General features: G+C 48.0%; 3 protein-coding genes and 1 long non-coding RNA gene across 7 annotated transcripts; 2 read left to right on the top strand and 2 right to left on the bottom strand.

The window, feature by feature from the left end:
• The first annotated feature begins 11,996 nt into the window (after positions 1-11,996).
• On the top strand, positions 11,997-35,352 carry LOC140207347 (uncharacterized). 2 transcript variants are annotated; one of them, XR_011888554.1, is made up of 10 exons: positions 11,997-12,065; positions 12,743-12,829; positions 13,310-13,381; positions 15,044-15,163; positions 18,367-18,483; positions 23,932-24,084; positions 28,974-29,116; positions 30,302-30,366; positions 31,709-32,906; positions 35,206-35,352. XR_011888554.1 is itself a non-coding variant. In XM_072275896.1 (9 exons), the coding sequence occupies exons 2-9, from the start codon at positions 12,763-12,765 to the stop codon at positions 31,887-31,889; spliced, it is 918 nt and encodes a 305-aa protein (XP_072131997.1). In that variant the 5' UTR covers positions 11,997-12,065; positions 12,743-12,762; the 3' UTR covers positions 31,890-33,519. The 2 variants fall into 2 exon arrangements, 1 of the variants encoding a protein (XP_072131997.1); XM_072275896.1 differs by lacking the exon at positions 35,206-35,352 and having other exon boundaries at positions 31,709-33,519.
• A 19,591-nt stretch (positions 35,353-54,943) lies between these two features.
• Positions 54,944-80,386, bottom strand: LOC140207341 (uncharacterized). Of its 2 annotated transcripts, XM_072275880.1 has the most exons (9): positions 79,938-80,386; positions 79,493-79,558; positions 77,922-78,041; positions 63,231-63,350; positions 62,083-62,199; positions 60,670-60,906; positions 58,280-58,422; positions 57,186-57,250; positions 54,944-55,965 (listed from the first exon to the last, which is right to left on the bottom strand). In XM_072275880.1, the coding sequence occupies exons 1-9, from the start codon at positions 80,002-80,004 to the stop codon at positions 55,773-55,775; spliced, it is 1,128 nt and encodes a 375-aa protein (XP_072131981.1). In that variant the 5' UTR covers positions 80,005-80,386; the 3' UTR covers positions 54,944-55,772. The 2 variants fall into 2 exon arrangements, with proteins under 2 accessions (XP_072131981.1, XP_072131982.1); XM_072275881.1 differs by lacking the exon at positions 63,231-63,350.
• A 3,859-nt stretch (positions 80,387-84,245) lies between these two features.
• Positions 84,246-91,658, top strand: LOC140207353 (uncharacterized). Its single transcript, XR_011888555.1, has 3 exons — positions 84,246-84,292; positions 84,620-84,685; positions 90,897-91,658. It is a non-coding gene; the product is annotated as an uncharacterized lncRNA (long non-coding RNA).
• On the bottom strand, positions 91,412-124,161 carry LOC140207352 (C-type lectin domain family 9 member A-like). Of its 2 annotated transcripts, none has more exons than XM_072275903.1 (6): positions 124,005-124,161; positions 115,377-115,490; positions 110,564-110,716; positions 94,416-94,558; positions 93,565-93,629; positions 91,412-92,536 (listed from the first exon to the last, which is right to left on the bottom strand). In XM_072275903.1, the coding sequence occupies exons 2-6, from the start codon at positions 115,483-115,485 to the stop codon at positions 92,347-92,349; spliced, it is 660 nt and encodes a 219-aa protein (XP_072132004.1). In that variant the 5' UTR covers positions 115,486-115,490; positions 124,005-124,161; the 3' UTR covers positions 91,412-92,346. The 2 variants fall into 2 exon arrangements, with proteins under 2 accessions (XP_072132004.1, XP_072132005.1); XM_072275904.1 differs by having other exon boundaries at positions 91,412-92,508.
• Between the last annotated feature and the right edge of the window lie 20,018 nt (positions 124,162-144,179).

Genomic DNA, 144,179 nt, shown 5'->3' with positions numbered 1-144,179 from the left:
GAGAGAGAGAGAGAGAGAGAGAGAGAGAGAGAGAGAGAGACAGAGAGCCCTCGGCACCGTCCGACCAACCGCACCCGGGGTCAGACACAAGTACAGCTCCCCGCAGACCATCCCATCTCGCAGTACTCAGAATCATACACAGAGTGAATCCACCACTGCACTGTCCCATCACATACTCCCGGCCTCAGACACAGAGTGAATCTCCCTCCACACCAGCCCATCACACACTCCCGTGGTCAGACACAGAGTGATTCGCCCTCTCACAGTCCCATGACACATACCCAGCGTCAGAGACAGATGGAAGCGCCCTCCACACCGTCCCGGCTCACAACCTGTGCTCAGACACAGAGTGAAGCTCTCTCCCCACAGTTCCATAACACAACAACGGATCTAGAAACTGAAAGAATCTCCCTACTTACTCCTTCTCTCCCCTTTTCACCACTCACCATCACTTCAGTCTTTCTGTAACCTCTAATTGCGTGCTTGTCTCAGAGATAATATCGGCTTGTGACTCGACGTGGAACTGAGGAGGGAGGAGGAGGAGAGGAAGGGCTGTGAGTGGGTGGTGAGTTTGCTGCACTGGGCGGAACTGGTGTGAAACCACACGACCGGCTTGTACATACAGAGACGTAGTGATGCTCAGTACCGAGCGAGCGATATCCGGTAGAAGTGGCAAAACTAGCACCAACGGTGTGGAGGCAGCTTCAGTCTGTGTCTGACCACGGGCGTGTGTGTTGGGACGGAGTGGAGGCAGCTTCACTCTGTGTCTGACCACGGGCGTGTGTGTTGGGACGGAGTGGAGGGAGCTTCACTCTGTGTCTGACCACGGGCGTGTGTGTTGGGACGGAGTGGAGGGAGCTTCACTCTGTGTCTGACCACGGGCGTGTGTGTTGGGACGGAGTGGAGGGAGATTCACTCTGTGTCTGACCACGGGCGTGTGTGTTGGGACGGAGTGGAGGCAGCTTCACTCTGTGTCTGACCACGGGCGTGTGTGTTGGGACGGAGTGGAGGGAGCTTCACTCTGTGTCTGACCACGGGCGTGTGTGTTGGGACGGAGTGGAGGGAGCTTCACTCTGTGTCTGACCACGGGCGTGTGTGTTGGGACGGAGTGGAGGGAGATTCACTCTGTGTCTGACCACGGGCGTGTGTGTTGGGACGGAGTGGAGGGAGCTTCACTCTGTGTCTGACCCCGGGCGTGTGTGTTGGGACGAAGTGGAGGGAGATTCACTCTGTGTCTGACCCCGGGCGTGCGTGATGAGTTGGTGTGGAGGGCAATTCACTCTGTGTCTGACTGCGGGAGTCTGTGATGGGAAAGTGTGGAGGGAGATTCAGTCTGTTGTGAATATATCTTCTGTGTATCTGACTCGTAACTCTTCCTCTTTTGATTTTATTCCCAGACGCTTTCAATCAGAGTTTGAAAAATGTTGCTTCGCACATCGCCTGCTCTGGAAAGTATGAACAAGGAACGGTGAATCTCTCTCCGCACCGGCCATTGCATTCGCCGTTAGTCAGACACAGAATGGGGAACCCTTCACACCGACCCGTCACACATTTCTGGGATCAGTTGTAAAGAGAAGATCCCTCCGAATCGACCAATCAAACCGACTCGCCGGGTCAGAGACAGAGTGAAGCTCCTTATGTACTGCCCCATCAAATAATCCTGATGTCAGACATTCAGAAAAGTTGCCAACACACTCACCCAAAACACATTACCCGGATAACACAGAGAGTGAAGATCCTCAAACACAGTCCCAGTACAGAATAATAATAATAAAAACTGCGCTAGTACACAGATTAAAGTTGTTTTCATACCGACCCATCAAAAAATGAAAGGGGGCAGACTCAGAGTGATGCTCCCTGCACACCATCCCATCACAGACTCCCAGGGTAAGACACAGAGTGAAACACTCTCTCCACGGTCCAGAAACACACTTCAGGAATCAGTCAAGGCGTGAATCTCTCTGACTACTGTCTCATCACGCACTCCCGCGGTCAGACACATCGTGAATCTGGATCCATACCGTCCAATCAGGCATTCCCGGAGTGAGACACAGAGTGAAGCTGTGTTGCTCCGTCTCACAGCCCAGTGGTCAGACAGATAGTGAATCCCCCTCCAGGCAACCCCGTCATGGACTCAACGGGTCAAACACAGAGTGACTCTCCCTCCGTACCTTCTCCCACACACTCCCGATGTTAATCAAAAACTGACGCTTCCTCTCGCTATGCCTGTCCTGTGATGATCACGGGTTAAAGAGGAGGATGGTACCTCAGCTCTTCTGCTGGTCAACAATTCACAGACTTGAGCCTTGATACAGTTGACAGATCGTAGCGGGAGGAGGGTTGTAGCGGAGGGAGTGGGTCAAGGGTTATAGGGAGTTTTTGAGGGAGGTAGTGACAGAGACGGGAGGGGTGCAGTGGAGTTAGGATGTGATAGACTGGGAGAAGATTAGTAGACTACAGGGTTGAGAGAAACGCGGAGTAATTTGAAGAGGAAGTGAGTTACAGGGACGGAGAGGGCGTGTCGGTGTGTCGGGGTAAAATGAGGAGCGGGTTCATCTCACGGTGAGATATGTGTCGGTGCCACGGTGTGATGTGTGAAACTGTCATCGTAAGTGGTCGTACCCTGTCCCGTTAAAGATTGTGAGGCAATCTCCGTACCATCCCGTGACACACCCTCCGTACCATCCGGTCACACACTCCCAGAATCTGACACAGTGTGAAGCTCCCGCTACATAACACAGACCCAGGGGTCAGATGCAGTGCCGCTCCTTCCACACCGTCCCATCACGCACTGCCGGCGTCAGACGCAGAGTGAAGCGCCCTCCACACCGCCCCATCAGACACTCCCAGGCTCAGACACAGAGTGAATCTCCCTCCACACCGTCCCATCACGCACTGCCGGGGTCAGACGCAGAGTGAAGCGCCCTCCACACCGTCCCATCACACACTCCCAGGCTCAGACGCAGAGTGAATCTCCCTCCACACCGTCCCATCACACACTCCCGGGGTCAGACACAGAGTTAATCTCCCTCCACACAGTCCCGTCACACACTCCCGGGGTCAGACACTCAGTGAAGCTCCGTGCAGATCATCCCACCACTCACTTGCGGGGTCAGTCAAGCAATTAAGCTCCCTGAATATTTTGCCATCAAACTCCCGGAGTCAGAAATGTGATGTCCCCCTGCACTATTGCAACACACTGTACTGGAGTCAGAACAGTTGCGCAGCTCTCTCCCTCCTCCCATCTCCCCGCTCACCAATTCCCCGCACAACGGCTTTCCAGTTGTCTCGAATTGTGTGTCTCTCGGAGATGGTGTTTGTGTGTGGTGACGGGTGGTGTGCTGCGGGAAGAGGAGGGTAGGGGCGGAGAGAGGAGGCCAGGGAAAGGGTGGTGAGGTTGCAGCCACTATCAACTGGAGTAGAAGCACTCCACCAGCCAGTGCATGCAGCTTTGTGGAGAGACTCAGAACCTGGTGATAGATATCCGGGTGAAGGGCGGCCTACGTCAGAAGTCAAATCTCCCTCACACTCTCCACAATTGTCTGTGATCACAGAAAGGGAGACATGTGCAGTGGCGACTGAGTTGGGGAAGTCTCTGGAGGATGCAGCCGGTCACGGAGACGGGGTGTGCCGTAGGGAAGGTAGGGAATGACGGGGAGTAGTGCAGGAGAGTGAGAGGTTGTCGCAGAAGGGGAGGGGTTTTGAAAAGGGAGGGAGTTATGCATACAGGGAGGAGTGTGTCCCTGCTACGGTGGACCGCCTAAATCTGCGTCGGTATCGTTGATATGGTGGATTCCTGTTATGGTGCAGGACGTGTCGGTGTGCCGAAGAGGGGCGTGTTCCTGTCACGGTGAGGGTTGTGTCGGTGTCACCGAAACACTGTAAAGAGACCTTGAGTGTCACGGTGAGTGTTGTTTGTCTCGTTCACAGTGTCTGAGCTCTTTTGTGGCTTTTCCCTGTGTACGTCAATAGATCGTCAAATTCCTTGATTTGCCAAACCTCCTGCTCCTCCCATAGAGGGCAATGGTAACCCCAGGTAATTTCTCAGGTAAGGTCATGTTCGAAACGGCCTTGTGATCTGAAGGGCCTGTTTTCTACGTTTCTAACGATGGGTTGAAATCTCTCTCTGCTGTTTCGGCAGACCAAAAAACGTGGATCACAGAAGAGAACAGACCCTTCGGCTCATGAAGTCGTGATATTCCAATTAAACTTAATCCGTTCTGCCGACACAACACCCGTCTCTCATAATTCCCTGCACACCCACGTGCCTGTTAAGAAGCCTCTTAAACGCCTTTATGACCCTCCCTCCACCACCAGCGCTGACAGCACGTTCCAATCACAACCCACTCTCTGTGACAACAGAAACTTGCCAAACTCCTCTCCCTTGAAATTACCCGCTCTCACCTCTGTTATTCGACATTTCCATCCAGGGGCTAAAAATACCTGTTATCTGCTCTGTCTGTGTCTCTCGTAATGTTATAAACAACTGTAGCTGCTCCCTCAGACTGCCCCGCTACAGAGAAAAGAAACGAAAAAATTCCGAGCTCTACTTATAGATTTTGCTCTCTATGTTGAAATGCCATGCTCCCAGGCGTTGGTCCCTGCCATCAGCTCATCTGGCTTTAGGACACTACTTTCTGTATTGAAATGTACGCAGCTCCGAACATGAGTCCCAACGGGCTCAGCCTTTTGCTTTCTGACTTTGTCCCATTAACCACTCCACTGCATGATATGCCATTCTGGTTTTCGTTCCCCTGTAACTCTAGAATAAACCCCACCACTCCCCATTTTAATAGCAAACTTCCCGTTTGGATATTAGTTCCATTCCAGTTCAGGCGCGCAGACTCCCGGTGGGTGGTATCTGTCATCTGTCAAGTAGGGGACCGTACACAATTCTGATTTGATGGAGACATACGTGATAGTGCGGAGGAACATCTGGAGAAACTTCTGATATTCCCGCTTCGCTGTCGCTGCTACTGTGTGGTAACCGGAATCTCCGGAGCAGAAGGCCTGATCCTCGGCTTTGCGTGTTTCAGCGGCCGGGGCGAGGTCGAAGGCGCTCGGCAGAGGATGGCGCTCGGGAGGTTGTATCGGAGAGGCTAGTCAGAGGCTCGAGGTTTTCGGATAGACGGACTCAGTGTCGGCTGTGGTCGGCTGCTTCCAAGGCATCGGCAGTTGACGGTGCCTGGAGGTTTATGGCAGGGAGTTTCTCTATCGGGGAATTGGGAGTCGATCGACTCGGGGTCTTTGAGAATTTTTTTAACCGTGCCCATGGTCTGTTCTTTATCAATTCATGGTTTTGCTTTGCACTGCAGTAACTAAATGTTATAATTATGTGGTTCTGTCAGTGTTTGTCTTTGGTTTGTCTTGTTTTCTGTACTATCACTCTGGAGAAACTGTGTATCATTTCCTCATGTATGCATACATTTCGAAATGACAATAAAAGAGGACTGAGTGCTCTCATAATCTAAAACTGATGCCTCATGCTAGAGGAAATTAAGGGGCTGACACAATGGAGGCGGTGTTGCGCGGCCTCCAGGCAAGAGTCTGTGCCGCCCCCTAGTGTTCGTTCGGCAGAACAAGCTTTATTGCCTTGGATTATAGATTTTGGTGGGATTCAAAGTCCCCTGGGTCTCAAGAAGTTGCATAGATGCATATATACGTGTGTGTGTGTGTGTGTGTGTGTGTGTGTGTGTGTGTGTGTGTGTGTGTATGTGTGTGTGTGTGTGTGTGTGTGTGTGTGTGTGTGTGTGTGTGTGTGTATGTGTGTGTGTGTGTGTGCACTTGTTGTGTCTTTAACAGATATGCCGCACGTGTTTCATGTATTTCTATCTTATACCTATCATGTGTGCTTCGTACCGTGCGTAATTGTTGGTATTGTGTTTTGCAGCTTTGTCCTGGCTGTATTCACGGGAGTTCATGTATGATGGAATTATAATTAAACTTAAATTGAAATCAATTGAACTGAAATGCAAACGTCTCGTCTGTGGAGGCGTCACCTTCCTTGAAATAGAGCCCAACGATCCACATATCGGAAGCCTTCGTTCCGACCCTAAGTCCATAATCCCGTGTTAATGTCAATGTTCTTTCTATTTCTAGCCACATCTGCACATGAATAACTTCTCAGAACAGCCTCTCTGCTCCTACCGATAGTAGTGAGGAACGCTGAGGCTGTTTACAAGAAGGGTCAGAGCCGTTTCTATTTCCTGAGGAGACTGAGGTCCTTTAACATCTGCCGGACGATGCTGAGGATGTTCTGCGAGTCTGTGGTAGCCAGTGTGATCATGTTTGCTGTTTTGTGCTGGGGCAGCAGGCTGAGGGTAGCAGGCACCAACAGAATCAACAAACTCATTCATAAGGCCAGTGATGTTGTGGGGATGGAACTGGACTTTCGGACCGTGGTGTCCGAAAAGCGGATGCTGTCCAAGTTGCATGCCGTCTTGGACAATGTGTCCCATCCACTACATAATGTACTGGTTGTGCACAGGAGTACATTCAGCCAGAGACTCATTCCACCGAGATGCAACACAGAGCGTCATAGGAAGTCATTCCTGCCTGTGGCCATCAAACTTTACAACTCCTCCCTTGCAGGGCCAGACACCCTGAGCCAATAGGCACGTCCTGGAATTATTTCCTGGCATAATTTACATATTACTATTTAACTATTTATGGTTTTATTACTATTTAATTATTCATAGTGCAACTGTAACGATAACCAACGATGACTATTTGACTACTGTCACCAATAACGACAACATACCAACGAGAAATCTCGTCCTGGTCCTCAGAACCTCTTTTCGGTTCCGTAACAAAGAAAAACCTATCGCTCCGGCTCGTCACATCTCCACCATCCCACAATCTATTCCCTTCTGAGCCACAGAACTACACTCAGTGTCAGAGACATGACCCGTGTGATTTTCCTCTGCTTGCTCCTCTCTCCTCCCATCCAGAAGTATCGAAGCTGTTATACCTGTCAAAGAAAGGGTTGGCCACAAGGGGCCTCTGCACAGGAAATGACAGTGGAGTGGTTATTGGGCCAGATGTTGTTATGACCTTAGACAACGTCAGGAAGCAAAAGGTTGAGCCTGCTGGGTCTCATGTTCTGAGCTGAGTGCGTTTCAATGCAGAGGTATTGTACGAAAGGCAGATGAGCTCAGGGCAGGGTCTGCGACGGGAATTATGATATTGTAGACCTTAGTAACACGAGGTTGCAGAACCGGCGGAACACTCAACATTCCGTGTTACAGTTGTATTAGTCGTGATGAAGCGGAAACAATTCAATGGTGAGGGGTTGTTTTTCTAGTCACATTCGCTTCATTGACAAAAACAGCGAGAGAGGGTTTCAAGTGGCGCTTTTACAGGGACGTGTGTGTACAGGGTATGCAGAGAGCTGGATGTTGTGCAGGCAGAAGTGATTTAGTTGAATTAGTATATCACAACGTTTCGGCCCGATGCGTCTGTTCTGTTCGGCAATTTACGTCCTCTGTTCTGTACGGGAGCAAAGAGTGATTTGAAGTCATTGCGTAGGAAGGGTAAAGGGTGGTGTAGATCAAGAACTTTTACGATAGATCGCGGAAAAAGCGAACGGCCACTTCACAGGTTGCATCGGCAGTGAACGAGCCACACAGCCTTCACCGTGACGCGGACACAGCCCTCAACGGGATCCTGAGTGACCCCTTATGGTTACAGTGACACGCACCTCACCGTGACACCGACATCCCTCACGGTGAAAACAACGCGCCCCTCATCGTGACACGTTAACATCGACGCCATGCACCGTGATACGGGCACACTCCTCCCCATCTCCATAACCCCCTCCAGATACCCTCCCAGTTTCTGTCAAAATGTCACTCTGCTACTCTCCTCCCCGTCACTGCCACACACTCCCTCCTTTACACCACCCTCGTCTCCGTCACCCTCTTCCCTTCCAAGCTGCCCCGTCTCCGTGACCTTCCGATACACCGCGTATCCTTGGGCGTTCAGCTCCCAGAGACATGCATCCTTTAGCCAGGTTTCAGTCATGGCCACAGTATCATACCTGCCAATCTGTACCTGTACGACAATTTCATCCACCTTATTGCTTATGCTGCGTGCATTTAAGTATAACACCTTAAGACCAGTATTTGATACTTCTCGCTTTGATTTCACTGCAACTTTTTTGCACTGCAACTCATTCCAATGTCACACTGGTGGGGGCATTGGGAGCAAGAGTGGACCCAAATGCAAGACACATCTTGAGAGGCTACTTAGATTTAGTTTATTGTTCGATACCTGGAGAGCAAGGCAGGAGCAGGAAATACCGAACTGGACAGCGACTCAGGACTACGACTAGGCTGGGATCAAGGGTCTGGGCTAGGACTCGGAATCGGCTCCCAGAACTAGAGGAGACTTGAAGAGACTAGGGTATAGGCTCCGAGCCACAGACTCGGCAAGTGCTCAGTACCTGGGTCTTGCCATGGGCTCGGATCCCAGAACCAGGCAAGGACAGGACATGGGCTAGGGAGAGGAGGAACATAGTAACACAGATCCTCGGTCTCGGGGAGCAGATACAGGGAACCATGGGCACATACACAGAACACAGAGTCGGGACCCCTCCTTGCGTACAGGACATAGGGCCGGGACTCAAACACAGAACAGAGAGTCGGGACCCCTCCTTGGGTACAGGACATAGGGCCGGGATTCGCACACAGAACAGAGAGTCGGGACCCCTCCTTGGGTACAGGACATAGGGCAGGGACTCATGACCCTCCGCTGGGCAACGGCAAGACGGCCTGACTTACCCCACGGAGGCAAGGACAAGACAAGACAAGACATGGCTCCCCGCGGGGCAACGGCAAGACGGCCTGATTACCCCACGGAGGCAGGACAAGACAAGACATGACTGCCCGCGGGGCAACGGCAAGTCGGCCTGACTTACCCCACCGAGGCGGGGACAAGACAAGACAAGACCAACACGAATGAACACCAGACAGTACCTATCTAGCTGCAGCGATGGTACTACACCGGAGTGCAGGCGGGGGCTGCAGACAAGGGCTAGAGGCGAGAGGGGCAGAGAAGGGATTCAGACAGGGGGGGTAGGACAGGAATCACAGATCACCAGGGCCAGGACCTGACTTAGAACTGGGAAGCCGCCAGGGTCAGGACTCGACTTGGTGCTTGAACGCCGCCAGGACTAGGACTTGAGTTGGTGCTTGCATGCCGCTAGGGACAGGACTCGACTTAGTGCTTGAATGCCGCCAGGACTAGGACTTGACTGGGTGCTTGCATGCCGCCGGAGACAGGACTTGACTGGGTGCTTGCATGCCGTCGGAGACAGGGCATGACTTGGAGCCTCCGGGTAGTGGCGAGCTCTCGACTAGTCCCGGGTACTGGACAGCGTTTCTTGATTCCCTCCGGCAGGTTAACTGACGGACCCACCTCAGCGAGGAAACTTTGTAGGCTCGCTATGGCGAGGTAACTGGACAGGGTTGCTCCGGTGAGGAGAGGCGAATTTCCGGCACTCGCTTCGGCAGAGATTCGGCTTGTTCCTGCCTGGTGACATTGGCCGCCGTGACTTTGCAGACACTCCCGCGCCGAACGGGTGAAAGCAGGAGACTATAAACTACCGGTTCAGCCGTGCGTTAATTGCCTCTAAATATCAAAGTCGACGGACACGGGAAAACAGGGAATCAACCGTCTAGATCGTATCATAAACAAGGTAAATTTAAAGGCACCCCGATCCGGACCATGACACCCAATGGCTACAAATTTGCCCCACCACCTGCCTGTCTTTCCTGAAATCTTTACTGCTCACTATATTAGATTTATTTCTGTTTTCCCTTTCCTCCGCACTGTCATTCCGGTTCCCACCCCGCTGCCAAATTGGTTTAAACTCTCCCTAACAGCTCTATTAAACTTTCCCGCCAGGATATTTGTCCCCTTCGGGTTCAGGGGTAACCTGGCCATTTTGAGCAGGTCATACTTCCCCCAGAAGAGATCCCAATGTTCCAAGAATCTGAAGCCCTGCCTCCTGCACCAGACTCTCAGCTACGCATTCATCTGCCTGATCCGACTATTCTTGCCCTCGCACAGCCCAGGATCTGCAGCTTGTTGATTCGAACTGAGGAAATAATTGTGCTGAACGCTGAGCTGTTGCGAGGTAACCGCAGCCTGACGTAAGTATTGCTATTTTCCAGATGGTCCGGGGCCCAGAGGAGAGCAACTGAGATGACAACAGTAGTAGAACTATTGTGGAGACAGACACATTGCAGAGGGTCGATGTCCTTCTGCATGGAGGCCAGTGACCTGCTGTATAACAGAGGGATCTGTTCTGGGACTCCTGCTCGTTGTGAAAGCTGGAAGGTGGCTTAGTCTCTTTGTCAATGTCACAAAAGTTGCGGGTGTTGTGGATAGTGTGGAGGGCTGTCAGAGATTACTGCGCGATATCGATAGGATGCAGAACTGGGCTGACAACTGGCGAGAGGAGTTCAACCATATCAGTGTGAAGTGGTTCATTTCGGCAGGTCAAATATGAAGACAGGACTTAATATTATTGGCGAGACTCTTGGCAGTGTGGAGTATTATAGAGATCGTTGGGTCCGTGTTAAAAAGGCTTACGATGTATTGGCCTTCATCAACCGTGGGAGGTAATGTTAAAACTATAGAAAAACTTGGTCAGACCGCACTTGGAATAGTGTGTTCATTTCTGGTCACCTCACTACAAGAAATATGTGAATACTATAGAGAGGGTGCAGAGGATATTTACAAGGCCGTTGCCTGGATTGGGGAACATGGCTTACGAGAATAGGTTCTGTGAACGCGGCCTTTTCTCCTTGGAGCTACGGAGGATGAGCTGTGACCTGATGGAGGTGTATCAGATGATGAGAGGCGTTGATCTTGTGGATAGGCAGAAGCTTTTATCCCCAGGGCTGAAATGGCTAACACGGGAACACACAGTTTTAAGGTGCTTGGAAGTAGGTACACAGGAGATGTCGGGGGTAAGGATTTCACACAGGGAGTGGTGAGTGCGGGGAACGCACTGACAGCGACGGTGGTGAAGGCTGATACAAACGGGTCTTTTAAAGACTCTTGGATAGGTCCATGGAGCTCAGTAAAATAGAGGGCTATGTGATAGGGAAATTCTTGGCAGCTGCTGGAGAAGGTTACTTGGACGGCACCACATTGTGGGCCGAATGGCCTGTAATGTGCTGTAGATTACTATGTTCCAGCCAATAAACACTAACGCGTTATTTTACACTCGATGGTCGCAGAAGCAGCTTAGCCCACCCTCCCTGAACACTGGTATGATCGTCGCCCTTTTGAAGCGGATCGGATCCTTCCAATGCAGAAGTGAGAGATTGAGGAAGAGCCTGGGGCAATCCAGTCTGTTTGTCGACACAGGTCTGCAGGGCTCACTCCAGGTACATCATCGGGGCCTGACACCTGGTGAGCGTTCACCCACCTCAAGGGCGTTCTGGCCCTATGCCCCGAAACAGAGATCGCAGAAAATCTCTCACCCCTCACCACTGACCAGCTGCATGAGCTCCTGACAGCGCTGGAGTATCCGGCCCCTCCATAATCCCTTACACCGACTCTCTGTCACCGACTACCCCTTTCTACCTCAGAGTAATCCCCCGTCTCCATCACCCCCTCCTTTCCCTAAACCTCTATTAAATCCTTCACCTCCTTACTCGACTGTACCGATCTCCCTCATCCCCAAACTCCCTAAAGCTACTCCCTGTTTACGTAGACCACTCCATCCCCAGCAGACCTCCAGATCTCTGGGTCCAACCCAAGCCCCTCCTCTCCAATTCACCCTCTCTGTGTTCACCGGGATTTCTGAGTACGATAGGGGTTTACTCCCTTTATATCGGATACCGGTCTCTCGGTTCTGAGGCTCTCAACAGTTCTGTGTGGATAAAACTACCATGTGATTCCTCTCCTATGTGCAATCTCACCACCCGGTCCCCGCCCACTCCACGCCTCCGCTTCCTTCCTCTTTCCTCTGCTTCGCAACGGCTCTCAGACACACACACACGGAATCTTAGAAGCAGACACACAATTCAAGACTGCAGGAACGGCTGGAGGTAGGGAGGTGGTGGGGAAGGGTGTAATGGTGAGAGGGAGAAAAGGAGCGGGTGGGGGTGAGGGTGGGAGTGTGAGAGACAGGTGTGGGGAGGGGCACGGAGGGACGAGTAGTGCAGGGGGAAAGAGGAACGGTGTGGGGGAGGGAAAGGGGAAGCGAAGGAGGGTGTGGACAGAAGGGACACAAACAGGAAGTAGCGAGACGGAGTGAACGAGGGGGTGAGGTGGGGAATTGCACTGCAGAATGTGAGAGAGGGATGGCTGTCCCGAGCCAAAAAAAACAACCCAACGCCTTCCCCACCTTCGACAAGTCGGAAGCGATAAATATGGTGGGAGATGTGGAAGGAGACAGAGAGGGAATGCAAGAGAAATGAGGAATGGGGCATAGGAGAAAGAAGGGGAAGGAGGGAGAAAGAGAAAGAGAGAGAGAGAGAGAGAGGGGGGAATGAGAGGGAGAGATAGATAGAGAGAGCGAAAGAGAGAGAGAGAGAGAGAGAGACTGCTGTGCGATAAGGAAGGGAAGACAGAAAAGACAGAGGACGAGGAAGAGAGAGAGTGGGTTGGGTTTATGTCCTGTGTCCAGTCACTCTCCATATCACTCTTCTCCCTCTATTTCACACTATCCTGCCCCCACCACATTCATCCCACACACACTCAATCACTCTCCTATCCCTTTCAGGAGATCAAGAACTCGATACGATGGATGAGAGCGAGACCTACGCGAACATGCGTTTCACAGGAGCGGACTCAGAATCTCCTTCGAGAGGTGAGTGGTGCAGAGAGAGGGAGAGAGCTAAACACTGTGTCTGACACCCTGGAAATATGAGATGGGACAGCGTGTACGGAGCTACACACTTGCCTGACACCGGGGAGGAGGGTTGGTCGGTCAGTGCTGAGGGCGCTTTACTCGGTGCCTGACACCAGGAGCTTATGACGAGTCGCTGTGAAGGGAGATTTGCTCAGTGACTGACTCTGGAATCTGTGAAGGGACAGTGTGGAGAGAGATCACTGTGTTTCTCTCCAGGAAATAGGTGATTGGACTGTGTGGAGGGAGTTTTACTCTGTGCCTGCCCCAGGAGGGTGTTATGGACGGTGTGGAGGGAGCTTCACTCTGTGTCAGAACCCGGGAGTGTGTCATGTGAAGTTGTGGAGGGAGTTTTACTATGTGTCTGAACCCGGGAGTGTATCATACGACGGTGCGGAGGGATCTTCAACCTGATTCTCACCCTTACTGTTGTGTTCCCAGCTGAACCTGATGTATCGTACGTGGAACTTAACGTCACGGCCCTCTCCGCTCCTCGGGTCCGGAGAGATGGAGGTCAGTATCATTTTTGTTGAATTGACTGTGTTTAGGTAACGTGTCCGCTCCTGTCGAGAGATCTCAGCGCATGCGCACAGTTGACCCCAATGATAAGCTGCTGTAGAATAAGACGGAGGGAACCGGTGGCTTTGGCCATGATGTGGGAGGTCCGTGGGAGTGTCGGTGTGGAGGGTGCGCTCTGTGAGGTACGGTGGGTATTCAGCACCATGGCAGCAGGGAGCTGTGTTTGGTGGGGACGGTGCGGTCTGCGAGGGGATGTGTGGACGAAGCGTTGTGGGATCGGCAATGGGGCAGTGCTGTGGAAGGCGTCGGAAAGGAGGGGTGCTCTGGGAGGCGTGGAGTGGAGGGTGTGCCATGGAATTGGGTGAGGAGGGATTGCCGTGTGAATCATCGGTGAGGATAAAGGGAGATTGAGGACGGGGAGCTGTGTCGGGCACGGAGCAGAAGGAGCGCCGTTGGAGCGGTCGGTGAGGAAAGGAGGGACATCTGTGGGAGGGGTTGGTAAGTCGGGAACACCATTGGAGGGGTGCTGAGGACGAGTGGGGACATGAAGGAGGCGGAGAGGAGACAGCGTTGCAGAATTTGAACGATTCTCCGAAAATTCTAACCATCTTTCTCTCTCTTCTGATCACCCTGTCTCCCTCTTTCTCTTCTCCTATACCTCCTCTCTCTCCCTACTTCCCCTCCCTTCTCCCCTCTCCTTTGCCTCCTGCTCCTCACACCTCATTCCCTCCACTCACCCTTCCCTTCTAAACCGTTCCATCTTTTCTCCCACTTTCTCCCACTACCCCTCTCTCCATTCCCCTTCTTTTGCCCACTCTCTCTAAACTCGCTCGTCTATCAACACCCCTCTCTCTCTCCCCATCCCTCTCTCCCTTCCCACTAAACTCTCCCCTCCTCTTTCCCGCCCTTCTTCCACCCACTCCCCCTTTTCCCCCAATATCAACCACTCTCCCTTCCCTCACTTGCCCGACTCTCCTTATTGGCCCCTCTATCACACTCCACCATTCTCCCTTCCTCACTCTCGCTCTCTGCTTCGCACTCTTTCCCTCATTCTGTGCTCATTCTCTGACCTTCTGCAATTTGCCCCGTTTCTCCTTCCTTCACTTTCTCCTTGTTCTCTCCCCTTCGCCCCATTTTCCGCTTATCTCCCGCTCCGCAACATCATCTCTTTGATGATCCCTTCCCTTTTTTCCCTCTCGCTCATGCTTTCCCTCCTCTCCTTTCCCCCTCTCACATTCTCTCTCTTCTTCTGCCTCTTACCCACTCGCACTCCTAATTTTCTCCTTCCATCTGTCTCCTATCTTCCTCCGCTCTCTTTGCTTTCTCTCGCCCCTCTCCCTCTCCCTTCCGTTCTTCCCTCTGCCACTCTCTCCGTATCTCATACCCATACTCTCTCCCCATTCACTCACTCCCAATTCGTCGTCCATTGCCCTATCGTTCATCATTGTCTCCTCTTTTCCATCCATCTCTCATCTTTTTTCTCCCCCGTCTTCACCCGTTCCTTCAACTTCTTTCTCTTTGTCTTTCATCCTTTCTCCACTTCACTTAACATACTCTCTCTCCCTGCTCTCCCTTCGCCTCTAACTGCTTGCTGTCGCTGTCCTCCCTCCTCTTTCTCTTCCCTTCTCTCTCATCCTCCCTCGCTCGACGCCCCAGCTGGTCTGAGCTCCACCTACGCAGAGGTGAACTGTCCGAAAGACGAGCCCGTCATCGATGAGGACGAGGCCCCTCCCATTGCCGCAGGACCCCGCAAGCAGACAACCAATGCCCAAACAGGTCAGAGTTCACCATTATGACCTCATTATGTCATATGCGGAAGTGTGTGTATTTTTAAGTGCTTAACATTTCTCTCCTTCAGCCACATTTCTTGCATCTCGTTCCACATACGGACCGCCAATTGGTTACAAACTTTTGTCACAAGGGTACCCAATTATTTTTTTACTCTCTCACTTTCTGCGTGTGCACTCTCTTCCGCGATTCTCCTTGATATGCGCATTCAGCCTGTCTGTGCCCCTCGTGGTTTTATACACCTCTGTAAGGTCACCAGTGCACTCCAAGGAAGAATGTCCCTCTGTAAGGTCAGTCCTACGCTCCAAGGATTAAAGTTCAGAACTACACGACATCTCCTAACTAGGTCCCTGGAGTCCCCGCAACATCCTCGTAAATTTCCCTCTGCACTGTTTCCAGCTGAGTGACATTTTTCCTACAACACGGCCAACAAAGCTAAACACCCAGCTCCGATTCCGGCCTCACCGGCATCTTGTACAACTGCAAAGTGACTTCCCAACTCCCGAACTCAGTGTCCTGACTGGTGAACGCGAGCGTGCCAAACACCTTCTTCACCGCCCTGTCCCCCTGTGACTTCTGTCCTTCTACGGCCTCCTTCCTTCCTCAAAGCTGCCTGTCCTCCACCAATCTCCACACAGCGCATTAATTCAATCCTCCAAGTCTTTGACATCATATAAAAAGGAATAATTCACAACACGGAACCCTGTGGAACACCACAAGTCACCGGCAGCCAACCAGGAAACACACCCTTTATCCCCACACTTTGCCTTCTGTTCATTGCTAGTCGCCCCATTACAGAAAGGAGCCGAAGCTTTGGAGAGGCTGCCGAAGTGATTCACCAGGATGCTGCCTGGATGAGAGGGCACAAGCTGTGCTGAGAGGATGTAGAGAATTGAGTTGTCTTCACCGGCTCTGAGGATGACGAGAGGAGATCTGATAGAGTTTTGTTAGATTATGAGAAAAAGAGATAGACAGACAAACCGTATCTTTTTTTTTTCTCCCATGGGGCTGAAATATCAAATCCCAGAGTGCATGCAACCGAAGTGAATGGGTGAGGTTTGAATCGAGGTGTAAAGAGTCTGTTGTTTGGACACAGAGAGTTTTGCCTGGATTTGCACTTCCTGGGTTGGGGTTAGAGACAGGCACAGTAAAGAGTTTAACGAGATATTTAGGTAAGCCGATGAATGTGAAGGAAACGGAGAGATATGGAGATTGTGTAGGCAAAAGAGATGAGGATGGTTATCCATTTGATGCGGAATTCATGTATCGGGGACAACTTTGTGGGCCGAAGGGCTGTGCTGGTCAGTCTGTGTTCTGTGTGTGCAAATACTTTACGGTATCTGCGAGGCAGCATGTCCTAAACGCACAAAGCCGTGTTGAACACGAAGCTTCCGTCCAAGTCTTTGCCACAGGCGGCACCGATCCGTGCGGAACACAACCAGTCACGGGCGGCCAACCTGCGACCGCCGCCCACTCTGTTCGGTGGGCAAGTCAACTTCGAATCCAAATGGCCCATTCACCGTGAATCCCATGCATCGCAATCTTGTGAATGAAACTCCCACCAGAAGATTTATATAAAAGGCCCGTCTGCAGTCAACTCTGTAACACCCCATTGACCTGCGTAATAAAGCCAAAATCTCTTTTGAATGCACAGTTAAGCGCCTTGCCGTTGCAGGTGTCCTGTCCCAATACAACTGAATTTCCAGAGCGCAAAACCTCACACTAACCCGGGATAAACTCATCTACCATTTTTGACTCAGATCTTTAACAGATCCAAACCCACTGAATGTATTGGCGATCTTCTACACTGTCCACCATACCACGAATTTTATGTCATCTGCAATTTTACCAACCCACTCATATTCAGTTTCTTTGAAGTCGGTCCTAATCCATCATATACAACCTTGAGATTCAGAGCTTTAAAATTGTCCTTGGAGTTACATATTTATTAATAAACGGTGTGGAATCGGCTCTTCCACACTTCAAGCCGCGCTGCCCGGCAATTCCCCGAATTATTCCTAGCCTAATGACGGGACAATTGACATTGATCGATGTATGTCCCAGCTGGAGCGTCTTTGGAATGTGGGAGGAAACCGGGGCACCCGGAAGAATCCTACTGGCTCACGGGATAAGGTGCAAACTCAATGCAAGCGGCAGCGGGAGCTAAACCCGGTTCGCTGGTAATGTAAAGTGTTTGCTGACCACTACGTTACCATACCCCCGACAACATGTTAATCCCTACAAGACCGTCATATATCCCACGTGTAAGAAAAGAAAAAAGCTGGGTAACAACAATTCAACTATGAAAAATAATAAACTCTGAATCCGGACGACCAATTCCCCGTGGATCCCAGGTTTCCTAATCGTCTGTATAAGCCTCCTCTGAGGGTCCCAGTCAAATGTCCAATTGAAGTTCACGAAGACAACGTCCTCGACTCTAACTTCACAGTTCAGCTCAGAAGCAGAAACAGAAACAGCCAGACATTAGACAGCCTTTGCCCAGTACAGGATTTAGGACTCTCAGCGATGACGGATAAAAATCGATGGGATTGAGAGAGGGACGGGATGACTTAACATAGAACATAGAATAGTTCTTCACAGTACAGGCCCTTCGGCCCACAATGTCGTGCCGACCCTTAAACCCTACCTCCCATAAAATAAACATCTTAAACTCCACCATATACCTGCCTAGTAGTCTGTTAAACTTCACGAGTGTATCTCCTTCCACCGCTGACTCAGGCAGTGCATTCCACGCACCAAACACTCTCTGAGTAAAAAAAAAAACTTCCTCTAATATCCCCCTTGAACTTCACATCCCTTCCCTTAAAGCCATGTCCTCTTATGTTGAGCAATGGTTTCCTGGGGAAGAGGCGCTGGCTGTCCACTCTATCTATTCCTCTTAAACCTTGAAGATCTATCGTGCCTCCTCTCATCGGCCTTCTCTCCAAAGAGGAAACCCCTAGCTCCCTTAATCTCTGATCATAATGCATACTCTCTAAACCAGGCAGCATCCTGGTAAATCTCCTCTCTATCCTTTCCGAAGCTTCCACATCCTTCCTATAGTGAGGTGGCCATATCCTTCTTCTCGTGATCGTGGTGGAAGGAGAAAGCGTGAATGGTGGGTGGAAGGGGGTCGCAGTAGGGGACACGGCTGAACTCAGACGGACACACACTAAATGGGCTCTCTACAGGTGCACATGAACAGGAGCCGAAACAGAACATCGAAAATAGACGATACATGAAGATCTGCCTACTCTGCCTATTTACGTCCGTCCTCATCGCCATAGTGGCCGGGCTCTCGATCTATGGTGAGTCTGGATGGAGTCAGAGAGTGGACAAACAGTGTGGAATAAATGTTCGCGTGAAATCTCACAGTGATGACGACACGCCCCTGAACATGACACCAACACATCCCTCACCGTAACACCGACATATCTCTGGCCGTAACACTGACACAATTCCCACTATGCCAATGATACTGCCGGGCAGCTGTCGGAGCGGGCAGCGGTGTCAGCGGTAGCAGAGTGTAGGGCTTTGGCTGCAACGGGCTTCAGTGATAAACGGGAAGAGGCGAGAGCGAAGCGCCAACTCTTGTTTTCTCTCCCTACCCCCCCGCCCCCACCGCTTTCGCGAATCGGCCCGGACAGACAGGAACAGCAGGGCTCTCACAGCTAACGGTTTAAAAAGTTTGCCTGTTTGGCGAGGTAAGTGGGTGAGTAGACTTATTTTTCCTGTTTCATTCGTGTAGAATTAGATAGCATGCCTGCAGGGTTAGTGCTTTGTTCAGAGTGTCAGATGTGGGAATCCTGGGAGATTTCCAGACTCCCTGACGGCCACATCTGCGCCAGGTGCACCGAGTTGCAGCTCCTCAGAGTCGGTGTTAGGGATCTGCAGCTGCAGCTTGATGACCTAGTGCTTATCAGGGAAAGTGAAGAGGTGATAGACAGGAGCTACAGGAGTCAGTAGTCATCCCTAGGCTACAGGGGTCAGAACAGTGGGTCACTGTCAAGAGAGGGAAAGGAAATGCCCGGATAGTGGAGAACACCCCTGTGGCTGTCTCCCTCAGCAACAAATATCTTGTTCTGGATGCTGTTGAGGGGGATGACCTGACAGGGGGCGCTCACGGTGACCGGTTCTCTAGTACTGAGACTGGCGCTGTTATATAGGAGAGAAGGAGGGTGAAGAGAAATGCGGTAGTCGTGGGGGATTCCATAGTCAGGGGAACAGACAGGAGATTCTGTGAGCCTGACAGAGATACCTGCATGGTGTGTTGCCTCCCAGGTGCCAGGGTACGGGATGTCTCGGATATTCTAAAGGGGGAGGGTGAGCAGCCAGTTGTCTTGGTACATGCTGGTACCAATGACATAGATAGGACAAAGGAGGAGGTCCTGAAGAGAGATTTCCAGGAGTTAGGAAGGAAGCTGAGAAGCAGGACCTCCAGGGTAGTAATCTCGGGATTGCTACCTGTGCCACGTGCTAGCGAGGGCAAGAGTAGTCGGATCAGGCAGATGAATGCCTGGCTGAGAGACTGGTGTAGGGGGCAGGGCTTCAGATTCTTGGATAATTGGGATCTTTTCTGGGGGAAGTATGACCCGTCCAAAAAGGACAGGTTACACATAAACCCGAAGGCGACCAATATCCTGGCGGGAAAGTTTAATAGAGATGTTAGGGAGGGTTTAAACTAATTTGGCAGGGGGATGGGAACCGGAATGATAGAGCGGAGGAAGGGGAAAACAGAAATAAATCTAAGATAGTGAGCAGTAAAGATGTCAGGAAACATAGGCACGTGATAGGGCAAATGTGTAGCCATTGGGATGAGTTGCAGTGCAATAAAGTTGCAGTGAAATCAAAGCAAAAAGTATCAAATACTGGTATTAAGGTGTTGTACTTACATGCACGCAGCATAAGGAATAAGGTGGATGATCTTGTTGTACAGCTACAGATTGGCAGGTATGATATTGTGGCCATCACTGAGATCTGGCTAAAGGATGCATGTCTCTGGGAGCTGAACGTCCAAGGATACACGGTGTATCAGAAGGATAGGAAGGTAGGCAGAGGGGGAGGCGTGACTTTATTGGTAAGAAATGATATTAAATCATTAGAAAGAGGTGATATAGGATCGGAAGGTGCAGAATCTTTATGGGTTGAGCTAAGAAATCGCAGGGGTAACAGGACCCTGATGGCAGTTATTTATAGGCCTCCGAACAGCTGCAGGGATGTGGACTACAAATTACAACTGGAAATAGAAAAGGCTTGTCAGAAGGGCAGTGTTATGATAATTGTGGGGGATTTTAACATGCGAGTAGATTGGGAAAATCAGGTCAGCACTGGATCTCAAGAGAGAGAATTTGTAGAATGTCTGCGCGATGGCTTTTTAGAACAGCTTGTTGTTGTGCCTACTAGGGGATAGGCTGTACTGGATTGGGTATTGTGTAATGAACCGGAGGTGATTGGAGAGATTGACGTGAAGGAACCCGTAGGAGGCAGTGATCATAATATTATTGAGTTCACTGTGCAATTAGAAAAAGAGAAGCCGAAATCTGATGTGTCGTTATTTCACTGGAGTAAAGGAAATTACAGTGGCATGAGAGAGGAACTGGCCAAAGTTGACTGGAAAGGACAGTGGCGGGAAAGACAGCAGAGCAGCAGTGGCTGGAGTTTATGCGAGGAATGATGAATGTGCAAGACAGGTATATTCCAAAAAAGAAGAAATTTTCGAGTGGAAAAAGGATGCAACCGTGGTTGACAAGAGAAGTCAAAGCCAAAGTTAAAGCTAAGGAGAATGCATACAAGGAAGCAAAAGAAGTGGGAGATAGAGGGTTGGGAAATTTTTAAATGCTTACAAAAGGAAACTAAGAAGGTCATTAAGAGGGAAACGATTAACTATGAGAGGAAACTAGCAAATAATATCAAAGAATATACTAAAAGGTTTTTCATGCATAGAAAGAGTCAAATACAGGTGAGAGTAGACATAGGACCGATAGAAAATGATGCTGGAGAAATTGTAATGGGAGATAAGGAGATGACGGAGGAAATGAAAGAGTATTTTGCATCAGTGTTCACTGAGGAAGACATCGGCAGTATACCGGACACTCAAAGGTGGCAGGGAAGAGAAGTGTGCGCAGTCACAAAAAAGACAGAAAAATTACTCAGGAAACTGAATAGTCTAAAGGTAGATAAATCTCCCAGAGCAGATGGAATGCACCCTCGTGTTTTGAAGGAAGTAACTGTGGAGATTGCGGAGGTATTAGCGATGATCTTTCAAAAGTCGATAGATTCTGGTATGGTTCCGGAGGATTGGAAGATTGCAAATATCACTCCGCTATCTAACAAGGGGACAAGGAAGCAGAAAGGAAATTATAGACCTGTTAGCTTGACTTCGGTGGTTGGGAAGTTGTTGGAGTCGATTGTCAAGGCTGAGGTCACAGAGTACCTGGAGGCATCTGACAAGATAGGCAGAACTCAGCATGGATTCCTTCAAGGAAAATCCTGCCTCACAAACCTATTATAATTTTTTGAGGAAATTACAAGTAGGCTAGACAAGGGAGATACAGTGGATGTTGTTTATTTGGATTTTCAGAAGGCCTTTGACAAGGGGCCACACATGAGTCTAATTAACAAGATGAGCTGCCATTGAATTACAGGAAAGTTACATACGTGGATAGAGCGTTGGGTGATTGGCAGGAAACAGAGAGTGGGAATAAAGGGATCTTATTCTGTTTGGCTGCCGGTTACCAGTGGTGTTCCACAGTGGTCCGTGATGGGGCAGCTTCTATTTACATTGTATATCAACGATTTGGATTATGCAATATATGCCTTTGTGGCTAAGTTTGCTGATGAAACTAAGATAGGTGGAGGGGCCGGTAGTGCTGAGGAAATGGAGAGTCTGCAGAGGGACTTGGATAGATTGGAAGAATGGGCAAAGAAGTGAAGAATGAATTACAATGTTGGAAAGAGTATGATCATGGACTTCGGCAGAAGAAATAAACGAGCAGACTATCATTTAAATGGGGAAAGAATTCAAAGTTCTGAGATGCAACGGGTCTTGGGAATCGTCGTACAGGATACCCTTCAGGTTAACCTCCAGGTTGAGTCGGTGGTGCGAAAGGCGAATGCGATGTTGGCATTGATTTCTGGAGGAACAGTGTATAGGGGCAGGGATATGATGTTGAGGCTCTATAAGGCGCTGGTGAGACAGCAATCTGAGTACTGTGGGCAGTTTTGGGCTCCTTATTTGGGAAAGGATGTGCTGACGTTGGAGCAGGTGCAGAGAAGATTCGCTAGAATAACTCTGGGAATTAGAGGGTTAACATATGAGGAACGCTTGTCCGCACTTGGATTGTATTCCTTGGCGTTTAGAAGAATGAGGGGAGACCTCATAGAAACGTTTCGAATGTTGAAAGGCATGGACAGAGTGGATGTGGCAAAGTTGTGTTCCATGATGGGGGAGTCTAGTACGAGAGAGCATGACTTAAGGATTGAAGGGCGCCCATTCAGAACAGAGATGCGAAGATTTTTTTTGTTTTTTTTTTAGCATGAGGGTGGTGAATCTATGGAATTCGTTGCCACGGACGGCAGTGGAGGCCAAGTCATTGGATGTATTTAAGGCAGAGATTGATAGGTATCTGAGTAGCCAGGGCATCAAAGGTTATGGTGAGAAGGCGGGGGAGAGGGACTAAGTGGGGGAATGGATAAGCTCATCATAACATGGCGGAGCAGACTCGATGGGCCGAATGTCCGACTTCTGCTCCTTTGTCTTCTGGTCATATGGCTTATAACCATGATAAAGACACGGCATTCACCGTCACACAATCAAGACTCATCCTGACACCGGCACGCCATTCACCAGAACATGAACAATTCAGTCACCGTATCACGGCCACGACCTTCAACGAGACACAGATACACTCCTAACCGCAACACGGACACGGACCATGGCCGTTACACACCCGTGGCAGTCACACTGACCGCAACGTACCCCTCACTGTAACATCGACATTCCCACTGACCGTGTTACTGATAAACTCCTCAAGGCAGCAGCGAAACACACCTCAAAATGACCCCGACACGGTTTTCACTGTGACACTGCGGTACCGTACACTGTGACACCTTCACTCTCCTCGTCGTGATCTGCACCGCCTCGTGACAAAGATTCAGAAGTCACTGTAACACCCCTGACCGAGACAGTATCACCGCTCAACATAACGCCGATGCACCGCTCACTGAGGCAATTACCCACGCCTCATTCTGACACGGGCAAGCCTCTTAGCGTGATATCAAAACACCTCAGCCTGACACTGTTACAACCACCGTGGCAATGACATGCCTCTCACCGTGACACAAACACATCCCTCTCTAAACACACCCCACACCATGACAGAGATGCTCCACTCACCTTAACAGCACCAGGCCCCTTACTCTGACATTTCCCACGCCGTGACATCGAGGTACACTTCAATGCGACCCGGCACAACTCTCACCGGGGCACAGAATCACCTATCACGGTGACACCGCCACGTCCTTCACAAGAACTTGATCATGACCCACATGATATTGACGCAGACCCCATTGTGACAACAACATAACCTTCACCGACACATTAATATACCCCTCAGCGTGACACGACAGGCCGACGCCTCTCACTGTGACAACCTTCAACGTGACACTGACACAACACTCTCTGTGGCCCGCTCGGTAGCGTGTTGCTGAATCACGTGTCACTGTAAACGCTAATCATCCTTCACCATCTCTCTCAGTGTCACAGATTCGTCAGTCCAAGTTCACCCTCGACCGAAACTACGATGAGTTAAACTCAACCCTTCAATCCAAGATCAATGAGATGGAAGCGAAGTACAAAGCTGTGAAGGAAACCAAGGCTCAAATCTGTGAATTGTTGACTAGCCGAAGAGGTGAGGCATCATCCTCTCCTTTAACCCGCTCCTCATCACAGGGCAGACACAGAGAGAGGAAGCGTCACTCTGTGCTCGACATCGGGAGTGTGTGAAGAGACGGTATGGAGGGAGATTCCCTCTCTGTGTTTGACCGGTGAGTGCGTGATGGTGCTGCGAGGAGGAAGCTTCACTGTATCACTGAACCCACGAGAGTGTGACGGGACGTTGTGGAGGTGGATTCTTCTGTGCCTGCCCAGAGGATTGCGAGACGTATCTTTACAGCTTCACTCTATGTCTGACTCCGAAAATCTCTGATGGGACGGTATGGATCCACCTTCACTCTGTGTCTGACAGGCGGTTTGTGTGATCGGACAGGGCCCAGAGAGCTTCACCCAAGGTCTGACCCCTGAATGGTGTTATGGATTGGCGGAGAGAGAGTTTCACTCTGAACCCGGGAGTGTGTGACGGGGCGGTGAAGAGGGGGCTTCACCCTGTGTCTGAATCCGGGAGTGAGTGATGGGACGTTGCAGAGGGGAATTCACTCTGTGACTGAATCCGCGAGTGTGATGGGACGGTGTGGAGGGAGCATCACACTCTATCTGATTCCCGGAGTGTGTAATGGGATCGGACGGAGAGAGAGCGTCTGTGTCTGACTCCGGGAGTGTGTGATGGGTCAGTGCAGAGGGGCGTTCACTCTATGTTACACCGGGTTGTGTGATTGGATGTTATGATGGTAGTCTGACCCCGTGAGTATGCCATGGGAGGATGAGGGCGGAATTTCGCTTTGTGTGTGAACACGGGCGGGGGGGGGGGGGGTGATGGGACGGTTCAGAGAGAGCTTCACTCTGTGAGTCGCCAGGGACTGTGTGATGAACCGTAAGGAGGGAGATTCACACTTTGTTAGACTCGGTGGTATGTGATGTGGCCGTGCGGAGGGAGATTCATTCTGTGTCTACCCACGGCAGTGTGTTATTGGACGAGAGGAAGGAGATTCGCACTGTGTTATTCTCGGGAGTGTGTGATTGGACGGTGAGGAGGTAGGTTCCCTCTGTGTCAGACAGTTTGCGCTGTGGTGTGTTGAGAAGACGTAGAGGGAGAATCGGTCTCCCTCTGTTATTTGTCGTGTGTGCTAAGGCAGTCTCTTTCCGTGTCTAACCGCTGGAGTGTGTGATGGGCTTGTGGAGAGAGAGATTCACAGTGTGTCTGACCAAGGCTGTGTGAGATTGGACTTTGGGAAAGGATCTAAATTCTGATCTCTTACTCAGGGCATGTATAAGGGGCGGTGTGGAGGTAGCTTCACTCTGTGTCTGACCCCGAGAGTGCGTAATGAAACGGTGTGGAAGGAGTAACATTCAGAATCTGACACGGGGAAGAGTGTATTTGGAAGGTGTGGAGGAAACATCACTCCACGTCTGACCGCTGAAATGTGTGATGAGCCCATGGAGAGAGAGATTCACTCTGTTCCTGACCCAGGCAGTACGTGACGAGGCTTTGTAGAGGGAGCAAAACTCTCTGTCTGACTCCGGGAGTGTGTGATGGGACAATGCGGACGGGAGCTTCACTCCACGTCTAACACCTGTAGCGTGTGATGGGACGGCGGAGAGAGAGATTCCATCTGCGCCTGACCATTTCAGTGTGTGATCTGATCATGTGCAGGAAGCTTAAAGTGTCTCACCCCGTGTGTGTATCATTGGACTCTGTTTGTGACACAGTATGCGTGTGATGGGAAGGAATAGCGGAGGTGGGGGTGGGTGACTGCGTTTGGGAGGGCGGTTATGTTTGTGTCTGACACCGGGAACAGTGGCGCGTGCCTGGATGGTTTTCCGCTCTGTGTCTGATGCCAGGAGTGAGTGATAGAACGGTGCGGAGGGAGTTCTCTCGTTTTCTGACCCCTGTGTTATGTGATGTGACAGGGTAGAAGGAGCATCATACTGTGTCTGACCACGGGAATATGCAGTGGGATGGTGCCGAGAGTGTTTCATTTTTATCTGATCACGGGCGGGTGTAACACGGTAGTGTTGGAGGAGGTTCACTCTGTGTTTGCCCGCAGGACTCTGTGTTAGGAGAGTGTGCAGTGAGCTTCACTCCATGTCTGACCCAAGGAATGTGTGATAGTGAGGTGGAGAGAAAGCTTCAGTCTGAGGCTGAACCGGGGACTGTGTGATGGACAGTGTGGAAGGAGCATCACTCTGTGTCTCACACCGGAAGAGTATGATGGGAACGTGAGACAAGAACTTCATTCTTCGTCTGTTCCCGAGAGTGCGTGACGGGACATTGTGGATGGAAGCCCAATTTGTGTCTGACCCATTAGGAGGTGTGTGATTGGATGGCGTGCAGGCTGTTGCACTCTGTAACTGAATCCGGTGTCTGTGATGCCGAGGTAGTTTCATTCCGTATCTGATCTCGGGATTGTGTGATGGGATGGTATGGATGGAGATTCACTCTATGTCTGACTTTGGGTGCGTGTCATGGGATGGTGCGGAGTGAACTTCACTCTATGCCTCACTCCGGGAATCTCTGATGTGACAGTATGGATCCAGCTTCACTCTGGGTCTGATAGGCGGATTGTGTGATCGGACAGGGCCCAGAGAGCTTCACTCCATGCCTGACCCAGAATAGTGTTATGGCACCGTGGAGAGAGAGAGTTTCACTCTGAATCCGGGAGTGTGTGACGGGGCGGTGTAGCGGGGTCTTCACTCTGTGTCTGATTCCGGGAGTGAGTGATGGGACGGTGCAGAGGGCGCTTCACTCTGTCTGAATCCGAGAGTGTCTGAAGGGACGGTGTGAATGTAGCTTCACTCTGTGTCTGACTCCCCGAGTGTGTAATGGGATCGTAGAGAGAGACAGAGCGTCTGTGTCTGACTCCGGGAGAAGAGGGAAGAGTGTAAATGGACGGTGTGCAGGAAACTTCACTCCACGTCTGACCGCTGGAATGTGTGATGAGGCACGGAGAGAGATTCACTCTGTGTCTGACCCAGGCAGTAGTGACTTGGCTTTGTAGAGGGAGCTAAACTCTGTGTCTGACTCCGGGAGTGTGTGATGGGACAACGTGGACGGGAGCTTCACTCCACCTCTAAACCCTGGAGTGTCTGATGTGTCTGTGGGGACAGAATCTATCTGCGTCTGACCGTTTCAGTTTGTGATCCGACGCGGTGCAGGTCGCTTAAATTTGAGTCTCACCCCGGTTGTGTATGCTTGGACTCTCTTTGTGACACAGTGTGCGTGTGATGGGAAGCAATGGTGAGGGTGGGGGGATGCGTTTGGAAGGGGGTTCATGTGTGTGTCTGACACCATGAACAGTGACGCGTGCCTGGATGGTGTTCCACTCTGGGTCTAATAACAGCGGTGTGTGACTGGACGGTGCGGAGGGAGCTTCTCTTGTATTCTGATCCCTGTTGTGTGAAGTGACAGGGTAGAAGCAGTATCATACTGTGTCTGACCACGGGAGTATGCGGTGGGATGGTGCCGATAGTGTTTCGTTTCCTGTCTGATCATGGGCGGGTGTAATGGGGTAGTGTGGATGAAGATTTACTCTCTGTTTGCCGCAGTTAAGGCAGTCTGCAGGGAGCCTCACTCCAGGTCTGACCCAAGGAGTGTGTGATAGCGTGGTGGGGAGAAAGCTCCAGTCTGAGGCTGACCCTGGGAACGTGTGATGGGAGAGTGCGGAAGGAGCATCACTAGCGTCTGACACCCGGAGAGTATGATTGACCGTGAGACAAGAGCTTCATTCTTCCCCTGTTTCCGAGAGTGTGTGACGGGTCATTGTGGATGGAACCCAAATTTGTGTCTGACCCTTCAGGAAATGTGTGACTAAATTGCATGCGGGGACCTTCACTGTATAAGTAACTCCCGCTGCCTGTGTGGAACTGTTTCTGACCCCGCGCCTGTGTCACGGGAAAGTGAGAAAGAGCTTCACCTCATGTCTTCCTCCGGGTGTCAGTAATCGGATGGTGCTGAAGGAGATACGCTGTGACTTATCCCTGGAGTGTGCGATTACACACTGCGACAGCAGCATAACTCTGTGATTGACTCCTCGATTTTGTAGTGGTAGGGTGTAGAGGGAGCTTCACTCTGTGCCTGACCCCGGGAGTGTGTGATGAGACGTTGGGGAGGGAGATTCACTCTGTGCCTGACCCCGGGAGTGTGTGATGAGACGGTGTGGAGGGAGATTGACTCTGTGTCTGACCCCGGGAGTGTGTGACGGGAAGGTGTGGAGGGAGATTGACTCTGTGTCTGACACAGTGTGTTTGCGATGGGGTGCTATGCACAAAGCCCCACTCTGTGTCTGACCCCAGGAATGAGTCTTCGCAGAGTGAGGAGGGAACTTCAATCTGTCTTCTACCGGGGCTGTCTGATGGCAAGAACATTGACTTCTCTAACTTCCATTAAGGCCCCACTATCCTTTCGTACCCTATCCTTTATTTATTTGTTTGTTCGTTTGGTTGTTATTACTATGATGTTGCCTTTTTTTCCTTTCGCTCTTTTTTTTTCTCTCTCTGTCCCTCTCAGTATAACTCCGTACCCATCCTCTAGGTTCCCCTCCCCCTTTCTCTCTCCCTTGGCCTCCCGTCCCATAATCCTCTGCCTTCTCCCGCCTCGCACCCCTTTGCCAATCTACTTTCCAGCTCGTAGCTCCATCCCTGCACCTCCTGTCTTCTCCTATCATTTCCGATCCCCCCCTCCCCCTCCCACTTTTAAACGTATTCCATTTCTTCTTCCGGTTATTCCTGACTAAGCTTCTCGGCCCGAGAAGTCGACTGTACCTCTTCATTGCAATGCGGCCTGGCCTGCTGGGGTCACCAGCATTTTCTGTGCGTGTTGCTTGGATCCCTATTCTATGTCTGTCTCCCGGCGGATGCAATGTACGGACGGAAGGAGATTCACTGTGACTTGTTTGGAATTTTCAGAGCAAACGTTTTCCCAGGACTGGTTCAGACATGAAGACGGGTGTTATTTTATATCCAGGACTGAAAGATCCTACGATGAGGCGAAGCTGCATTGTGAAAATTCTGATTCAATTCTTCTTGAAATAAATTCAGCAGAAGAACAGGTACGTGTCAGTTCGAGGGAAGACATATCAACACCAGAGTAAAGCTCAATCGACACCGTCACATCACGCACTCCCAGTATTAGACACAGAGTGAATCTCCCTCTACACCACCCCATTACACACTACCGGGTTCAGACACAAAGTGAATCTCACTCCACACCGTCCCATTACACACTACCGGGGTCAGACACAGAGTGAATCTCCCTCCACACCGTCCCATCACACACTCCCGGGGTCACACACAGAGTGAACCTCCCTCCACACCATCCCATCACACACTCCCGGGGTCAGGCACAGAGTGAATCTCCCTCTACACAACCCCATTACACACTACCGGGGTCAGACACAGAGTGAATCTCCCTCTACACCGTCCCATCACACACTCCCGGATTCAGACACAGAGTGAATCTCCCTCTACACCACCCCATTACACACTACCGGGTTCAGACACAGAGTGAATCTCCCTCCGCACCGTCCCTTCACACACTCACGGATTCAGACACAGAGTGAATCTCCCTCCACACCGTCCCATCACACACTCCCGGGGTCAGACACAGAGAGAATCTCCCTCCACACCGTCCCATCACACACTCCCGGGGTCAGACACAGGGTGAATCTCCCTCCACACCGTCCCTTCAGACACTCCCGGGGTCAGACACAGATTGAATCTCCCTCCACACCGTCCCATCACACACTACCGGGGTCAGACACAGAGTGAATCTCCCCGCACCGTCCCATCACACACTTCCGGGGTCAAACACAGAGTGAATCTCCCTCTACACCATCCCATTACACACTACAGGGGTTCAGACACATAGTGAATCTCCCTCCACACCGTTCCATCACGCACTCCCGGGGGTCAGACACAGAGTGAAGCTTCCTCCACTTCGTCCCATCAGACACTCTCGGGTTCCGATAGAGTGGATCTCTCTCTACACCATCCCTTCACACATTCCCGGGGTGAGACAGAGTGAAGCTTCTTCCATACGGTGTCATAACACACTCCCGGATTCAGACACAGAGTGCAGCTCCCTCCAATCCCTACCATCAACATTTCCTGGATCAGTCAGGGTGTGAATCCCCTTCTGCACCATCCCATCAGACTCTCGCGGGGTCAGACAGAACGTGACGAACCTTAAATTGTGCTGGAATTCAATCATTAATCATAGCAATTTAATTTCACAGAGACTAGTCAAGAAAGCTATCAACGACCAACGTAGTTCATACTGGATTGGAAAATGCAAAAGCGGGTGAGAGTTGGTGTCATGAAAGATGTTGAGGAGAAAGTTGGCCGTGGGATTAGTTTGGGGATTGATGTAAACTGCAAGAAGGGAGTGGGCAGTGGGATTAGTTTGGGAACTGACACAGGTGGCGAGAGGGAGCCAGCAGGGGGATTATTTTGCGGACTGACGGGTTCTGTGGGGAGAGTGTGGGATTTGGTAGTATTTTGCGGACAGGGAAAGGTCTGCGGGGAGAGAGTGGGGTGTTTGCATTTGTTCAGTGACTGACACAAATCTCTAGGAAGGAAAATTGTCAGTAGGAGTATTTTGGGGACGGACACTGTAGGGAGGGAGTGAGGCACTGGGATTAATTTGGGGCACATACATCTGTGGGGGGAGAGTGGGCAATTGGTTTAGTCTGTGCACTGGCACGGGCTATTGACAGAGTGTGTGTAGTTGAATGCGTTTGGGGACTGACGTGGAATGTGGGAAGAGAGCGTGAAGTGGGAGTGTTTTGGTGGTTGGGAAAGGTCTGTAGGGAGAAGGTTAGGCAGTGGGATCATTTTCGGAACAGGCACGGGGCCGTGGGGACTGGGTGGATCTGTAGAGCGCTTTTGGGAACTGACACAGGTTTTGAGAGAGAGTACGGCAGCGGGAGTTCTTTGGGGGCAGACACAGTTCTGTGGATAGAGATTTTTTTCAGTGGGATTAGTTTGGGCATTGACAGAGGTCTGTGGAAAAACAGTGGAAAGTGGGGGTGTTTTGGTTTCTAACACGGGTTTGGAACCAGAAGGCTGGGCAGCAGGATTATTTCCGAGACTCGCACGGGGCTGTAGGGAAAGAGTGTGAAGTGCGAGTATTTTGGGGACTGACACGGGGTCGTGCGGACAGAGCGAAGCAGTGTGTGGACTTTGAACTGACACTGATCTGTGGGGTGAGAATGAGAAGTCAGCGTCCTTTGGGGTGTAAAATCAGGCCTGTGGGGAGACTGTGTAGCAGTTGGAGTATTTTGGGGTCTGACCTGGAGCCTTGGGGAGCGAGTGTCGCTATGTGTGTATTTTGCGACCTATGGGGAGCAGCTGGGGTACTGAGATTATTCTGGGGTCTGACACCGGTCTGTGCGGTGAGATTGGGGCAAGGGATTAATTTTGGGGCTGACTCAGTGCTGCAGGGAGAGGATGGGCCAGTGGGAGTCTCTGGAGACTGAAACCGGGCTGTGCTGGGAAATTGGGGAAGTGGGTGATTTGGGTGTCTGCCACAGGTCAATGGTGAGGGAATGTGTCAGTGATTTTGGGGACTGACACAGGGCTGTCTGCTGCGGGAGAGTAGTCCCTCTCAACTTGTTCACCCCCCACCCCGCCTCCCTTGACAGGAAAGTGGCCTCTTATGTCGTGCAGAAGAATAAAGCTGGAAATTTCGAATGCAGTGAATGTGAATGGGACCGTTGCAAAAACGATCAGCACCGTTTCATCTGTGAGAAGTCGGCAGCTTTGTGCCCAAATATTCGTGAAAAGATCCAGGATCTCTGTCATCAGTCCGAGGGGCCGACTTGAATCAGATGACAACACCCTCTTTCTCCCCCATCTCCCTCTCCGCACCTCACAAACCCGTCCTCTCTTCTCCAACTCCCTGCCCTATTCTCCTCCCTCCTTCTATCGCTCTGTTACTCGCCATCTCGCGTTCCGTTTACCCTCGTTCCTCCAAATTCTCTCTTCATTCTCCTCCCCTCCCACCTGACCTATTATATCCGCATTTTCCTTCCTCTCGCATTTTTGCGTCCCTCTTCCCCAACTCTTCTCTTCACACTCTCTCTCCCGATTCTCTACTCCTTCTCTACCCCTCTCTCCCCATCCCACTCTGTCATTTGTTTTATCCCACTCCATCTCCCTTTTCTCTGTTCAGCTACTCGCACCTAAATCATGTGTCCTAATGTTGCTGATTCCCCATCCCTGGGGAAATAGAGTGCCTTATCTGTGCCGCTGGTGGTTTTATACACCTCTGTAATGTCACAGAATAAAACCTAAACATTCTAGGCCTCGTTCCATAACTCAGTCCGTCGTGTCCCGGCAGCATCCTCGGAAATCCCCATCTGCAGTTTTTCCAGCTTAGAGGCATCTTTCCTACAGCAGGGCGACCAGAACTGAAGACCGTACTCCAAGGGTAGACTCACCGTTGTCTTGTACAACTGCAACGTAACGTCCGACTCCCGTACTCAGTGTCCTGACTGATGACGTCCAGCGTGTCCAATGTCCTGTCCACCTGTATCGCAGGATTTTGACCGGATTCACGGTCTGTTTTATTATCTGGGACTTGTACCACCTGGGATTTGTTCTTTCTGAACGATCTGTAGGGCGCAGATATGTAAAATTAATATGAAATGCCAAAAGATAAAAATACCACAAAGAATGCCGAGGTGGTGCTCATGCGTTCAAAAGTATGATAGAGGAGGGGAAGAAGGTGTTCCTGAATCGTTGAGTTTTCATCTCCTGTGCCTCATGTCCGATGGTAGTAACGAATAGGGAGCTTGTCCCGGGGTGAGCGGCTTCAGCGATGAATGCCACCTTCTCCAGGTAACGCGTCTTTTTTTTTATTCAATTTCAAACTTGACTACATAGAGTAATATCTATCCTCCCCCTCCCCTTAACCCTTCTCCAGTTACATACCTCTACTTAAAAAAAGAGAGAAAAAATAACAGGAAAAAATTGAAAAGAAAGAAAGACAGACTGCCTGGATATTGGAAGGTCTCCACATGTTCCATGGGATTCGAAATACATTTCATGTATGCATTTGTTTATTTCCCCAATGGATCAACATCTTTATCATCTGAGCACCTATATATATAATCCTATCTTTTGTAAATAAGGGCGCAAAATACTCAAAAATGTATCATATTTATTCCTTCAATTATAAATAATTTGTTTTCAAGTGGAATACAGCTAAATATTTCATTATTCCAACGATCCATACTTAAATACGAATCCGATTTCCAAGTAACTGCAATAGCCTTTTTGGCTACTGCCAATGCAATTTTTATAAATTCTTTCTGAATTTCATTCAATTTAAGTTTCGGTTTTATCCCTTCAATGTCACCTAATAAAATAATATTGGATTATGTGGAAATTCTGTTCCAATAATGTGTTCCAATAAAACTCTTAAGTTTATCCAAAAAGGTTGAATTTTGAAACAAGACCAAGTAGAATGTAAAAAAGTACCAATTTCTTGATTACACCGAAAACATTGATCAGATAAGTTTGTATTTAATCTACTTATTTGTTTGCTGTGTAATATATAATTGTTGTAAAAATATATTGTACTAATCTGAGTCGAAGTTTTATTGTATTTGTCATATTGTCAAGACATAGTCTTGACCAACTTGCTTCATCAATATTAATATTCAAATAATTTTCCCATTTTGGTCTTGACGCATGGATTCCTTGTTTAATCAGATTATACATAAAATAAGTTTTTTTTAATTTTTTCCTTTTTGAATTATAGTTTCAATTAAATTAGGTTTCGATAATAACATTGTTTGACCCAGTTTATCTCGTAAATAAGCTCTTAATTAAAAGTAACAAAAGTGTTATTTTATACTTTATATTTATTCTTTAATTGTTCAAATGACATCAATATACCTCCTTCATAACAGTCTCCTATACATATAACCCCTTTTTGATACCAATTATATAAAAGTTGATTGTTGCTTTTTAAAATTTGGAAGTTGTAAGCCTCCTAAGTCAAATTTCCATGTCAAGTTTCCCAACGATAAACTCGACATCTTACTTTTCCAAAGAAATTTCTTCACACATTTATTTAACTCTAATAAAGAAACCCTAATATATAAAGACTGTTATCTATGAAATATATTCATTTTTATAGCATTAACTCTACCCACTAATGTTATTGGTAAGATCATCCAATTGTCAAGATTTTCTTGAAATTTTTTCAACAGTGATAAATAATTTAATGTATATAATTTATTTATATCATTATCAACTCTAATATCTAAATATTTTATGCCATTTATCGGCCATCCAAATTGAGTTGCTAATCCATATTGACTATAGGCTCCTTTAGTAAGGGGTAAAATTTCAATTTTATCCCAATTTATTTTATAGCCTGTAACTTTCCCATATTCTTCTAACCTAGAAGATAATTTCCGCTACGAATGCAATGGGTTTGTTAAATAAATCAAAACATCATCAGCAAATAAATTAGTCTTATATTCCTCCTGATTTACTCTAAAACCCTTAAAATCTGAATCAATTCTAATTAATTCAGCTGATGATTCTATCGCCAATAGAAATAAAGCAGGTGATAATGGACAAGCTTGTCTAGTTGATCTTTTTTGACTGGAATGGTGTTGAAATTCGGCCATTTGTCACTACTTTAGCGTTGGGATCAGTATTTAAGGTTTTAACCCAGTTGGTAAAAGGTACTCCTAACCAATATTTTTCTAATATTTTAAATAAAAAAAATCCCACTCCAATCTATCAAACGCTTTTTTCTGCATCCAAAGCGACTACCATACTCATTTCCTCCCTCTTCTGTGCCAAATGAATTATACTGAGTAACCGAGTTACATTATCTGCCGATTGCCTATTTTCAGTAAATCCTGTTTGATTAGTATGTATTAATTTTGGTAAGTATTTAAATAATCTGCTAGATAAAATTGTTGCTATTATTTTATAATCCGTATTACACAAAGCCTGTACGATGCTGGTTTTAAAGGATCTCTCTCTCTTTTTTGACAATACTATTAAAATCACTGTCAAAATAGACTCTGGAAGTTTATGTGTTCTTTCCACTTGACGTATTAACTCCATAAAAGGAGAAATTAATAAATCTTTAATTTTTTTTTGTAAAATTCAGGCGGAAAACCATCGTCTCCCGGAGATTCATTACTCTGAAGTGAACCTAAAGCTTGTGCAACCTCTTTTAATGTAAAAGGCATATCTAATTACTTCTGTTCTTCGGAATTCAAATTTGGGAGAGTTATTTGTGATAAAACTCTTTCTATCTCATTACCATCATTTTGTGACTCCGATTGATATAATTCAGAGTAAAAACTTTTAAATGTTTCATTAATTTCTAAAGGTTTATAAGTAATTTTATTTGCACTTGTTCTAATTGCATTTATCGTTTTGGAAGCCTGTTCTGTTTTCAGTTGCCAGGCAGGAATCTTGTGTGATCTCTCACCCAACTGATAATACCTCTGCTTAGTTCTCATAATTGCTTTTCCCTTTCGATATGTCTCAAGCGGATTATATTGCAGCTTCTTGTTGACATGTTGTCTTCGTTAATTCTGTCATATGTCTTTGAGATTCTTTTTCTAATTATGTAATCTCTTTTTCCAGTCGGTATAGTTGTACCATATATTCCTTCTTAATTTTAGAAGTATAACTTATTATCTGACCCCACAAATAAGCTTTCATCGCGTCCCATAATAGAAATGTATCATCAACTGAATAAGAGTTTGTATCCAAAAAAAAATCTGTTTTCTTCATAAAATCAAAAAAATCGTGATGTTTTAACAATATTGAATTAAATCTCCATCTATTCGTCGATTCCTCCTTATCCATCATTATTATTGTTATTATTAAAGGAGAATGATCGGACAATATTCTCGCTTTATATTCCATACTTTTCACTCTGACTTGGTTATTCGTTGATAATAAGAAAAGAAATCTGTCCTTGAGTAAGTTTTATGTCTGTTAGAATAGAGCGCATAGTCTCATTCTCTTGGGTTAATACTTCTCTACATATTAATCAAATTTAATTGTTTCATCAATGATGAGGTTAATTTTACTACTTTCGAATTTGTAACAGCCTTGGTTGATCTGTCTAATACTGGGTCTCGACAAAAGTTGAAGTCTCCACCTGTTAATAATTTATCATGTGGGTCATCCAAATTCAAAAAGGCTTCTCGTATAAAAAATTGCACCATTTACATTTGGAGCATAAATATTCATGACAGTCCATAATTGCGAAAAAATATTGGCAAAGTATAATTATATATCTCCTTGCAGAATCAGTTATTACACATTGTATTCTAATTGGTAACGTTTTATTGACCAAAATTGCAACCCCCCTCGCTCTTGAATTAAATGAAGCTGTAATAACACTTCGCACCCAATCTCTTTTAATTTCTGCTGTTCTATCTCTGTTAAGTGTGTTTCCTGCAAGAAGGATATATCTACCTTCATTTTGTTAATATGTGTTAAAATTATTATTCTTTTCACCGGTCCATTAGGTCCATTAATACTAAAACTCAAAAAAATCAACATGTCAGTCATTATTCTCATCAACATTACTCCAATCTATAGCATTACTTAACATCTCAACTCTCATATTTCCTTGGTGCATATCTTTAAAAATCACCATGTTGCTATATGTCTCCCCCCTCCAATCATCCAGGCAAAAAGAAAGAAATAAAAGATACATAAATTATAAAAAAAGTAACAAAATACCCCCTACCAATGTTCCGAATAACAAAAAAAAACACAGCAACCCCTCCCCTCCATTTTGCGGGCCATGGTTGCCGCCATGATTACACACATGCATCCGGTAGCGATTGATCAGTAGTTGTTCCAGCTCCCCCCTAGCAAACAAACAAACTATATATATATATGTGTGTGTGTGTGTGTGTGTGTGTGTGTGTGTGTGTGTGTGTGTGTGTGTGTGTGTGTGTGTGTGTGTGTGTGTCTGCAGTTTGGGCTGCCGCCTGCAGAGCCCTTTGTTCATCTTGACATCTTAAAGATTTTATTAAAATTGATCGCAGATTTTGGTTCCAGTGTGGTTTTCGTCTAAAAGCTCTATCTGCCCTTTCAATTTCAATTGACCGATTTCCCTCTTCCATTTGCAAATTTTCCGGGATCCACCTTTAAAAAAATTCTATTAGATCCCCCTCCATACCTTCTTTAAGACCAGCAATCTTAGTATTATTTCGCCTACTAAAATTTTCCAGCACTTTCACTTTTTTTTTTCCAACAGCCGTTTTCTTTCTGTTGTTCAGGCAAGGATATTATCTTCTATCTTTTCCACTCTATCTTTGATGTTCTCCGATATTTCTTCCAAGCTTTCAACTTTCTTATCAGTCTTGTCCTTTTTTTTCATAACATTATAAAACATAGCCTACATGTTTCTAGCATCTGTTCTTTTACCTTGAATTCAACCATTATTTGCACTAAGGCCTCTTTTATGTCTCCACGATGTATTTTATTTTTAATCTCCTCTTGTTCTTCTTCCTCCTTTTCTTCAGCAGTATTCACCGGGGAGTCTGATTCTAACTCCAAATCACTCTCACTTTCAGAGGCAATCGGTCCTTGTAGTTCGGCTTGCACCGATTTGCGCATGCCTGCTTTTTTATGCATGTGAAATTCCCGCCTCTTCTTCCAGGAGACCGCTGCCGCCGCCGTTGTCACCCGCTCTTCAACGTGGGAGACAAAGTGTGTCTGCTCGAAAGGAGATCCAACCTGAGCCCAAGGTTCCGTCGCAGTAGTAGGCCCTTTTCTCTTCCCAGCTCGCGGTGTCGTCAAAACGGTAGTCTTCTTCGGTTTCTGTTTACAAGGCATATCTTAAGATAATCTTGTGTAGTTTATAAGTAGTTTTCAAACAAATATTTATTAACTTTGCTTTACTTAAACGATACTTTACTGATTTTTTTACGGGAGAGCTGGATTTCCACGTCTCGATCCTACGTCATCAAGTGACGTCCCCAGGAATCGCATCTTGAGGATGTCCTCGATGCTGGGGAGTGTTGTGCTCGTGATGGAGCTGGTTGAGTTTACTCTCCACTTCCGCCTCCGGCGACCTTGTGCATTGTGCAATCCTCCCTGTTTCCGTGACTCCCTGCATCCTCTGCACCACACCCCGGACTAGTCACTCCATCCCTTCCCTTCACCCTTGCCCGTCTTCCCCTCCTCCTGCCCGTCTTCCCCTTGCTCTTCTGCACCCCGCTAGTCTCAGTCAACAACAGCAGGACCTGCACCCGTCCTTGTCTTCCTTCCTCCCCCGACGACCCACTTCGTCATAAACCCTCCTTCCCATCCCCGTCACCGTCAGCCACGGCTTCCCCTACAGCCCTAGCCTATTTCCTCCACCGCCAACCTCTTCTGCACACGCCGTCTCCATCAATACTCCGTTCTCTTCACTCTTTGTCGTCTCCATTATCTCCTCCTTTCGAGCCTCCTCTCGCCGTCTCCTTGACACGAACGATCCTCTGCAGCCATCCACGTTTCCATTAACACTTTACCTCCTCCACAGCCCTCCTTCTCTCTGTTCATATGGAACTCTGGGGGAGGAATTGGGAGAGGCGTTGCCCTGTGTTACACCATCCCGCCATCCTCCACCGGATATCGATCCCACGGTTCTGAGCCTCAACACTGTTCTGTGTAGTGGTAGCAATGCCTGGCCAAAAGAGTTGAATGCTCCCCTTGCGGGATATGGGAAGGTGGGGGTCCTTCAGGGTTCCTGACAACTTACCGTGTAAGAAAGCCATAGAGCTGCCCTTACTCTGCGTTGCAGAGTTGGAACTGGAACTGGATGAACTTGGGATCGTTCGAGTAACACAGGGGGTTATAGGGATGCCGATCAAAGAGGTATTTACACGCAAAGTGCAGGACACAGAAAGTTGAGTAAAATTCAGAATGTGAAAGTGGCTAAAAAGGCAGAGGCAGTGTAGAGATATCTTGTGGCCTACCCGCTTAATAACAGGTATTCCACTTTGGATGGGTGGAGAGAAGTGCAAATGACCGATCATAGCAAAGACTCATCGATCATTTCTCCGGCACTGAGTGTGGTTTGTGGTTCAAAAGGGAAGAGCGTGAGATGTGGCGAGATGTATCGATGGGGTTTTCTTTGGTTGAGGAACAGAAAAGAGGTACTGTGGCAGAGAACAAGATTTCTCGATGCTATGCGGTCGTTATAGACACCATATATAGGTAAAGAAGAAGGAGCCAGTTCTGCAAACTTGGAACAACGTCTTCGGATATGCGTATCGCTGGACTCCCTTTCACGGAAGCTGCGACCTCTACAGACGAGACGGTTTCATTTCATTTCAATTCAATTCAACTTAAATTTAATTGTAATTCCATCATACATGAATGCCCATGAATACAGACAAGGACACACACACACACACACACACACACACACACACACACACACACACACACACACACACACACACACACACACACACACACACACACACACACACATTTATGCAGCTTGAGGGCCCATGGACTCTTTGAATGCCACCGTAATCTACAATTGTTCACAACAGAGGTTGTCTTCTGCCGAGCGAACACCAGGGGGCAGCACAGACTCCTGCCTGGAGGCCGCGCCTCACCGCTCCGACGTTGGTCAGCTCCTTCAATTCTTTTCTCATGAGCCTCTCTCTCAGTTTACACCTGAACTGGGTTGGAACTAATATCCCGGCGGTAAGGTTTGCCATTGAAAGCGGGGGGGGGGGGGGGGGGAGTGGTGGAATAAACTGGAGTTGCTGGAGGATGTAAAGAAAAACGCCATTACTGAGAGTTGACTGTTTGTGGGACAGATGTTTTTAAGCCCTCAGACAAAGTCAGGAAGCAAAAAGTTGAGCCTTCTTGAACTGATGTTCTGAGAGGCGTAAGTTTCAGTGCAAGCAGGATTGTTCGAAGGGCAGATGAGCTCAGGGCAGGGGTCCACGCGTCTGAGCCTGGCACTGTAGATATTAGTGAAACGGGGAGTGGTGTAGCGTATGTGGCTGACGGTGACGAGTTTGGTCGTCGGGAAAGGAGGGTTGACGACGAAGGGGGTCGTAAGGGGTGAAGGGGCTTATGGAGAGAATTAAAGTGTAAAGGGACAGCTGGTGATGACAGAGACAGGCAGCGTGTACAAGAGAGAGGGGTGGCCATGGAGATTGGCTCGCGTGAAGGAAAGATAACGTGACTAGAACTAAGAGTGGCGCCGCAGGACGGGGGATTGACAGAGATGGGGCGAGGGAGAGTAGCGGAAGAAGGAGTGGTTGACATGCGTAGTGGTGCAGAGGAGGGAGGGAGTCACGGAGACAGGGAGTATCTTAGGGGAGGGATAGGGCGGCATAAATGGTGAAGGCGTCGGAGAGGGAGAAGATGACGGAGACGTGGAGGGTTACAGGTAAGTAAGTACAAGACCTTCTCTATCAAAGAGGATTGAAACAGAGAAAACAGCGCAGCAGTTATCCCTTCACACACTCCAGGGTTCAGAAGCTCACCACCCCCAGCACTCTGCCGTGTTAGTACTCCGTAATAGTGTATCTATCTCGGAGGTTGTGCGTGTGTTTGCGTTCAGATGGTGCGCATGGAAGAGGAGGGAAGGGTAGGAGAGGGAGGGCAGTGAAGGGGTGTTGAGATGTCAGTCACTGGGAGGAGGTGATGTCGAACCACACCACCGGCCTGTCCACACAGAACAGTGAATAGCCTCAGAACTGAGAGAACGATATGCGGTGGAGGGGGGGCGTGGTGATGTAACACCAGACGTCACCGGCCCCCCTTCCTCCCCACAACTCCCTATGCACACAGAGAGGGAGGAGTGTAGAGGAGGGAGAGGGATGATGGAAATGTGGAGGGCTGTCGGGAATGGCGCGAATCGGGGAGCCAGGGAGAGGAGTTGTGGAAGGAGGGATAACGGATCGGCGAGGGTCGCTGGAGACGGAGGGTAGATGGAGACGGGATGTGTAGAAAAGGAAGCTGATGATGGAAACCCGGAGTGGGGAGTGTCGGGTAATTCCTGACTGACTGTGGCGAGGATGGTCGTCGGGGAAGGAGGGGTTGACGATGAAGTGGGTCGTAGGGGAGAACGGGGCTGACGGAGACAGCGAAGGGTGCAGTGACTGCTGGTGGTGACACAGACTGGCGGTGTGTAGAAGAGCGAGGAGGTCAACGAGACAGGCAAGGGTGAAGGGAAGGGACAGGGTGACTAGACCAGTGAGGTGCCGAATATCAAGGGATTGACAGAAACGGGAGAGGGAGAGTAGGGGAAGAAGGAGTGACTAACATGGGTAGTGGTTGCAGAGGAGAGAGGGAGTCACGGAGCGGAGGAGTATTTTTGGGAAGGGATAGGGTAGCGTAAAGCGGTTAAGATGTCGGGGAGGTAGGAGGTGACGGAGACGTGGAGGGGTGACGATGAGTACGTACACGAGTTGGGAATGTCACGTTGTAGTTGAACAAGATTGTTGGCGTGGGGCACGTTGTTCGGCTCTGCTCGCTCCTTCTCTTCTGTGACTCCTGTCTCGAAGGTCGATGTTAGAATCTTCGTTCAGGTGAGTGAAGCCTCGAAGAGCATCGGGTTCCGATATTGTACCTGGTAGGAACTTTGCCGACCAATATGCTGGATTGTCCAAGAAGCCGGTTGTGTGGAAGGCAAGTACAAGGTTAGCATTCCTTTCCAGAGCAAGATTTAATTTGAAGGGACTGGAGTGTGCCTTGCTCTCACTTTCCCTTTAAGACTGACTATTTTTGCCTGTCACATTCCTTCCTGGAGTGTCTGCAGTTAAAGGCCTGATGCCGAGCACTGAGTGATCAACTGGGTGATGCATTCCCAGCACTATGGCTTGTGATTGAAACTTTGGATGACTTTACTGCCGTCTTGTTAATTTTGTGTCTGAGTGTAAGGTATCCCAGACCTTCCTCTGTCCTTGGGTTGATCACCATCCAGAGCTCCCTCGCTACAGAAGGTGTTGCCACGTCAGGAGTTTGTGACGATTTGGTCTCTCATTGAACACGAGCAAATTTCTGCGGATGTCCGCTGGAGGGCGCTCTGACCATCGCATCACCGCCTGGTGTGGAGTCGGAAACGACCAGGGTGGCCAGAGGCTGCAGAGGGATGTAGTCTCAGCCAGCCCCGGCACGGACACCAAGCTCCCACCGCCGAGGACATCCTCGAGAAGGCAGCATCCATCACTGAGGACCCTCACCGCCGGGAAATGCCCTGTGTTCGTAACTACCATCGGAGAAGCGTGAAAACTTAATGAGTCAGGAACAGCGGAACACCTTCTTCCTCTCCTCCATTACATAAGCACAATCTCGACAGTTTTGAGGTATTTACTATTATTTTGTAATTTACATTAATTTTCCATCTTTGCGCCGTACTGATGCTGCAAAAGAAAAAGAATCTCAGGTGGTACAACTCACAAAGAATAAATCAGATCGTGAATCTGGGACAAAAGATGCGATACAGGTGGACAGGACATTTGGAACACTGGCCTTCATCCGTCAGGACACTGAGTACTGGAGCGGGGTGGGCGGGGTTCACGCTGCAGATGTAAGAGACGTCTGTGAACCCGCACATCGAGTAGGGTGTTCGGTTTTGGGTGCCCTGCTGCAGGAAAGATGCCATTCAGCTGGAAACAATGCAGGTGGAGATTGCCGAGGATGTTGCCAGGACTCGAGAAACTGAGTTATGGACAGATGAGGTAAGTCAGGACTTCATTCCTTGGAAGGTAGGGGTGACCTTATAGAGATGAATATAACCACGACGGGCACAGATAGGGTGAATATGCACAGTCGTTCTGCCCAGGGTCGGGTAATCGAGAATCAGAGGTCACAGGATTGAAATGTGAGTGGGAGAGAGAGAGGGAGAGCGAGCTGGGCTAGGTAGGTTGAGAGAGGGACGTCGGAGGACCAAAGAAAAGACAGGGCGGGATTGAGAGAGAGGGTCCGACAGAGGAAGTGGGAAGTTAAGTAGGGGCGAAGGGCAGTTATGAAGGGGGAGTGAGAGTGGGAGTGAGAGACTGGGATGAAAGAGGGGTTGTCAATTGATTCAAATCGCCCCCAGTGGCTGTTGACAGAGATGCTGGATTTCTTCAGGAATATCCGAGAACAAGGATGCAACCGAAATGGCGGATGAATCGCAGATGAAATGGTGCTTTTCAGGACTGCAAAACGAATGCTGACTGGACGATTTACATTTAATACATTCGATGTTTCCGGAGTATGTCTTGTACAGGACATTAGAGGTCGCTTTCCTATCAAAGAAGGTTGAAACAGACTCAACAGAAGCAAAGTAGACCCAGTAGACATCCCCGAGAGTTTTCTCGAAATATTCCAACCACTCCATTCTCTCTCCACGGCGTTGTATCAGTCTGCAAACTAATCACACTGCACCACGATCTCCCCGGAGCCGCCTGTCAGTCTACAAACTATTCTCATTGAGCCTCCCTCTTCGCACCTGTGTCAGTCTCCAAACAAATCCCATTGACCCACTCTCTCCCCACAGACCCTGTGTCAGTCTCCATACTAATCCCACTGATACTCCTCTTTCCCACAGTCTCTAAACTAATCCTACAGACCCACTCGCTCCCCAGAGATCTACGTCAGTCTCCAACCTAATCTCGCTGACACACTCCAACAACGCAGTGCCCTGTCAGACCCAACCTCGCCCGTCTTCTCATTTTCCACTCCAGTAATTTCTGTATGGACAGCAGACAGCATTGAAACAAAATTCTGTTGAATTAAAATTAGTGTATTATTGCCTAGCAGGAGCTTCACTCTCAATCAAACCACGGGAGTCTGTGATGGGACGGTGTGGAGGGAGATTCACTCAGTCTCTCATCCCTGAAGTGTGTGATGGGACGGTGCGGAAGGAGGTTTTCTCTATGTCTAGCCCCGGGAGTGTGTGCTGGACAGGGGTGGAGGTAGCTTTATTCAGAGTATGAGACCTGGCGAGTGTGATGGGACTGTGGGGGGGGGGGAGCCTCACTCGGTGCCTGACCCCGGGAATGTGTGATGGAACGGTGTGCAAGAAGTTTCTCTATGTGTCTGACCCCGGCAGTGTGTGATTGGACGGTGTGGAGGAGGCTTCACTCTGTGTCGAACCCCGGGAGTGTGTGATGGGTCGGTGCAGACTGACCCATAAATATTTGTCTCATCCTGGTAGACGTGGGAGGCATGTGGATACCTCTTCCGATGGTGTGACACATATCGCTTCATGCTTTGAACTGATTTCGAGGAGACTTGAATTAAAGATTTTTAACATTGTTGCGTCGTTCCAGCGTAAGATGTTTCTAACGTGGATAGGAAATAAAACCGGTCTTTCTATCTGACCCAATCCTTCTGACACGTTTGCAGTGGAAATCAAAAAATAAGGAACTGTAAATCTCCCTCTCCGCACCAATTCACCCGCATGTGTTTAGACGCAGAGTGCAGACCTTCCACTGTCCCACGCTGTACCATCACACACTCCCGTGATCAGAGGCAGAGTAAGGCTCACTCAGCAACCACTCATCACACTCTGTGAAATCAGACACACCGTGAAGCTCCCTCCACACCAATCACAAATTCCCGGGATGAGGCTCAGGGTGAAGGTCCGTCCACACCATCCCAAAACACTTTTCCGTGGTCAGACACAGATTGAGTTTCCTCCACACCAATCTAAACAGCGGGGGTGAGATCCACGGTGAATCTCCCAATACACTATCACTGCACATCCACCAGGGGTCAGAAAAAGATTGAAGCTCCCTCCACACCGTTTGAACATACACTCCTCGTGTCAGACAGAGAGTGAGGCTCCCCCACTCACATCCCATCACTTATTGCGGGGATTAGAGACAGTGAAGACCCTTCCACTGCGTCGCAACACCCCCCCCCCCCCGGGTTCAGAGGCACGTGTAGCAACACGTGGAGATCCTGCCTTTTAATCTAATTCCCTGTATCCCTCGTCACGTATCCTCCCCATGCTATTCGTAGCCAAATCGAACACGACCGTATTTGCTCCCCAGTGGGTCTTGGACCATCTGTACAATTGCAATACCGACATCTGGCTGCGGTTTATTGACAACAGCTCAGAGTTCAGCACAATCATTTCCTCAGGTCTTATCCACAAGCTCCAAATCCCGGGCAGTGCATCTCCCTCTGCAACAGATGTTTTGCTTCCTCATCGGGAAACCACAGTCAGTGCAGCTCGGTCATAACATTTCCCATCTACAGACAGTGCTGAAGTAGCAGAGAGAAATGGGCAAACTAGTGGCTGATGTAACACCGTGTCTATAGGTGCGTGACCTCGCATTTTGATAGAAGCAAATAAAGTGTAGACTTCTTTCTAAATGCAGAAAAAAACATCGCAATTCTACGGTGCAAAGGGATTTATGGAATTGCAGGATTCCCTCAAAAGTAAGTTACAAGTGGTCAGACGCAGAGTGAAGCTCCCTCCACACCGTCTCATCACAGACTCCTGGAGTCTGGCGAGAGTGAATTTTTCAAACACCTATATCATTACACACTCCCGGTGTTAGACACAGATTAAAGCTCCAGCTTACACCGTCACATCACTCACTCCCGGGGTCCGACACAGTGAAACTCCTTCCACACCGTCCCATCACACTCTCCCGGGGACTGACACAGAGTGAAGCATCCTCCATACTGTCCCATCACACACTTCTAGCGTCTACCACCACAACATCCCATCACTCCACTCCATGTATCGACACAGAGTGAAGCCCCATCCAAACTGTGCCATCACAAACAGACGGGGGTCAGAAAAAATGTGAATCTCTCTATGCACCAAACCATCACACGCTTCCTGATTCAGGTACAGAATGAAGTTCCATGCACACTGTCCCATCACGCAGTCTCGTTGTCAGATGCAGATTGAAGCTGCCGCCCCCCAACACCACCCCTTCCCCCCACCACCTCTGCACCATCCATGTGCACTCTACAAGGGGTCAGATACAGTGTAAATAATCATAGTCATAGTCATAGTCAGACTTTATTAATCCCGGGGGAAATTGGTTTTCATTACAGTTGCTCCATAAATAATAAGTAGTAATAGAACGATAAATAGTGAAATAGTAATATGTAATTTATGCCAGTGAATTTTGAAATAAGTTCAGGACCAGCCTATCGGCTCAGGATGTCTGACCCTCCAAGGGAGGAATTGTAAAGTTTGATGGCCACAGGCAGGAATGACTTCCTATGACGCTCAGTGCTGCATCTCGGTGGAATGAGTCTCTGGCTGAATGTACTCCTGTGCCCAACCAGTACATTATGTAGTGGATGGGAGACATTGTCCAAGATGGCATGCAACTTGTACAGCATCCTCTTTTCAGACACCACCGTCAGAGAGTCCAGTTCCATCCCCACAACATCACTGGCCTCCTCATTGTCACGTCAAACCCCTCCTCATTGTCACGTCAAACCCCTCGTGATTGTCACGTCTAACCCCTCCTCATTGTCACGTCAAACCCCTCCTCATTGTCACGTCAAACCCCTCCTCATTGAGTCTGTTAGCCCTCTTTAATGTCACGTCTAGGACATTTCCATTCCGGTGTGAAAGACACACGCTATCTGGTCTATTTGCGTCACGTATTGTTATAAAACTCAATACGGATCTAAACCTCAAGTCATGTCTGTCCCTTTCCATAATAACCTTGTATCTAATGGCATTACCATCACTAGATGGAAAGTGGCCATCTGCACACATTTCTGTCCCGTGCCTTGTTCCATTCCGCAGGAGCATATCAAGTATTTCACTCTCTCGTTGGGACTTTATACCTACTGATTAAGGAAACTGTCTTGAAAACATTTGACAAACTGTCGCTCTGGTCCTTTCACAGTGTGAGGCTCACAGTCGATACCAACAAAGTTTAAATCACCGAATGTCACAACCTGATGTTTCATGCAACAGATTCCGAACTCTCTGCAGATTTGTTCCTCTGAATCGCTGGGAATCTGAGGTGGTAGTTAATGTAGCCCCATGAGTGAGTTCATACTTTTCTTAATCCTCAGCTCCACACATCCTAGTGCGCATGCGCCGGTCCTGCATGCAGCCTGGTCCAGCCGCTCCGATCTATTCTTACTTTCTTCTTCTTACTTTTTAATTTACGTTAGTTTTTGTATTTTTTTTTTCTCACGGTAACACGTCGAAGTTGCACCCTCTCTAACATGCTGGTAGAGAGAGTTTCATTTGGGTTTTCTTTAGCGCTGGATTGGTTACATCCCGACACGCTGGACAGAAGCAAGGTCGCATTGTGTATTCCATGGACCAGCAAATACCGGCCGGCTTAGCGAACAGAGTGGCGGACACCTCTGCTGAAATCCGGAGGAAAACACGCAGAGGATGTAGAGAGGGATCACGAAGCCGAGGAAAGAGGACCGGGTCGAGACAACAGAGACTTTTGGAGAAGAGGAGTTCGGTGGGTAACACTGTCCCGGCTGACCGAGAGTGCACTGAGAGTGGCGAGCGTTAAGGAGTTGGGTGCTTGCTGTTCTGGCTAACAACGGATGGTGCAGTCCGAGGTATATTACGATCGAGGAGCGTGTTTGAAGACTGGATATTGAACTTTTTACTGTTGGACTTCGGCCACATTCCACCGTGATACAACACTTGGCGGCACGGGAGGCCGTTCCTGCCTGTGGCCATCGAACTTGCAATTTCTCCCATGGAGGGTCAGACACCCTGAGTCACTAGACTGGTCCTGGACTGATTTTCCATCTGTCATAGTTTGCATTTTGTTGTTTTATTGTTGTTGTTTTTTTTTTTTTTTTTGTAGGGGACAGAGGGTCCAGTGAGATGGAGGAACTGAGCGAAATACATGTTAGTAGGGAAGTGGTGTTAGGTAAATTGAAGGGATTGAAGGCAGATAAATCCCCAGGCCCAGATGGTCTGCATCCTAGAGTGCTTAAGGAAGTAGCCCAAGAAATAGTGGATGCATTAGTGATAATTTTTCAAAACTCGTTAGATTCTGGACTAGTTCCTGAGGATTGGAGGGTGGCTAATGTAACCCCACTTTTTAAAAAAGGAGGGAGAGAGAAACCGGGGAATTATAGACCGGTTAGCCTAACGTCGGTGGTGGGGAAACGGCTGGAGTCAGTTATCAAAGATGTGATAACAGCACATTTGGAAAGCGGTGAAATGATCGGACAAATTCAGCATGGATTTGTGAAAGGAAAATCATGTCTGACGAATCCCATAGAATTTTTTGAGGATGTAACTAGTAGAGTGGATAGGGGAGAACCAGTGGATGTGGTATATTTGGATTTTCAAAAGGCTTTTGACAAGGTCCCACGCAGGAGATTAGTGTGCAAACTTAAAGCACACGGTATTGGGGGAAAGGTATATATGTGGATGAAGAATTGGTTAGCAGACAGGAAGCAAAGAGTGGGAATAAACGGGACCTTTTCAGAATGGCAGGCGGTGACTAGTGGGGTACCGCAAGGCTCAGTGCTGGGACCCCAGTGGTTTACAATATATATTAATGACTTGGATGAGGGAATTAAATGCAGAATCTCCAAGTTTGCGGATGACACGAAGCTGGGTGGCAGTGTTAGCTGTGAGGAGGATGCTAAGAGGATGTAGAGCGACTTGGATAGGTTGGGTGAGTGGGCAAATTCATGGCAGATGCAATTTAATGTGGATAAATGTGAAGTTATCCACTTTGGTGGCAAAAATAGGAAAACAGATTATTATCTGAATGGTGGCCGATTAGGAAAAGGGGAGGTGCAACGAGACCTGGGTGTCATTATACACCAGTCATTGAAAGTGGGCATGCAGGTACAGAAGGCGGTGAAAAAGGCGAATGGTATGCTGGCATTTATAGCAAGAGGATTCGAGTACAGGAGCAGGGAGGTACTACTGCAGTTGTACAAGGCCTTGGTGAGACCACACCTGGAGTATTGTGTGCAGTTTTGGTCTCCTAATCTGAGGAAAGACATCCTTGCCATAGAGGGAGTACAAAGAAGGTTCACCAGATTGATTCCTGGGATGGCAGGACTTTCGTATGAAGAAAGACTGGATGAACTGGGCTGGTACTCGTTGGAATTTACAAGATTGAGGGGGCATCTGATTGAAACGTATAAAATCCTAAACGGATTGGACAGGCTGGATGCAGGAAGATTGTTCTCGATGTTGGGGAAGTCCAGAACGAGGGGTCACAGTTTGAGGATAAAGGGGAAGCCTTTTAGGACAGAGATTAGGAAAAACTTCTTCACACAGAGAGTGGTGAATCTGTGGAATTCTCTGCCGCAGGAAACAGTTGAAGCCAGTTAATTGGCTATATTTAAGAGGGAGTTAGATATGGCCCTTGTGGCTACGGGGGTCAGGGGGTATGGAGGGAAGGCTGGGGCGGGGTTCTGAGTTGGATGATCAGCCATGATCATAATAAATGGCGGTGCAGGCTCGAAGGGCCGAATGACCTACTCCTGCACCTATTTTCTATGTTTCTATGTTTCTATTTACGCTCTATTCTTGGTTGGTGCGGCTGTAACGAAACCAAATTTCCCTTGAGATTACTAAAGTATATCTATCCGTCTATCTATCTATCTATCTAAAGCCTCACCGAGACGAGTTCTTCAGTGTACCCTAACTTAGCACCGCTGTGATATTTTCCCTGACTAGTAAAGCAGCCCCTGATCCTAAGTGATATATGCCTTAGCTCGACTATGAACAGCGGTAAACAGGAAGGTTGAGCTAACAGACCTGCCCCTCCTGCACGCAAGTGTCACTAATGGCTGAAATATCATGCTTCAAGGCGTTGAACCCTGCCCTGAGACCACCTGCTTTTCGTCCAATACTTTCTGCACTGAGACGTACGCAGCTCAGATCATGAATCCCAGCAGGCTCAACCTTTTGCTTCCTGACATTGTCTGAGGTCTGAGCAACATCTGTCCCGACAATGATTCCGCAATCTGTTAAGCCATTCTGGTTTTCTTCCCCCTGCAACTCTAATTTTAACACCACAACGTCCCCTTTTTAGGACAAACCTTCCCACTGGGATATTAGTTCCACTACAGTTCAGGCATAAACTGAGAGAGCGGTGCACAACCACGAAATCGGTAGAAAATAGGTTCTGTTGTTGTAGATTGTCGATTTTGGTTACATTCAAACTGTCCAAGTCCTCAAGCTGTTTATATATATGCCCGCGCCCGCGTGTATGTGTATGTGTGTGTGTGTGTGTGTGTGTGTGTGTGTTTGTGTGTGTGTGTGTGTATTGTGTGTGTGTGTGTGTTTGTGTGTGTGTTTGTGTGTGTGTATTATGTATACACAAGTGTATGTGTGCGTGCGTGTGTGCGCACGCATGTGGAAATATTGCGTGAATGTATTTAACTGATATACTACATATGCTTGCTATCTTTCTCTCTTTTACATATTTAGCGTGCTCTGTGTCGTGTGTGATTGTTGGCGTTGTGTTTAGCAGCTTCGTCCAGGCTGTACTCATGGGTATTCATGCATGATGGAATTACAATTAAACTTTCATTACATTGAATTGAAAGAAAATGGAACCGTCTCGTCTGCAGAGGTCGCACATTCCTTGGAAGACAGCCCAATGGTCCGCATATCTGAAGCATTCGTTCCGACCCCAACTCCTTGGCCACGTATTAACCTGGATGTGCCTTGTATTTCTGGCTACACCTGCAGATACATAACTTTGGAAATTCGCCTCTCTTCCTATCGATACTACTGGTTCCCATAGCGACTCAGAGTGAATCTCCTTCCGCACCGCACAATCACGCACTCACAGGGTTAAAAACCGAGTGAGGCTCCCTCCGCACTGTCCCATCACACACTCCTGGGGTCAGACATAGAGTGAAACTATCTCCACACATTCACCAGACACAATCCCTGGGGCATACAGAGAATGAATCTCCCTCCGCACAAACCAATCACAAACTGCGGGGTTCAGACACAGAGTGAAGCTCTCTTCATGCCGTCACATCCCGCACACCCGGAGTGATACACAGAATGAAGCTCCCTCCACCCCGTCCCCTCACGCACTGCCAGGGTCAGGCATGGAGAGTAGTTTCCTCCACACCGTCTAAGCACACACCCTTGGGGTTCAGACTCAAATTAAAGCTTCCTCACCCCGCCTCCTGGTCCAGGTTCTGAAGATCATTTGCTCTCACCTATCTTCCATGATCCTCCATCCTGGCGGTATGTCGGTCTCGGAGATTGTGCGTGCATTTGTGCTCAGATGATGTGCAGGGAGGAGAAGAGGATTGGAAGCGGGGCGTGATGATATTGATGGGAGCCAGCACGTTCTGGTGAGATAGCTGTCAATGGGAGGAAGTGGTGTGGAACACAAGACTGGCCTGTACTCGCAGAACAGGCAGAGGCTCAGAACCGAGAGATCGATAACCGGTGGAGGGGAACGGGGTGTTGTCACACCAAACGTCACCTCTCCCACTTCCTCCCCAGAATTCCATATGAACAGAGAGATAAAGGAGTCCAGAGGAGAGAGAGGGTCACTAGAATGATTCCGGGAATGAGAGGGTTAACATATGAGGAACGTTTGACCGCTCTTGGACTGTACACCTTGGAGTTTAGAAGAATGAGGGGAGACCTCATAGAAACATTTCGAATGTTGAAAGGCATGGAGAGAGTGGATGTGGCAAAGTTGTTTCCCATGATGGGGGAGACTAGCACGAGAGGGCAAGACTTAAGGATTTAAGGGCGCCCATTCAGAACAGAAATGCGAAGAATTTTTCTTAGCCAGAGGGTGCTGAATCTATGGAATTTGTTGCCACGGGCAGCAGTGGAGGCCAAGTCATTGGGTGTATTATGGCAGAGATTGATAGGTATCTGAGTAGCCAGGGCATCAAAGATTATGGTGAGAAGGCGGGGGAGTGGGACTAAATGGGAAAATCGATCGGCTCTTGATAAAATGGCGGAGCAGACTCGATGGGCCGAACGGCCGACGTCTGCTCCATTGTCTTATGGTCTTGTATTCTAAAGGTGGCTCATAGCTTTAGGGGATGGAGCGGGTCAGGGACAAGTAGCGGACGGAGGGTTGATAGAGACGGATTGTGTGGACGAGGATGGCGGTGGCGTGAACGGTGAGGGCTGTAGGGGAAGTCGTGTCTGATAGTGACGGGGATGGGAAGGAGGATTGACGACGAAGTGGTTCGTAGGGGAGGAAGGAAGACAAGGACGGGTGCAGGGACCGCTGGTGCTGACAGAGTCTGCCGGGGTGTACAAGAGAGAGGGGATCATGGAGACGGGCAAGGGTGAAGGGAAGGGATTGGGTGATTGGACCGGGAAGTGGTGCCGAAGATGCAGGATTTTAGGGGAGGGATGGGGTGACGGTAAAACAGTTAGTTTGTAGGGGGAAGAGGACATGGTGGAGATGCGGAGGGTTCAGAAAGTACACCAATTGGGAAGTCACGTTGCAGTTGAACAGGACTTTAGAGAGGGGCACATTGCTCAGCTCTTGTTGCCCCCTTCTCTTGTGTCACTTAAGAATCATCCCTCAGGTGGGTGAGCCCTCAGAAGACATCAGGGCCGATGATGTACCTGGGAGGAAGCTGAAAAAAATTGGCAAACAACGGTCTGGATTGTCCAAGGAGTCAGTGGTGAGGATGGCAAATTCAAGGCCAGCATTCATTTCCAGAGACAGGATTTAATTTTAAGGGACCACTGAGGCCCTATTTGGGGTGTTGCGAGCGGTTTTCGGCCTTTAAATAATCCAGCCAGATGTGCTTACATTAGAGAGTGTTGAAAGAAGGTTCACGACAAGGATCTCACATCAAAGTTGCTGGTGAACGCAGCAGGCCAGGCAGCATCTCTAGGAAGAGGTACAGTCGACGTTTCGGGCCGAGACCCTTCGTCAGGACCAGCTGAAGGAAGAGTTAGTAAGAGATTTGAAAGTGGGAGGAGGAGGGGGAGATCAAAAATGATAGGAGAATACAGGAGAGTGAGGGATGGAGCCAAGAGTTGGACAGGTGATTGGCAAAAGGGGTATGAGAGGTTCATGGGACAGAAGGCCCAGGGAAAAGGAAAAGGTGGTGGGCGGGGACCCAGAGGATGGGCAAGGGGTACAGTCAGAGGGACAGAAGGAGAACAAGGAGAGAGGGAGAAAGAATGTGTGTATATAAATAAATAACAGATGGGGTACGAAGGGGAGATGCGGCATTAGCGGAAGTTAGAGAAGTCAATGTTCATGCTTTCAGGTTGAAGGTTACCCAGACGGAATATAAGGTGCTGTTCCTACAACCTGAGTGTGGCTTTATCTTTACAGCAGAGGAGGCCGTGGATAGACATATCAGAATGGGAATGGGATATGGAATTAAAGTGTGTGGCCACTGGGAGATCCTGCTTTCTCTGGCGGACAGAGAGAGGTGTTCATCAGAACGATTTCCCAGTCTGCGTCGGGTCTCTCCAATATATAGAAGGCCACATCGGGAGCACCAGACGCAGTATATCACACCAGCCGACTCACAGGTGAAGTGTCGCCTCACCTGGAAGGACTGTTTGGGGCCCTGAATGGTGGTGAGGGAGGAAGTGTAAGGGCATGTGTAGCACTTGTTCCACTTACAGGGATAAGTGCCAGGAGGGATATCAGTGGGGAAAGATGGGGGGGGCGAACGAATGGACAAGGAAGAGGCGTAGGGAGCAATCACTGCGGAAAGTGGGGGCGGGGGGAGGGAAAGATGAGCTTAGTGGTGGGATCCCGTTGGAGCTGGCGAAAGTTACGGAGAATAATATGTTGGACGCGGAAGTTGGTGGGGTGGTAGGTGAGGACCAGGGGAGCTCTGTTCTTTGTGGGGTGACGGCAGGATGGAGTGAGAGCAGATGTGCATGAAATGGGGGAGATGCGTTTGAGAGCAGAGTTGATGGTGGAGGAAGGGAAGCCCCTTTCTTTACACAAGGGGGACATCTCCCTCGTTCTGGAATGAAAAACCTCATCCTGAGAGCAGATGCGGCGGAGACGGAGAAATTGCGAGAAGGGGATTGCATTTTTGCAAGAGACAGGGTGAGAAGAGAAATAGTCCAGATAGCTGTGAGAGTCTGTCGGCTTATAGTAGACATCAGCAGATAAGCTGTCTCCAGAGATAGAGACAGAAATATCTAGAAAGGGGAGGGAGGTGTCGGAAATGGACAAGGGAAACTTGAGGGCAGGGTGAAACATGGAGGCAAAGTTAATGAAGTCAACGAGCTCAGCATGCGTACAGGAAGCATCCAAGATTCGGCATGGCCATTTCCCGGAGTGTGGTTAGCTGCTGCCTTCGCTACAAACCTCAGACCGCCTGTAACATACCTTCAAGGAATGCCTGCTGTTAACGGCCTCGTACTGAGCACTCTGTCCTCTACAGTAGGAAATCCATTTCCTGTCCGACAGCTTGTGTTTTTATCTTTGATGTCGCAGTGTCTTCCTCTTTATTACGAGTCTGAGTCTCGGCAATTGTCTCCACCTCTATCCCAACTGTCCATAGCTCTCTCGTTACAGAAGGGATTAGAACGTAAGGAGTTTGAGAAGATTTGGTCTTTCATTGAAGACCAGCAAATGATCGCTGGGGGCATTCTGAATTGTTGCAACGCCGCCTGGTCTGGATGCTGCAACGCACAAGGTCGCCAGAGGCGGCGGAGGGGTGTAAACTCAACCAGATCCATCACGGGCACAACACTGCCCAGCATCGGGGACATCCTCAAGATGCGATACCTGGAGAAGGCGGCATCCATCACAGAGGCCACTCACCCCAGGACAAGCTCTCTGTTCATTTCTACCATGAGGATGGTATTTCTACCATCCTGTACCATCGAGGCACATGAGTCTAAAAACTCAGCGATTCAGGAACACTTTCTTCCCCTCCTCCATCATATTCCTGAACGCATGAGCACCACCTCGACATGTTTTGCGGTATTTATTAACTTTTGGCATTTCACATTAAATTTACATATTTGCACCCTACCGATCATTCAGAAGAACTAATCTCATGTGGAATAAGTCACAGATAATAGGGCGAAAGCATGCGATGCAGGTGGACAGGACATTTGACACGCTGGCCGTCATCAGTCAGGACGCTGAGTACGGGAGTCGGAGATCACGCTGCAGTTGTGCAAGCTGTCGCTCAGGCCGCACTTGGAGTACGGTGTTCAGTTCTGGTCGCCCTGCTCCGGGAAAGATGCCGCTGAGGTGGTAAGAACTACAGTGGGAGATTTTCGAGGATGCTGCCGGGACACGAGGGACTGAGTTATGGAGCGAGGTCGGGAGCTTTTAATCTCTTTTCTGTGACCTTAGAGAGGTGTATCAAACCACGAGGGGCACAGATAAGGCAGTCTATTTCTCCAGGGCTGGGGAATCGAGAGCATTAGGAATCATGGTTTAGGTGAGAGTAGCTGAAAAGAGAAAAGGAAGATGGAGTGGGATCAGATTACAGGGAGAGAGTGGAATGGGGAGAGTGCGACAGGGAGGGAGTAAAGGATCGAGCGAGAGACAGGGAACTGATGGAGAGGAGTTGGGGGGAAAGGGAGGCAAGAACGCGGGAGTGAGGAAAATGCGGATGATTTAGAAGATGTGGGAGGGGAGAGGTGTGTGAGAGAGAGAGATTTGTGGGGGAATGGTAAAGAAAGGGAGAGATGGCGAGCCAGAGTGTGACAGAAAGGAAGAGGAGAATAGGGAAATGGTGAGGAGCAGCGCGAATGGGGTAGTGCAAGTTGGTAAGAGGAACGGGGGAGAAGGAGGGTGAAAAAGGGTGCTGTCATTTGATTCACTTCGGACCCACTGGCTGCTGACAGAGTTCCTGAATCTTTTCAGAAATATCCGGGCACAAAGCTGCAGACGTCTCGCAGATGAAACGATGATGATCACGACTACAAGGGTAAAGATGACTGTACCATTTACATTCACTGCATACGAACTTTCCAACGCTCATCTGGTACACGACATGAGAGGCCACTTTCCTGTCAAGGAGGGGTAAACAATTCCAAAAGGGACAGCGCTCCAGCAGCAGACAGTCATCTGTCAGTCCCCAAAATCACTGACACAGTCCCTCAGAATTGAACAATGGAAGAACCCAAAATCTCCCACTGCCCCATTTTCCCAGCACAGCCCTCTGTCAGTTTCCAGAATTCCCCACATTCCACTCTCTGCCTGCACCCATGTGTCAGTCTACGTATTAAAACCATGCCCCACGGTCTGCCCACAGACCGGTGTCAGACACCAGAAAAATTCCAGTACCACACCGTCTCCCCACAGGACGAAAATACAATCATAGCGCCACTCTCTCCCCAAGGCCCCATGTCAGTCCCCAAAATACTCCCACTGCTTCACGGTCTCCCCACAGGCGAGCTTTACACCCCAAAATACTCTCACTTCCCACCCTCTCCCCACAGCCCCGGGCCCGTTCCGGAAATAATTTCACTTCCCAGCCTTCTTCTTAGAGACCTGTGTCATGAACCAAAACACAACACTTCCCATTCTCTTCCCACAGACCTCTATCAATGCCCAAACTAATCCCACTGAGGAATTCTCTCCCCACAGGTCTGTGTCAGTCCCCAAAGTACACCCACCGCCTCACTCTCTCCCACAACGTGTATTAGTTTCCAAAAGAGTCCCACAGCTCCACTCTCTCCCCACAGCCCCGTACCAGCCCCAAAATAACCCCACTGCCCAAAATTCACCCTACAGACCTGTAACAATCACCAAAAGCACTCCCACTCCCAATATCATCCCACAGTCCACGTCAGTCCCGAAATAAATTCAACTGCGCACACTCAACCACCAGCCCGTGTCGGTTCCCAAACTCACCCACTCTCCCAGCAAAGATCTGTGTTTTCCAAATTAATCCCGGTGCCACACTCCCTCCCAACAGTGTCCATCCCCAAAACACTCCCACTGACACATTTCCTTGCCACAAACCTGCGGCAGTCCCAAAAAAAATCGAACTTCCCCACTCTCTCCCCGTAGACCTTTCCTTGTCCCAATATACTACAAAATCCCACACTCTCCTCACAGAGCTTATCAGTCGGCAGATTAGTCAGCCTGCGCACTCCCTGCCGCAACCCGTGTCAGTCCCGAAACTAATCCCACTGCCCACTCCTTTCTCGCCGCCTGTATCAATCCCCAGACTAATCCCACAACCAACCCTCTTCTTAAACAGTTGCATGAACCCTAATCTCACCCGGCTTTGCATTTTCCAATCCAGAATGAACTGCGTTGGTCGTGCACAGCTTTGTTAACAAAATTCTGTGAAATTAAATTGCTACCATTAATTATTGAATTCGAGCAAAATTTAAAGAGCGTCACATTATGTCTGCCCGCGCGAGACTGACTGGACGGTGTGGAAGGAGATTCGCTCTGTGTCTGACCACGGCAGTGTGTGATGGGACGGTGTGCAGGGAGCTTCGCTCTGTATCTGACCTGGGAGTGTGTGATGGTACGGTGTGGAGGGAGATTCACTCTGTGTCTGACCCCGGGAGTGTGTGATGGGACGGTGTGGAGGGAGATTCACTCTGTGTCTGACCCCGGGAGTTTGTGATGGGACGGTGTGCAGGGAGCTTCGCTTTGTATCTGACCTGGGAGTGTGTGATGGTACGGTGTGGAGGGAGATTCACTCTGTGTCTGACCCCGGGAGTGTGTGATGGGACGGTGTGGAGGGAGCTTCACTCTGTATCTGACCTCGGAATGTGTGATGGGACAGTGTGGAGGGAACTTCACTCTGTATCTGACCCCGGGAGTAACAGATGGGACTGTGTGGACGGAGATTCACCTTGTGTCAGACCCCGGGAGTGTGTGCATGGACTACTGGAAGAATCATCACTCTGTGCCTGACCCAGGCAGTATGTGATGGATCGGTATGGAGGGAGATTCACTTTGCGTTTGACCCCGGTAATGAGTGAATGGACGGTGTGGAGGGAGCTTCACACTGTGTCTGACCCCGGGAATGAGTGAATGGACGGTCTGGAGGGAGCTTCACTCTGTATCTGACTTCGGGAGTGACTGATGGGACGGTGTGGAGAGAGCTTCACTCTGTGTCTGACACCGGGTGTGTGTGATGGGACGGTGTGGATGGAGTTTCACTCTGTTTCTGACCCCGGGAATGTGTGAATGGACGATGTGGAGGGAGATTCACTCTGTATCTGACCCCGGGAATGTGTGATGGGACGATGTGGAGGGAGATTCACTCTGTGTCTGATCCCGGGTGTGTGTGATGGGACGGTGAGGAGGGAGCGTCAGTCTGGTGTGGATATATCTTCCGGTCGATAAGATACATACCTCTTCCTCTGTTGAATTTATTTCAAGAAGATTTGAATCAGAGTTCCAACAATGCTGTTTCGCCTCATCGTAGGATCTTTCAATCGTGGATATAAAATAACACCGGTCTTCATTTCTAATCCAGTCCTGGGAAAATGCTTGCTCTGGAAATTCGGAAAACCGATCAGTGATTCTCCCTCCGCCCCTAACCGGCCGGGAGACAGACTCAGAATAGTAATCGTTCCACACCTTCCCACCACACACTCCTTGTGTCAAGAACATAGTGAATCCCCCTCCACACCGTTCCCGGGGTCAGAGACAAACCTCCCCCAAACCTTTCTATGAAGCATTCCCGTAGTCAGATTCAAATTCCCACTCTCTCACACCGTCGAATCACACTCTCCTGCTGTCAGACTCAAGTTAAATCTCTCTTCACGGCACCCCGTTCCACACTCGCGGGACCCCTCACAAGGTCTAGCTCCCTCAACACCGTCCCATCATAAACTCCAGGAGTCAGTAACAAAGCTCCTTCCCACCATCCTATCACAGACTTCCTGAGGGACAGAAACACGTAGAATTTCAATCCACTCCGTCCCGTCACACACTCCCGAGATGAGACACGCAATGAAATTGTTCGGCACCATCCCATCACAGGCACCCGGAGTCCGTTATTGAGTGACTATCCCTTCAGGCCATATAATTACACATTTCCTGATGGGACAGACAGAAATTTAGGTTCCATCCACAATGTCTCGTCACACACTCTCGGGGACAGAAGTAGAGTGAATCTCTTATCTCACGGTCCCATCATACTCTACCAGTGTCAGACACAGAGTGATGCTCCATCCGCACTGTCCCATGACACACGACCGTCGTCCACCTCAGACTGAAGCTTCCTCTCCAGCACACTATCGCACACTCCATGGGTCAGACATGGAGTGAAGCACCCTTCACAACCTCCCATCACATCGTCCTGCGGGTAAAACACAGATTGAACCTCCGTCCACACTACCCCATTACACCTGCCCGTGATCAGATAGGAAATGAAACACTCTCCGCACCATTCCACCGCATACTCCCGTGGCCAGACACAGTATGATGCTCCTTCTACCCCGTCAAATCACACAGCACAGGGGTCAGAATATGAGAAATCTCCCACCGCACCGTCCTATCACACAACCCTGGTATCAGACACTGAGCTGAACAACATTGCAGAGAGAAGTTTCTTGCACACCGTCCAGTCACACTCTTCCGGGTTGAGATTCTGGGTGTTACTCCATCCACACCGTCTCATCACTCGCAGCCGTGGTCAGACACAGAGTGAAACTCCCTCCACACCGTCCATCCCACTCATCTAGTTCAGAGAACACAATTTAGAATCCTCCACAAAGTCTCATCACACACAGCCTTGGTCAGACAGTGTGTGAATCTCTCGTTACACGGCCCTATCACACACTCCAGCGGTCAGACACCGAAGGAAACGCCCTCAGCGCACACGACAACTGTCAGAGAGAGAGAGAGAGAGATTCTCCCTCTACAGCTTCTCAACACAGCACAGAGCACTGTGTCAGACACAGAGAGAAGCTGCCTCCATGAGGTCCCATCATACGCTCCCGACTCTAACACAGTGTGATTCTCCCTCCACTACGTCCCATCACACAGTCCGTGACGAGTCACAGAGTGAAGCTCTCTCTGAACCGTCCCATCACAACTTTTTGTTCACAAACAAAGTGAAGTTCCGCCCACACTATCCATAGCTTACTCACGTGATCAGACTCCCTCTAGAACATCCAATCACACAATCCGGTATCACATCAGTCAGTCCCGGATTCACACTCTATGCCCATCTGTACCGTCCCATCGCTCATTCCTTGAGTCAGACACAGACTTAAGCTCTTTCGCCACGACCCCATCACACACTGCCGGATTCAGACGCAAAGTGAACGCCCTCTCAGCAACGTCCCGCCACAGACTCCCGGATTCGGAGTGAAGCCATAACACACGGTACCATAACACACTTCTGGGGTCAGACATGGGGTGAAGCTCTCTGGGCCCTCTCCCATCACACGATCCGCCTGTGAGACACAGAGTAAGGCTGGATCCATACCGTCACATCAGAGATTCGCGTAGTCTGGCATAGAGTGAAGCTGTAATAATACGTCTCACAATTCCATGGTCAGATACAGAGTGAAACCACCTGCACAATGTCCCTTCACGCTCTCCTGAGTTCGGTGATACAATGAAACCTCCTCCGCCCAGCCTCATCACACACTCACCGAGTCAGACATTTATTAAGTCTCCCTCCATACCATCTCTTCACACACGCCCGATGTCAAGTACAGAGTGACGCTTCCTCTCTCTATGTCAGCCCTGTGATGATGAGCGGGTTAAAGAGGGGGATGATGCCTCACCTCTTCTGCTGGTCAACAATTCACAGATATGAGCCTTGGTTTCGTTGACAGATCTGAACATCGTTTCCGTCTCAGTGAACTGGTGACGGAGATCAGTGTGAACTCGTTTGAGAATGGACAGATCAGAGTTGAGCGCAGAAAGATTCTTGAGACAGGTTCTCTGGGAGAGATTCAGGTGGGAAGTTAACTCATGGTAGTTTCGGTCAGAGGTGATCATAGACTGACGAATCTGCGATACTGAGAGAGATGGTGAAGGATGTTTAGCGTTTACAGTGACACGTGAGTCACCGTCACGCTACCGAATGGGTCACAGAGAGTGATGTGTCAGTGTCACGGTGAAGGGGGTCACAGTGATGGATGTGCTGGTGGCACAGTGAGAGGCGTTGGCGCCACCTTGCGGTTCGTGTCTGTGCCGCGCTGAGCGGTTTATAAATTTCCCGCTGAAGGTGTTACTGTTACAATGGGGTCTGGGTCAGTACCGTGCGGGGCATGTCCGTGTTGCTGTGAGGTAAGTGACGGTGTCACTGTGATATTGTTTTTGTGCCTCGGCGAGAGGTGTGCCGTGTTACTGTGTCTCGCTGTCACTGCGAGGGAAATGTCAGAGTGAGCCATCTGGTGTTGTCACGCTGGGTGGAGTATCTGTGTCATGGTGTTGGGTCTGCCGATCTCACACAGAGGGGTGTGTCTGTGTCAACCTTAGAGGCATGCCATGGCCACGGTGGGTGTGACAGTGTCACGCAGAGGTGTGTGGATGTCACCGAGACTATTATGTCGGCGACACTGTGAAATTAGGTGTCGGTATCACGGTGAGTGGTTTGCCTGTGTCACGGTGAGGTGCCTCAGTGAGCGGTGCGTCGGTGTTATTTTGAGGACCGATACCGTATCGGTAAGGTGTGTTACAGTGAGTGTGAGTCTTTGTCACGGTGCGGAGCTGGGCGGGTCACTTTGAGGAACGTGTAGGTTTCACGGTGTGCGGTGCCGCAGTGTCACGGTGAAGGAAGTGACGGTCTTACTGTGAGGTGTCTTTCGGTGTCGCCTTGGAGAATGTATCAGTTATACTGGCAGGGTCATGCCGATGTTAAATTGAGTGGTCCATTTCTGCGTCACGGTGACGCGCGTGTCCCTGTCTCGGTTCGGAGTGCAACTGTGTCACGTTGAACGTCGTGTTCGTGCGACGGTGACAGGATTATTGGTGTTCTGCTATGTAGCGCGTCGGTGTTTGGATGACTCCTGATTGTGCTACTGTAAAGGTCGTGTCTTTGTCACGGTTAGGGATGTGTCCGTGGTGAAGAATTTTATTTTGTCCATGTTACAGTAAGGGGCGTGTCTGTGTCACTGTACCGTTTTACAATAACAATTTGTTCCACTCTCTTTATTTGCCGTCTGACTCCACCCGGACCCCGTTCGACTCACCATGGATCGAGAGACCGGCCACAATCACGACAAGGATGGACGTAACTAGGCAGAGTAGGTAGATCTTACGGTGCAACCTATTTCCGATGTTCTCTTTCGGTTCCTGTTCGTGCGCACCTGTTGGGAGAGCACAAGAGCATAAGATATAGGAGCAGAAATAGGCCATTCGGCCGATCGAGTTTGCCTTCTCCTCATACCGTTTGAAGTTCGTTTCTCTGACAGAAAGCCCGTCACTAACGGTATTCATCGGGGTCAAAGGTGGGAGCAGTGATCTTTATCAATTATATCGACCATTTATAGTAGATTATATAAGTCGCGGTTGGTAAGCCTGCTGACAACACGAACGTCGTTGCCGAGGTAAACAGTGAAGGCACTTACCGCTTACAGTGGGATCTCGATTAGCTGGGGAAGAGAGCAGAGCAGTAGCAAATGTGATTTACTTTTCATAAGTGCGAGCTATCGTATTTCAGAAAGGAAAACAAGGGTACAACGTTCACAGTGTTCGGGAGAAACCCTGGCGTGTGTTGGAGAACAGTGGGACAAAGGGCCCCACGTCCAACGTTCCTGGAGAGTGAAGTTACCGGTAGAGGGGACGGTGGAGGTGTCTGACGCCCCGGCCTTCATCAACCAGGGCACGGAGTACAGGATTAAGGGGTCACGTTACAGTTGTACAAGACGTCGGTGAGGCCGCCCTTGGAGTACGGTGTTTAGCTTTGGTCGCCCTGCTATAGGAAATATATCAATGAGCTGGACAGATTGCAGAGGGATATTTACGACAATATTGCAGGGGCTCGAGGGATTCAGTTACGTAGATAAGTCGAGCAGGTGGGGACTTTATTCCTTGGAGCGCAGGGGTGACCTTACAGGGGTGTATATAACCACGTGGGGCACAGTAGGGTGAATGCGCACTGTCATCTTCTCTAGGGTTGGAGAACCGTGGATTAGAGCGCACATGTCTGAGATGATAGCAGAAAGAGATTTAAACTGGGATCTGAGTGACGGCTTTTTTTTGTGTTTTTACCCAGACGGCGGACTGTCTATGCAACGAGCTGCCAGAGGAAGTGATATATGCCGATGTGTTAGGAATTGAATTGTTGGGCAATGGCACGTGACCACTTCAGACTGACGTCATTACTGTGAACTCTGACCTCCATGTGCAGTCACTGGCATTTCGGTGGGTCCAGCGGTAATGGGGGGATCTTCATAATCGTTGATGAGAAATTCGTCTTTCGGAAGGTTCAGCATTGAGTAGGTCGATATGACAACGTCTGGGAAGAAATACAGAGAATGTGAGAGACAAAGAAATAGAAGAAGGAGAGAACGGCAGAGAATGGGGGGAGAGAAGACAGAGAGAGGAAGAGCAGAGAGAGGGGAAGAGAGCGTAGGTAGTGAGAGGGGTAAGTGAGGGAGAGAGAGAGAGGGCCGAGATGCAGGGAGAGTTGAGGGAGTTGGAGAAGTGAGGGGACACCGCTCAGAAGAGAGAGGGTGAAAGGGGCGGATGGCAAGGGGCGAGAGTGTGACAGATGGGGGCGACAGGCGGGAATATCGGAAAGAATGGGAGAGAGAGAACGGAGTGAGAAAGCGGAGAGAGAGTGACGGAGGGAGAAGACGGTTCGAGGTGATGTGTGAAGGGGGAGTGAGAGGGGTGAGTGAAGTTACAAAAGAGTGGGGGAGAGAGGGGGAGAGTGAAGGGATAAAAGTGGAAGAGAAAGAGGGAAGAGATAACGGGAGCGAGAGAGAATTGGTGATACAGGGGAAGGAATGGTTACTTCCAGTGCCAGGATTTAGATGTTTCAGAAACGACAGGGAGGGAGGCAAAACAGGTGGGAGCCTGGCTATGTGGATCAGAGATACTGTCACAGATGCAGAAGAGGAGGAAGACAAGTAGGGATTGTTTACGGAGCCTCTGTGGGTGAAGTTACGAACAGGAAGCGATCAATAACTCCATTGTGTGCTTTTATGGACCACCCAATAGTAACAGGGATATCGAGGAGCCGACAGGGGGACAGATTCTGGAAAGCTGTAACAATAACAGGTTTGTCGTAGTGGGAGATTTTAATTTCCTAATATCGATATGCATGCCCTAAGAGTGAGTGGTACAGATGGGAGAGAGTTTAGTAGATGTGTTTCAGAAGGTTTCTTGACACAAAATGTTGATAAGCCTATAAGAGGTGAGTCTGTCCTTGAACTGGTATTGGAAAATGAACCCAGTCAGGTGTCAGGTCTCTCGGTGGGAAAGCATTTTGGAGATAGCGATCACAATTCTATCTCCCTTACCATAGAATTAGAGACGAATAGGGACAGAGAGTTTAGAAAAGCGTTTAATTGGAGTCGGGAGAAACATGAGGCTATAAGGCAGGAACTTGGAAGATTAAATTGGGAACAGGATTTATCAGGGAAATCTACGGAAGAAATGTGTCAGATGTGAAGGGGTTATTTGCTTGGGGCTCTGGGTAGATATGTTCCAATGACACAGGGAAAGGGTGGCAGGGTACATAAACAGGGGTGTACAAAGGCTGTTAAAAATCTAGTCAAAAAGAAGAGAAGAGCTTCTGAAAGATTGAAAAAACTAGGTAATTAGAGAGATGTAGAAGATTATAAGGCCCGCAGTAAGGAAGTTAGGAAATAAATTAGGAGAGCTGGAAGGGACTTGAGAAGGCCTTGGTGGACAGAATTAAGGAAAACCCCAAGGGAGTTTTCAAGTACGTGAAGAGCAAGAGGTTAAGGCGTGAGAGAATAGGAGCAAGCAAGTGTGAAACTGGGAAAGTGTGCAACGGAACCGGAGGAGAGAGCAAAAGTACTTATTTAATACTTTGCTTCAGTATTCACTGCGGAAAAGGATCTTGGCGATTGTAGGGATAACTTACCGCGGACTTGAGCATATAGATATTTTAAAAAGGATGGGCTACAACTTTTGGAAAGCAGCAAGTTGGTAAGGTCACTGGGACAAGAGGAGATCTACCCTAGGCTACTGCGGAAGGCGAGGGAGGAGACTGCTAAGCCTCTGGCAATGATCTGTGCATCATCCATGGGGAAGGGAGAAGTTCAGGAGGATTGAAGGTTTGGCAGATGTTGCTCCCTTTTCTGTTAGCCCAGGAAAACATAGACCAGTGAGTCTTACTTCGGTGGTTGGTTAATTGATGGGGAATATCCTGAGAGGCAGGATTTATGAAAATTTGGAGAGGCAAAATAATATTAGAAATAGCCTGCATAGCTTGTCAAAGGCAAGTTGTGCCTTAGGAGACTGATTGAATTTTCTTGAGGTTGTCACTAAACACATTGCTGAAGGAAGATGAGTAGATGTAGTGGATATGGGTTTCGGCAAGGCACTTGACAAGATACCCAATGCAAGGCTTGTTGAGCAAGTAAGGAGACATCGGATCGAAAGGTGCATTCCTTGGTGGATCCAGAAATGTCTTTCTTCCAAAAGGCAAAGTGTTGTTGTAGAGGGTCATATTCCGCATGGAGGTCGGTGACCAGTGGTGTGCCTCAGGGATCTGTTCTGCTCCCACTGCAGTTTATGATTTTTTTTTCTAAACGACCAGCATGAAGAAGTCTATTGATGGGTTAGTACGTTGGTTGATAATACAAAGGTTGGGTGTGTTGCGGATAGTGTGAATGGCTGTCAGAGGTTACAACGGGACATTGATAAGATGGAAAATTGGGCTGAAATGTGGCAGATTGAGTTCGACCCAGATAAGTGTGAGGTGGTTCATTTTAGTAAGTCAAAACTGAATGCAGAATATAATATTAATGGTAAAACACTTGGCAGCGTGGAGGATAGGAGGGATCTTGGGGTCCTAGTCCATAGGACACTCTAAGACCCTACGCGGTTTGACTTTGTGGTTAAGAACGCATACGGTACCTTGGCCTTCATCAATCGTGGGATTGAGTTTAGGAGCCGAGAGTTAATGTTGCTGCTATATAGGACCCTGGTCAGACCCCACCTGGAGTACTGTGGTCAATTCTGGTCGCCATGAAAGATGTGGAAACCTTAGAAATGTTGCAGAGGAGATTTACAGGGATGTTGCCTGGTTCGGGGAGCATGCCTATGTGGAATAGGTTGAATGAAACATGGCCTTTTTCCTTGGAGCGAAGGAGGATGAGAGGTGACTTAATAGAGGTGTATAAGATGATGAGAGGCATTGATGGTGTGGATAGTCAGAATCTTTTTTTCCTATGGCTAAAATAGCTAGCATGATAGACCACAGTTTTAAGGTGCTTGGAAGTAGGTACAGAGGAGACGTCAGGGGTAAGTTTTTCCGCAGTGAGTGGTGAGTGCGTGGAATTGGCTGCCGGCGACGGTGGTGGAGGCGGATACAGAGCGTCTTTTTAAGAGAATCCTGGACAGTACATGGAGCTCAAAAATAAACAAAATAGAGGTCTATGTGTAACCCTGGGCAATTTCCAAGATTAGGACATGTTCTTCACAGCTTTGTGGGATGAAGTATTGTGTATTGAGTTTTCTATGTTTCTATTAAAACCGGTAAGGTTACAAGAGGCAGAGCGCTAAGGTAATGTAATGTTTAGCACATCGCTTTGCAGTACTAGCGACCCGGATTCAATTCCGGCCGCTGGCGGGAAGGATTCTGCACGTTCCCGCATGAGCGCGAGCGGCTCGTCCACGTGCTTCAGTTTCCTCCCACCGTCCGCAGACACACCAGTTGTAGGCTAGTTAGCCATTGTAAAATGGACAGATAGTTGGCCAAAATTAAATGGGAGAATGGACGCACTGCTTTTCAAAAGATAAGTAAATTCATTTTTTTTTTTGAAGATTAATCTCAAGATTGTTTGTGGTATCAATATAAAAAGGGCCTTCGGGTGTTTGGAATGTATAGGACTGACATGAATGAAAATGGAGATCAATGGGTAGATAATTTTGCAGACGAATAGGTGTGGGAACGTGGCCAAATGGTTAAGACATTGGACTAGCAACATGAAGGTCATGAGTTCGGGCCCCAGCTGAGGCAGCGTGTTGTGTCCTTGAGCAAGGCACTTAATCACACATTGCTCTGCGACGACATTGGTGCCAAGCTTTATGGGTCCTAATGCCCTTCCCTTCGGCAACATCGGTGTCGTGGAGAGAGGAGACTTGCAGCATGGGCAACTGCTGGTCTTCCATACAACCTTGCCCAGGCTTGCGTCCTGGAGAGTGAAGACTTTCCAGGCGCAGATCCATGGTCTCGCAAGACTAACGGATGCCTTAAGATATGAATGAAAATGGAGATCGATGGGTTGATAATTTTGCAGACGACACAGAGAGTGGTGGTGTTGTGGAGAGAGTAGAACATCGCCAATACATATGGATCAGTTGTAGATTAGTGGAAAAATGGCAAACTGAGTTTATTCAGGGTTAGTGTGAGGCTCTGGGTCCTCGGAAGTCTAATGCGAAAGGACAGGACACAGGTAACGACAGGACCCTTAACTGGCGACTTAGAAACGGATCTTAGGTTGATTGCGCAGGTCGATGGTAAATACATGACTGTATTCGGCCTTTGACATCGTTCCTCTTTCGGGCGATTCATTCACAAGTTTGCGATTTATAGGAGTCACCGTGAATGGGCCATTTGGATTTCGAATTGGCTTCTGCACGGAAAACACAGGGCGGAGATCGCAGCTTGCTGTCTGTGACTGGTGGCGTTACGCAGGATCGATGCTGTCTATGGCAAAGACTTGGATAGAAACCTGGATTTTTCAACAAGGAATCTGTGTTTACGACATCCCCTCTGGTAGATTTAGTAAACTGGTTTATTATTGTCAAAGATAGATCAGCCAATACAGCACCGGGACACTTACATCAATTCCTGCCGTCGGCTCTCCTGCCTGCACAATATGCATATCCCTCCCTTTCCGTCACATTGATAGGTCAATCTCGTTAAATTCTGTACTGTCTCTGACTCTACCAACACCCAGGAAGCGTATTCCAGGAACCCACCACTCTCTGTGTGTAAAAAAAAATAACACGACCTTAAAATTTCGTTTGAAATTATACCTTCTCACTTTAACTGGATGGTTTCTGGTATTAGACATTTCAGTACTGGGAAAAAAAGGTACTGCATGTCTACTCTATCTATGTCTCTTATAATAAAAAAAATCAATCGGATCTCTCCACATCTACCTCAGATGGAGAGAAAGCAACTCATTTCCGTCCAACCTCACCGGAAAACTCATGCCCTCTAGTCCAGGCAGCATCCTCGTAAACTACTTCTGCACCATATCCAGAGTCTTGGCATTCCTCCAGATAACGGGCTGACCAGATCTGTACGCAATTCTCCAGATGCGGCCGAGCCAGATGTTTATAAGTTCCGCCATAACTCCCTGAGATCTGTATTCAATGCCCCGACTAATAAAGACAACATGCCATAGTTTGGCAAAAGAATAAATCAAGGAAGGTAGTGCACCCGTGGCTGACAAGAGAAATTAGCCAGAGAAAGTGGCTCACCTGAGGACTGGGAGAAATTCAGAGTCCAGCAGAGGAGCACAAACGGCTTAATTAGGAAGGGGAAAAAATTATGAGAGAAAACTGGCAGGAAACATAAAAACGGACTGTAAAAGCTTTTATAGATATGTAAAAAGGAAAAGACTGGTAAAGACAAATGTATGTCCCCTGCAGACAGAAACAGGTGAATTGATTATGGGGAGCAAGGACATGGCAGACCAATTGAATAATTACCTTGGTTCTGTCTTCACTAAGGAGGACATAAATAATCTTCCAGAAATAGTAGGGGACAGAGAGTCCAGTGAGATGGAGGAACTGAGCGAAATACATGTTAGTAGGGAAGTGGTGTTAGGTAAATTGAAGGGATTGAAGGCAGATAAATCCCCAGGGCCAGATGGTCTGCATCCCAGGGTGCTTAAGGAAGTAGCCCAAGAAATAGTGGATGCATTAGTGATAATTTTTCAAAACTCGTTAGATTCTGGACTAGTTCCTGAGGATTGGAGGGTGGCTAATGTAACTCCACTTTTTAAAAAAAGAGGGAGAGAGAAACCGGGGAATTATAGACCGGTTAGCCTAATGTCGGTGGTGGGGAAACTGCTGGAGTCAGTTATCAAGGATGTGATAACAGCACATTTGGAAAGCGGTGAAATAATCGGACAAAGTCAGCATGGATTTGTGAAAGGAAAATCATGTCGGACGAATCTCATAGAATTTTTTGAGGATGTAACTAGTAGAGTGGATAGGGGAGAACCAGTGGATGTGGTATATTTGGATTTTCAGAAGGCTTTTGACAAGGTCCCACATAGGAGATTAGTGTGCAAACTTAAAGCACACGGTATTGGGGGTAAGGTATTGGTGTGGGTGGAGAGTTGGTTAGCAGACAGGAAGCAAAGAGTGGGAATAAACGGGCCCTTTTCAGAATGGCAGGCGATGACTAGTGGGGTACCGCAAGGCTCAGTGCTGGGACCCCAGTTGTTTACAATATATATTAATGACTTGGATGAGGGAATTAAATGCAGCATCTCCAAGTTTACAGATGACACGAAGCTGGGTGGCAGTGTTAGCTGTGAGGAGGATGCTAAGAGGATGCAGGGTGACTTGGATGGATTAGTTGAGTGGGCAAATTCATGGCAGATGCAATTTAATGTGAGTAACTGTGAGGTTATCCATTTTGTTCGAAAGAACAGGAAAACAGATTATTATCTGAATGGTGGCCGATTAGGGAAAGGGGAGGTGCAACGAGACCTGAGTGTCATTATACACCAGTCATTGAAAGTGGGCACGCAGGTACAGCAGGCGGTGAAAAAGGCGAATGGTATGCTGGCATTTATAGCGAGAGGATTCGAGGACAGGAGCAGGGAGGTACTACTGCAGTTGTACAAGGCCTTGGTGAGACCACACCTGGAGTATTGTGTGCAGTTTTGGTCCCCTAATCTGAGGAAAGACATCCTTGCCATAGTGGGAGTACAAAGAAGGTTCACCAGATTGATTCCTGGGATGGCAGGACTTTCATATGAAGAAAGACTGGATGAACTGGGCTTGTACTCGTTGGAATTTAGAAGATTAAGGGGGGATCTGATTTAAACGTATAAGATCCTAAGGGGATTGGACAGGCTAGATGCAGGAAGATTGTTCCCGATGTTGGGGAAGTCCAGAACGAGGGGTCACAGTTTGAGGATAGAGGGGAAGCCTTTTAGGACCGAGATTAGGAAAAACTTCTTCACACAGAGAGTGGTGAATCTGTGAAATTCTCTGCCACAGGAAACAGTTGAGGCCAGTTCATTGGCTATATTTAAGAGGGAGTTAGCTATGGCACTTGTGGCTACGGGGGTCAGGGGGTATGGAGGGAAGGCTGGGGCGGTGTTCTGAGTTGGATGATCAGCCATGATCATAATAAATGGCGGTGCAGGCTCGAAGGGCCGAATGGCCTACTCCTGCACCTATTTTCTACGTTTCTATTTTTCTATATGCCTTCTTAACCATCCCATCAGAATGTGCAGTCGAGTACAAGGAAATATGAACATGGACCCCAAGCATCCTCTGTTCATCAACACTATTTTGAGTCTTGCCTTTAACAATGTATTACTCTTTTGAATTTGACATAACAAGGTGGAGCATTTCACGTTTTTCTGGATGAAACTAAATCTGCCATGTCACTAGTCAAATCCGTAACTGATCTCTCTCCAACTGAATTATTTACTAGTCTTCTACGCTCTCCACAACACCACCTGTCGTCGTATCATCTTCAAATCTACTAACCCGAAGTTGGGCCCCTCAGGACAGAAACGGGTGAAATTATTATGGGGAGCACGGAAATGGCAGACGAGCTGAACAGGTACTGTGGATGTGTCTTCACTGGGGAAGACACAAACAATCTACCAGAGAAAGAATCTTTCTTAGTGTCCTGAGGACCTAAGGTATCAGAGGAACTGAAGAAAATACGCATCAGGCAGACAATGCTGTTGGGTAAAATGATGGGACTGAAGGCTGAAAAATCCCCAGGAATGCTGGTCTGCATCCAAGGGTACTTAAAGGTTGCTCCAGAAATCGTGGAGGCATTGGTAATTTTCCAAAGTTCTATAGATTCAGGATCAGTTCCTGCGGATTGGAGTGTAGCTAATGTTATCCCACTTTTTAAGAAAGGAGGGAGAGAGAAAACAGGCAATTATACACCAGTTAGTCTGACATCAGTGGTGGGGAAGATGCTGGAATCAATTATAAAAGATGAAATAGCGGCATATTTGGACAGCGGTAGCAGGCTAGGTCCAAGTCAGCATGGACCTACGAACGGAAAATCATGCTTAACTAATCTTCCGGATTTTTTTGAGAATGCAACTATGAAAATAGACATGGGAAAGCAAGTGGATGTAGTGTACCTGGACTTTCAGAAAGCCTCTGATAATGTCCCACATAGAGGTTAGTGGGAAAAAAAATAGTGCAAATGGTATTGGGGGCTGGGTACTGACATGGACAGAAAATTGGTTGGCAGACAGGAAACAAAGAGTAGAGATTAATGGGTCCATTTCGGAATGGCAGGCAATGAGTAGTGGTGTACCGCAAGGCTCGGTGCTGGGACCGCAGCTATTTACAATATAGATTAATGGTTTTAATGAAGGAATTAAAAGTACCTTTGGCAAATTTGCAGATGTCACAAAACTGGGTGTCAGTGTGAAATGTGCGGAGGATGTTATGAGAATGCAAAGTGACTTGGACAGGTTGTTTAAGTGGGCAGATGCATGGCAGATGCAGTTTAATGTGGGTAAATGTGAGGTTATCCACTTTGGTGGCAAGAACAGGAAGGCAGATCACTATCTGAATTGTGTCAAATTAGGAAAAGGAGAAATTCGACGAGATCTAGGTGTCCTTGTTCATCAATCACTGAACATGTGCATGCAGGTACGGCAGGTAGTGAAGAAAGGTAATGGCATGTTGGCCTTCATAACAAGGGGAATTGAGAATAGGAGCAAAGTGGTTCTACTGCAGTTGTACAGGGCCCTGGTGAGAACACACCTGGAGTATTTTGTGCAATTTTCGTCTCCAAATTTGAGGAAGAATATTCTAGCTATTGAGGGAGTGCAGTGCAGGTTCACGAGGTTAACTCTCGGGATGGCGGGACCGTCATAATTTGAAAAATTGGACCGACTGGGTTTGTATATAGTGGAATTTAGAAGGATGAGAGGGGATCTGATTGAATCATATAAGATTATTCAGGGATTGGGCACGCTAGAGGCAGGAAACATGTTCGCGATGTCGGGGGAGTCCAGAACCAGAGGCCGCAGTTTAAGAATAAGGGGTAGACTATTTAGAGCGGAGTTGAGGAAAAAGCTTTTTTTATATACAGAGGTGTGTGGTTCTGTGGAATGCTCTGCCTCAGAAGGCAGTGGAGGCCAATTTTCTGGATTCTTTCAAGAAAGAGATAGGTAGTGCTCTTAAAGATAGCGCAGTCAAGGGATATGGGATGAAGGCAGGAAAACGGTACTGATTGGAGATGATCAGCCATGATCACAGTGAGTGGCAGTGCTGACTCGAAGGGATGAATGGCCTTCTCCTGCACCTATTGTCTATTGTCTATTAACCAGCCCATCTACATTTTCATTCAGATCATTTGTATATATCGCAAAGAGGAGATGTTCCAATGCAATGTCATAGATACAGATCACATCATAGGAGTAAAAGAGGTGAAAGAATAAGAGAGTGCAGAGTAAAGTGTCACAGTTACAGAGAAAGTACAGTGCAGGTAGACATTAATCTTCAAGAGGACACGAGGTAGCAGACGGCGATGTCTAGAGTACATTACCGTCATCGGGGACCGTTGCATAGTCTGATAAAAGCGGGCACAAACTGCCTTTGTGCCTGGCGAGGCTTGTTTTCGTATCTTCCCCCGATGTGGGAGAGTATGGGTTGTGCGGGGGTCTCGTAGGAAGATTATCCAGGGTGGGTCGGAGTTTTTATTCCGGTGGCTGCTTCAGCGATGCAGCAGGATGTGTGGATGGAGACCTTGGAGGTGAGGCTGCCTGATCTGCGCGATTCAAACTGACTGAGAACAAAGTGCCATAAATGACAGATCGTCTCTTGCTGGTAAGAGCACAATGAATGGATGCAATCAATACAATTTGCCTGGAGCAGAGCCAATGAAAACATGTCAAATGTCAGGCACTTGACCTGTAGCCAATGACACTGGAATGCAATAGGTGAATGGGTAAGAAGTGAACATAACTCAAACGCTTCAATTCTGCTGGCGAGTGCAACTCCGTATGAGAACAATTATCGTAGATGTGGGGTACCCCATTGACCGGTGGAGATTCGGAACGCAGCTACAAGGAACATGTGGCCAGCAGCAGAAACGTCCTTTTAACCGGTAATATCTTTTCTGTTCTTTGACCGTTCATGGAAGGTCAGAGTCAATTAGCTGGTGTGGACACAAGGTATTCAGTGTATGAATTAATGCACTTGGTAAATTAGACAATCAAGGTACTTGTCGGTAAATACGTCTCCGTTTATTACTACAAGGGACGAGCCTTGTATCACATTGAACTGGAAAGAGTGCAGATGGAGATTTAGGAAAGTATTGCCGGGACTCGATGGAGGCAGTTGCAGAGAGAGTTCAGGAAGGTCGGGACTATATTCTCTGGCGTGCAAGGGTGACTTTCCAGAGGTATTTAAAGTCACGAGGTGCAAAAACAGAGTGAATACGCAAAGTCATTTTCTCTCGTTTTGGAGAATCGAGGACCAGAGCTCGCAGGTCTGAACAACACACATCAAAGTTGCTGGTGAACTCAGCAGGCCAGGCAGCATCTGTAGGAAGAGGTGCAGTCGTCGTTTCAGGCCGAGACCCTTCGTCAGGACTAACTGAAGGAAGAGAGAGTAATAGATTTGAAAGTTGGAGGGGGAGGGGGAGATCCAAAATGATAGGAGAAGACAGGAGGGGGAGGGATGGAGCCAAGAGCTGGACAGGTGATTGGCAAAAGGGATCCGAGAGGATCATGGGACAGTGGGCGGCGCCTTTCCTGGGAACGGGGCAGACAGTCTGGTCACATTTCAGTCCGGTGAACGTTCAGTGTGAGTGGGGGAGAGTGGGAAGGGAGAGTGTAGGGTAGAGAGGGTGGGCAGACGAATGAGAAGGCTTCATCAGGAGAACAGTGATATAGAAAGGTGCTGGAAAGAGGAAGTAGAGGAAAATGGAGAGAGCTAGATAGAAGAGTGAAATTGAAGCGTCCATAGGAGGCATTCATGGGAGAGAAATAGGGAGATAGTGAGGGGAGAGTGAAGGACAGAAGGTGATGGAGGGTTGTTGAGAGAGCTCCAGAACTCAGTCTGTTGGGCTGATATCCCTGCTTTTTTAATTATTATTTCTTGCTGTGTGTATGCCGGCCCAGTCAGTGTAGCTGCAAGCTTGCAATACTTCCCTGAAACACTCACAGCTCGCGGCTTATGTTTCAATGCGTGAAGAGAATCAAACCGCAGATACCGATCAGCGTGCGCTGCTTTCCTGTAAACTTCAATATCTAAATGTCTGCTCTCATTGATCAGTGATACACAGTCTAAAAATGGAAATCTATTTCTCTGATTTATTCCCGGAAGGAGGGGGCTCGATTACTTCTGTGGGTGTTTGCGGGTTTGTCCTGGGGCCGTGGCTTGTAGAGAACAGAGGGTCCGAAACCCCGGCTATAAGCAGAGCAATGGGAGCGCCGATGCTCAAGCCAGGAATCACCTGGAAGTTGGAGTCGGAGGGGAGTGGTGTTGTTTGCAAATAGAAAACCATAGAATACCATAGAAAAACTACAGCACAGAAACAGGCCTTTTGGCCCTTCTTGGCTGTGCCGAACCATTTTCTGCCTAGTCCCACTGACCTGCACATGAACCATATCCCTCCATGCACCTCGCATCGATGTATCTGTCCAATTAATTCTTAAATTTTAAAAAAGAACCTACATTTACCACCTGGTCTGGCAGCTCATTGCATACTCCCACCATTCTCTGTGTGAAGAAGCCCCCCCTAATGTTCCCTTTAAACTTCCCCCCCCCACCCACCCTTAACAGATGTCCTCCGATTTTTTTTCTCTCCTTGCCTCAGTGGAAAAAGCCTGCTTGCATTCACTCTATCTATACCCATCATAATTTTATATACCTCTATCAAATATCCCCTCATTTTTCTACGCTCCAGGGAATAAAGTCCTAAACTATTCAACCTTTCTCTGTAACTGAGTTTCTCAAGTCCCGGCAATATCCTTGTAAACCTTCTCTGCACTCTTTCAACCTTATTTATATCCTTCCTGTAATTTGGTGACCAAAACTGAACACAAGACTCCTGATTCGGCCTCACCAATGCTTTATACAACCTCATCATAACATTCCAGCTCTTATACTCAATACTTTGAATAATAAAGACCAATGTACCAACAGCGCTCTTTACGACCCTATCTACCTGTGACGCCACTTTTAGGGAATTTTGTATCTGTATTCCCAGATCCCACTGTTCCGCTGCACTCCACAGTGCCTTACCATTAACCCTGTATGTTCTACGTTGGTTTGCCTTTCCAACGTGCAGTACCTCACAGTTGTCGGTATTAAACTCCATCTGCCATTTTTCAGATCAATTTTCCAGCTGATCCAAGTCCCTCTGCAGGCTCTGAAAACCTTCCTCATTGTCTACTACACCTCCAATCTTTGTATCATCAGCAAACTTGCTGATCCAATTTACCACATTATCATCCAGATCATTGATATAGATGACAAATAACAATGGACCCAGCACTGATCCCTGTGGCACACCACTAGTCACAGGCTCTACTCAGAGAAGCAATTCTCTACTACCACTCTTTGGCTTCTTCTATCGAGCCAATGTCTAATCCAATTTACCACCTCTCCATGTATACCTAGCGACTGAATTTTCCTACCTAACCTCCCATGCGGGACCTTGTCAAAGGCCTTACTGAAGTCCATGTAGACAACATCCACTGCCTTACCTTCATTCACTTTCCTGGTAACCTCCTCGAAAATCTCCAATAGATTGGTCAAATATGACCTACCAGGCACAAAGCCATGTTGACTCTCCCTAATAAGTCCCTGTCTATCCAAATGCTTGTAGATTCTGTCTCTTAGTACTCCCTCCAATAACTTACCCACTACCGACGTTAAACTTACTGGCCTATAATTTCCCGGATTACTTTTCGATCCTTTTTTAAACAACGGAACAACAGGAGCCACTCTCCAATCCTCTGGCACCTCACCTGTAGACAGCGACATTTTAAATATTTCAGCCAGGCCCCCTGCACTTTCAACACTAGTCTCCTTCAAGGTCCGTTGGAACACCCTGTCAGGTCCCGGGAATTTATCCACTTTATTTTTCCTCAAGACAGCAAGGACCTCCTCCTTTTCGTTTTGTACAGTTTCCATGATCTCACTACTTGTTTCCCTTAATTCCATAGACTTCATGCCAGTTTCCTTAGTAAATACAGACGCAAAAAAACTTATTTAAGATCTCCCCCATTTCCTTTGGTTCCGCACATAGCCGACCACTCTGATCTTCAAGAGGACCAATTTTATCCCTTACAATCATTTTGCTCCTCATATACCTGTAAAAGCTCTTTGGATTATCTTTCACTTTGACTACCAAGGCAACCTCATGTCTTATTTTAGCCCTCCTGATTTCTTTCTTAAGTATTTTCTTGCACTTCTTATACTCCTCAAGCACCTTATTTACTCCCTGCTTCCTATACATTTCATACAACTCCCTCTTCTTCTTTATCAGAGTTGCAATATCCCTTGAGAACCAAGGTTCCTTATTCCTATTCACCTTGCCTTTAATCCTGACATGAACATACAAATTCTGCAATCTCAAAATTTCTGCTGTGAAGGCTTCCCACCTACCGATGACATCCATACCAGAGAACAACCTGTCCCATTCCACGCTTCTTAGATCCTTTCTCATTTCTTTAAATTTGGCCTTCTTCCAGTTAAGAACCTCAACCGTAGGAGCAGATCTATCCTTGTCCATGATCAAGCTGAAACTAATGGTGTTACGATCACTGGAACCAAAGTGCTCCCCTACACAGACTTCTGTCACTTGCCCTAACTCGTTTCCTAACAGGAGATCCAATAGTGCATCCCCTCTAGTTGGTCCCTCTATATATTGATTTAGAAAAGTTTCCTGAACACATTTTACAAACTCTAAACCATCTAGACCCCTAACAGTATGGGAGACCCAATCAATATATGGAAAATTCAAATCCCCTACCACCACAACTTTATGCTTCCTGCAGTTGCCTTCTATCTCTCTGCAGAATTGCACTTCCATGTCTCGGTGACTATTGGGCGGTCTGTAATACAATCCCACTAATGTGGCCATACCTTTCCTGTTTCTCAGCTCCACCCACAAGGACTCAGTAGACAAGCCCTCTGATCTGCCCAGCCTGAGCACTGCTGTAATATTTTCCATAACAAGCAATGCCACTCCCCCACCTTTCATTCCTCTGCCTCTATCACATCTGAAACATCGGGACCGTGGAATATTAAGCTGCCAACCCTGCCCCTCCTGTAGCCAAGTTTCACTAATTGCTACAACGTCATAATTCCACGTGTCAATCCACGCCCTCACCTAACCGCCTTCCCCGCAATAGTCCAAGCATTGAAATATATACACCTCAGAAGATTTTTACCACCACTCACAACCTTTCTATTAGTGGATTTGCTTGAACTTTTAATATCATTTATTTTCACCCCAGCCACACTGTCAGCTCTGGCACTTTGGTTCCCATCCCCCCTGCAAATCTAGTTTAAAGCACCCCCCCCCCCCCCCACCAATAGCATTAACAAACCTCCCTGAAAGGAAAGAAACTTAGACTCTTGGGAAAATGACACGTGACCTCTTCAGAATGGCGTCGGTACTGTGAACCCTGACCTGTTTGTGCAGTGACTCGCAGTTCGCCGGGTCTCGAGGCAATGGAAGGATCCTCATCCTCATCGATGAGGGGTTCGTCTCTCCCAATGTTCAGCTTTGAGTAGGTGGAGGTCAGACGGTCTAGGGAGGAAAGTGAAGAGAATGAGAGAGAGAGAATTAGAAGGAGGACAGAACGGTAAATAAAGGCGGACGGGTGAGGACAGAGAAACGGTGCAGAGAGACAGGAAGATAGAGGGATAGGGATTGAAGGTGAGAGAGAGGTGAACGTGAGGGGAAAGCGACGAGGAGACAGAGCAGGAGAGTGCGGATGAAAAGGATGGATGGAGAGGGGAGAGAGGAGTGAGCGATTGGAGCGATGGGTGAGAAGATGGGAGTGAATGGGGGAGAGAGAACGGTGACGGAAAGGGGAAAGACGGAGAGAGGGAGGAAGAAAAGGGAGCAAGATTATGCGTAGGGGAGTGACAGGGGGCGAACATCAGCGAAGGAGAAACTGAGGAGAGGGGGATTGAGGGAGGGGAAATGTGGGAGGCTCAGGGGTGCAAAACAAAGGGAGAGAGAGAGAAGGGGAGACAGGTTACATAGAGAGGGTTAAGAGAGAGGGAAGAGCTTGGGGGAGAGAGAGACGGGGTGAATACAGAGAGGGAGATGGTGTGGAGGGGGGAGTTGATCGGAAAATTGGTTCACAGCGAGAGGGTGTGAACGGGGAGATAGACTGAGATAGGAGGAGCGAAACTGGAGGGGCGAAGTGAGCGGAGTGAGTGAAGGAGTGCGCGAGGAGAGCTAGAGTGGTAGAGAGAGGGAGTGTGAAAGAGAGTGTAGGAAAGGAGAGACTGGGGAAAGAGTGTAGATAGAGGGGAAATGGCAACGGAGAGAGCAGGAGGTGTAGAAGGGTAGAAACAGTGATAAGGGTAGGGAAAGGGGAAAGAGTGAGGGTAAGAGAAAGAATTAGTGGGCCAGAGAAGAAGACAATAAGATGACGGAGGATTAGCGTGTGAGAGATAGGGGGAGAAAGAGGGAGGCAGGGGAGAGAGAGTAGAGAGGATGAGAGAGTGGGGTTAGAACGCGGAGAGAGTTGTTCACATTTTATAGATTTCCCTTTCCTCAATGCCTCTTTTCACTCTGCTTCCTCCTCGCCACTCCTCGCAAGGTTTTTCGTACTCACCGGCCATGTCGCAGCACTCCCTGCTCTCGCACCACGCCCAAACCCCACCACACAGCGCCCCCTCCACTGTGTCCCCAATTTAACACCCTCTCACGGTTCTCCCACCATACAGCAAATCCCATGGCGTTCTCTGCACCGAACCCACCCAGAGCAATCTTCTCATCCCTTTCCACAGCCCTCCCTCTATACCGCCCGAGCTACTGCTCTGCCTCACCCCGCCCCTTCCCAGATCGCTCCCTCCTCACCGACCGTCCCACAGAGCTCGTATCTCATCGCGGCTTGCACGCATTGCCTCGGAATCATTCTCAAACAGGGAATCATTAGTGTCAACTGCACCCGTACCACGAGATTTCTCGACAGGAATGGACACATCAGCTGAACAGAGTCAAACCAACAAAGTGAAACTGACCTACATCTGTCCGGGGAACGGAGAGGCCCTTGATATTCGGTTTCGCGTACGATACATCAGGTTCAGCTGGGAAAAGAACAGTGAGAGTCAGAAACAGGGTGAGGCTCCCTCCACACTGCCCCGTCACAAACTCCCGGGGTCAGACACAGAGTCAAGCTCCTTCCACCCCGTTCGATTACCCACTCCCGGGGTCAGCATCAGAGTGAATCTCCCTCCACACCCTCCCATCACACAGACACGGGATCAAACACAGAGTGAAGCTCCCTCCCCACCGTCCCATCACACACTTCCGGAGCCAGACACAGAGTGTCGCACCCTCTGCCCCGTCCCATCACACACTCCGATTGTCAGACACAGAGTGTTGCTCCCTCTTCCCCGTCCCATTACACACTCCAGGGGACAGAAAGAGATTGAAACTCCCTCCTTCCGTCACGGCCCCACTCACTTCTCGATGGAAACCGTGAGTCCGGTTTGACGAGCTGAACATTCGCATAAGTCTGCCTGTCTTCCATGCTGTCTCGGATTCGCTGCGTCTCTGAGCTCAGCGAGGGGATGTGACTGTTGTCAGCGGAAGCCCGTGTTGACAGCGGAGTCAGGCCGACAGAAACAAACACCGGATGAGCAGCTGATAAAGAGAGCAGCCGAGAGCAGGGGAGGAAGTGCTGGGGAAGAGGGAGATTCAGGGTGTGAGAAGGGGTGGTCTGGAGCGATGAGAGTGGCAGGGGGAAGAGTAGTGAGAGTGGGGAGATGCACAGGGAGGAGAGAGTGGCAGGACGTTAGGGCTCGGCGGAAAGAGAGACGTGGGATACAGGGGTCAGAAAGGGGGAGCGAAATGAAAGAAGGGGAGGCCGAGAAGTGGGAGATAACTTAGAGTAGCGATTGAGAAAACAGAGGGTGAGCTAACGGAGGAAAGCAGGAGAAAGAGAAACGAACAGGGAGGGGCAGAGGAAGAGGGAGGAGAGATGCAGGGACGGGACGTTTGAGGGAGAGGGAATGTGGACGTTGTGGATGGATATAGGAAGAGAAAAAAGGAGATAGAAAAGAATGGTAGAAGGGGAAGAGAGAGAGATGTCGAGTGAAGAGGGAGGGAGAGACACACAGATATATCATCACTCACGCAGAGCCTTTATTGTCCGAGAGATTTGCAGCGAACACAACTCGCCCGATCCCCTAACCCCAACCTCCAGGTAATTCCTGGTTTGAGCGTCAGCGCTCCCATTGCTCTGCTTATTGCCGGGGCTTCAGACCCTCTGTGCTGCAGAAACCCCGGCCCCGGGACAAACCCGCAACACCCACCGAAGTAAGCGAGCCCCTCCCTCCGAGAATACATCAGAGCAATAGATGGCCATTTTAGATTGTGTAACACTTAGGTAAGAAATCAGACATTTAGATATTGTAGGTCACAGGAAACCAGCGCACGCTGATCGCTCTCTGCGGTTTGACTCTCTTCACCCTTTGGACATAAGCTGGCGGTTGTCAGTGTCTTTGTTTGAGAGAAGTTTTGAAAGCTTGCATCTGTCTATATAGACAGCAAGAAATAAAAATAGCGGGGACGTCAGCCGAACAGACGGCGTTCAGGAGCTCTCTCAAAAACCCTCCATCACCTCCTGCCTGTCATTTTCTCTCTCTGCGTCCCTCACTCTCCCCTCACTATTTCCCTATTTCTCTCCCATGAATGCCTCTAAGTCGCTTCAATTTCACTCCTCTCTCCAGCTTTCTTATTTTCCTCTTACCCCTCTCCCTCCTCTGCCTTTCTATCTCACTGCCCACCTCATGAAGCCTTCTCTTTTGTCTCCCCACCCTCTCTACCCTACTTTCTGCCGTCCCACTCTCCCCCGCTCACACTGAACGTTCGCTGGTCTGAAATGTGACAGGGCCGTCTGCCCCGTTCCCAGGAGAGGCGCCGCACAGACGGATTAGTTACATCCTCCACAGTAAGTAAGGGAGGAGGTGACAGGAAATAGGGCCTTGGGAAATGAGGGGAAGGGTAGTAGTTAAGGGGCTGGCGGTGGCAGGGGGGGGTGTCTATGTGCTGGAGCGACTGTGTGTGTGTGTGTGTGTGTGTGTGTATGTGTGTGTGTTTGTGAGAAAGAGAAAGAGAGAGAGAGAGAGAGAGAGAGAGAGAGAGAGAGAGAGAGACTCGGCACTGTCCGAACAACCACTCCCGGAGTCAGAGACAAGTACAGCTCCCTTCAGACTGTCAGACTGTCCCATCTCACAGTCGTAAGGATCAGACACAGAGCGAAGCTCCCTCCGCAGTGTCTCATTACACAACTCCCGGGGTCAGACACAGAGTGAATCTCCCTCCACACCGTCCCAGCACACACTCCCGGGGTCAGACACAGAGTGAATCTCCCTCCTCACCGTCCGATCACAGACTCCACAGGGTCAGAAACAGAGAGAAACTCCCGCGCACCGTCTCATCACAAACACCCAGGGTCAGACACAGCGTGAAGATTAAACACAAAATAATCTGCATATGCTGCGGTGAAAGCAACACTCACAACACGCTGGAGGATCTCGACATGTCGGGCAGCATCCGTGGAAGGGTTCCTGCCCGAAACGTTGACTGATCGTTCCACGGATTCTGCGCGAATTGCTGAGTTCCCCCAGCGTGTTGTGAGTGTTACAGAGTGAAGCTCTCTCCCCTCAGTCTCATCACAGACGAACAGATTGAGAAACAGAACGTATCTCCCTCTTTACTCCCTCTCTCCCACCTCACCACCCACCATCACTTCAGCGTTCCTGTAGTCTCTGATTCTGTGCCTGTCTCTGAGATAATCTGTGTTTGTGATCAAATGTAGAGCTGAGGAGGGAGCCGAAAGAGACGTAGGGCTGTGAATAGGTGGCGGGTTTCCAGCACTGGCAGGAAGTGACGTGAAACCACACGGTAATCCTGTATACACAGAGACGTAGAGAAGCTCAGAACTGAGAGATCGATATTGGGTGAAAGGCTGCAGATCTCACTCCAGCGGTGTGGAGGGGGCTTCACCATGTGTCTGACACCGGCGTGTGTGATGGGACGGTGTGGAGGGAGCTTCTCTCTGTGTTTGATCACGAGAGTCTGTGTTGGGACGGTGCGGAGGGTTTATCACTTTGTGTCAGACCCTGGGAGTGTGAGATGGGACGGTGTGGAGGGAGGTTCACTCTGTGTCTGACCCTGGGAGTACGTGATGGAACAGTGTGGATGGATATTCACTCTGTGTTTGATCACGGGAGTGTGTGATGGGACAGAGTGGGTGGAAATTCAGTCTGGTGTGAATATATCTTCTGTGTATCAGACACATAACTCTTCCACTTTTCAATTTATTTCCAGACGCTTTGAATCAGAGTGTGAAAAATGCTGCTTCCCCACATCGCCTGCTGTGGAAAATAGGAACAAGGTACGTTGAATCTCTCTCGTAGGGTAGAAAGCGTGCGGAGAAAAAAAAGAGAAGGCTTCATGAGGAGGGCAGTGAGATAGAAAGGCACAGGAGGGAGCGGGGTAAGAGGAAAATGGGTGAGCTGGAGAGAGGAGCGGAATTGAAGCGGGTTGGAGGCAGTCATGGGAGAGAAATAGGGAGATAGTGAGGGGAGAGTGAGGGACGCAGAGAGAGAAAATGACAGACAGGAGGTGGTGGAGGGTTTTTGAGAGAGCTCCTGAACTGCGTCTGTTGGGCTGACGTCCCTGCTATTTTTATTTCTTGCTGTGTATATAGCTCAGTCAGTGCAGCAGCAAGCTTTCAATACTTCTCTGAAACACTGACACTGACAACCCCCGGCTTATCCTCCAATGGGTGAAGAGATTCAAACCGCAGATACCGATCAGCCTGCGCTGGTTTCCTGTGACCTTCAAGATCTAAATGTCCGCTTTCTTTCATAAGTGTTACACAATCTAAAATGGCAATCTATTGCTCTGACGTATTCTCGGAGGGTGGGGGGGGGGGCGCTTGCTAACTTCAGTGGGTGTTGCGTATTTGTCCCAGGGCCGTGGTTTCCAGAGCACAGAGGGTCTGAAGCCCCAGCGATAAGCAGAGCAATGGGAGCGCTACACTCAAACCAGGAATCACCTGGAGGTTGGGGTTAGTGGGAGAGGGGGCTAGTGTTCGCTCCAAATCTGTCCAACAATAAAGGTTCTGCGTGAGGGACATCATACCCGTCCGTCTCTCCCTCCCACTTCACCCGTCATCCCCCACGCTTCCCCTTCTTCCATTGTTTTCTCTCTCCTTCCTTCGCTTCCTATATCCTTCCAACTTCCATATTCCTTCCCCCACAATCGCTCCTTCCCTGCATCTCTCCACCCTCTTCCTCCACCCCTCCCTGTTCGTTTCTCTTTCTTCTGCTTTCCTCCGTTAGCTCGCCCTCTGTTTTCTCATTCGCTACTCTAAATTCTATCCCCATTCTCTCCCACTTCTCGCCGTCCCCTTCTTTCATTTCTCTCCCCTTTTTTCTGACCCCTGTATCCCACGTCTCTCTTCCACCAAGCCGTAACCTCCCCTCAATCTCCCCTCCCTCTGTATCTCCCCACTCTCACTACTCTTCCCCCTGCCATTCTAATCGCTTCAGACCACCGCCCCTCACACCCTCATCTCCCTCTTCCCCAGCGCTTCCTCCCCTTCTCTCGGCTCCTCTCTTTATCAGCTGCTCATCTGGTGTTCGTTCCTTTCGGTCTGACTCCGCTGTCAACAGGGGCTGCCTCTGATATCGGATACATCCCCTCGCTGAACTCAGAGACGCAGAGAATCCGAGACAGCATGGAGGACAGCCAGATTCATGCGAATGTTCAGCTCGTCAAACCGGACTCACGGTTCCCATCGAGAAGTGAGTGGGGCCGTGACGGAAGGAGGGAGTTTCAATCTATTTCTGTCATCTGGAGTGTGTGATGGAAGAGGGTGGAGGGAGCGACACTCTGTGTCGGGTAATCGGAGTGTGTGATGTGACGGTAGGGAGGGAGCTTCACTCTGTGTTTCATCCCGTGTCTGTGTGATGGGATGGTGTGGAGGGAGATTCACTCTGTTTCGGACCCCGGGAGTGGGTACTAGAACGGGGTGGAGGGAGATTCACTCTGTGTCTGACCCCGGGAGTCTGTCACGGGGCAGTGTGGAGGGAGCCTCACCCTGTTTCTGACTCTCACTGTTCTGTCCCCAGCTGAACCTGATGTATCGTACGTGGAACCGAATATCAAGACCCTCTCTGTTCCCCGGACCGATGAAGGTCAGTTTTACTTTGTTGGTTTGACTCTGCTCAGCCGATGTGTCCATTCCTGTCGAGAAATCTCGTGGCAAGGGTGCAGTTGACCCTAATGATTCTCTGTTTGAGAATAAGTCAGAGGCATTGCGAGCGAGAGGAGATGAGATACGAGTACTTGTGTCTGATCCCGGGAGATGTTGTTCGGACGGTGCCGAGGCTCGCCCGCTCTCTCTCTCCCTCTCTCACACACACAAACACACACACACACACACACACACACACACACACTCGCACACAAACCGCTCCAGCACATCGCCTCCCACACCACCACCCCCTTAGCCACTACCCTGCTCCCCATTTCCAAAGCCCCCACCTTTCCTTTCACTGCACCTCCCCCCTTACTCACTGTCGAGGATGTAACTAATCCGGCTGTCGAGTGCCCGGCGCCTCTCCCGGGAACGGGGCAGACGACCCGGTCACATTTCAGTCCGGTGAGCGTTCAGTGTGAGCGGGGCAGAGTGGGACGGGAGAAAGTGGGGTAGAGAGGGTGGGGAGCCAAAAGAGAAGGGTTCATGAGGAGGGCAGTGAGATAGAACTGCATAGAACAGACAGGGGTAGGAGGAAAATGGGAGAGCTGGAGAGAGGAGCGAAATTAAAGAGGGTTGGAGGAACCCATGGGAGAAAAATAGGGAGATAGTGAGGGGAGAGTGAGGGACGCAGAGAGAGAAAATGATAGACAGGAGGTGATGGAGGGTTTTTGGGAGAGCTCCTGTACTCCGTCTGTTGGGCTGACGTCCATGCTATTTTTATTTCTTGCTCTCTGTGTAGCTCAGTCAGTGCAGCCGCAAGCTTTCAATACTCTGAAACACCGGCACTGACAACCCCCGGCAGTGTCCATTGGGTGAAGAGAGTCAAACCGCAGACCGATCAGTCTGCGTTGGTTTCTTGGAAACTTCAATATCTAAATTTTCGCTTTCTTTGATAAGTAAAACACAGTCTTAAAATGACAATCTGTTGCTCTAACGGCTTCTCGGAGGGAGAGGGCTCGTTTACATCGGTGGGTGCTGCAGGCTTATCCCGGGGCCGTGGCTTCTAGAGCGCAGAGGGTCTGGAGCCCGGCGATCAGCAGCGCAATGGGAGCGCTGACACTGAAACCAGGAATCAGCTGGAGGTTCGGGATGGGGAGGGTGTGCTCGTTGTGAATCTCTCCGTCAATAAAAGCTCTGCATGAGTGACCACATATCCACCCGTCTCTTCCACCCTCTTCACTTGTCATCCCTCACTCTTTCCCTTCTTCCATATCTTTCTCTCCCTCTCTCGTCTGCTCCTATGTCCTTCCAAATTCCGTATTCCTTCTCCCTGCATCTCTCCTCCCTCTTCCTCCGCCCCTCACTGCCCGTTTCCTGCTTTCCCCCGTTTGCTTGCGCTCTGTTTTCTCATTCTCTACTCTCAATTCCCTCCCCAATCTCTCCCACTTCTCACCCTCCCCTGCTTTCATTCCACCATCCCTTTCTGACCCCTGTATCCCACATCTCTCTTTCCGCTAAGCCATAGCCTCTCCCTCACTCTCCCCTCCCTCTGAATCTGCCCACTCTCACTACTCTTCCCCCTGCCAGTCTCATCGGTCCAGACAACCCCTTCTCACACTCTAAATCTCCCTCTTCCCCAGCACTTCCTCCCGTGCTCTCGGTTCTTCTCTTTATCAGCTGCTCATCTGGTGTTCGTTTCTGTCGGTCTGACTCCGCTGTCAACACGGGCTTCCTGTGACAACGGTCACATCCCCTCGCTGAGATCAGAGACGTAGAAAATCGGAGACAGGATGGAAGACAGCGAGACTTACATGAATGTGCAGCTCGCAAAACCGAACTCACGGTTTACATCGAGAAGTGAGTGGGGAAGAGACGGAGGGAGTGAGTTTCCATCTCTTTTTGAACCCGGGAGTGGATACTGGGACAGGGTGGAGGTAGTTTCACTCAGTGTATGGCACTCGGACTGGGAGATGGGACGGTGTGGAGGGAGCTTGACTCTGTGTCTGAACAAAGGATTGTGTAATGCGACGGAGTGGAGGGAGCTTCACTCTGTGTCTGACCCTGGGCGTGTGTGGATGAAGATTCACTCTATGTCTGACCCTGGGCGTGTGTGGAGGGAGATTCAGTCTATGTCTGGTCCTGAGGACTGTGTGATGGGACAGTGTTCAGGGAGCTATACATATGTCTCACTCGGGAAGTGTGTTTTTTTCGGGCAGTGCCGAGGCGTGCGCTCTCTCTCTCTCTCTCTCTCTCTCTCCCTCTCACTCACACACACACGCACACACACACACACACACACATACACACACAGACACACAGAAAGCCGCAATAGCACATCGCCTCCCCCACTACCGCCCCTTTAGACACTCCCCCGCCCCCACATTTTCAAACCTTCCGCCTTCCTTTCGTCTCCTCCCTGACTCACTGTGGAGGATGTTACTAACCCGGCTGTCCAGTGGGCGGCGCCTTTCCTGGGACCGGGACTGACGGCCCGGTCACATTTCAGTCCGGTGACCGTTCAGTCTGAGCGGGGGAGAGTGGGAAGGGAGAAAGTAGGGTAGAGAGGGTGGGGAGATGAAAGAGAAGGCTTTACCTGGAGGGCAGTGATATGGAAAGGCACAGGAGAGAGAGAGGAAGTCGAGGAAAATGGAGAGAGCTGGAGAGAAGAGCGAAATTGAAGCGTCCATAGGAGGCATTAATGGGAGAAAAATAGAGAGATAGTGAGGGGAGAGTGAAGGACGTGGAAAGAAAATGTTAGACAGAAGGTGATGGAGGGTTGTTGAGAGAGCTCATAAACTCAATCTGTTGGGCTGATATCCCTGCTATGTTTTATTTCTTGCTGTCTGTATGACGGCCTAGTCAGCGCAGCTGCAAGCTTACAATGCTTCTCTGAAACATTCACAGCCCCGGGTTATGTTCCAATGGGTGAAGAGAGTCAAACCGCAGATACCGATCAGCGTGCGCCGGTTTCCTTAAAACTTCAATATCTAAATGTCTGCTCTCGTTGATCAGTGATACACAGTCTAAAAATGGAAATTGATTCTTCTGACGTATTCCGGGAAGGAGGGGGCGCGATTAGAACCATAGGAAGAACCATAGAAACCATAAAAAAAAATACAGCACAGAAACAGGCCTTTTGGCCCGTCTTGGCTGTGCCGAACCATTTTCTGCCTGGTCCCATTGACCATATCCCTCCATACACCTCCCATCCATGTATCTGTTCAATTTATTCTTAAATGTTAAAAAAAGAACCCACATTTACCACGTGTCTGGCAGCTCATTCCATACCCCCACCACTCTCTGTGTGAAGAAGCCCCCCCGATTCTCCTTTAAACTTTCCCCCCTCACCCTTTAACCCTTGTCCTCTGTTTTTTTTTCTCCCCTTGCTTCAGTGGAAAAAAAGCCTGCTTGCATTCACTCTATCAATACCCATCATAATTTTATATACCTCTATCAAATCTCCCCTCATTCTTCTATGCACCATGGAATAAAGTCCTAACCTATTCAACCTTTCTCTGTAACTGAGATTCTCAAGTCCCGGCAGCATCCTTGTAAACTTTTTCTGCACTCTTTCAACCTTATTTATATCCTTTCTGTAATCTGGTGATCAAACTTAACACTATACTCCAGATTCCGCCTCACCAATGCCTGACACAACATCATCATAACATTCCTGGTCTTATACTCAATACTTTGATTAATAAAGGCCAATGTGCCAAAAGCTCTCTTTAATACCCTATCTACCTGTGACGCCACTTTTTAGGGAATTTTGTATCTGCGTTCTCAGATCCCTCTGTTCCACTGCACTCCTCAGTGCCTTACCATTAACCCTGCATGTTCTACCTTGGTTTGTCCTTCCAACGTGCAATACCTCACACAATGTCTGTATTAAACTCCATCTACCTTTTTTCAGCCCATTTTTCCAGCTGGTCCAAGTCCCTCTACAGGCTCTGAAAACCTTCCTCACTGTCTACTACACCTCCAAACTTTGTATCATCAGCAAATTTGCTGATCCAATTTACCACATTATCATCCAGATCATTGATATAGATGACAAATAACAATGGACCCAGCACTGATCCCTGTGGCACAGCATTAGTCACAGGCCTCCACGTGGAGAAGCAATTCTCTACCACCACTCTCTGGCCTCTTCAATCGAGCCAATGTCTAATCCAATTTACTACCTCTCCATGTATACCTAGCGACTGAATTTTCCTAACTAACCTCCCATGCGGGACCTTGTCAAAGGCCTTACTGAAGTCCATGTAGACAATATCCACTGCCTTCCCTTCATCCACTTTCCTGGCAACCTCCTCGAAAAACTCCAATAGATTGGTAAAACATGACCTACCACGCACAAAGCCATGTTGATTCTCCCTAATGAGTCCCTGTCTATCCAAATGCTTGTAGATTCTGTCTCTTAGTACTCCCTCCAATAACTTACCTACTACCGACGTTAAATTTACTGGCGTATAATCTCCCGGATTACGTTTCGATCCTTTTTTAAACAGCGGAACAACATGAGCCACTTTCCAATCCTCCGGCTCTTCACCTGTAGACAGCGACATTTTAAATATTTCTGCCAGGGCCACTGCAATTTCAACACTAGTGTCCTTCAAGGTCCGAGCGAACATTCTGCCAGGTCCCGGGGATTTATCCACTTTAATTTTCTTCAAGACAGCAAGGACCTCCACCTATTTGATCTGTACAATTTCCATGATCTCACTACTTGTTTCCCTTAATTCCATAGACTTCATGCCAGTTTCCTTAGTAAATACAGACGAAAAAAAACTATTTAATATCTCCCCCATTTCCTTTAGTTCCGCACAGAGCCGACCACTTTGATCTTCAAGAGGACCAATTTTATCCCTTACAATAATTTTGTTCTTAATATACCTGTAAAAGCTCTTTGGATTATCCTTCACTTTGACTGTCAAGGCAACCTCATGTCTTCTTTTAGCCCTCCTGATTTCTTTCTTAAGTATTTTCTTGCATTTTTTATATCCCTGAAGCACGTTACTTACTCCCTGCTTCCAATACATGTCATACAGCTCACTCTTCTTCTTTATCAGAGTTGCAATATCCCTTGAGATCCAAGGTTCCTTATTCCTATTCACTTTGCCCCCCGGAAATTCAAAATAAAGAGGGGTGACCTTTTTGAAAGTTTTCGGATGGTGAAAGGTCATGACAGAGTTTGTGTGGAGAGAATGTTTCCTAATTTAGGGTAGTCTAGGATGAGAGACACAGCCTGAGAATAGAGTGGCTTGATTTATGAAGGCGACGAGGAGGTATTTTCTTCGCCAGAGCTTGGTGAATCTGCGGAATTCCAAGCCACAGGCGGACGTGAGGAACATCCATTCGGTATATTTATATAACCATATAACCATATAACAATTACAGCACGGACACCAGCCACCTGGGCCCTTCTAGTCCGTGCCGAACTCTTACACTCCCCTCGTCCCACTGACTTGCAGTCAGCCCATAACCCTCCATTCCTTTCCTGTCCATATCGCTGTCCAATGTAACTTTAAACCACAACATCGAACCCGCTTCAATGACTTCTCCTGGAAGCTCGTTCCACACAGCTACCACGGTCTGAGTAAAGAAGTCCCCCTCATGTTACCCCTAAACGTTTGCCCTTTAATTCTCAACTCATGTCCTCTTGTTTAAATCTCTCCCACTATCAATGGAAAAAAGCCTATCTACGTCAACTCTATCTAACCCCCTCATAATTTTAAAAACCTCCATCAAGTCACCTTCAACCTTTTACGTTCCAAAGAATCAGGACCCAATTTATTCAACCTTTCTCTGTAACTTAGGTGACGAAAGCCAGGTAACATTCTGGTAAATGTTTATTTAAGAAAATTAACTTAATTTACTCTAGTCAATTTAAGACAGTTTGAATAATTATTCATTATTGAAAGCATGAAGGTATGCCGGCAGAGGGCGGGAGATGGAGCTGAGAGGACAATCGAACAGAGATAAAATGGCCAGCAGACTCGATGGCCTAATTATGCTCCTATGTCGTATCGTTTTAATTGAGGTTCCTCCGTTACTGGTTGACAGCAACTCAGTGGATCTACAGTGGCCCAACACATTCATGCAAACACAAAGAAGGTACCATGTGCCCGACTGACTAGGACAGGTGTCCACGTTTCCGCAAGTCCATTTCCCGGAGTACAGTTAACTGTCACTTTTCTTTTCAGATTCAGAGATATAATGGTTCAATGCCACATTCCTTCATGGAAAGTCTACCGTTAAAGGACTCCAGCTGAGCACTCAGTGCTCAACCGTAAGAGTTCCGTCTCCAGTAAAAGTGCGTGTGATGTCGTCATTGGTTAGAGTTAGTGCCGTCTTGTTTACTTCGAGTCTGATCTCAATCAATTCTAGACATTGCTCTGCATTTGGGTTCAAAGACGTCCATAGCTCTCTCCTACAGAAGGGGTCACAGATTTAGGAGATTGAGGAGGTGTGCTCTCTCAGTGAAGATGAGGAAAGTTCTATGGATGTTCGGTGGAGAACATTCTGACAAGCCGCATCGCCGCCTGGAGTGGATGCTGCAACGTACAGAATAGTAACAGGATACAGAGGATTCCAGCCTCAGCCACCACTCTGACGTCACATCCCTCCCTACCATCGAGGACATTTTCAAGAGGCGATGCCTCGAGAAGGCGCCGTCCATCACTGAGGACCCTCCCCACTAGGGGAAACTCTCTGCTCGTTTCTACAGTCACCGAGGGGTCGCATGAGTCTAAACACCCACACACAACGATTCAGGAACCAGCTTCTGCCCCTGCGCCGTCCCATCTTTGAACGCTCGGACACTAACACGACATTTTTGCTGGGTTTATTAATATTTGTAATTTACATTAATTGGACATGTTTGTGGGATACTGACGCTGCAAAAGAACATATTTCTGGCTCTAAATGTTTCAGATAATAAATCAAATTGCGATTCCGGTGGAAAACATCCGGCACGAGTAGACAGGACACTTGGCACGCTGGTCTTCGCCAGTCAAAACAAAAACAGTTAAATGGATAGAGTGTACAGGGAGTTCTACGAGGATATTGCCGGGACTTGAACGACTGAGTTCTGGAGAGAGTTCGGGAACGCTGGGACTTTATTTGGTGGAGCGTAGTTGTAAATTTACAGTGTTCTATAAACACAAGAGGGGCACAGACAGAGGGAATACGCATAGACTTTTTCGCGGGGTTCGGTTATGGAGAACCAGACGGCACAGGATTGAGGTAAGTGTGGGTGCTAAGGAGAATGAGAGAGAGATCAGAGGGAACGGGGAGAGGAGGGAGAGAGTGCCATACGGGGGGGGGGGTGGGTGGAGGTGAAGAGAGGTGAAAGAAGTTGTCAGAAGGGGCAGAGAAAAAGCGGGCGGGGAAAGCTCGGGGAAATAAGGGGAGGTGAGGGGTAGAGAGAAAGGTGGAGCAAGCGTGGAAGAACCGGACGGGGAAAATGGCGAGAAAGAAGGGGATAGACTGCGAGAGAGGTTTGACGGTGTTTCGCGGGGAGAATATGATGGCGACAAGATGAGGTGTATGAGGAGGAAGGAGAGGCAGAGAATGTGAGGAGGGAATTTGAAAGGATCACGGAGTGAGGGTGAAGAGGAGAGAAGGACGAGAATTTGGGGTTAATCACTTGATTCACGACGCCTCCAGTGGCTGTCGACAGAGACCCTGGATCTTTTCAGGAATATCCGGGAACAAAGGTGCCGACTTCTCGCAGATGAAACACCGATCTCGATCGCAACGGTTTTTCCATCCGTTTGTTTTGCACTGACTGCAGGCGGGCGTTGCAGATTGTACCTTGTACAGGAGACCCAGGTCAACATACCTACCCAAGAGTGTTAAACAATTTCAATAGAGACAAAGCAGCCCCAGCAGAGAACCCCAGCCGAGACGGTTCACAAGCTAATCCCATGAAATCGCTCCCTCCTAACAGCCTGAGTCAGTACGCAAAATCATCCCATTCATACACTCTTTTCGTATAGCCCCGTGCCAGTACCCAGACAGATACCACGGTCCCAATGTCTCCCCACGGCCCTGTGTCAGTCCCCAAACTAATCGTACTGACCCAACGATACCCTAGAGCCACGTGTCTCCCCAAACTAATCCCACAGAACTGCTTTCTCACCACAGTCCTCTGTCAGTCCCCATACGAATCGAACAGGCCCACCCTCTCCCCTCAGATCTGTTTCAGTCCCCAAACAAACCCCACTGTCCCACCGTCTCCCCACACACTAATGGCTGTCCTGAAATCAATGCAACTGGTCCACACTTTTCCCTCAGCCCTGTGTCGGTCCAAGATCAATCCCGTTGCTCCTCCCTCTACCCAGATTTCGTGTCAGTTACCTAACATACCCCACTGCACCGCGATCTCTCCATAGTCTCTGGTCCGCCTCCAAACTTCCACTGGCACCCTCCCTCCCACATCCGTGCGTCAGTTCGCAAACTAATCCATTAACCCACTGTGTGTCCACCGCCCTGTATCGGACTCCAAACTAATCCAGTTGCCCTACCTTCGCCCCTCAGATCTATGCTATTCATCAAACAAATCCTGCTTTTGCTGCCTCTCCTCACAGCCCGGCAACTATCTCCAAAATAATCCTACAATAATCCGACATGCGTCAGTATAGAAATAATCCCTATGTGCTGAACTCTCCCCACTGCCCTCTGGCTGTTTCCGAAGTATTCCCACTGCCCTGTCATTCTCGGACAGACAGATGTCGGCCCCAGATTGTACCCTTTCTACCACACTCTCCAGAAAACCTCGTACAGTCTTATCGTAAACTAATCTCATTTTCTCCCGTCAGGATTATGTCAATGTCCAACTCTCACCCCACAGATCAGTCCAAATCTCACCCTTCTTCGCATTTTCCAATCCAGTATGCACGGTCCCGATGCACAAGTTTGTGCGTTACAAAGCTCTGGAACATTAAATTTATTTGATTAATGCCAAGAATCGAAAACAATGTACAGAGCTTCTCTCAACAGGAATCTGTGATGGGATGTTGCGGACCTGCCTCTGTCTCTGACCCCGGGTGTGTGCGCTGAACGGTGTGGAGGGAGATTCACTCTGTGTCTGACCCCGGGTGTGTGTGATGGGACGGTGTGGAGGGAGATTCACTCTGTGTCTGACCCCGGGAGTGCTTGATGGGACGGTGTGGAGGGAGCTTCACTCTGTGTCCGAGCCTGGGAGTGTGTGATGGGACCGTGGGGAAGGGGGTTCACTCTGTTTCAAATCCCGGGAGTGTATGATGGAATGGTGTGTAGAGAGTTTCACTCTGTGTCTGACCTCTGGTGTGTGTGATGGTACGGTGTGGAGGGAGATTCAATCTATGTCTGACCCTGGAAGTGTGCGATGGCACGGTGTGAAGGGACATAACTGTTTGTCTGACCCCGGAAGTGTGTGATGGTATGGTGTGGAGGGAACTTCACCCTGCATCAGACCTCGTGATGCACTTGGAGTGTATTTTGAGTTTTCACTCTGTCTCTGACACCGGGCGTGTGGGATGGGACGGAGTGGAGGTAGCTTCACTCTGTGCCTGACTCCAGGAGTGCGAAATGGGGCTGTGTGGAGGGAGCATCACTATCTGTCCGACTCCGGGAGTGTGTGATGGGACTGTATTCTGGGTGTTCACCCTCTGTCTGATCTCGCGGGTGTGTGATGATTCCTGTGTTACGGTGGGACCTTCTCTTGCTGTGATACATACCGCTTCATCCCTTGAATCGATTTCCAGCAGCCTTGAATCAAGGTTTGAACATTCTTGCATCGCTTCGTGGAAAGATGTTTCAATCGTGGATACGTAATAACACCGGTCTGTATTTGTGATCCATTTCTCGGAACACGGTTGCCCTTGAAATCAGGAACAAGAAAGAGTGAAAAACAGAGTGAATCATCCTTCCTACTTTCCCATCACACACACGAGGGCTTGACACACAGAGCGAATTTCCCTTCTCGCGTCACACACACCCGAGGTCAGACACATCCCCACACCGTCCCATCGCACATTAGCAGGATCACAGAGTGAATTTCCCTCCACATTATCCATCACACACTCCCGAGGTCAGACACGGAGTGAATCTCTTACACACTGGCCCAACGCACACACGCCGCAAAGACACAGAATGAAGTTTCCTCCACAACGTCCCATCACAAATTCACAGGATCAGGCACCGAGTGAAGTTCAATCCACATCATCCATCACAGACTCTCCGGTCAATCACAGATTGAGCTACCTCTACACCCTCCCTGATACAATCACGGAGTCAGAGACAAAGTGATGCTTGTTCCACACCGTCCCATCACAGACTCGGGATGTCAGACACAGAATGATGCTCCCTCCACACCGTACCATAATAGACTCCACAGCGCCTCATCACACAGCCTCTCCGTCAGACCCAGAGTGAAGTTCCCTCCACACACTCCCACAGCAATGGTGTCAGGCACAGAGCGATGATCCCTCGAAGCGTCATATCGGACACATTCACCGGGTCAGAGGCGCAGTGTCCTATCTAGACACTCACGGAATCAGATAGTGACTGATGTTCTCGTCCCACCACACGTTCCCGGGGTCAGATACATAGTGAAGCTCCCACCACACCCTCCCTTCACAGCGCACACTCCCGGGGTCAGGCGTGGAGGGATGCTTCACCTCTGCTACTCGTCGGAAATTGGCAAATTTCACCCTTCGTCCATTCGAAAGGTCTGAGCTCGTTTCGAAGATGGAGGGGCTGTCTTTGAGGACAAAAAAACAATCTGGAGATTTTCGTAGTTGGAGAGATTCAGCTCATGAACCTGTTGTCGATATTCGGTCTGTGTCCTGATCATCTCCAAATACTGTTCCCAAAGCAGCTGGTATTTTATGTCAGAGGTGATCTGAGACGGACGAATCTGTGATACTGAGAGAGATGGTGAAGGATATTTTGCGTTTATAGTGCGGTGTGACACAGCGTCACGGTGCTGGGCAGTTCTCGGTAATCGGTGTGTTAGTGTCACCTTGTGGTGCGATGAGATTCATACTGAGGAGCGTGTAGCTGTCACGGTGCGCTGCGCTGCGGTGGACGGTGAGAAGCGTGCAGTTGTCACGGTGCGCTGCCGTGCAGTGCACATTGAGGAGCGTGCAGTGTCACGGTGACGAGAATTACAGTGAGAGGCGTGCTTTTGTTACGGTACAGATCATGTGTGGAATGCTGAGGGCCCTGTCAGTGTCAGGAGAGAGGGGCGTGTTGATGACAAGGGGACGGGTGTATTGGTGTCACAGTGAGGGCAACTTTGCCACCGTGAGGTGACTGTCTGTGTCAAGCTGACAAGTATATCAGTGTCCCGCGAGGTTTTCATAGAAACGTAGAAGCATAGAAAATAGGTGCAGGAGTAGGCCATTCGGCCCTTCGAGCCTGCACCGCCATATATTATGATCATGGCTGATCATCCAACTCAGAACCCTGCACGAGCCTTCCCTCCATACCCACTGATCCCCGTAGCCACAAGGGCCATATCTAACTCCCTCTTAAATATAGCCAATGAACTGGCCTCAACTGTTTCCTGTGGCAGAGAATTCTCTGTGTAAAGAAGTTTTTCCTAATCTCGGTCCTAAAAGGCTTCCCCTTTATCCTCAAACTGTGACCCCTCGTTCTGGACTTCCCCAACATCGGGAACAATCTTCCTGCATCTAGCCTGCCCAATCCCTTTAGGATTATATACTTTTCAATCAGATCCCCCCTCAATCTTCTAAATTCCAATGAGTACAAGCCTCGTTCATCCAGTCTTTCTTCGTATGAAAGTCCTGCCATCCCAGGAATCAATCTGGTGAACCTTCTTTGTACTCCCTCTATGGCAAAGGTGTCTTTCCTCAGATTAGGGGACCAAAACTGCACACAATAATCCAAGTGTGGTCTCACCAAGGCCTTGTACAACTGCAGTAGTACCTCCCTGCTCCTGTATTCGAATCATCTCGCTATAAATGCCAGCATACCATTCGCCTTTTTCACCGCCTGCTGTACCTGCATGCCCACTTTCAATGACTGGTGTATAATGACACCCAGGTCTCGTTGCACCTCCCCTTTTCCTAATCGGTCACCATAAAGATAATAATCTGTTTTCCTAGTTTTGCCACCAAAGTGGATAACTTCACATTTATCCGCATTAAATTACATCTGCCATGAATTTGCCCACTCACCCAACCTATCCAATTCACCCTGCATCCTCTTAGCATCCTCCTCACAGCTAACACTGCCGCCCAGCTTCGTGTCATCCGCAAACTTGCAGATGCTACATTTAATTCCCTCATCCAAGTCATTAATATATATTGTAAACAACTGGAGTCCCAGCACTGAGCCTTGCGGTACCCCACTAGTCACTGCCTGCCATTCTGAAAAGGTCTCGTTTATTCCCACTCTTTGCTTCCTGTCTGCTAACCAATTCTCTATCCACATCAATACCTTACCCCCAATACCGTGTGCTTTAAGTTTGCACACTAATCTCCTGTGTGGGACCTTGTCAAAAACCTTTTGAAAATCCAAATGTACCACATCCACTGGTTCTCCCCTATCCACTCTATTAGTTACATCCTCAAAAAATTCTATGAGATTCGTCAGACATGATTTTCCTTCCACAAATCCATGCTGACTCTGTCCGATGATTTCACCGCTTTCCAAATGTGCTGTTATCACATCTTTGATAACTGACTCCAGCAGTTTCCTCACCACTGACGTTAGACTAACCGGTCTATAATTCCCCGGTTTCTCTCTCCCTCCTTTTTTAAAAAGTGCATGTAAAAGTTACATTAGCCACCCTCCAATCCTCAGGAACTAGTCCAGAATCTAACGAGTTTTGAAAAAGTATCACTAATGCATCCACTATTTCTTGGGCTACTTCCTTAAGTGCTCTGGGATGCAGACCATCTGGCCCTGGGGATTTATCTGCCTTCAATTCCTTCAATTTACCTAACACCACTTCCCTACTAACAAGTATTTCGCTCAGTTCCTCCATCTCACTGGACCCTTTGTCCCCTACTATTTCTGGAAGATTATTTATGTCCTCTTTAGTGAAGACAGAACCAAAATAATTATTCAATTGATCTGCCATGTCCTTGCTCCCCATAATCAATTCACCTGTTTCTGTCTGCAGGGGACCTACATTTGTCTTTACCAGTCTTTTCCTTTTTACATATCTATAAAAGCTTTTACAGTCAGTTTTTATGTTCCCTGCCAGTTTTCTCTCATAATCTTTTTTCCCCTTCCTAATTAAACCCTTTGTCCTCCTCTGCTTAACTCTGAGTTTCTCCCAGTCCTCAGGTGAGCCACTTTTTCTGGCTAATTTGTATGCTTCTTCTTTGGAATTGATACTATCCCTAATTTCTCTTGTCAGCCACGGGTGCAATACCTTCCTTGATCTATTCTTTTGCCAAACTGGGATGAACAATTGTTGTAGTTCATGCATGCAATTCTTAAATGCTTACCATTGCATATCCACTGCCAATCCTTTAATTGTCATTTGTCAGTCTATCTTAGCTAATTCACGTCTCATACCTTCAAAGTTACCCCTCTTTAAGTTCAGAACTTTTGTTTCTGAATTAACTATGTCACTCTCCATGTTAATGAAGAATTCCACCATATTATGGTCACTCTTACCCAAGGGGCCTCTCACGACAAGATTGCTAATTAACCCTTCCTCATTGCTGAAAACCCAGTCCAGAATAGCCTGCTCTCTAGTTGGTTCCTCGACATGTTGGTTCAAAAAACCATCCCGCATACATTCCAAGAAATTCTCTTCCTCAGCACCTTTACCAATTTGATTCACCCAATCTACATGTAGATTGAAGTCACCCATTATAACTGCTGTTCCTTTATTGCACACATTTCTAATTTCCTGTTTAATACCATCTCCGACCTCACTACTACTGTTAGGTGGCCTGTACACAACTCCCACCAGCGTTTTCTGCCCCTTAGTGTCATGCAGCTCTACCCATATCGATTCCACATCTTCCCGGCTTATGTCCTTCCTTTCTATTGCGTTAATCGCCTCTTTAACCAGCAACGCCACCCCACCTCCTTTTCTTTCATGTCTATCCTCCCTGAATATTGAATATCCCTGAACGTTGAGCCCCCATCCTTGGTCAGCCTGGAGCCACGTCTCTGTGATCCCAACTATATCATAATCATTAATAACAATCTGCACTTTCAATTCATCCACCTTGTTACGAATGCTCCTTGCATTGACACACAAAGCCTTCAGGCGCTCTTTTACAGCTCTCTTAGCCCTGATACATTTATGTTGAAAAGTGGCCCTTTTTGATGCTTGCCCTGGATTTGTCGGCCTGCCACTTTTACTTTTCTCCTTAGTACTTTTTGCTTCTACCCTCACTTTACACCCCTCTGTCTCTCTGCACGGGTTCCCATCCCCGTGTTGTGAACTAACCTCCTCTCGCCTAGCCTCTTTAATTTGATTCCCACCCCCCAACCATTCTCGTTTAAAGCCATCTCAGTGGCCCTCGCTAATCTCCCTGCCAGGATATTGGTCCCCCTAGGATAATTGGTGTTACGATGGGGGTTCCGTCAGTATCACGGTGATGACTGACTCCGTGACACAGTGATGGATATGACAGGGTTGCGGTGAGGTACGTGTCGTTGTCACTGTGATAGGTGGTTCTGTGTCTCCATGAGAGGTGTGCCGTGTCACTGTGAGGTTCACCTCGATGTCACGGTGAGGGATATGTCGCAATCACAGTGAGGGGTCTCTCGGTATCACGGTGAGTGGAGTGTCTGTGCCATCGTGTTTGGTGCGCTGGTGTCACAGGTGAAGGTGTCGCCCCTAGGAGCGTAACAGTAACACGACCAGGGCCATGGCGATGTTACAGTGAGGGGTACACTGCTGCCATGTCTGTGTAACTGTGAGGGTCGTGTTCGTGTCACCGTTAGGAGCATTTCCAAGGGTTTAGATCGGGCAGAGTTTTTTTTAGTGTGTCCAGGACGGATTACTGTCACAGTATGCTGACAGGCCGACCAGGGGGAATGCCATACTAGATCCATAACCAGGTAATGAACCGGGTCAGGTCACAGATCTCTCAGTGGGTGAGCATCTGGGGGACAGTGACCACCGCTCTGTGGCCTTTAGCATTATCATAGAAAAGGATAAAATCAGAGAGAACAAGAACATTTTTAATTGGGGAAAGGCAAATTATGAGGCAACTTGCGGGTATGAATTGGGATGATGTTTTTGCAGGGAAATGTACTATGGGCATGTGGTCGATGTTTAGAGATCTCTTGCGGGATGTTAGGGATAATTTTGTCCCGGTGAGGAAGATAAAGAATGGTAGGGTGAAGGAACCATGGGTGACAAGTGAGGTGGAAAATCTAGTCAGGTGGAAGAAGGCAGCATACATGAGGTTTAGGAAGCAAGGATCAGATGGATCTATTGAGGAATATAGGGAAGCAAGAAAGGAGCTTAATAAGGGGCTGAGAAGAGTAAGAACTGGACATGAGAAGGCCTTGGCGAGTAGGGTAAAGGAAAACCCCAAGGCATTTCTCAATTATGTGAAGATAAAAAAGATGACAGGAGTGGAGGGAGGACCGATTAATGATAAATGTGGGAAGATGTGCCTGGAGGCTGTGGAAGTGAGCGAGGTCCCAAATGAATACTTCTCCTCGGTATTCACCAACGAGAGGGAACTTGATGATGGTTAGGACAATATGACTGAGATTGATGTTCTGGAGCATGTTGATATTAAGGGAGAAGAGGTGTTGGAGTTGTTAAAATACATTAGGACAGATAAGTCCCCGGGGCTTGACGGAATATTCCATAGGCTGCTCCACGAGGCGAGAGAAGAGATTGCTGAGCTTCTGGCTGGGATATTTGTGTCCTCGTTGTCCACGAGAATGGTACCGGAGGACTGGAGGGAGGCGAATGTGGTCCCCTTGTTCAAAAAAGGTAGTAGGGATAGTCCGTGTAATTATAGACCGGTGAGCCTTACGTCTGTGGTGGGAAAGCTGTTGGAAAAGATTCTTAGAGAGAGGATCGATAGGCATTTAGAGAATCATGGTCTGATCAGGAACAGTCAGCATGGCTTTGTGAAGGGCAGATCGTGTCTAACAAGCCTGATAGATTTCTTTGAGGAGGTAACCAGGCAAATGGATGAGGATAGTGCAGTGGATGCGATCTATATGGATTTTAGTAAGGAATTTGACAAGGTTCCACACGGTAGGTTTATTCTGAAAGTCAGAAGGCATGGGGTCCAGGGAAGTTTGGCCAGGTGAATTCAGAATTGGCTTACCTGCAGAAGGCAGAAGGTGGTGGTGGAGGGAGTACATTCATATTGGAGGATTGTGACTACTGGTATCCCACAACGATCCGTTCTGGGACCTCTACTTTTCGTGATTTTTATTAACGACCTGGATATGGGGGTAGAAGGGTGGGTTGGGAAGTTTGCAGATGACACAAAGGTTGGTGGTGTTGTAGATAGTGTAGAGGATTGTCAAAGATTGCAGAGAGACAGTGACAGGATGCAGAAGTGGGCTGAGAAGTGGCAGATGCAGTTCAACCCGGAGAAGTGTGAGGTGGTACACTTTGGAAGGACAAACTCCAAGGCAGAGTATAAAGTAAATGGTAGGATACTTGGTAGTGTGGAGGAGCAGAGGGATCTCGGGGTACATGTCCACAGATCCCTGAAAGCTGCCTCACAGGTGGATAGGGTAGTTAAGAAATCCTTATGGGGTGTTAGCTTTCCTAAGTCGAGGGATAAAGTTTAGGCGTCTCGATGTACTGATGCAGTTCTATAAAACACACGTTAGGCCACACTTGAACTATTGTGTCCAGTTCTGATGACCTCACTATAGGAAGGATGTGGAAGCATTGGAAAGGGTACAGAGGAGATTTACCAGAATGCTGCCTGGTTTAGAAAGTATGCATTATGATCAGAGAATAAAGGAGCTTGGGCTTTACTCTTTGGTGAGAAAGAGGATGAGAGGAGACATGATAGAGGTGTACAAGATAATAAAAGGAATAGGTAGAGTGGATAGCTAACGCCTCTTCCCCAGGGCACCACTGCTCAATACAAGAGGACATAGCTTTAAGGTAAGGGGTGGGATTTTCAAGGGGGATATTAGAGGAAAGTTTTTTTTTAATCAGAGAGTCAGTGGTGTGGGCAGTTACACTAGTGAAGTTTAAGAGGCTAGTAGACAGGTATATGAAGGAACTTAAGTTGGGGGCTTATATGGGAGCCAGGGTTTGAGGGTCGGCAAAACATTGTGGGCCGAAGGGCCTGTACTGTGCTATATTATTCTATGTTCTATTTCTGTGTAGTGTACAAACGTCTGTCGGTGCTATGGTGACAGGGTTGTTAGTGTTATGGTGAATGGCGAGTCGGTGTGAGAAGGAATTCGAAGAAGGAAGACTGAGAATCGGAGCGTGGGTGCGGGGGAAGCCATTTTTGAATTTTTCTTTTTTTTATTCTTTCGGAGTTCAGAGAGGCGGGACTGCGCAGGCGTGTGAGGTCGGGGACTGAAGCGCGGAAATTTTAAAAGGAACAGAGCCTCATACAGCGGGCAGCGTAGATTGCGGGCTGCGGGGTGAGCCGGGAGCAGAGTGGAGGCTTAAGGGCTTCGGCTCAACGGGCTCAGTAGGAAACTGGCGAGGCGAGGGAGGTTTGCTATTCATTTCTTGTTGTTTGCAGAGGGGCAGTATGAGTGTGAGGGCAGTTTGTTGTTCTCGGTGCCGGATTTGGGAGGCCCTGGAGTCTCCAAGCCTCCCGGACTTCCACATCTGCGCCAGGTGCGCCGAGATGCAGCTCCTAAGGGACCGCGTTAGGGAACTAGAGCTGCAGCTCGATGACCTTCGTCTGGTCAGGGAGAGTGAGGAGGTGATAGAGAGGAGTTACAGGCAGGTGGTCACACCGAGGCCACGGGAGGCAGACCAGTAGGTCACGGTTAGGAGGGGGAAGAGGAAGAGTCAGGTAATAGAGAGTACCCTGGTGGTTATGCCTCTTGACAATAGGTACTCCTGTTTGAGTACAGTTGCGGGGGGGACGGCTTACCTGGGGGAAGCGACAGTGGCCGTGCGTCCGGCACAGAGTCCGGCCCTGTAGCTCAGAAGGGTAGGGAAAGGAAGAGGAGGACAGTTGTAATAGGGGACTCGATAGTAAGGGGGTCAGATAGGCGATTCTGTGGACGCAGTCCAGAGACCCGGATGGTAGTTTGCCTCCCTGGTGCCAGGGTTCGGGATATTTCTGATCGCGTCCAAGATATCCTGAAGTGGGAGGGTGGGGAGCCAGAGGTCGTGGTATATATAGGTACCAACGACATAGGTAGGAAAAGGGAAGAGGACCTGAAAGGAGAATATAGGTAGTTAGGAAGGGAGTTGAGAAAAAGGACCTCAAAGGCAGTAATCTTGGGATTACTGCCTGTGCCATGCAATAGTGAGAGTAGGAATGCAATGAAATGGTTGGTAAATGCATGGCTGAGGGATTGGATTAGGGCGCTGGGATTCAAGTTTTTGGATCATTGGGACCTGTTTTGGCGTTGGTATGACCTGTTCAAAAAGGACGGGTTGCACTTGAATCCTAGGAGGACCAATATACTGGCGGGGAAATTTGCGAGGTCTACTGAGGTGATTTAAACTAGAATGGTTGTGGGGTGGGAATCAAATTAAAGAGACTAGGAGGGAGGAGGTTAGTTCACAACAGGGGGATGGGAACAAGTGCAGAGAGACAGAGGGGTGTAAAATGAGGGTAGAAGCAAAAAGTAGTAAGGTGAAAATTAAAAGTGGCAGGCCGACAAATCCAGGGCAAAAATCAAAAAGGGCCATTTTTCCACATAACTTTATAGGGGCTAATAGTGTTGAAAAAGAGCGCCTGAAGGCGTTGTGTGTCAATGCAAGGAGTATTCGTAACAAGGTGGATGAATTAAAAGTGCAGATTGTTATTAATGAATATGATATAGTTGGGAACACAGAGACATGGCTCCAGGGTGACCAAGGATGGGAGCTCAACAGTCAGGGATATTCAATATTCAGGAAGGATAGACATGAAATAAAATGAGGTGGGGTACCAAAGCTGGTTAGAGAGGAGATTAACGCAATAGAAAGGAAGGACATTAGCCGGGAGGGTGTGGAATCGATATGGGTAGAGCTGCATAACACTAAGGGGCAGAAAACGCTGGTGGGAGTTGTGTACAGGCCACCTAACAGTAGTAGTGAGGTTGGGGATGACATTAAACAGGAAGTCAGAAATGCGTGCAATAAATGAACAGCAGTTATAATGGGTGACTTCAATGTGCATATAGATTGGGTGAAGCAAATTGGTAAGGGTGCTGAGGAAGAGGATTTTTTGGAATGTATACGGGATGTTTTTTTTGAACTATCATGTCGAGGAACCAACTACAGAACAGGCTATTCTAGACTGGGTATTGAGCAGTGAGGAAGAATTAATTAGTAATCGATCGTGAGACGCCCCTTGGGTAAGAGTGGCCATAATATGGTAGAGTTCTTCATTTAGATGGAGAGTGACATAGTTAATTCAGAAATAAAAGGTTCTGAACTTAAAGAAGGGTAACTTTGAAGGTACGAGCCGTGAATTAGCTAAGGTAGACTGGCAAATGATACTTAAAGGGTTAACGGTGGATATGCAATGGCAAGCATTTAAAGATCGCATGGATGAACTACAACAATTGTTCATCCCAGTTTGGCAATAGAATAATTCAGGGAAGGCAGTTCACCCGTGGCTGACAAGGGAAATTAGGGATAGTATCAATTCCAAAGAAGGAATGTATACGGGAAGAAGATTATGAGAGAAAACTGGCAGGGAATATAAATACTGACTGTAAAAGCTTTTTAGAGATGTGTAAAGAAAACGGTTGGTTACGACAAATGTAGGTCCCTTACAGATAGAAACAGGTGAATTGATTCTGGGGAACAAGGACATGACAGAACAATTGAATAACTATTTTGGTTCTGTCTTCACTAAGGAGGACATAAATAATCTTACGGATATAGTAAGGGACAGAGGGTCTAGTGAGATGGAGGAACTGAGGGAAATGCATGTTAGTAGGGAAGTGGTACTAGGTAAATTTAGAGATTCAAGCAGACAAATACCCAGGGCCAGATGGTCAGCATCCCAGAGTGCTTAAGGAAGTAGCCCAAAAATAGTGTATGCATTAGAGATAACTTTTTCAAAACTAGAGAAACCGGGGAATTATAGACCGGTTCGCCTGACATCGGTGGTGGGGGAAATGCTGGAGTCAGTTATCAAAGATGTGATAACAGCACATTTGGAAAGCGGTGAAATCATCGGACAAAGTCAACATTGATTTGTGAAAGGAAAATCAGGTCTGACGAATCTCATAGAATTTTTTGAGGATGTAACTACTATAGTGGATAGGGGAGAACCAGTGGATGTGGTATATTTGGATTTTCAAAGGGCTTTTGACAAGGTCCCACACAGGAGATTAGTATGCAAACTTAAAGCACACGGTATTGGGGGTAAGGTATTGATCTGGATAGAGAATTGGTTAGCAGACAGGAATCAAAGAGTGGGAATAAACAGGACCTTTTCAGAATGGCAGGCAGTGACTAGTGGGGTACCGCAAGGCTCAGTGCTGGGACCCCAGTTGTTTACAATATATATTAATGACTTAGACCAGGGAATTCAATGCAGCATCTGCAAGTTTGCGGATGACACGAAGCTGGGCGGCAGTGTTAACTGTGAGGAGGATGCTAAGGGAATGCAGGGTGACTTGGATAGTTTAGGTGAGTGGGCATATTAATGACAGATGCAGTTTAATGTGGATAAATGTGAGGTTATCCACTTTGGCAGCCAAAATAGGAAAACAGATTATTATCTGAATGGTGGCCGATTAGGAAAAGGGGAGGTGCAACGAGACCTGGGTGTTATTAGACACCAGTCATTGAAAATGGGCATACAGGTACAGCATGCGGAGAAAAAGGCGAATGGTATGCTGGCATTTATAGCAAGATGATTCGAGTACAGGAGCAGCGAGGTACTACTGCATTGTACAAGTCCTTGGGAGACCACACCTGGAGTATTGTGTGCAGCTTTGGTACACTAATCCACGGGTCCCTAACGTTTTACGCACTGAGGACCGGTTTAATATTCAGAATATTGCTGCGGACCGGCCGACCCGGGGTGAGGGGTAGGGGTGTAGGGTTGCCGACGGACAAGAGTAGCAGTCAAATACATTGTGTTTACCAATATATAGACTACAATGACCATGACGTTTTGCGCGGACACCAGAGCGCATGCGTGACCTGCGCATGCGTGTACAGGCCGATTTTCTTTTCTGTAAATCGTTTTCGGCGATTCTGTTCGCAGGGAGGGGTTAATCACGACCGGAATATAGGGGCATATGTGGCTAGTACACTCTATTTCGTTTCTGAAACGATTTAACTAACAAATTTAATATTAAACACACTGCACATATTTTCCTCGCACGAATACAGCGATGAGTTCAATTATCAGTGGGGGACAGGGGGGCCTGAAGTAAGTGTTGAACGAACTAACAGTAGAAGTGGTAGAGCCAGGTTCGACGTTATCATTTAAGGAAGGATTGGACAGCTATATGCACAGGAAAGGAATGGAGGGTTATGGGCTGAGTGCAGGTCGGTTGGACTCGGTGAGAGTAGCGTTCGGCACGGACTAGAAGTGGCGAGATCGCCTGTTTCCGTGCTGTAATTGTTATATGGTTATATAAGTAAGTTAATAGCATCGTGACATATTAAGTAACGTTTGGATATTAAACACACAGCGGATATTTTCCCCAAATGAATATATAAAATCATTGCAACACACCAATATCGCGGAATCAGTGGGAGCCCTGGGCTTGTTTTCCTGCAACAAGACGGTCCGATCGCGGGGTGATGGGAGAGAGCGATACTCGGCGGGGTTTCCTTATGTCCAGTTTATTATGCAATTTATTTTTTCGTTGCAGTCATTGAATAAAAATGTTGGAAATGGAAGCAACGTTCTCAGTGCTTTCGTGTCTATGTCAGGATATTTAGCCTTGACGTTGATCCAGATTGCCGGCAGAGATGTTATATCAAACATACTTTTCGGCCTGCCGTCATTTGAAAGATCGAGGAGTTGATCTCCTTCCCGCGCTGACATAGATGATGCGCGGGTAATGACCTCGCGTGCGTTCAAGTTCAGCACTAAGCGTGACAGGGAATGAGGAAAGGTCAGCTGACCCCTATGGCAAAATCATATCGTTTCCTCGCGGCCAGGTAGCGCATACTTTGCGGCCCGGTCGTTGGGGACCGCTGCGAGGAAAGACATTCTTGCCATAGAGCGAGTACAAAGAAGGTTCACCAGATTGATTCCTGGGATGGCAGGACTTTCATAAGATGAACGACTGGATCGGCTGAGCTTATGCACTTTGGAATTTAGAAGATTGATGGGGGATCTTATTGAATCGTATAAAATCCCAAAGGGATTTCACAGGCTAGATGCAGGAAGATTGTTCCCGATGTTGGGGAAGTCCAGAACGCGGGGTCACAGTTTGAGGATAAAGGGGAAGCCTTTTAGGACGAAGATTAGGAAAAACGTCTTCACACAGAAAGAGGTGAATCTGTGGAATTCTCTGCCACAGAAAACAGTTGAGGCCAGTTCATTGGATCTATTTAAGAGGGAGTTAGATATGGCCCTTGTGGCTACGGGGATCAGGGGGTATGGAGGGAAGGCTGGGGCGGGGTTCTGAGTTGGATGATCAGTCATGATCATACTGAATGGCGGTGTACGCTCGATGGGCCGAATGGCCTACTCTTGCACCTATTTTCTATGTTTCTATGTTTCAGTCATTTCATCCATCTTTTGCTTCACATAATTGAAGAATGCCTTGGGGTTCTCCTTTACCCTACTCGCCAAGGCCTTCTCAGGCCCCTTTCTTGCTCTCTCCGCCCCTTCTTAATCTCTTTTCTTGCTTCCCTATATTCCTCAATTGACCCATCTGATCGTTGCTTCCTAAACCACATGTATGCTGCCTTCTTCCACCTGACTAGATTTTCCACCTCACTTGTGACGCATGCTTCCTTCACCCTACCATTCTTTATCTTCATCACCGGGACAAATTTAACCCGAACATCCTGCAGGAGATCTCTAAACATCGACCACATGTCCATAGTACATTTCCGTCTACTCTACCCCATTCCACTCTCCCGTGATAAGACAGGAAATGAAACACTTTCAGCCCTATCTCACCGTGATCAGACACAGTCCGATGCTCTTCTTCCCCGTCACATCACACAACACAGGGTTCAGATATGCAAATAGCTCCCTCCACACCATCCTATCAGACACTCCCGGCTGGAGAACACAGAGACGTCTTTTCCACACCCTCCCAGCATAAAATCGTGCGATCAGGCTTAGGGTTAAGCGCCTTTCATACTGTCCATTTGCAGCTTCCAGGGATCAGGCACAGTGTCGCTGTTTCAGCACCGTTTGATTACTGACACCCGGAGAAAGACCTGGAGTGAAGCTCTTTCTCACTCTCCCATGCCACGCGAACATGATCATAAACAGTCCCATCACAGACACCCGGAGTCAGTTATATAGCGTAGGTCTCCGCACGCCATTCAGTCACAGACTTCCTGATGGGTCAGACACAAATTTACGTTCCAACCACAATGACCCGTCACACACTCCCGGGAACAGACGAAGAATGACGCTCTTGTCTCACGGGCCCATCATACTCCCCCCGGTGTCAGACACAGAGTGATGCTCCTTCCACAATATCTCGGGTTCAGCCTCAGACTGAAGGTTTCTCTCCACCACACTATCACACACTCCTTGGGTCAGACATGGAGTGAAGCTCCCTGCACACTGTCACATCACACAGTCCTGCGGGCACACACAGAGTCAACCTCCGCCCACACTGCCCCATTACTCCCGCCCGTGATTAGACAGGCAATGAAACGCTGTCGGCACCATCCCACCGCATACTCCTGTGGTCAGACACAGTATGATGCTCCTTCTACCCCGTCACATCACACAACACAGGGTCGGGAAACTGGAGATGCTCCCTCCGCACCGTTCTATCACTCACCCCTGGTAACAGGCACAGAGCGGAACACCATCCAGGCACGCTTCACTGTTCCCGATGTCAGACAGACACATGCCCCCCTCCCAAACGCATTCACCCACTCCCCACCTCGGCTATTCCTTCCCTCATCACTGTGTCACAAACAGAATCCAATCATACACACACGGGATGAGACACAGATTTAAGCTTCCTGCACAAGGTCAGATCACACAATAAAATGGTCACACGCAGATGGAATCTCTCTCTCCGCGGTCTCATCACACACTACAGGCGTCAGACGTGTAGTGAAGCTCCCTTCCACATTGTCCCATCATACACTCCCGGAGTCAGACACCGAGTTTAGCTCCCTCTACAAAGTCCCGTCACATACTGCCTGGGTCAGAAACAGAGTGAACCTCTCTCTCCATGGGCTCATTACACATTCCAATGATCAGACGTGGAGTGATGTTTCCTGTACACCGTCCAATTACACTCTTCCCATGTTAGATTCTGAATGTTACTCCTTCCACACCGTTTCATTACACACTCTAGGGGTCAGACACAGAGTGAATCTACCTCCACACCGCCCCTCATACACTCCCTGAGAAAAAGATCAGAATTTAGATCCTTCCCCAAAGTCCAATCTCACAGAGCCTTGGTGAGACACACTGTGAATCTCTCTCTCCACAAACCCATCACACACTCCAGCGGTTAGACACGGAAAGAAACTCCTTTCGCTCACACGACAAATATCAGAGGGAGACAGATTCTCCTCTTCGTCTTCTCAACACACCACAGAGCAAACTGTGTGACACAGGAGAAACCTGCCTTCTCACCGTCCCATCACACACTCCCGAGAATAACACAGTGCGAATCTCTCTCCTCACGTCCCATCACACACTCCTGTGGTCAGACACAGAATGAATCTCCCTCCACACGGCCACATGGCACACTACCGAGTCTAACAAAGTGTAAATCTCCCTCCTTACGTTTGATCACACACTCCCTGGCGACGCACAGAGTGAAGCTCTCTCTGAACCGTCCCATCACACCCCCACTGTGTTCACACACAAAGCGAAGTTCCGCCCTTACCCTCCCATGGCACACTCACGGGGTCAGACTACCTTCACAACATCCAGTAACACAATCCGGTGTCACATAGAGTGAACGCCCTCTGCACTGTCCCATTACACACTCCCGGAGTCAGACACAGACGCTCTCTCTCCCTACGATCCCATTACACACTCCGGGAATCAGATACAGTGTGATGCTCCCTCCACACCGTCCCATCACACAGTCGCGGATTCAGTCACAGAGTGAAGCCCCCTCTGCAACGTCCCATCACTCACTCCTGGATTCAGACACAGGATGAAGCCCCCTCTGCACCTTCCCGTCACACACTCCCGGATTCAGAGTGAAACTCTCTTTCCGCCATGTCATAACACCATTCAGGGGTTAGACCTTGAGTGAAGCTCTCTGGGCCCTGTCCGATCACACAAGCCGCCTGTCAGACACAGAGTGAAGCTGGATCCATACCGTCCCATCAGAGATTTCCGGATTCAGACATAGAGTGAAGCTGTAAAAATAGGTCTCACAATCCTTTGGGCAGGCGCAGAGTGAATCCACCTCCACAACGTCCCGTCACACTCTCGTTGGTTCAGTGATAAAGTGCAGCTTCCTGCACGCAGCACCATGACACACTCACAGGTCAAACACAGAGAGGGAATCTCCCGCCATACCGTCTCTTCACTACTCCCGATGTCAAACACAGAGTGACGCTTCCTCTCTCTGTGTCTGCCCTGTGATGAGGAGCGGGTTAAAGGAGAGGATGATGCCTCACCTCTTCTGCTGGTCAACAATTCACAGATTTGAGCCTTGGTTTCGTTCACAGCTTTGTACTTCGCTTCCATCTCGTTGATCTTGGATTGAAGGGTTGAGTTTAACTCATCGTAATTTCGGTCCACGGTGAACTTGGACTGACGAATCTGTGACACTGAGAGAGATGGTGAAGGATAATTAGCGTTTACAGTGACACGTGATTCAGCAACACGCTACCGAGCGGGCCACAGAGAGTGTTGTGTCAGTGTCACGGTGAAAGTTGTCACAGTGAGAGGTGTCGGCCTGTCGTGTCACGCTGAGGGGTATATTAATGTGTCGGTGAAGGTTATGTTGTTGTCACAATGGGGTCTGCATCAATATCATGCGGGTCACGATCGAGTTGTTTTGAAGGACGTGGCGGTGTCACCGTGATAGCTGATTCTGTGCCCCGGTGAGAGTTGTGCCGGGTCGCATTGAAGTGTACCTCGATGTCACGGCGAGGGAAATGTCAGAGTAAGGAGCCTGGTGCTGTCAAGGTGAGTGGAGTATCTCTGTCATGGTGTGGGGTGTGTTTGTATCATAGAGAGGAATGTTTTTGTGTCACGGTGAGAGACATGTCATTGCCACGGTGGTTGTAACAGTGTCAGGCTGAGGTGTTTTGGTATCACGCTAAGAGGTTTGCCCGTGTCAGAATGAGGCGTGGGTAATTGCCTCTGTGAGCGGTGCATCGGCGTTATGTTGAGCGGTGATACTGTCTCGGTAAGGGGTGTTACAGTGACTTCTGAGTCTTTGTCACGAGGCGGTGAGGATCACGACGAGGAGCGTGAAGGTGTCACAGTGTACGGTGCCTCAGAGTCACAGTGAAAAAGCGTGTCGGTGTCATTTTGAGGTGTGTTTCGCTGCTGCCTTGAGGAGTTTATCAGTGATACAGTCAGTGGGAATGTCGATGTTACAGTGAGGGGTACGTTGCGGTCAGTGTGACTGCCACGGGTGTGTAACGTCCATGGTCCGTGTCTGTGTTGCGGTTAGGAGTGTATCTGTGTCTCGTTGAAGGTCGTGACCGTGATACGGTGACTGAATTGTTCATGTTCTGGTGAATGGCGTGCCGGTGTCCGGATGAGTCTTGATTGTGTTACGGTGAATGCCGTGTCTTTATCATGCTTATAAGCCATATGACCAGAAGACAAAGGAGCAGAAGTCGGACATTCGACCCGTCGAGTCTGCTCCACCATGTTATGATGAGCTTATCCATTCCCCCACTTAGTCCCTCTCCCCCGCCTTCTCACCATAACCTTTGATGCCCTGGCTACTCAGATACCTATCAATCTCTGCCTTAAATACACCCAGTGACTTGGCCTCCACTGCCGCCCGTGGCAACAAACCCTGTTCTGAATGGTCGCCCTTCAATCCTTCAGTCATGCGCTCTCGTACTAGACTTCCCCAACATGGGACACAACTTTGCCACATCCGCTTTGTCCATGCCTTTCAACATTCAAAATGTTTCTATGAGGTCCCCCCTCATTCTTCTAAACTCCAAGGAATACAGTCCAAGAGCGGACAAGCGTTCCTCATATGTTAACCCTCTCATTCCCAGAGTTATTCTAGTGAATCTTCTCTGCACCTTCTCCAACGCCAGCACATCCTTTCTCAAATAAGGAGTCCACAACTGCCCACTGTACTCAAATTAAGGTCTCACCAGCGCCTTATAGAGCCTCGACATCACATCCCTGCTCCTATACTCTGTTCCTCCAGAAATCAATGCCAACATCGCATTCGCCTTTTACACCACCGACTCAACCTGGAGGTTAACCTTAAGGGTATCCTGTACGAGGGCTCCCAAGTCCCGTTGCATCGCAGAACTTTGAATTCTTTCCCCATTTAAATAATAGTCTGCTCGCTTATTTCTTCTGCCAAAGTCCATAACCATACACTTTCCAACATTGTATTTCATTCGCCACTTCTTTGCCCATTTTTCCAATCTATCCAAGTCTCTCTGCAGACTCTCCATTTCCTCAGCACTACTGGCCCCTCCACCTATTTTAGTTTCGACAGCAAACTTAGCCACAAAGTCATATATTCCATAATCCAAATCGTCGATGTACAATGTAAAAAGAAGCGGCCCCATCCCGGACCCCTGTGAACACCACTCGTAACCGGCAGCCAACCAGAATAGGATCCCTTTACTCCCACTCTCTGTTTCCTGCCAATCAGCCAACGCTCTATCCACGTATATAACTTTCCCGTAATTCCATGGGCGCTCATCTTGTTAAGTAGCCTCATGTGTGGCACCTTGTCAAAAGCCTTCTGAAAATCCAAATATACAACTTTCTCTGCATCTCCCTTGTCTACACTACCTGTAATTTCCTCAAAATATTTGAAATAGGTTTGTCAGGCAGGATTTTCCTTGAAGGAATCCATGCTGAGTTCTGCCTATCTTGTCATATGCCTCCAGGCACTCTGTAACCTCATCCTTGACAATCGACTCCAACAACTTCCCAAACACCGATGTCAAGCTAACAGGTCTATAATTTCCTTTTTGCTTCCTTGCCTCCTCCTTGAATAGCGGGGTGACATTTGCTATCTTCCAGTCCTCCGGAAGCATGCCAGAATCTATCGAGTTTTGAAAGATCATCGCTAGTGCCTCCGCAATCTCCACAGCTGCTTCCTTCAGAACACAAGGGTGTATTCCATCTGCTCCGGGAGATTTATCTACCTTTAGACTATTCAGCTTCCTGAGTATGTTCTCTGTCGTAATTGTGACTGCGCACACTTCTCTTCCCTGCCAGCCTTGAGTGTCCGTTATACTGCTGGTGTCTTCCTCAGTGAACACTGATGCAAAATACTCGTTCAGCTCCTCCGCCATCTCCTTATCTCCCATTACAATTTCACCAGCATCATTTTCTATCGGTCCTATGTCTACTCTCACCCGTATTTTGCTCTTTATATACTTGAAAAAGCTTTTAGTATACTCTTTGATATTATTTCCGAGTGTCCTTTCAGAGTTAATCGTTTCCCTCTTAATGACCTACTTAGTTTCCTTTTGGAAGCTTTTAAACATTTCCCAACCCTCTATCTTCCCACTATTTTTTGCTTCCTTGTATGCCGTCTCCTTTGTTTTAACTTTGGCTTTGACTTCTCTTGTCAACCACGGTTGCATTCTTTTTCCATTCGAAAATTTCTTCTTTTTTGGAATATCCCTGTCTTACCCCTTCCTCACTTCTCGCATAAACTCCAGCCACTGTTGCTCTGCCGTCTTTTCCGCCAGTGTCTCTTTCCAGTCAACTTTGGCTCGTTCCTCTCTCATGCCGCTGTCATTTCCTTTACTCCACTGAAATACTGACACATCGGATTTCGGCTTCTCTTTCTCAAATCTCACAGTGAACTCAATCATGTTATGATCACTGCCTCCTAAGGGTTCCCTCACCTCAATCTCTCTAATCACCTCTGGTTCATTACACAATACCCAATCCAGTACAGCCGATTCCCGAGTGGGCTCAACAACAAGCTGTTCTAAAAAGCCATCTCGCAGACATTCTACAAATTCTCTCTCTTGAGATCCAGTGCCGACCTGATTTTCCCAATCCACCAGCATGTTAAAATCCCCCACAATTATCATAACACTGCCGTTCTGACAAGCCTTTTCTATTTCCAGTTGTAATTTGTGGTCCACATCACTACAGCTGTTTGGAGGCCTATAAATAACTGCCATCAGGGTCCTTTTACCCCTGAAATTTCTTAGCTCAACCCAAAAAAATTCTACACCTTTCGATCCTATGTCACCTCTTTCTAATGATTTAATATCATGCCTTACCAAGAAAGACATGCCTCCCCTTCTGCCTACCTTCCTAAACTTCCAACACACCGTGTTTCTTTGGACGTTCAGCTCAGATTTTATTTCCTTTCTTATACAAGGCTGCTTCTTCCTATACGTTCTGTCCTTGCTTTTAGCCAGAATATACTATTGTTGGGGACTCTAATGAGTCTCTTGGAAAATCTTCCACTGTTACTTACCCGTCGCACTATATTATATGTGTTCCCAGTTTAAATTCTCTCACATCCCATTTTTGTTTTACGTTGTGGGGTTTATCGGTGTCACAGAGACAGGACGATTTGTGTCAGGTTGAGGGCGATGTCGGTGTCACGGTGTGGGGCTTATCGTTACCAGGGTTTTGAGAGCATCGGTGTCAGAGTGCGGGGCGGGCGCGGCGTCACGTGGCGTGTCCCTGTCAGTGTGAGGGGAGTGAAGGTTCTCGGTGAGTGTGTGTCGCTCTGTGTCACGGCGAAGAACGTGTCGTCACAGTGGATGGCTCGTGTCAAAGTGAGTGGTGTGCTGTTATCACGATGAGGGGTAAGTAGGCGTGCTGTGAGGGGCGTGTCGGTGTCACGATGGGGGATGTATTGTTTTGACGGCGACCCTTATGTAGGTGATGCAGTGCGGTGAGTGTTGGTGTCACGATAAGGGACGAGTCGGCTTGAAAATGAGGAACGTGACTCTGTCATAGTGAGGGATGTGTCTGTGTCACAGTGCGGGACTTGCCAGTGCCACGGCGAGGTGCGTGTCGGTGTTAGAGTGAATCGTTATTACAGTGGGGGGTGTGTCGGTATCAGGTTGAGGGATTTGTGGTATTATGTTGACGGATGTGTTGGTAGGGTCGTGTCAGGGTCACGGTGAAGGATGTGTGGTAGTCATGGTAAGGGGCCCGTCAGTACCGCAGTGAGGGGTGTGTTGGTACCGCAGTGAAGGGTGTTTCCCGGTAATGTTCGGAGTGTATCGCTGTTATAGTGACCATTTTCATTTTCTGCGGTTTGGTCGTTACGACCGGTGTTAAACTCACCATGAATCCTCCAGCAGATACCCGTGATAATGAGGGTCGCTGTTAAAACGCAGATTAGCCATATGCTTGAGTCTGATCTGTCTCTCCCTGTGGGTCGTTCACTGACCATGTCGTCTGTGGAAAAATCGTTCCTCGACATTGTTAATTGTCATTTTCCCTGATCTATTCCACCCCTGATCTTCCCACTCTCTGAGTTCAAATCAGTCTCTCCCCTCCTGAAGAGCAGTGGACATAAATCACAGAAAAATACAGGCCCTTCGCTCACAATTCTGTGCTATACTAGTGAAATCCTTTCTGCCTTCGCAATCTCCATATCCCTCCAATCCAATTAGATTCTCCCAGTCTACCTCTTGCCGTGGAGATTGGCCACAAGAATATTCTGTTCTGGCTCCACAACTCTTTTCAGCTTCCTGACTTTCACACTGTTTCCCCTTTCCTACACGATGCATCTAACTTCATCCCAATATGTCCTCCCGATCACCCCTCAGCTTTCCAAATGATCCTGTGTTCATCCAGTTCCAGTTCCAGCTCCTTAACGCCGAGTGTTGGAAGCTGTATCCGGATGCACTTCTCACAGGTGAAGACGCCAGAGACACTGGAGGTCTCCCTGCATTCCCATGCCCTACAAGAGGAACATTCAATTCTGCAGCCAGGCATGCCTACTGTTCTAAAAGAGCAATTATAAAAAAGGAAACAGTAAAATAACGGAAAATACATCTATGTACTTTCTCTCAACCGAGACTCTCCTGGCTGAATCATCGAAGAGCTAAAACCTCAAATCCCCACGATAGCACTGCCCACACCAATTATTGGCTCTCGGCTTGCACCGGCCCTTTCTAATAAATTCCGGACCCTGATTGGTTGCTCTTCAAACGCTGATACTTCCTCTAATCGCTGTTTTTTAATGGCCACTCGCCGACCAGTGTGAGTGACACTTACTTGGCTCCTGATCTCTGCTTGGAGACACTGAAATCAGATATCTGTCTGACTCAGACACAGAGGGAGTCTCTCTCCATACCGTCCCATCTCCCTCACGGAGTCAGACACAGAGTGAGCCCCACTCCCCCCAACCCCCCACAACGATCCAGTGCAAAAGATCGTGGTTAGGCAAGTAATTAAGCTTCATCCACATTGTTCTATCACACACGTCCGGCTATAGACACAAAGAGAATCTCCCTCTTTCCCGTCCCTAATACATTCCCGGGGTCAGACAAAAATACTGCACAACGTCCTAACACACACACCCTGAGTTAGACACTGAGTAATGTTCTCTCCACACAGTCGCAACACGCACTGTCAGGGTTCAGCCACAAAGGGGAGCTGCATCCACCGCGTCTCATAACACGCTATTCGGTTCAGTTATTTTATGAATTCGCCCCCTTCCTCCTGCTCCATCGAGGCCCACGCTACCGGATTCAGAAAAAAAAAAGAGTCGAAGCTCCCTCCCTCCCCTCTGCTCTGTGTGAGTGTGTGTGTGTGTGTGTGTTTGGGTGTGTGTAGTGTGTGTGTACGTGTGTGTGGGGGGGCTGCGTGTGTGTGTGTGTGTGTGTGTGTGTGTGTGTGTGTGTGTGTGTGTGTTTGTGTGTGCATGTGTGCGTGTGTTTGTGTGTGTCTGTGTCTGTCTGTGTGAACGGATGGGGTGTGGAGAACTATAGTAACGGCGATATCGAGGAGCAGATCGGGAAATAGGTCCTCGAAAGGTGTAATAATAAATTTGTCGTAAAGGAGTTTTAATTTCCCAAATATCGATTGCCATCCCCTCAGAGCAAGCGGTTTAGAAGAGGGGTGGAGCTTGTTAGGTGTTTTAGGAAGTTTTCTTCACACAATACGGAGATAAGCCTACAAGAGGAGAGGCTGTACTTGTTTGGTATTGGGAAACTAACTTGGTCAGGTGTCAGATATCTCAGTGGGAGAGTATTTTGGAGAGAGTCATCATAATTCCATCTCCTTTGCAATAGCATTGGAGAGAGATAGGAACAGACAAGTTAGAAAAGCGTTTAAAAAGTGTACGGGTAATTATGAGGCTATCATGCAGGAAAATGGAGGCTTAAATTGGAAACCGATGTTCTCAGGGAAAAGTCGGAGGCAATGTGGCAAATATCCAGGTGATATTTGTCTAGAGTTCTGCATATCTACGTTGCATTGAAACAGTGAAGTTATGGTAGGGTACAGGAACAGTGGCGTACAAAGGGTGCAATAATTCTCGAAAGAAGAAAAAAAAAAGTTTCTCAAGGTTCACTGAGGTAGGAAATGTTAGAGATCCAGAAGATTACAAGGCTAATCTTGTAATCTTGAAGGCAGCATACATGAGGTTTAGGAAGCAGGGATCAGATGGGTTTATTGAGGAATATAGGGAAGCAAGAAAAGAGCTTATGAAGGGGATGAGAAGAGCAAGAAGGGGGCATGGGAAGGCCTTGGCTCGCAGGGTAAAGGAAAACCCCAAGACATTCTTCAACTGTGTGAAGAAAAAAAGAATGACAGGAGTGAAGGTAGGACCAATTAGAGATACAGGTGGGAAAACGTGCCTGGTGGGTGTGGAAGTGAGCGAGGTCCTCAATGAATACTTCTCTTCGGTATTCACCAATGAGAGGGATCTTGTTGATGGTGAGGAGAATATGAGTGAGTTTGATGTTCTGCAGCATGTTGATAATAAAGGAGTGGAGGTGTTGGAGTTGCTAAAATACATTAGGTTGGAAAAGTCCCCGGGGCCTGACGGAATATTCCCCAGGCTGCTCCACAAGACGAGCGAAGAGACTGCTGAGCCTCTGGCTAGGATCACTATGTCCTCGTTGTCCACCGGAATGGTACCGGAAGATTGGAGGCAGGCGAATGTTGTCCTTTTGTTGAAAAAACGGCATAAGGGATAGTCCAGTAATTATACACCAGTGAGTCTTACGTCTGTGGTGGGAAACCTGTGGAAAAGATTCTTAGATACGGGATCTTTGGGCATTTAGAGAATCATGGTCTGATCAGGGACAGTCATCATGGCTTTGTGAAGGGCAGATCGTGTCTAACAAGCCTGATAATGTTCTTTGAGGAGGAGACCAGGCATATAGATGAGGGTAGTGCAGTGGATGTGATCCATATGGATTTTAGTAAGGCATTTGACAAGGTTCCACACGGTAGGCTTATTCAGAACATCAGAAGGCATAGGATCCAGGGAGGTTTGGCCAGGAGGATTTAGAATTGCCATGTCTGCAGAAGACAGAGCGTCGGGGTGTAGGGAGTACATTCAGCTTGGAGGATTGTGACCAGTGGTGTCTCACAAGGATCTGTTCTCGGACCTCTACCTTTCATGATGTTTATTAACGACCTGGATGTAGGGGTAGAAGGGTGGGTTGGCAAGTTTGCAGACGGCACAAAAGTTGGTGGTGTTGTAGAGAGTGTAGAGAGTGTAGAGGATTGTCGAAGATTGCAGAGAGACATTGATAGGATGCACAAGTGAGCCGAGAAGTGCCAGATGGTGTTCAAACCGGAGAAGTGTGAGGTGGTACCATTTGGAAGGGCAAACTCCAAGGCAGAGTGCAAAGTAAATGGCAGGATACTTGGTAGTGTGGAGGAGCAGAGGGATCTGGGGGTACATGTCCACAGATTCCTGAAAGTTGCCTCACAGGTGGATAGGATAGTTAAGGAAGCTTATGGAGTGTTAGCTTTCATAAGTCGAGGGATAGAGTTTAAGAGTCGCGATGTAATGATGCAGCTCTATAAAACTCTGATTAGGCTACACTTGGAGCACTGTGTCCAGTTCTGGTTACCTCACTAGAGGAAGGATGTGGAAGCATTGGAAAGAGAACAGAAGAGATTTACTAGGATGCTGCCTGGTTTAGAGAGTATGCGTTATGATCAGATATTAAGGGAGCTGGGGCTTTACTTTTTGGAGAGCAGGATGAGAGGAGACTTGATAGAGGTGTACAAGATAATAAAAGGAATGAATAGAGTGGATAGCCAGAGCCTCTACCCCAGGGCACCACTGCTCAATACAAGAGGACATGGTTTTAAGGTAAGGTGTGGGAAGTTCAAGGAGGATATAACACGAACGTTTTTTACTCAGTGGTGGTTGGTGCGTGGAATGCACTGCCTGAGTCAGTGGTGGAGGCAGATACACTAGTGAAGTTTAAGAGACTACTCCACAGGTATATGTAGGAATTTAAGGTGGGGGCTTATACTGGAGGCAGGGTTTGAGGGTCGGCACAACATTGTGTTCCGAAGTGCCTATAATGTGCTGTAGTGTTCCATGTTCTATGTTCTAATAGGAAGCAGCTTAAGAAGGAAATTAGGAGAGCCAGAAGGGGCCATGAGAAGGTCTTGGCCTTCACGACTCAGGAAAACCCCAGGGCAATTCTACAAGTAGGTGAAGAGCAAGAGGGTAAGACGTGGGAGAATGGGACCTATCAAGTATGACAGTGGGAAAGTGTGTATGAAACCGGAGGAAATAGCATAGGTACTTAATGAATACTGTATTCAGTATTCACTGTGCTTAAGATCTTGGTGATTGTCGTGATAAGTTACAGCAAACCGAAAAGCTTGTGCATTTATATATTAAGAAAGAGCGTGTGCTGGCGCGTTTTGAAAGCATTAAGTTGGATAAGTCGCCGGGACCGGATGGGATGTACCCCAGGCTACTGTGGGAAGCGAGGGGGGAGATTTCTGAGTCTGTGGCGATGATCTTTGCATTAGCAATGGGCACGCGAGAGGTTCCAGAGGATTGGAGGGTTACAGATGTTGTTCCTTTATTCAGAAAGGGAGCATAGATAGTTCAGGAAATTATAGACCAGTAAGTCTTACCTAAGTGGTTGGTAAGTTAATGGAGAAGATCCTGAGAGGCAGGTTTTATGAATATTTGGAGTGGAATAATGTGATTAGGAGTAGTCAGCATGGCTTCATCAAGGGCAGGTCATACCTTACGAGCCTGATTGAATATTATGAAGATGTGACTAAACACATTGATAAAGGAAGAACAGTAGATTTAGTGTATCTGGATTTCGGAAAGGCATTTGATAAGGTACACCATGCAAGGCATATTGAGAATGTAAGGAGGCATGGGATGCAAAGGGTCATTGCTTTGTGTCTACAGAACTGGCTTGCCCACAGGAAGCAAAGAGTGGTTGTAATCGAGTCATATTCTGCATGGAGGTCGGTCACCAGTGGAGTGCGTCAGGGATCTGTTCTGTGACCCTCAGTCTTCGTGATTTTTATAAATGTCGTTGATGAGAAAGTGGAGTAATATATTAGTAGGTTTCCTGATGACACAAATGTTGTTCTCTGGCAGAGGAAATGAAGGAGCTGCACAACGTGAGGGCGGTGTGGCGCGGCCTGCAGTCTGTGCTGCCCCCTAGTGTTCACACGGCAGAAGTCAAGATCTGCTGCGGTCGATTGAACATTATGGTAAATTCCATTGTCGCAGGGCCTCAGGTAGATTGGAGGTGTTGTGGATAGTGTGGAGGGCTGTCAGGAGTTACAGCGGGACACTGATAGGATGCAAAGCCGGACTGAGATGTGGCAGATGGAGTTCAACCCAGATAAGTGTGAAGTGGTTAATTTTGGTAGGTCAAATATGTGGCAGAATGTAGTATTAATGGCAAGACTCTTGGAATTGAACGTAGGCCCGAGAAGTAATACTGCAGCTACATAGGACCCTGATCAGACCACACTTGGATAACTCTGCTCAGTTCTGGTCGCCTCAATACAGGAAGATGTGGAAGCCATATAAAAGAAACAGAGGAGATTTACAAGGATGTTGCCTGGATTGGGAAGCATGCCTTATGAGAATAGGTTGAGTGGACTCGGTTTTTCCCCTTGGAGCGGCGGAGAATGAGAGGTGACCTGATAGAGGCCTATAAGATGATGAGAGACATTGATCGTGTGGATAGTCAAAGGCTTTTTCCCAGGGCTGAAATGGTTGCCACAAGAGAACACAGGTTAAAGCTGCTGGGGAGCAGGTATAGCGGAGATGTCAGGTGTAAATGTTTTACTCAGAGAGTGGTGAGTGCGTGGAATGGCCTGCCCGCTACAGTGGTGTTGGCGGACACGATACACTATTTTAAGAGACCTTTAGATAGGTACATGGAGCTCGGTAAAATAGAAGGCTGTTGGTAAGACTAGTATTTTCTAAGGTAGGAGCGCGTCCGGCACAACTCTGTGGGCCGAAGGTCCTGTATTGTGCTGCAGTTTTTGTATGTTTCTGTGACGGAATGTGTGGAGCGGGCTTTGCGGTGAAGGCGTGCAAGCCACTGGAGTTAGTTGCGGTGAACCCACACAATCGGTTCAACCACACCGAGCATTGGAGAGTTTGAGAACCGAGAGATCGATATTCGGTTGGAAAGAGGGAGGTGTGGCCACAGACGTTAACTCTTCCACTCCCTCATCGCACTTCGCTCTGAACACAAAGAGGGAGGGGTGGAGTGGAGTGGATCACAGAGGGATGTAGGGGTGTAGGGGAGGTGTGGGATTACAGAAACAGGCCGGGGTGCAGGAGAGGTCTGTGTGACGCATGCGTGGAAGGATAAAGGGGTGGAATTCGGCACGCAGATATGGAGGTTTGTTAGCGAGGAGACAGGCGATGGAGACGGGGAGGAGTGTGTCAGCATTACAATGCAGGCTGTGGCGGTGTATCGGTGACGCAATGAAGGACGCGTCGTTGTCACGGTAAGGGGTGTGTCGGTGTCGAGGTGACGCGTGTGTCAGTCCCTTGGCACACCTCACTATTCACAGTGTTTATACCCCGGACTTGTACACCTATGTCCCTCCCTCCTTCAACACTTCCCACTATTCACAGTATAGGTCATTGCATTCCACACTGAGATTAGACTGCGATTTGGATCCCAGTTACCAGGTACACCTTTGCAAGAAAACAACTTGTCCAAATTCACTTTATCCAAATTCATTTTGATCCAAGGTAAGATTGGACGTGCTCCAATTTAGAATCCAAACCCGAGGGCCGGACCTCTCCTTTTTCATAACTACCTTGAAACTGATGGTGTTTTGATCACCAGATTAAAGGTGTTCCCCTGCACAAACCTCTGACACTTGGCTTCTCTCATTTTGCAGTAGGAGATCAAGTATTGCCTTCCCTCTCGCTGGGATTTCTCCGTACCGTGTAAGTAATCTTCCCTGAATATTTTTGACAAAATCTCTCGCACTGGTCCTCTTGCAGAATGGGACTCAGTTGAAAAGCTAAAATTGCCTGCTATATCAGTCTTGTATTTCAGCAACAGTCGGTAATCTCATGCAGTTTTGTTTCTCCTAATCGAGTGGACTGTTGTCTGGTCTATAATGTAGCCCCATGAACATGGTCATACAACCGGTATTCCTCATTTGCACCCATAATGCCTCACTTAGACGAGTTCTCTTGTCTGTCCTGACTGTGCATTGCGGCGACATGTTCTCTGTTCAGTAATGCCACACCTCCTCCTGTAAGTCCTTCCGCTTTCTCACGTCTGAAAATAGGGAAACCCGAAATATTGTGCTGTCCTGCTTGCTCCCCCTACAACCAATTCTCAATAATTGCTGCAAAATCATAATTCACTGTGTCTATTCATGCCCTGATCTCACTGCCCTTTTTTAAAAGCTTCCTGCATTAAAATATACGGAGCCCAGGGCAGCAGACAGATCATGCACAACCTTTTGATTCCTGCTTTTTTTTTTTTTTTTTGAGGTCTTAACAGCATCTGTATCCATATCGACTTCGCTATCTGCTCTGGAACCCTGAATCCCATCCCCCTGCAACTCGAGTTCAACAATTCTCCCAAAAACTCCCATGCACGGTACCGGAAAAACACATCCCTCTGGGATGTCAGTTTCCCTCCAGTTGAGGTGTAAGCCGTCGTCTATCTCTTCTGTATAGATCCCACCTTCCTTGGAAAAAAAAAACACAATTTTCCCAAATTCTGAAGCCCTCCCACCGACACCACATTTGAGTGACGTGGTAAACTGTATGGTCTGCCTGTGTCTGGACACGCCGGGACGGGTAGTGGTCCTGTCCTTTAATTTAGTAGCTAAATCCCTGACCTCACTTTGCAGAACCACTTCCCGATTCATACCAATTTCATTGGTACCTATATGGACTAGGAGCTGCGGCTGCTCACTCACCCACTTCAGAATCATAAGGAAGGAATTGTGTGCTGAGAGAAGAGGAAGGAAGGGGAGGAGAGTGGAGGCCACAGAAAGGGTGTTCTGATCGAGCCTTTGGAGCAGAATTTGCGAGTCACCATTTTCTTGCTCCCTGTCTCTGATTGGACACTGTTTAATGGCCGAAATGCACTGGCCAATGAGTAGGAGTCACAAACAAGCGAGAATCCTTCCATATAATCCAATCACACACTTCTGGAAACAGATACTGAGTGACGCTCCCTCACAACGGTCCATCACACACACCCTCGATCCGGTACAGCGGGCAACTCCCTCAACCCTGTCCCGACAGGCACTCCGGGGTCATACAGAGAGTGGAACTCCATCCACACCGTCCCATCACACACTTCCAGGATCAGACAAACAGCGCAGCTCCCTATATATTATCCTATCACATTCCCGGGTCAGATATGTGAAGTACCTCCCGCCCCACTGGAGCAAACTCCACTGGAGTCAGAAAAAACTGCGCAACGCTCCCCCTCCTCCAGTCTCCCCACTCACCAATATCCAGTCCTTCCGCTTTCCAGTAATCTCAAATTGAGTGTGTGTCTCTCGGAGATGGTGTGTGTGTGTGAGAGAGCGGATGGTGTGCTGCTGGAAGAGGAAGGAAGGGGAGGAGAGAGGAGGCCAGGGAAAGGGTGATGAGACTGCAGACTCTGATGCAAGTGGTGTGGAACTACTGTGCATTCAGAGCTGTGGACTGGCTCAGAACCTGGTGATAGATGTCCGGTGGAATGGGGGAGGTGCAACACCAGACGTCATCTCCCCCTCATACTTCCCACAATTGCCTGTGACACAGAGGGAGGAGAGTGGAGGGACACGTAGATGGGGAGAGTTTAGCGGGTTCAGTGTATCACGGAGACGGGGAGGGGTGCATGGGTACGTACGGGATGATAGAACCGGCGAAGTGTGCAGGGGAGGGTGTTTCACAGAGACGGGGTTGCTTATCGGTGAGGGATGGGTGACGGAGACGCGACTGGTGTAGTGGAGACTCTGACGGTGACGGCGAGTAGTATAGGAGAGGGAGAGTTTGTCGGAGTGGGGGAAGGGTTTTGGAGAGGGTGGGTGTTATCCATACGGGTAAGGGTGTTTCACAGCTACAGTGCAGGGCGCGACTCTGTGTTGGTATCGCTGAGTGGTGAGTTTCTGCTACGGTGCAGAGCCTGTCAGTGTGTCACTGTCACGATAAGGGCGTGTTCGTGTCATCTGTGGTTCGTGTCGGTGACGCCGAAACTCTTTCAGTGTCCCTTTGAAGAACATCTCTGTGTGACAGTGAGGGTAGTGTGTCTCGTTCACAGCTGATGCAAACTGTACTGTACAAACTGCAATAAAGTCTCACGATAAATTCCTTGGCCCCCACCCCTTTATTTTCACCATGGATATCCAGTCCCTGTATACTTCCATCCCCCACCAGGAAGGTCTCAAAGCTCTCCGCTTCTTTTTGGATTCTAGACCTAACCAGTTCCCCTCTACTAACACTCTGCTCTGTCTAGCGTCCTTACTCTTCAGAATATCTCCTCTGGCTCCTCCCACTACCTCCAATCTAAAGGTGCAGCCATGGACACACGTATGGATCGCAGATATGCCTGCCTTTTTGTTGTGTTTCTGGACAGAGTGCGGAGGGAGATTTACGAGGATGTTTCCAGGGCTCGCGGTATGAACAGGCGTTATTCCTTGGAGCGTAGGGGTGGGTGCATAAAACCACAAGGTGCACAGATAGGTTGGGTACGCACAGTCCCCAGGTTCGGGGAATCGAGAATAAGAGGGCACAGGTTTCTGCTGATACGTGAGAGAGAGAGCAGAGAGATTGATTAGATGAGATTGGGGAGTGAGACGTTGGAGGGACGCGGGAAGAGTGGGCAAGATTGGGGGAAAGAGAGTGATAGAGCGAGAGGCGTTTAAAGCAGGGGAGAGGGGCAGGTGGGGGCTGACAGTGAATTTGAAAGACTAAGGAGAAAGAGGAGGTTGTCACGTGATTCATATCTCCTGCACTGGCTGTTTCAAGAGATCGTGGATCACCTCAGGAATATCCAGGCACACAGATGCAGCCGTCTCGCAAATGAAATGGTGCTTATCACGATTGCAATGGGAACGCTTACTGGACGATTTGCATTCAGTGCATTGGAACTTTCCAGAGTTCCACGTCTGTCCCCAAACTGTCCAAACTACACCGCTCTCTCTCCACAGCCTGGTGACAGTCTCCATACTATCTATTCCTCTTATTATCTTGTAGACCTCTATCATGTCTCCTCTCATCCTCCTTCTCTCCAAAGAGTAAAGGCCTAGCTCCCTTAATCTCTGACCATAATGCATACTCTCTAAACCAGCAGCATCCTGGTAAATCTCCTCTGTACCCTTTCCAATGCTTCCACATCCTTAATATAGTGAAGTGACCAGAACTGGACACAGTACTCCAAGTGTGTCGTAACCAGAGTTTTATAAAGCTGCATCATTACATCGCAACTCTTAAACTCCATCCCTCGAATTATCATGGCGGTAGAGGAGGCCATGTATGGACATATCCGAATTGGAATGGGAAGCAGATTTGAAGTGGGTGGCCACCGGGAGATTGGTCTGTTGTGCCGTATCTGTAATTTAATGTTGAGGGAACCTGCACGAGGATAACTAAATCACGTTCCTCCGTAGATTGTTGAACTTTCTCTCCATTTGGTAACTGGTCTACACCTTTATTTCTGCTACCAAATTGTATAACCATGCACCTCTAGACACGGTATTACATCAACCATTAGTTTGCCCATTTTCCGAATCTGTATAAACCCTTCTGTTGCCGCTCTGCTGCTTCCACACTGTTTGTTGATCGGAATTGTTATGACGGAGCTCCATTGACTGTGGTTTCCCGACGAGGAAGCAAAACATTCTGTTGTAGAGGGAGATGCACTGCCCAGGATTTGGAGCTTGTTGATAAGAACTGCGGAAATGATTGTGCTGAACTCTGAGCTGTTGTCAATAAACCGCAGCGTGATGTAGGTATTGCAATTGTCGAGATGGTCCAAGGCCTAGTGGGGAGCGAGTCAGAGAGTGCTCCATTTCGCTACCAGCGGCCTGGGTAGGACGAGTGAGGAGGGGCTACGGGGCGTTATGTTAAAGGGCAGGATCTCCAGGGTAGTCATCTCAGTATTGCTGCCCGTGCCCCGTGCTTTTGAGGCAAGAACCGGGAAGATTATACCGTTTACACTCCTAGGTTTCAGATAGTTCCAGAGAGATGGGAGCCAGAGTGCCAGAACAGTTATTGGAGAGGTTGTGGAGGTGGATAGTTGTAAGAACTCATAGAAAGGTTATAAACAGATGGTTCAGATCGGCGCAACTATTGTCCTGTGCTGCAGGAATTTCAATGCAGAAGGTCCTGCATTGGCTGAAAATAGTGCTAACGTTGAGGTAACTGGTTTACAAACGGAAGCAATGTGTACTGAATAGAGCATTTTGTGGGGGCAACATTGCAGTCAATCGGCTGAGTTGCATCGTAAAAGGTGGACACCATAAAAACGGATGAATACAGGACTGAGGGTGTTGAATTTTAATGTGGCGAGTATAATGGATGAAGCGGTGTTTCGGTGGCAGGAGGCAAAGAGTGGGAATAAACGGAGACTTTACTGGTTGGCTGCCGGTGATCCATCATTTTCCACAGGGGTACTGTGAATGGTTGTGGGACCTTTATCTTACAAAGAATGTGCTGAAGCTGAAGAGGGCTCTAAGGGGAGTCAAGAATTTGATTCCGAAAAGAGAGTTTGATGAATCTGGGCCTACACCGGAATTCAGTAAATGAGGGGTGACTTCATCGAAAACTTTCGAATGGCGAAAGGATTTCCCTGAGTGGATATGGAGAGGATTTCCAAGCTGGTGGGAGAGTGAAACACCAGAGGATAAATCTCAAACTAGAGAGGCGACCTTTATGCCCCACTTCCCCTCTGATTTCCGTGCGTACTGGCCCAGAGCCGCGAAGGATTCCCCGTACAACAAGTTTTCCAATCCCCGAATAATTATTGTGCACCTCATGTGAACCTTCTCCAGTGAAAGCAACTACTTTCCTCGATCAGCGGCCAGCAAATGCTCACAGCACTTAAACTGAACCTCACCTGTGCCTTATAAAGTCTTAAAATTACATCCTTGCTGATATATTCTATTTCTCCGAAATGAAAACTAACATCACATTTGCCTACATCGGGACCGACCTAAACTGCAAATACACCCTAAAGGAATACTGGACGAAGTTCCTTTGCACAGTAGATATCTCTCCATTTAGAAAATAGTCAACGCTTATATGTTTTTCTACCAAAGTGTATGACCATACACTCTCCAACACTGCAATATATCTGCTGCACATTCGCCTATTTCCCTTATCTGTCTGAGTCCTTATGTAGCCTGTCTGTTACCTCAACACTACCTGTAGATCGATAATGTTGTTATTGCTCTGCACTGACTGCGCGTCCCCCATGAGGAAATCAAACATTCTGTTGCAGAGGGAGATACCCTCCCCGAGGATAGGGAGGTTGTTGATTTGAACGGAGGAAATGATTGTGCTGAACGTTGAGCTGTTGCCGACAAACCGCAGCCTGACGTAAGTATTGCTATTGTCCAGATGGTCCAGGCCCAGTGGAGAGCAAATCAGATTGCACCCGTTGTGGACCTATCGTGGAGCGAGACAAAGTGCAGCTGGTCAAAGTTTTGGGCCCAGTACAGATCCTCTGAGATGCTGACATTCGGGAGATTCAGATAATTCCATTGGTTTAGCGGGTGAAAGATAGGCCTTATCGAGAGGTACTTATACCCACAGTGCAGGACACAGGAAACTGAGTGACAGCCGGGTAGAAGAAAGCGATTAACGATCCAGTGCAGAATACCCCTGTGGTCATTTTCACCTTGAGCAGTTATAACGCTTTAGATACAGTCGGGCATGCCAACTAATAGAGGGAGGTGCCAGTGATCCACCAGGAGTTAAGGGCGCACACACTCACACACACCAGAGATCGGCTGTTTGGCAGTGGGTCAGACTCTAGAATAAGAAGGGAAAGGGGAAGAATAGGTCTTTTAAGAGCCTTTTAGATAGGTAGATGGAGCTTGGAAAAATAGAGGGTTATAGGTAACCCTAGTAATTTCTAAGATAGGGACATGTTCGTCACAACTTTGTGGGCCGAAGGACCTGTATTGTGCTGTAGGTTTTCTATGATACTATGTTTCTAATAGACACGCTGTGGTGATAGGGAATTCGTTAGTTAGGGGACCTGACAGGAGGTGCGCTGTGCAAGAATGAGATTCCCAGATAATATGTTGCCTCCCTCGTGCCAGGGTCCGGGATATTTCAAACCGAATCCTCAGCATTCGTAATTGCTACGGTCAAAAAACAGAAGTCTGTTTTCTACTGAGGTATGAGTAAGTTCATACTGCAGTTTGTGAGGGAGAAGCATAGGTCACATGTCTCACTATCACAATGGAGAATGGGATTTACAGAGGCATCAGAGAGGAGCTTGCCCAGGTGGAACGGCTGGGATACTGGCGGGGATGACGGCAGAGCAGACATGGCTGAAGTATCTGGTCATTGTACGTAATGAGCAGGATAGATTTGTCCCAAAGAAGAAGAAGTTCTCAAATGGCAGGGGTGGGCAACCGTGTTTGACAAAGGAAGTTAAGGACGGCAGTTAAACCACGGAAAGGGCATGTATGGTAGCAAAAGTGAGTTAGAAGGTGGATGATTTGAAAGATTTTAAAATGCAACAAAAGGTTGGAAATTTGGGAAAAAAAGGATATGATGGCAAACTAACCAATAATATAAAGCAGGATACCATAGTTTTTTTTTTTTCTCAGTCATACGAAGGTTAATAGGATGTTGAGAGTTGGGATTGGGTCACTGTAAAATAACGCTGTTGCGGAGGAATGGGTGACAACAAATGGCAGATCCACCTAATTTGTACTTTGAATATGTCTTCAGTGTCGAAGAAGCTAGCAGAGTGGCAGAGATCGTTGAGTGTCAGAGAGCAGGAGTGAGTGCCTTTGCGATTACAAAGGGCAATGCTCGAGTAAAACTTAATGCTCTTAAGGTGGGCAAGTCACCTGGACCAGATGGACCACATCTCAAAGTCCTGAGAGGTTACCGAAAAGTAAACGTATGCATTGGTCATAATCTTCAAGAGCCACCCGTTTCCAGGAGGACCTGAAGATTGCAAATGTCGCTCCACTCTTTGAGAAGGAAGGAAGGCTAAATAACTGAAATTATAGGCCAGTCAGCCTAACCTCAGTGGTTGAGAAAGTATTGGAGTCTATTATAAAGGATGAGTTGTTGGGGTTCATGGAGAGGAACAATAAAATAGGTCAAAGACAACATGGTTTCTGATGAGGAAAATCTTGTCTGACAAATATGTAAGAGTTCTTAGAGGAAGTAACAAGCAGAATGGACAAAGGCGAGGCAATGAATGCCATTTACTTGGATTTTCAGAAGGAATTTGATAAGGTGCCACACAAAAGGCTCATTAACAAGACAAAATCTTGTGGCATTACGGGAAGGATACTGCCATGGATAGAGGAATGTCGGGCAGGCAGGAAGCAGAGAGGTGGAATAACAGTGGCCTTTTCTGTTTGGCTGCCGTTGACTAGTGTTGTCCCTTAGTTGTCAATATTCCGCCCTCGATTGTCACATTGTTTGACAATTATTTGAAGAATGATTTTGGATGGTTTTGTGGCAAAATGTTCGGATAATACGAAGAATGATGACGGGGCTGGTAGTGCTGAGGAAGCAATGCGATTGCAACAGGACTGAGACAAATTGGAAAAAATGGCAAGAAAGTGGCATATGGAATACAATGTTGGGAAATGTATGATAATGCCTTTCGGTAAAAGGAACAATAGGGCAGACAATTATCTAAATGTGGAGAAGTTTCAAACATCATAGGTGGAGTGGGACTTAGGATCCCCTGTGCAAGAGACCCAGAAACTTTAATGTGCAGGTTGGATCTGGGGTATGAAGGCAAATACAAATGTTGTCATTTATTTCCAACGGAAACGATTAAAAAAAAAATACAAGGAGATAATGGCGAGGCTTTATAGGGCAACAGCAAGTGAAATGGCAACAGATTTTGGCCCCATATCTCAGAAACGATGATCTGTCATTGGAGAGAGTCCAGACGAGGTTCACAAGGATAAAATTGGCTCACATTGGCTTAAAATAGTGCTAACGATGAGGTAACTAGTTTACAAACGGAGGCACTGTGTACTGAGGAGAGGATTTTGAGGGGGCAACATTGCAGTCAATCGGCTGTGTTGCATCGTAAAAGGTGGACACCATCAAAAAGGATGAATACGGGACTGAAGGAGTTGAATTTTAATGTGGCGAGTATAATGCATGAAGCGGTGTTTCGGTGGCAGGAGGCAAAGAGTGGGAATAAACGGAGACTTTACTGGTTGGCTGCCGGTGATCCATCATTTTCCACAGGGGTACTGTGAATGGTTGTGGGACCTTTATCTTACAAAGAATGTGCTGAAGCTGAAGAGGGCTCTAAGGAAAGTCAAGAATTTGATTCCAAAAAGAGTGTTTGATAAATCTGGGCCTACACCGGAATTCAGTAAATGAGGGGTGACTTCATCGAAAACTTTCGAATGGCGAAAGGATTCCCCTGAGTGGATGTGGAGAGGATTTCTAAGCTGGTGGGAGAGCGAAACACCAGAGGATAAATCTCAGACTAGAGAGGCGACCTTTATGCCCCACTTATTGTGTGATTCCCGTGCGTACTGGCCCGGAGCCGCGAAGGATTACCCGGACAAGAAGTTTTCCAATCCCCGAATAATTATTGTGCACCTCCTGTGAACCTTCTCCAATGTAAGCAAATCTTTTCCTCGATCAGCGGCCAGCAATTGCTCACAGCACTTAAACTGAGCCTCACCTGTGCCTTATAAAGTCTTAAAATTACATCCTTGCTGATAGATTCTATTTCTCCGAAATGAAAACTAACATCACATTTGCCTACATCGGTACCGACCGAAACTGCAAATAAACCCTAAAGGAATCCCGGACGAAGTTCCTTTGCACCGTAGATATCTCTCCATTTAGAAAATAGTCAACGCTTATATTTTGTTCTACCATAATCTATCTGCTGCACCTTTGCCAATTTCCCTTATCTGTCGAAGTCCTTCTGTAGCCTCTCTGTTACCTCAACACTACCTGTAGATCGATAATGTTGTTATTGGTCTGCACTGACTGTGCGTCCCCCATGAGGAAGTCAAACATTCTGTTGCAGAGGGAGATGCCCTGGCCCAGTATTTGGAGCTTGTTGAATTGAACGGAGGAAATGATTGTGCTGAATGTTGAGCTGTTGTCAATAAACCGCAGCCTGACGTAAGTATTGCTATTGTCCAGATGGTCCAGGCCCAGTGGAGAACAAATGAGATTGCACCCGTTGTGGACCCATCGTGCAGCGAGACAAAGTGCAGCTGGTCAAAGTTTTGGGCCCAGTACAGATCCTCTGAGATGCTGACATTCGGGAGATTCAGATAATTCCATTGGTTTAGCGGGTGAAAGATAGGCCTTATCGAGAGGTACTTATACCCACAGTGCAGGACACAGGAAACTGAGTGACAGCCGGGTAGAAGAAAGCGATTAACGATCCAGTGCAGAATACCCCTGTGGTCATTTTCACCTTGAGCAGTTATAACGCTTTAGATACAGTCGGGCATGCCAACTAATAGAGGGAGGTGCCAGTGATCCACCAGGAGTTAAGGGCGCACACACTCACACACACCAGAGATCGGCTGTTTGGCAGTGGGTCAGACTCTAGAATAAGAAGGGAAAGGGGAAGAATAGGTCTTTTAAGAGCCTTTTAGATAGGTAGATGGAGCTTGGAAAAATAGAGGGTTATAGGTAACCCTAGTAATTTCTAAGATAGGGACATGTTCGTCACAACTTTGTGGGCCGAAGGACCTGTATTGTGCTGTAGGTTTTCTATGATACTATGTTTCTAATAGACACGCTGTGGTGATAGGGAATTCGTCAGTTAGGGGACCTGACAGGAGGTGCGCTGTGCAAGAATGAGATTCCCAGATAATATGTTGCCTCCCTCGTGCCAGGGTCCGGGATATTTCAAACCGAATCCTCAGCATTCGTAATTGCTACGGTCAAAAAACAGAAGTCTGTTTTCTACTGAGGTATGAGTAAGTTCATACTGCAGTTTGTGAGGGAGAAGCATAGGTCACATGTCTCACTATCACAATGGAGAATGGGATTTACAGAGGCATCAGAGAGGAGCTTGCCCAGGTGGAACGGCTGGGATACTGGCGGGGATGACGGCAGAGCAGACATGGCTGAAGTATCTGGTCATTGTACGTAATGAGCAGGATAGATTTGTCCCAAAGAAGAAGAAGTTCTCAAATGGCAGGGGTGGGCAACCGTGTTTGACAAAGGAAGTTAAGGACGGCAGTTAAACCACGGAAAGGGCATGTATGGTAGCAAAAGTGAGTTAGAAGGTGGATGATTTGAAAGATTTTAAAATGCAACAAAAGGTTGGAAATTTGGGAAAAAAAGGATATGATGGCAAACTAAACAATAATATAAAGCAGGATACCATAGTTTTTTTTTCTCAGTCATACGAAGGTTAATAGGATGTTGAGAGTTGGGATTGGGTCACTGTAAAATAACGCTGTTGCGGAGGAATGGGTGACAACAAATGGCAGATCCACCTAATTTGTACTTTGAATATGTCTTCAGTGTCGAAGAAGCTAGCAGAGTGGCAGAGATCGTTGAGTGTCAGAGAGCAGGAGTGAGTGCCTTTGCGATTACAAAGGGCAATGCTCGAGTAAAACTCAATGCTCTTAAGGTGGGCAAGTCACCTGGACCAGATGGACCACATCTCAAAGTCCTGAGAGGTTACCGAAAAGTAAACGTATGCATTGGTCATAATCTTCAAGAGCCACCCGTTTCCAGGAGGACTGGAAGATTGCAAATGTCGCTCCACTCTTTGAGAAGGAAGGAAGGCTAAATAACTGAAATTATAGGCCAGTCAGCCTAACCTCAGTGGTTGAGAAAGTATTGGAGTCTATTATAAAGGATGAGTTGTTGGGGTTCATGGAGAGGAACAATAAAATAGGTCAAAGACAACATGGTTTCTGAGGAGGAAAATCTTGTCTGACAAATATGTAAGAGTTCTTAGAGGAAGTAACAAGCAGAATGGACAAAGGCGAGGCAATGAATGCCATTTACTTGGATTTTCAGAAGGAATTTGATAAGGTGCCACACAAAAGGCTCATTAACAAGACAAAATCTTGTGGCATTACGGGAAGGATACTGCCATGGATAGAGGAATGTCGGGCAGGCAGGAAGCAGAGAGGTGGAATAACAGTGGCCTTTTCTGTTTGGCTGCCGTTGACTAGTGTTGTCCCTTAGTTGTCAATATTCCGCCCTCGATTGTCACATTGTTTGACAATTATTTGAAGAATGATTTTGGATGGTTTTGTGGCAAAATGTTCGGATAATACGAAGAATGATGACGGGGCTGGTAGTGCTGAGGAAGCAATGCGATTGCAGCAGGACTTAGACAAATTGGGAAAAATGGCAAGAAAGTGGCATATGGAATACAATGTTGGGAAATGTATGATAATACCTTTCGGTGAAAGGAACAACAGGGCGGACAACTATCTAAATGTGGAGAAGTTTCAAACATCATAGGTGGAGTGGGACTTAGGATCCCCTGTGCAAGAGACCCAGAAACTTTAATGTACAGGTTGAGTCTGGAGTAAGAAGGCAAATACAAATGTTGACATTTATTTCCAGTGGAAACGATTAAAAAAAAAATACAAGGAGATAATGGCGAGGCTTTATAGGGCAACAGCAAGTGGACTGGCAACAGATTTGGGGCCCATATCTCAGAGAGGATGATCTGTCATTGGAGAGAGTCCAGACGAGGTTCACAAGGACAATTTTGGGAATGAAGGGGTAACATTTAAGGACCCTTTTGGCTGCTTGGGGTCTGTACTGACTGGAATTCGGAAAGATGCGGCGGGGTGTTGGGAGGGTGGTGGAGTTGCTGGGGAGAGATGTCATTGAAAGCTACTGAATGGTGAAGGAACTAGACTGGGTGGATACGAAGAGCATGCTTTCTTCGGTGGGGATATTATGAACTAAAGTAAGCAGCATCAAAATTGAAGGGCGCACTTTCAGAACAGATGTAGGGAGGCTTTTTTTTCTAATCCAGTGAGTAGTATATCTGTGGAATGTCCTACCACAGACTTCAGTGGAGACCAAGTCCGAGGGGATATTTAGGTCAGAAGTTGATTGCTGCTTTTATATTTCCTAATCTGGAAATGAATGCTGACGTTGTATTTGCCTTCCTCACCATCTACTCCTCCTGTAACTTAATTTTGAACGAATCCTGCACGAGGATCCCCAAAGCCCTTTGAGCCGTAGATTGTTTAATTCTCTCTCCATTTAGAAAATAGTCTACACTTTTATTTCTTCTAACAAATTGTATGACCATGCACCCCCAGCACAGTATTCCATCAGCCAGTAGTCTGTCCATTTTCCTAATCTGTATAAACCCCTCTGTAGCCTCTCTGTTACTTCAACACTGTCTGTAGATGGGAAATGTTATGACCGACTGTTGTTTCCCGATGAGGAAGTCAAATATTCTGCTGCTGAGGGAGATGCTCTGCCTGGGATTTGCAGCTTGCTGATAAGAACAGAGGAAATGATTGTGCTGAACTCTGAGCTGTTGCCAATAAACCGCAGCCTGACGTAAGTATTGCAATTGCCCAGATGGTCCAAGGGCCGGTGGGGAGCAAGTGAGGTCGTGTTACATTTGGCTACCAATGGCATGGGTAGGAAAGTGACAAGGGAGTTAGGTTTAAGGACAAGATCTCCAGGGTAGTGATGTCAGTATTGCTACCCGTGCCTCGTGCTACTCAGGCAGGAACCTGTAAGATTATACAGTTTACACTCGTGTTTCAACTCGTTACAGAGGGATGGGAGCTGGAGTGCCAGAACACTTAGTGGACAGGTTGTGGAGGCGGATGTTGGTAGGAACTCACACAAAGGTAGCAATCAACTGGATGATATCAACTATTGTCCTAAGCTCAAACAACAGGAATTCTGCAGATGCTGCAAATTCAAGCAACACACATCAAAGTTGCTGGTGAACGCAGCAGGCCAGGCAGCATCTGTAGGAAGAGGTGCAGTCGACGTTTCAGGCCGAGACCCTTCGTCAGGACTAACTCTTCCTTCAGTTAGTCCTGACGAAGGGTCTCGGCCTGAAACGTCGACTGCTATTTTCCTAAGCTGCTTACATTTCAATGCAGAAGGATCTGAGGAAAGGCTGAACATAGTGCTGACGGCGAGGTAACTGGTTGATAAACAGAGGCAATGTGTTCTGAGCAGTGGCTGTTGAGGGGGCAGTATTGAAGTCAATCAGCTGAGTTGCATCGTAAAAGGTGGACACCATCGCAAAGGATGAATACAGGACTGAAGGTGTTGAATTTTATTGTGCGGAGTAAAATGGATAAACGGTGTTTCGTTGGCAGGAGGCAAAGAGTGGGGAAAAAACGGAGGTTTTATTGGTTGTCTGCCAGTGACTCATCATTTTCCACAGGGGTCCATGTTGGGTGCGTGGGCACGTGGCCAAATGGTTAAGGCATTGGGCTAGCGATCAATTTTGGGACCAATACTTTTCACCTTGTGTGCCAATCATGTAGATGATCGAACTGATTACATTGTTGCGAACTTTGCAGAGCTGTTAGCGAGGGTTTAAGCTAATTTGGCAGGGTGGTGGGACCCGGAATGGTAGAGCGGAGGAAGGGGGAACCAGAAATAAATCTAAAATAGTGAGCAGTAAAGATGTCAGGAAAGACAGGCAGGTGATGGGGCAAATTTGTAGACATTGGGATGAGTTGAAGTGCAATAAGGTTGCAGTGAAATCAAAGCAAAAAATATCAAATACTGGTCTTAAGGAGTTGTACTTAAATGCACGCAGCATAAGAAATAAGGTGGATGATCTTGTTGTACAGCTACAGATTGGCAGGTATGATATTGTGGCCATCACTGAGACCTGGCTAAAGGATGCATGTCTCTGGGAGCTGAACGTCCAAGGATACACGGTGCATCGGAAGGATAGGAAGGTAGGCAGAGGGGGAGGCGTGGCTTTATTGGTAAGAAATGATATTAAATCGTTAGAAAAAGGTGATATAGGATCGGAAGGTGCAGAATCTTTATGGGTTGAGCTAAGGAATAGCAGGGATAAAAAGACCCCGATGGCAGTTATTTATAGGCCTCCAAACAGCTGCAGGGATGTGGACTACAAATTAGAACTGGAAATAGAAAAGGCTTGTCAGAAGGGCAGTGTTATGATAATTGTGGGGGATTTTAACATGCGAGTAGATTGGAAAAATCGGGTCGGCACTGGATCTCAAGAAAGAGAATTTGTAGGATGTCTGCGAGATGGCTTTTTAGAACAACTTGTTGTTGAGCCCACTAGGGGATCGGCTGTACTGGATTGGGTATTGTGTAATGAACCGGAGGTGATTGGAGAGATTGAGCTGAAGGAACCCTTAGGAGGCAGTGATCATAACATGATTGAGTTCACTGTGAAATTAGAAAAAGAGAAGCCGAAATTTGATGTGTCGGTGATTCAGTGGAGTAAAGGAAATTACAGTGGCATGAGAGAGGAACTGGCCAAAGTTGACTGGAAAGAGACACTGGCGGGAAAGATGGCAGAGGCAGCAGTGGCTGGGGTTTATGCGAAAAATGAGGAATGTGCAAGACAGGTATATTCCAAAAAAGAAAAAAATTTCGAGTGGAAAAAAGATGCAACCGTGGTTGACAAGAGAAGTCAAAGCCAAAGTTAAAGCAAAGAAGAGGGCATACAAGGAAGAAAAAATAGTGGGAAGACAGAGGATTGGGAAGTTTTTAAAACCTTACAAAAGGAAACCAAGGAGGTCATTAAGACAGAAAAGATTAACTATGAAAGGAAACTAGCAAATAATAATCAAAGAGGATACTAAAAGCTTTTTCAAGTATATAAAGAGTAAAAGACAGATGAGAGTAGATATAGGACCGATAGAGAATGATACTGGGGAAATTGTAAGGGAGATGAGGAGATGGCAGAGGAACTGAACAAGTATTTTGCATCAGTCTTCACTGCGGAAGACAGCAGGATTCCGGACACTGAAGGGTGGCAGCGAAGAGAAGTCTGCGCAGTCACAATTACGACAGAGAAAGTACTCAGGAAGCTGAATAGGCTAAAGGTCGATAAATCTCCTGGACCAGATGGAATGCACCCTCGTGTTCTGAAGGAAGTAGCTGTGGAGATTGCGGAGGCATTAGCGATGATCTTTCAAAAGTCGATAGATTCTGGCATGGTTCCGGAAGACTGGAAGATGGCAAATGTCACTCCGCTATTTAAGAAGGGGGTAATGAAGCAAAAAGGAAATTATAGACCTGTTAGCTTGACGTCGGTGGTTGGGAAGTTGTTGGAGTCGATTGTCAAGGATGAGGTTACAGAGTACCTGGAGGCATATGACAAGATAGGCAGAACTCAGCATGGATTCCTTAAAGGAAAATCCTGCCTGACAAACCTATTACAATTTTTTGAGGAAATTACCAGTAGGCTAGACAAGGGAGATGCAGTGGATGTTGTATATTTGGATTTTCAGAAGGCGTTTGGCAAGGTGCCACACATGAGGCTACTTAACAAGATGAGAGCCCATGGAATTACGGGAAAGTTGCATACGTGAATAGAGCGTTGGCTGATTGGCAGGAAACAGAGAGTGGGAATAAAGGGATCCTATTCTGGTTGGCTGCCGGTTACCAGTGGTGTTCACAGGGGTCCGTGTTGGGGCCGCTTCTTTTTACATTGTACATCAACGATCTGGATTATAGAATAGATGGCTTTGTGGCTAAGTTTGCTGACTATACGAAGATAGGTGGAGGGGCCGGTAGTGCTGAGGAAACGGAGAGTCTGCAGAGAGACTTAGATAGATTGGAAGAATGGGGAGAGAAGTGGCAAATGAAGTACAATGTTGGAAAGTGTATGGTTATGCACTTTGGCAGAAAAAATAAACGGGCAGAATATTATTTAAATGGGGAAAGAATTCAAAGTTCTGAGATGCAACGGGACTTGGGAGTCCTCGTACAGGATACCCTTAAAGTTAACCTCCAGGTTGAGTCGGTGGTGAAAAAGGCGAATGCAATGTTGGCATTCATTTCTAGAGGAATAGAGTATAGGAGCAGGGATGTGATGTTGAGGCTCTATAAGGCGCTGGTGAGACCTCACTTGGAGTACTGTGGGCAGTTTTGGTCTCCTTATTTAATAAAGGATGTGCTGACGTTGGAGAGAGTACAGAGAAGATTCACGAGAATGATTCCGGGAATGAGAAGGTTAACATATGAGGAACGTCTGTCCGCTCTTGGACTGTATTCCTTGGAGTTTAGAAGAATGAGTGGAGTTCCCATAGAAACATTTCGAATGGTAAAAGGCATGGACAGAGTGAATGTGGCAAAGTTGTTCCCCATGATTGGGGAGTCTAGTACGAGAGGGTATGACTTCAGGATTGAGGGGCGCCCTTTCAGAACAGAAATGCTAAGAAATTTTTTTAGTCAGAGGGTGGTAAATCTGTGGAATTTGTTGCCACGGGCAGCAGTGGAGGCCAAGTCATTGGGCGCATTTAAGGCAGAGATTTATAGGTATCTGAGTAGCCAGGGCATCAAAGGTTATGGTGAGAAAGCGGGGCAGTGGGACTAAATAGGATAAAATGGATCAGCTCATGATAAAATGGCGGAGCAGACTCGATGGGCCGAATGGCCTACTTCTGCTCCTTTGTCTTATGGTCTTATGGAAATAAAAATGGGCGGAGGGTAGGCAATTTTGAGGAAGTAAAGTGGATATAGACTATGTTCTAAATGGAGAGAAAATTCGGAAAATATAACACGAAGGCTGAATGGGAGTCCCTGAAGGTTAATTTGCAAGTTGAGGAAGGTAAATACAACATTAACCTCCATTTCAAGAGGGCGAGAAACTAGAAGCAAAGATTTACAATGAATTGTTGAGGCCTCACATGGAGTTCTGTGAACAGTTGTGGCTCCCTTACCTTCCGAAGGTTGTGCTGAAGTTGACGTGAGTTCAAAGGAGGTTCATGAAAATGACTCCATGAAGAGCGTTGTGACGGTGGGGCTGGATACATTAAATGAGGGGTGACTTCATCGAAACCTCTCGAACGGTGAACAGCTTTGCTTGAGTTGATGTGGGGAGAATTTGTCCGATGGTGGGAGAGTGAGGGACAAGAGGACGCACCTCAGAATAGAGCGGCGCCCTTTATGCTCCATTACTCTCTGAATAACAGGATACCGACCGAGATCCGTGAAAGGTTCCCGGTTTAACAAGCAATTCAATCACTGAATAATTCTTGTGACCCTCCTGTGAACCCTCTCCAATGTAAGCTCGTCCTCTCATCGATCAGGGGCCGGAACCCGCTCACAGCACTTCGAGTGAGGCCTCACCAGTGCCTTATAAAACTTAAAAATTACATCCTTACTTAATTATTCCAGTCCTCCCGAAATGAAACCTAACATCACATTTGCCTTCCGCCGCACCGACTCAAACTGCAAATTAACCTTCACAGAATCCAGTACGAGGTCTCCCAAATCCCTTTGCGTCATAGATATTTTATTTTCTCTCCATTTATAAAATAGTCAACGTTTATATTGTTCTACCAAAGCGCATGACCATACACTCTCCAACATTGTAATCTATCTGCTGCACCTTTGCCCATTTCCCTTATCTGTCTAAGTCTACTGTAGCCTCTCTGCTACCTCAACACTACCTGTAGATCGGTAATGTTTTTATTGGTCCACACTGACTTCCCCGATGAGGAAGTGAAACATTCTGTTGCAGAGGGAGATGCCCTAGTCCAGGATTTGGAGCTGGTTGATTACAAGTGAGGAAATGATTGTGCTGAATGTTGAGCTGCTTCAATAAACCGCAGCCTGATGTAAGCATTGCTATTGTCCAGATCGTCCAGGGCCCAGTGGTGAGAGGGTCAACGTTTTGTGCCCAGTCTAGATTCTCCGAGGTGCTAACATCGGGGAAATTCCAATCATTCCAGAGACTCAGATAGGACGTAGAGAGATGTAGTTACTCCCGAGGTGGAGCGCACAGCAAACTAGGTGACAGACAGGAAGGGAAATCGGTTAAGGTGCTAGCGGAGAGTACGTCTGTGGACATCTCCCTCAGTAGCAGGTATACCACTTTAGATACTGTCGGACGACGAGCTAACAGAGGAAAGTCCCAGTGGTCGAGTGAGTCTGCCTCTTCACTCAGAAGGGAGGTGGGGAGAAGAGACACGTTGTGGTGATTGGGGATTATTTAGTTAGGGGAACAGACAGGAGTTTCGCTGTGCCAGACTAAGATTCCAGAATTATATTTTGCCTCCCATGTGCCAGGGTCCGGGATATCTCAAACCGAATCCCAAGCATTCAGAAGTGCGTGGGTCAAAAGCCTGAAGTCTGTTTACTGAGGAAGTATGATTAAATTCATACTGCAATTTGTGAGGGAGTAGCATAAGTCACAGGTATCAGTACCGCAATGGAGTAATGGGATTTGCAGAGGCATCAGAGAGGAGCTTGCCCAGGTGGAACGGCTGGGATACTGGCGGGCATGACGGCAGAACAGACATGGCTGAAACTTCTGGTAATTGTACACAATGAGCAAGATAGATTAGTCTCACAAATGAAGATGTTCCCAAATGGTAGGGGTAGGCAACTGTGGCTGACACAGGAAGTTGAGGACTGCAGTTAAGCCAAGGGAGGGACATACTGCGTAACGTAACAAAAATGAGTGGGAAGACTGATGATTTGGAAGCTTTTAAAATCCAACAAAAGGCAACTAAAAAGGCTATAAATGGAAGAAAATGAATATGATGGCAAAGTAGCTAATAATATAAAGCAGGATAACATAAGTTTTTTTTTTCTTTCAGTGGTACAAAGGATAATGGAAAGGTGAGAGTTGATACTGGGCCACATGAAAATAATGCTAGTGAGGTAGTAACGGTGACAAAAAAGTGGCAGATGAACGTAAGTTGTACTTTGCATAATTCTTCTCTGTGGAAGAAACCAGCAGCGTGCCAGAGATTCCTGAGTGTAACGGTGCAGGAGAGAGTGCTATTGCCATTACAAAGGACAATAAATTGGCATATAGGATACAGTGTTGGGAAATGTATGATAATGCCTTTTAGTGGAAGGAACAATAGGGCAGACTGTTACCTCAATGCGGAGACTTTTCAAACATCATTGTGCAGAGGGGCTTTGGTCCCTTGTGCAAGACTTCCAGAAGTTTAATTTACAGGTTGAGTCTGGGGTAAGAAGGCAAATGACATGTTGACATTTATTGCAAGGGGAACGAATGAAAAAAAAAAAAAACAAACAGATAATGGCGAGGCTTTATAAGACAACAGCACAGCCGCACTTGGAGTATTGGCAACAGATTTGGGCCCCATATCTCAGAAAGGATGTGTGTCATTGGAGAGAGTCTAGATGAAGTTCACAAGGATAATTCTGCAAAAGAAGAGGTTAACGTATGAACAGCGTTAGGCATCTTTGGGTCTGTACTAACTGGAATTGAGAAGAATGGGTCACGATCTAGTTGAAACTACCGAATGTTGAAAGGATGAGATGGGATGGATGTGGAGGGATGTTTCCTCTGGTGGGGATATCCAGAACTAGAGGGCACATACTCAAAATTGCGCGGCGACCGTTTAGAACAGAAGCAAAGAGGAGTTTTTGTAGCTAGAGAGAAGCAAATATGCGGAATTTTCTGCCACAAACCGTTGTGGAAACCAAGCCCGTGGGTATATTTCTGCGAAATTTGACAGTTTTCTGATTGTTGAGGACATCAAATTACATGGCGAGAGGGCAGGTGTATAGGGTTGAGTGGGATCCGGGATCAACTATGATGAGAATAGCAAAGCAGTTTTGATCGTTTGAATGGCCTAATTATTTGCATAGGTCTTCTGGTAGTATGATCTCCAATTTCAGCAATTCCACTTATATCTCAGGGGAACAACATTGCTCATAATACTACAAATGAGCCCTCTCCAGTGCCTTGCAAAGCCTAAACATTAAATCTTTACTCTTATATTCTGGTCATCTGGATATGAATGCGAACATTGCAATTATCTTCCTCACCACCGACGACACCTGTAAATTAACCTTCAGGGAATCCTTCACCAGGACTCCCAAACCTCAGTACGCCGTAGATTATTGATCTTTTTTTTAAAAAAAAACAGTGTACACTTTTATTTCTTCTATAAGATTGCATGACCATACACCTTTGGCCATTGTATTCCATCTGCCAGTACTTTATCCATTTTCCTCATCTGTATAAGGCATGCAGCGTCTCTGCTTCAACACTACCTGTATATCGGAAACGTTATGACCGATCTGCACGGACTGTGGTTTCAGAATGAGGAAGTCAAACAATATTTTGCAGAGGGAGATGCAACGGCTCAGGATTTGGAGCTTGTTGACGAGAGATGAGGAAATGATGGTGCTGAACGCCGAGCTGTTGCCAGTCACACCGCAACTTGACATGAGTATTGCTGTTGTCCAGATGGTCCAGGGCCTAGTGCAGAGTAAGTGAAATGGTGTTCCTTGTGGGTACGGATGGCATGGATAGGACGTATGGCGAGGGAGTACAGGGAGTTAGGTGCTAAGTTAAAGGGCAGGATGTCCAGGGTAGTGATCTCAGGATTGCTGATCACGCCGCGTGCTAGTGAGCCCAGAACCAGGAAAACGATACAGTTCACAGTTCAGGGTTCGGACTAGTTGCAGAGGGATGGGAGCCTGAACACCACAACAGTTCATGGAGAATATTTGGAGCCAGATGGCGGTAAGACCTCAAACAATGTTCGGAATCATATGGTTCAGCTCAGGGCAACTCGTGCCCTGCGCTGCTTACATTTCAATGCAGAAGGATCGTCAGAAAGGCCGGTAATTGTGCTGACGATAAGGTGACTGGTTTACAAAAGAGGCGATGTGTACTGAGGAGAGGTTGTTGACTGAGGGAAATCGCAGTCAATTCTCTGAGTTGCAACTTACTTATACTTACTTTATATTTTATACGTTATTGTCGCCAAACAATTGATACTAGAACGTACAAACATCACAGCGATATTTGATTCTGCCCTTCCCGCTCCCTGGATTTCCAATATTAAATATTAAAAACAATATTCAAATTGTAAAAATTAGCAAATGTTAAAAAAAATATATAAATCTTAAATAGAAAATAGAAAAAATGGAAATTAAGGTTGTGCAAAAAAAAACCGAGAGGCAGGTCCGGATATTTGGAGGGTACGGCCTGATCCGGGTCAGGATCCGTTCAGCGGTCTTATCACAGTTGGAAAGTAGCTGTTCCCTGATCTTGTCGCACGAGTCTAAACTCCTGAGCCTTCACCCGGATGGTACAGGGGCGAAAAGTGTGTTGGCAGGGTGGGTCGTGTCCTTGATATCCTGGCAGCACTGCTCCGACAGCGTGCGGTGTAAAGCGAGTCCAAGGACAGCAGATTGGTTTGTGTGACGTGCTGCGCCGTGTTCACTATCTGCTGCAGCTTCTTTCGGTCTTGGACAGGACAACTTCCATACCAAGTTCTGATGCACCCTAGGAGAATGCTTTCTACGGTGCTTCTACAAATAAATAAATA

Source organism: Mobula birostris, chromosome 13 (genome assembly GCF_030028105.1).
Source record: "Mobula birostris isolate sMobBir1 chromosome 13, sMobBir1.hap1, whole genome shotgun sequence".
Classification (NCBI taxonomy): Eukaryota; Metazoa; Chordata; class Chondrichthyes; order Myliobatiformes; family Myliobatidae; genus Mobula; species Mobula birostris.
The sequence above is the reverse complement of the archived record's forward strand: the minus strand, read 5'-3'. Positions and strand labels throughout refer to the sequence as shown.

Coding starts and splice junctions, on each gene's coding strand:
- LOC140207347 (XM_072275896.1), top strand. CDS start 12,763: ATGGATGAGAGCGAGACCTACGCGAACATGCGTTTCACAGGAGCGGAC. Junction 18,484..23,931: donor GGCCGGGCTCTCGATCTATG/GTGAGTCTGGAT, acceptor CATCTCTCTCAG/TGTCACAGATTCGTCAGTCC. Junction 30,367..31,708: donor ATTGGAAAATGCAAAAGCGG/GTGAGAGTTGGT, acceptor CTCCCTTGACAG/GAAAGTGGCCTCTTATGTCG.
- LOC140207341 (XM_072275880.1), bottom strand. CDS start 80,004: ATGGAAGACAGGCAGACTTATGCGAATGTTCAGCTCGTCAAACCGGAC. Junction 62,200..63,230: donor GCCAGTGACTGCACATGGAG/GTCAGAGTTCAC, acceptor CTCTCCCAACAG/GTGCGCACGAACAGGAACCG. Junction 58,423..60,669: donor ATTGTTGACCAGCAGAAGAG/GTGAGGCATCAT, acceptor CCGAATTTCCAG/AGCAAGCATTTTCCCAGGAC.
- LOC140207352 (XM_072275903.1), bottom strand. CDS start 115,485: ATGGTCAGTGAACGACCCACAGGGAGAGACAGATCAGACTCAAGCATA. Junction 110,717..115,376: donor TATCTGCTGGAGGATTCATG/GTGAGTTTAACA, acceptor CATCTCTCTCAG/TGTCACAGATTCGTCAGTCC. Junction 92,537..93,564: donor ATTGGAAAATGCGAAGAAGG/GTGAGATTTGGA, acceptor ACTCTTGGGTAG/GTATGTTGACCTGGGTCTCC.